Source organism: Trachypithecus francoisi, unplaced genomic scaffold, assembly GCF_009764315.1.
Source record: "Trachypithecus francoisi isolate TF-2019V2 unplaced genomic scaffold, Tfra_2.0 Lachesis_group13, whole genome shotgun sequence".
Lineage (NCBI taxonomy): Eukaryota > Metazoa > Chordata > Mammalia > Primates > Cercopithecidae > Trachypithecus > Trachypithecus francoisi.
This window is the reverse complement of record NW_022681458.1, coordinates 75,830,761-75,974,939: the sequence shown is the minus strand read 5'-3', so window position 1 is coordinate 75,974,939 and position 144,179 is coordinate 75,830,761. Positions and strand designations below refer to the sequence as shown.

The following is a 144,179-nucleotide window of genomic DNA, read 5'->3' as shown; positions in this document are numbered from 1 at the left end:
TACCCAAAGGATTATAAATCATGCTGCTATAAAGACACATGCACACGTATGTTTATTGTGGCACTATTCACAATAGCAAAGACTTGGAATCAACCCAAATGTCCCTCAGTGACAGACTGGATTAAGAAAATGTGGCACATATACACCATGGAATACTATGCAGCCATAAAAAAGGATGAGTTTGCATCCTTTTTAGGGTCATGGATGCAGCTGGAAACCATCATTCTTAGCAAACTATCACAAGAACAGAAAACCAAACACCGCATGTTCTCACTCATAGGTGGGAACTGAACAATGAGATCACTTGGACTCGGGAAGGGGAACATCACACACCGGGGCCTATCATGGGGAGGGGGGAGGGGGGAGGGATTGCATGGGGAGTTATACTTGATATAAATGACGAATTGATGGGTGCTGACGAGTTGATGGGTGCAGCACACCAACATGGCACAAGTATACATATGTAACAAACCTGCACGTTATGCACATGTACCCTAGAACTTAAAGTATAATAAAAAAAAAAAAAAAAAAGAGCACACTCATCCCCTTCCAAAGCTGTACCCCTGCTGTTAATTTTAGCATTGATTTATCATGCAGCCCTTGACACAAGTTAGTAATCCCTACAAAATCAAGAAAAACCCTAATCTTCTGCTTTCAACCTTGCTCTCTGTATTTCAACCACACTGGCTTTCTTGCTTCTCCTTAAATACATCAAATATGCCTTGGGGCTTTTGCAATTGTTGTTTTTTGTGACTAGAATGATCCTTCAGTTATTTAGCTAGCTCCCTTACTTTCTCATTTACTTCACGTCTCTACTCAAATACCCCTGTATAAAATTTTTCTGACCACTTTAAATAATACCTCCTTCTCTCAATTCTCTGTCCTGTTTTATTGTTTTTTCACAGCATATCATATGGTACAATGATGGACAGTGGCGAATATTTATCTACTCATTATCTCTTAAAATTGGCGTCAAATATCCATGTGCTGTTCATTGTATCTGGTGTCCACAATAAAAACTTTATGAAGAAGGAAAAGAGGGAAAAAAGAAAGAGGGAAGGAAAGAAGGAATTGCTTTTAAATTCCAGGAAAAGTATGAATGCTGAGAAGAGTGAGGTTGCGAGTTCTTGGAGCTGGCCTGGAAGGACTCAGCAGCCACTTACCACTGCCCTTGGGATCTCTGCCAGGTCTTCCCTCCCTCCAAACCTCAATGGCACCAATACCAACTTGGATGCCAACTCCTGACCTACACAATTTGGAGGCCAACTAGACCAGACCTAATGATTAGTCACTAGGCTAAAATAAATCAATTAGAAATTTCCGCTTTAACTTTGTTTTTTCTTATCTGCCACTCTACCTCTTAAGCATATCTGTCACTGCCAAAAGTTTTTGTGTCCCTTATTTCACTTAGCATGTCTCTTCTAGGTCCATGCATGCTGTCACAAATAGTAAGATTTCTTTTTTTTTTTTTTTGAGCGGGAGTCTCGCTCTGTAGCCCAGGCTGGAGTGCAGTGGCCGGATCTCAGCTCACTGCAAGCTCCGCCTCCCGGGTTCACGTCATTCTCCTGCCTCAGCCTCCCAAGTGGCTGGGATTACAGGCGCCCGCCACCTCGCCCGGCTAGTTTTTTTTGTATTTTTTAGTAGAGACGGGGTTTCACCGTGTTAGCCAGGATGGTCTCGATCTCCTGACCTCGTGATCCGCCCGTCTCGGCCTCCCAAAGTGCTGGGATTACAGGCTTGAGCGACCGCGCCCGGCCGATTTCTTTCTTTTTTTAAGGCTAGATAATATTCTATTTTATATACAGACCACATTTTCTCTACCCTTTCATCTGTTGATGATCATTTGGGTTGTTTTCGTATTTTTGCTATTGTGAATAATGCTGCAATGAACACAGAAGTGCATATATCTCTTTGAGATCCTGATTTCAATTGCTGGATCGTATGGTAATTCTATTTTTAATTTTTTCGGGAACTTCCATATTATTTTGCATAGCAGCTACACTAGTATACATTCCCACCAACAGTGGACAAGGGTTTCATTTTCTTCACATTCTCAACAACACTTTTCATTTTTTATAATGGCCATCTTAACAGGTGTGAGATGATTATCTCATTGTAGTGTTGATGAAACCTTAACCACTTAGTCTAGAGGATAAGATACCAATCCACAAATAACTAAAATAGATTGAGATATATCATAGAACTCAAGGGCCAAATTTCCCATGGTTTTTATATCCCAGTCAAAGTACGGTGTCTAAGTGGATAATAGATATTTTTAAAAATTGCATGCAAAAATTATTATAAATACAATGTAAAATAAGTTTTCCAAAAATGTTTTAAAACCTTTAAAAGTCAACTTCTTGAATTATTGATGTTAGACAGTTTAACTGACATAGATAATTGAGTCTTTGTGACAAGTACTGTAATTTAGGTTTCATTTGTGTGTATCAATTTGTGATGCTCTAAATATTCGTACTCCTCCAATATAGAATGTCTAAATTTTTATTTTCCAGGATATATAAATACTTCCAGTGAACACCATTGTCTTATCCTGCACAAGATCACTTTGCTTTTCATACTTCTCCATCCCCTAGCTCCAGGATCTCATATGTGTAGCTTCATTCCCTGTTTCTTCTCCATTTCTGAATAAACTTCACCCTAGACATTTTTTTTTCTTGAGACTGAGTCTTGCTCTGTTGCCCAGGCAGGAGTGCAGTGGCTCCATCTCAGCTCACTGCAACCTCCACCTCCCAGGCTCAGGCAATTCTCCTGCCTCAGTCTCCCGAGCAGCTGGGATTACAGGCGCTGGCCACCACGCCCAGCTAATTTTTATATTTTTTTTAGTAGAGATGGGGTTTCACTATGTTGGCCAGGCTGGTCTCGAACTCCTGACCTCAAGTGATTCGACTGCCTCAGCCTTCCAAAGTGTTAGATTACGGGCGTGAGCCACTGCGCCTGGCTCACCCTAGACATTTTATACATATTTCCCTTTTAATTAAACCATTCCTCTTTTTTCAAATCTTTTCTACCTTGGGGAAGGCCTTTTTCCCATTTCAATTTTTTTAAATGTTAAAACAAAATATGTGAATCATAGCAAAGTCAAGTCAGAGCAGTGCAATGATACTTCTAGACCAGGAAAGGGAAGTCATTCAACCTACAAAACAACTTCAAAAACACTTTAAATGCATAGGTACTCTTTTCATAATGTCTACAAACTTCCACCAAAATCTCAATTTTGACTTAACACAATGTACCCCTCAGGAATTGGTATTCAAGGTGAAAATTGAAACAATCTTCCATCTTTCTTTTTCTGTTGTTTTCTATTAACTATAATTACATGATTTGGTATGTTTGAATGTAATTTTATTTTAGCTCCATTAAGGGTTAAACATATGTTATAGAATGCTTGGTAACGTAACCACCAGGTGTATCTGTGTGGGGTATGTGCAAATGTATTCTTGGAATATATAAGATTTCTTTCCTATAAAAGAAATGTATATGTTATTCAAGTTTAGTAACCACCGTTAGTCTTTGGAAAGGTTAGGTAACTTCTGAGCCTTAGTGTTCTCACCTCAAATGATGGTCATGAGGATTTAAATGGAGCATATGAAAATCCCTTAACAAACTGCTCAGTTTAGCATCAAGGAGATGTCCATACATAGGACTATTACATTAATGTTATCAGTAATATTAGCCAGATGTAAACTTTTCCATATGTATTTTTCCTTATAACAGCATAATTGCTGGCCTTGCGCAGGGGCTCACACCTGTAATCCCAACACTTTGAGAGGCCAAGGCAGGTGGATCACCTGAAGTCAAGAATTCGAGACTAGTCTGGCCAACATGGTAAAACCCCATTTCCACTTAAAACTACAAAATTAGTCGGGCATGGTGGTGCACGCCTGTAATCCCAGCTACTCGGGAGGCTGAGGCAGGAAATCACTTGAGTCTGGGAGGCAGAGGTTGCAGTGAGCTAAGATTGCAACACTGCACCACAGCCTGGGCAACAGAGTGAAACCAGCACACCTTTACCTATGTAAAAAAACCTGCACATCCTGTACATGTACTTTGAAACTTAATTAAAAAAAAAAAAAGAAAGAGTCTGGGCATGGTGGCTCACACCTGCAATCTCTCAGCACTTTGGGAGGCCTAGGCTGGCAGATCACCTGAGGTCAGGAGTTCAAGACCAGCCTGGCCAACATGGTGAAATCCTATCTCTACTAAAAATACAAAATTAGCTGGGCATGGTGGCACATGCCTGTAATCCCAGCTACTTGGGAGGCTGAGGCAGAAGAATTGCTAGAACCTGGGAGGGGGAGGTTGCAGTGAGCCAAGATCATACCATTGCACTCCAGCCTGGGCAACAAGAGTGCAACTTAGTCTCAAAAAAAAAAAAAATGCATTTTGATTATAATATTCTAAGTTATTAAATGTCTAGATAACATTATTGAACATCTACTCATATCTACTTATCATGTGTAAGACACTAAAGTGATTGTTTTGGAAAAAAGAAATTAGGATATATATACATATATATCTCCTAATATATAATATACTATATGTATAATATATATAATAGCCCTTAGAAGCAAATACTACTAATTTACAGGAAAGCAATATTTAATAAATTAATATTTGACTAAGACCATATCGAGTAAAGGAAATATTTGGGAGAAAAAAAACTTTCTTTCACTATACTAATTTGAACTCAAATTTATTTCTCTGTGCTTTTAACACTTTATAAAAATATTTTACAATCTGAAATATAGTAGACATGTAATATAAATTTTGAAAGGCACATCTCTGCCTAGCTGTTCTACAAGTGTTCATTCCTAAAAGTCTGTCAGCTGATCTCACGGGATTTTAAGAAACTTATTCTCAATTGATCCATGAGTAGGCTACTTCCCTTTTCCCTACCTGAATTACCATGAGCCAAGTTTGTGCATGGGGTAACAAGAATATATATTTTGTTAAGAGGGAAACAATTTCATCACTTCAACTTTATAATATTTTGTTCCATCAAAAGATCATTTATAAAGATTGGTCCCATAATATTTACTTAGAAGGAATCACTCAGATAAAGGCATCACTTACCAATAAAGCATTCAATTCATCCTATTCAAAATTTACTTAATACATTGTCTTTACTCTGAGCCCTAAAAGATACACTGTCTATTGACTTGAAAGAATAGTAATTTAGTAGAGTTTAAATCAATATATGAAATAAAATTTTAAATTTTTTTGTAGAAACAGGGTTTCCCTTTATTGCCCAGGCTGATCTAGAACTCCTGGCTCAAGCAATCCTCCAGCCTCAGCCTTCCAAAGTGATGGGATTGCAGGAGTGACCAGCTGCGCCTGGCATGATATTTTATTATCATGTAACATTTTTCTCATTTTTCCCTGTTTTACTCATCTGCATGTATTTGAATATCTACATTCACTTTTTTCAAATTCTAAAGTGTAGACTCTCAAGAAGATGACATATTTTTAAAATAATTACATTGGATTTAAAAACATATAGTGTAGGAGCAACTAGTACAAGTTGACAGATACTACATCCAGTGAAATTACCCCCATTAAAAAACAACAACAACAAAAAAAAACAAAAACAAAAAAAACAGATAATGGGCTGAGCACGGTGGCTCACTCATGCCTGTAATCCCAGCACTTTGGGAGGCCGAGATGGGTGGATCACAAGGTCAAGAGATTGAGACCATCCTGTCTAACATGGTGAAACCCCATCTCTACTAAAAATACAGAAGCATTAGCCGGGCATGGTGGCGGGCACCTGTAGTCTCAGCTACTCGGGAGGCTGATGCAGAAGAATGGCATGAACATGGGAGGCAGAGCTTGCAGTGAGCCAAGATAGCGCCACTGCACTCCAGCCTGGGCGACAGAGCAAGAGTCTGTCTCAAAGAAATAAAAAATAAAAAATGAAAAAAATTAAAATCAGATAATACAGGGAGTCTAGGTGTGCATATAGCACATAACATTTTTATTAAAAATCTAATGGGAATGTTTTTAATACTTATATTTTAATGCATGTATCTAATCTTGTTTATCTTTCTTTAGAGGCCTATTTTTCCAATTATTTGTACTGATAGTTTGACCTAAAAGTGGAGTAACATTTGCATTACTGGCATACATATCAAACATATGGAAGATGAGATGTAAGAGAGAAGAAGGACAAAAAGAAGAAAAAGGGCATTCATTGCAGGGCAGGATGCTAACTTAATGACATTGTGAATGTACTCACTCTTTCTAAATTTCCAAGTGACAATCCTAGGTGCAATTAGAGTTTTATTGTATTTTGATAAATGATTCAGAAAGCTTTGTAAAAAAATCCAAGGAGACATTTTAAAGAAATTTATGATCAGTAATAGCAGTCTCTCCAACACTTGACACAGCAAAAGGAAATCATAAAATGAATAGCAAGGAAATTACAATTAAAGTAATGGTAGGTTTTGACCATAATATATGGCATTTTTGGCTCCATGTTATATCACTTTAAAAAATCTAAAGATATTTCATCTCCTGTATTAAAGAAACAATAACAACATATTTTTTGCTTACAGTAAGTTGTTATTTTAAAAAGAGATGTGAAAAGAATGGTTTTCTCTATAGGACTAAAAAGATATAGAATAATTCAATTCTACATATGTCAATTCAAATTTGTCTGTGGCAGATTATGCATACTGGCACTGTTCAAGGCATTCCCCTCTTCCTTCCCCACTTTATCATGGTCTGGCATTTTTCCTCACCACTCAGAAGGGTTTCATTCCTCCAAACTTCATTCCACCTTTAGCTGCCAAGAGCTGATGGCTTTCTCTTTTGCCTAAAGTCATTTCCTTCCAGCAATGCAGAGAGGAAAGAGTAAGTGAAACCTTCAATGAAGAAATTTCATTTTTTAGAATGGCAGGACACCAAAATTGTTATCTCATATTCCACAAAAGTATTCTACCCACATTCTCTGGATGGTCTCATAAATCCTCATATAAAATATTTTTATACAATTTTATAATATCTATTTTAATATGAACTTGCCTCTCAAGTGGTAATCTAACTCTACATAGTTGTAAAGGAAGATCTCATAATACTTCTGCAAAGAATAAATTACCTAATTTGTGATGTGTAATATGAAGGACCATCTTCAATTAGTACACAGATGTCCTCCAATACAACATCCACAATATGTCCTCTTCAGAGAAAATTTTTAAAAATCCCTGCTAGCAATTAGTGAAATAATTTAGTCCTTCAAGATGTAATGTGGTAACCAAATTATTTACCAAAAATCTGTGACTGGCCATTTGTTACATTAAAAAATCATTAATCAGAGTTTGTCACCTAACTGAAAGCTAAATTTTCAACCAAATGTTAGTAGCAAAACTAGCTGTTTGTTTAATATCTTTAGATATAGTCTTGAAAAATAAAGGGGTGAGGCAAATCACCATACAAAGTGTGTGGTGGGGGGGTAAAATTCTAGTATAAATATGACACAATCATTTATGAGCATCAAGTTTGCAGTCCTTACTCCCACTCTAATAACAGTGATGGGTCTTCATGGATAAGCCCACATTGCCTCTCTGAACCTTCCTTGGAGAATGCTTCAAATTTTTGGATAATGTGCCCTTTGTACCTGGGGCAAACATCAATTTAGACCATGTGGAAACCTAACCTATGGCCTCAGCCTCATATGACTATATTTCTATCACCTGAGCTCACATAAGCGTCTATACTTATTTTAAAAGAATATTTTAAATTCATAGTCAGTGACTATTGACTGGCCCTCAAATTTCTGTTAGATGATACAGATTTAAACCTAACAAGGTTATCGTTTTAGATTTGGAGTCATTCATACTAAAATCATATTAGTTTATGCAATCCAATTTTTTCTTAAAATATATTTTAATACATTTGTGGTCACAGCCTTTCTATGAATGAATTACAAATTACTTATCTTTGAGTACATTATCACCTATACTGCTAAAAGAGAGAATACATCTCAGGATATTTTAATTTTACCTCCTCAAAATCATACCATGATATTGTAAACATACTAAATGCTCGACAAATAAAAAATAAATAGAATCACAAAATTCATGTTTCCAGGGTTAATAAGCTTTATTCTGGAAGAATCCATAGTTTCGTACTTTATTATTTATATAAATATCTACGAACCCCCTACTCCTTGATGCCAGGCACTATTCTGGAAGCTAAGTCAACAATGAAGACATAGTCTGAGTTCCCTTGGAGTATTCGGCATGCAAATTCACAAAATACCCGCATGCTGTAACAAGCATTATGAAAGAAACAAATAAGGTACCAACATCAAGACCAACAGGCGACAACCTACTTTTGACAAGATGATCAAAAATGATCTTTCCAAAACAAAAAAACCGCGAGTTGAGATTTAAAGTTTAAGAAGGAGTAAGCATTTGAAAAGGCCTTAAAGAGTGCTATTGTTTCATGTGTTTTAGCCACCACCTGGGCAGGTTCACCTTAACAAGAAGAGAATAGGTTCTGGTGAGGTTGGAGAGAAGGGTCAGAACACAGAGTAAACCAGATGCTGAGGAAAGGCATTTATTGTTGTTGCTAATTGGTCTCTGTGTTGTCGTGTTTATTTCTTCTTCTTCTCCTCTTCTTCTTCTTTTTTAAAATGCAGTTGTGAACCAATGTTTGTTAGGGGAGACAGGATGGTATTGTTTTGTATGGAGAATGAATTTCAGGGAAGAAAATTACAGAAGTAGAGAGATGGATGTGGAGGCTGTGGCAGGGTTCCAAGTAAATTATGATGATGACCTGAACTAATTTGATGGCAGTGTAGATACAGAAAAGAGGGTGAACGAGATGTATCTGAGACGTATGATGAAATAGAAATAAGTTTGGGAGATAAGATTAATAGATCTACTTATAGGCTGGAAAGGGCTGAAATGGAGTACTGAGGAAGAGAGCAATCAAAGGTGATTTCAATACTTGGATGGTGAAGCCATGTATTCAGATAATGAAGATGGGAGGAAAGAATCTGAGACAGAGTGTTAGGGAAAGTCATAAATTATTACCATTATGACATCTAGAATGTTCCATTTACATTAATAAACTTCAAGCTGTTTTACAAGATCATGACTTGTCTTAGAAAAGTACCATATAAATCCTTCTAGCACTTCACACTCTTTTGCATAACTAATAAGAATGGAAATTGTATAAAAAATAGTTATTATTATTCATGTAAAATGAAAAATTCTACTTTTTTCCTTGCCACAGAGAAAGTGAGTTGATTATATTAAATAAAGTAAATAGAACCCTACTGATTGCTCTTCTGAATTTATTTATTTATTTGTTTATTTAACTATTTTGCTGCTGAAACTCAGCACAGCAACAGGTAGCAAAAACATAGAAGCATTACCACAGAAGGGCTCCCATTATTATGTGCAGGCCCTAGGGGACAGGAGGCCCAAGATGCTTTTGGCAGAGAGCCAGACCTGACTCATCTTTTTCTGTAGAAGCATCAGGTACTCTGTGAGCCCAGCCCTGCACCACAGGAATCAAGGCATGTCATATATCCAGTCACTGTAAAAATACATCACTGTGTCCCACAACTGCACAGTGGTTTACTTAAGGAAACCTCCTTTTAAACATCTACAAAATTTTTTAAAAATTGTCTTAAGCCAAACTATCAGTTGCCTCAATAGAGGGCACATCCTTCTTTACATCAAATACCATATTCTGTCTAAAATCTGGTTGTTGATAAACTAGTCTAACAATCATGAAAATTTGTTACATAGGGGTCAGCTAGCTTTCAAATAATCAATAATTTTTTTTAAATCTCACCATAAATTACAAGAAAAAAATTCTAGTTTAAACTTTTTTAAATAGTGGAAAAAATCTGAATAATTTTCAATAAAATGAACAGTTGAGTAATTGGATTTGGTTTGCAGTTTATATAAAATAGGTTTATATTGATGTTAAAGCAAAAATCATAAAAATATATTTAAATTACAAGGAAAGAAAGAGAAAGAGAAAGAAAATCTTTATCTTGTCCACAGGGAAGAAGAAATAGAAAAGAATAACAAATATGTTTCTGAAAAGAATTAAACCTTCCAACACTGACTTGTCAGTACTGACAAGCTATCACTGACACTAGCTTCTTAAAAACTCCCCGAAGTTTCTCATGTAAATTGCTCTTAACATCGGGGTAGATACAATCTACGAACGCTTCAAGTTAAAAAACAAAAAACCTAAAATAATGAGTGAAATGCTTACTATAATCACAAAAACTGGCATTAATGTTTCTAGTTTCTTGTTCTGATTTTTGTCTTGAATATAAGGGACGAAAATATCCATTTTTTTCCCCAAAAGTAAATGAGTTTCTGAAATTGAATTCGATAAAAAGTTAAAAGGATTCTGCACCTTTTCTGAATTTCACTGTAAAGTGCTTATTCGAAGAAAGAAAGAAAGAAAGAAAGAAAGAAATAAATAAATAAACTGCGCTGAGAAATAGGGGCAGAGCTGTCCTGTCAATTATTTGTGTTTGTGTGCTCTTAAGGGGTGCGGGGGTTCTTTTCTGTCCCCACAGGTAGTAACTGCTACGCTGGTTCTGCACGCTCAGCTTTGCAGATGGAAAATATAGCACATGCTTTTTTGCTCGTAAAAAATATGAGCTGCCCCTTGAACTGAAGCCCATCTAACAACTCTGCTAGCGTAAACAGAAAACAGAAATAAAAGGAAGTAAACCACCAGGCATTGCTACCCTTCCTTTCCACAGTTTCAGAACCTGGCAGCAAACCCACAGCTCTTCTTCCTCCCATTGCTGAAACCACCCGGTCAAGCTTCTCTCCTCTCTTCTTTCCAGGTGGCGTATACAGAGTGCCAGAACCGAGATGTGAAAACAGACACAGGTGGGTGTGGCGGTTGAGGCGAGCACGGGCGAAAGACCGGGGGCTTCTCCTCCCCTGCCCACCGAAGCAGCAAAAGAAAAGGCACTTACTTGCGACCTAGCCGGCTGACCATCCCCACCCAGTGCACACGCAGAATCTGGCCCCAGGGGAGGGCGCGGGCCTCTCTCTTCCCGGCGCTCTCTCAGGGCTGCTTCTTTTTCTTTGGGCTCCTGTTGCTCAGGGGACGCCTGCCGCTAGCAGCCACTGGCACCCAGGCTAGCCCAGCCCTAGCCGAGCCGGCAGAATTGGAAAGCCTACAGCTGCAGCTGGAGCGCTGGCGACCGCCTGCCTGCACGCAGACTGCGCCCCTCCAGCCAGGGCGCGCCCGGGGAGGTAGCAGCCCCGCCTCCCCGAGGGCAGCTGCGCCGCTTTGCCTCCTCCACTCCTCCCAGCGCGCCTGGGTCCCCACCCCTTGCTCCCTCCCTCCCTCCACTCCAGCAGGCGGCGCAGGGCGGAGACCCACCTAGGGGCGCGGTGGTGGCGACGCTGCAGCCTCTGCACCATGCGCTTATAGAAGGCGGAGGAGGGGGTTGCACGACCTGCCATCCACGGCCACTCATTGGGTGGGGTGGGTGTGTGTGTGTGTGTGTGTGTGTGTGTGTGTGTGTGTCCAGCAGCCAGAAGAGCCCTTCCGTTATCTCACCCCCGCCCCCCTCATCCCTTTCCTCCCTTCCTGCTCAGCAGAATCGGCTAACGCTTCCGAGAAGCCACTTTGTGTGGCTTGATGGAGAAAAACTCCGGAACCCAGGAGGTGGGGACCAATGGCAAAGCCCTGAGTCTGGGGCAGTGGGTGGGGAGCCAGATAACACCGTCTGGCCAGCGCCTCCCGGGTCCTGGGCTCTGAAGAGTCTAGGCTGGGAATTGGTTTCTTCCCTAGGGCTTTGCTCACAACCGCGAGTGGGGCGGTGACGCTCAAAACCGGTATCTAGGCTATGTTTTTCTGTTTTCTTTATATATATATGCAAATCAATTGAATTGCAGAGTCTTCCAGGCAAGCAAATAATACATTTTCTTTTGAAGATGCAGTGAAGAATCAGAGGATGTCCTAGGCTGGGAAGGAAACATGGGGAAAAGGCTGCTTTTCCAGACCTGGGACCCGATCATCTGAATATGCCATCAGTCATATGGGTTCTGAATTTCAGAGCTGGTAGGAGCGACTGTGAAAATAAATTTTTAAAAAATAATTTTGTTTGGAGTGTGTGCGTGCGCTCGTGTTTCCTACAGCAGCCTGGGAGGAAGAACAATGGAAACAGGGTTGAATAATCTTTCTCAAAGAGAAACAGGAAATTTCCACCAAGGGAAGAAATCAAAGGATGGCCATGGGGCAGGGTGCCTCTCTAAAGGGCAGACCACTTTGCAGGATAAACACTAGTGACGGGTACTTGCACTTTTATTATTTGCTTCCACACCTTCTATCATGGAAATGATGCTTAGAGGTAAACAGGAAGGAAATCGAATCCCAGGGTCTACTTTTCCCTGCTGCTTTCTTTACTTCTGAGAATGGTCCTGGGGTTTTGGACCTTACATTCTTGACTTGTAAGATGTGCTATTGAAGGAAGGAAACTTCAGTGACTGAGGCTGTACACTGAAGGTGAACTAGCTCACTTGTGATAATTCTCAGTGCTATATCCTGGACAAATCACCTTCTCCTCCCTGATTGGTGGTAGATAGAGGAAGAAGAGTTCAACTGCAATAGGAATGATGATCTTTTTAAATAGATGCAAGCAATGCCACATTCTTTCATTTTTAAGGCTTTATTTTTTAGAGCAGTTTTAGGTTCACAGCAAAATTGAGGGGAGGGTACAGAGACTTCCCACATACCCTGTACCCCACACAAGAATAGCCTCCCCCATTATCAACATCCCACACCAGAATGAAACATTTGTTAAAAATAATGAACTTTCTTTGAGATATCATTATCTCCCAAGGTCTATAGTTCACATTTAGGGTTAGCTCAGGCGTTGTCCATTCTATGGGGTTAGGCAAATGTATAATGACATGTATCCACACAGTATCATACAGAGTAATTTCAGTGCCCCCCAAATTCTCTGTGTTCCACTTATTCATCTCCCATTTCAACCCCTGGCAACTACTGATCATTTTACTGTCTTTATAGTTTTGTCTTATCCAGGATGTCCTATATAGTTGCAATAATACAGAGTATAGCCCTTTCAGATTAACTTCTTTCACTTAGCAATATGCTTTTAGTTTTCTTCCATGGCTTTTCATAGCTTGACAGTTCATTTCTTTACAGTGCTGAATAATACTCCATCGACTGGTGGTACCACAGTTTATTCATTCACCTACTGAAGGACATCTTGTTTGCTTCCAAGTTTTAGCAATTATGTGTAAAGCCTCTATAAACAACTTTGTGAAGATTACTGTGTGGACATAAGTTTTCAAGTTCTTTGGGTGAACATCAAGGAGCACAACTGCTGGACTGTATGGTGAGAGTATGTTTAGTTTTTAAAGAAACTGCTACACTGTCCTCAAAGTGGCTGGAGCATTTTGCATTTCCACCAGCAACACATGAGGGTTCCTGTTGCCTCACATCCTTGGCTAGAATTTGATATCATCAGTGTTCTGGACTTTGGCTATTCTAATACATATGTGGTGGTGTCTCATGCCCATTGTTGACACCATAAGTGTTATTTGATTTGCAGTTCCCCTGTGACATATGATGTGGATCATCTTTTTGTAGGCTTATTTGCAAAATGTGTATCTTCTTTGGTCTGTTAAGATATTTGGCCCATTTTTTCATTGGGTTATTTCTTTCCTTATTATTGAGTTTTAAGCTTTATTTGTATATTTTGGTTTACAGTCATTTGTCAGATGTGTCTTTTGCAAATATTTATCTAACACTGGTTTGTCTGTTTTTGCAGAGCAGAAGTTTTTAATTTTAATGCAGTTCACCTTATCAATTATGTCTCTTATAGATTATGCCTTTGGTGTTATATCTAGAATAACACATATGTTAGATACATTCTTCAAGTGGAATGTATAATATTTTATATATTATATACAACATATGTGTTATATGTTATATATAACATATATATTATAACATGTTATATGTTATATTACTATGTTATGTTATAATATATAGGTTATATAATACATATGTTGTATATAATATATAGCATATTATATATTTCACTCTAAGCATCCATTAACAAGAAGTTACTATTCTCAATATATCTAGGTTCTTGTTAGAAATCTTCAAACCTAAAATCCTGGAAAATAATAAAACCAAAAATAAAATTCTCTTGGTCCGACTGAGGGATCCCTTGCAGGATTTTCCCTGTGAGCTCATAGGCAAAGCATTACGTATATTATTCATTATTTTCCCAATTTTCTTTCATGTTGCAACTATTTATTTCCTTTCCATTTGTTTTATGTGCCATTCCTGGTCTACAGAACATTTTGTAATGTGTTACTTTTAGTAAAACATTAGCTGTTTGTGTATTTCTTGCTCTTTTGGCAGCCCTAGAAATTTTGTCTCTGTTTAAACCCAGAAAAGGTCTCTTTCTAAATTTCTTATTGAATACTACACTGCACAGTCTTGAGAGTTCATTAAACACTAAATGACAGCATCCGATGTAGACATAAGTAGATGGTACCTTTAAAATTTAAAGGGTAGGCTTGAATTAAGGGAAGCATAAAGCCTGTCTGGTTGAACAAGTCAATAACCAATAAGTTCCTAACAATATTTACAACTGACCTTCCATAACTTGGATAGAAAAATGTGGATATGTTGGGTCATGGAAATTAACTAATATCATACAATCAATACCAGAATAGGAATAAGAATTTTATTTCCCTTAGTGAGAAATAAATGGATATTCCACACTTCTGTCTTTTCCACAATTGCCACTGCAGTTTTCAAAACTGTAGAAGTTTCTGAAAGAACAAAAAATAGATAGTTATATTAAGGCAATAAAATTAAACAATACAATACTGAAAGAGTTTGTTTTTCTCTAAATAGGATTAGAAAAATACTTTTACGTTCTAATATGGCTGCAGGGCAATATTAATTGTAAGGAAAAACAATTATTCTGTTGTGAAAATAAAAGAATAACGTTACAAGTTTTGCATATACATAGCCAAAAAGTAGGATTCAAAAGTAGAACTTCAAATTATAACTGAAAATGAATAGAATATACAATGAAGATTATCAGACATAGATTGGAGTGATGAGATGGACAAATTTTGCTTAAAATTTGCTTCAGAAACAACTTTTTTTTTTTTTTTTGCTTCAGAAACAATTGAAGAAAAGAGGTTTCCTAAATGTGTTGGCATCTGAGTGTTTGCTCGTCTAATTTGACATGGTCTGGATTTTTTTGGCCAGAAAAACTGAAAAAACAGAAAAATGAATGTTTGATCTTGCATGTAGTAGATGCTTAGTAAGTATATTGATTGATTACTTATTCCTGAAGAATTTTCCCGACGGTGTCATAGTCCACTGATGGGTCCTTTACCCTAACAATGGTTTTGCTGGTAATGTGCTTTCTGTGGAGTTATATTTTATCAAAACTACTGTTATCGACATTCCCTTGTAGAAGTCTTCCACTAGACAAGGGGACAAAATATATGAAACACTAGTTTTCAGTTGTTGGGCAACATTATCTATAAGACTGTGATCCCTAGAGAAGAGAAAGAAAGTGAGCGTATGATTGTCTCTGCGTACTACATTAAGTTTCTGAACCACAGCTCAGGAAGATGGAAACATAAAGAGCCACAAAATAAGCGTTTGATAGGCTGAGGGAGCTAGAATTTGTTTATTTGGTACAGGATACCTAAGACTAGGGAGACGAACAGAGAGGATACCAGAGATCTGTAGAAAGAGACCTCAAGTTTTTGCTTGACAGCATTCTGCAATTGTGTGAGAACAAAAATACCCTAAGCCAGAGAAAGAACTACAGTTATGCATTGCCTAACAGTGGAGATATGTACCGAGAAATGTGTCATCAGGCAATTTTAACATCATAGAGAGAGTACTTACACATACCTAGATGGTATAGTCTACTACATACTTAGGCTTTATGATATAACCTATTGCTTCTAGGCTACAAACCTGTACAGCATGTTACTGTACTGAGGCAATTGTAACACAGTGGTATTTGTGTGTCTAATCATATCTACACATAGAAAAGTTACAGTAAAAATACACTATTATAATCTGTGGGACCACCATCTTATGTGCAGTCTGTCATTGACTGAATTGTAATCTGGCACATGACTGATGTGACTGTAATGTTAAGTAGCAGGTTAAAAATTCTTGGACCTCACACAGGGATAGTAATAATTTATCCTCCTCAGTCAAAGTGAAAACACCTCAGAGCACAGGAGATACTGGGTAGACTCTGTAGAAGGGTCTTGTCTTAGTAGTGGCGCTGAATTAACTTCAACTAACCTTGCTCTGGATTTATCCTAACAAAGCTTAAAAGTAGGCTTAAAAGGACCCAACTGATTTCAATTTACTTATATGTTAGCCAGAGTAAAATCGAACATGTCTCAAAGGATCTAACAACATAAAATTCACATTGACTGGCATCCAATTAAAAAAATGACTAGGCATGCAAAGAAGAAGGAAAATATGAGCTAGAGCCTGCAGAAAAGTCAATCAACAGAAACAGACCCAGAAATGACAAAGATAATGGAATTAACAAGTTAGGACATTAAATTTTGTAATATTAAGTTGGCTATGTATACTTAAGACAGCAAAGAAAAATCTGAATATCATGAGGAGAGAAATATAAGATATAACACACAAAAATGGAACTTCTACATATGAAAAATACAATATCAGAAATGAAAATTCAATGTATTATAAAGGCAGCACTAGGAAAAGTAGTTAAGGAATATATATACACATTCAAAATAGAAACTAATGATCCCTGCAACAACAAAGTTCATTCACAACCTGTTTTAGCAGCTTGACTGCTATTGTTCCAGACTTTTATTTTCCTATATGAATACGTATATCATTAATAGTATTTGAAACAATAAAATATTAATGCAACATTTGTTATACAGTTATAATAATTTATAGGTAACTGTGATCTTTTTAACATTTAATAAGTATTTTAATATATTCATTTAACATATTTGTATTACATTTATTAAGTTAATTCTCAAGGATCAGAAATTTTTCTTCCCTCAGAGATATATGTGGCCAGGTGCAGTGGCTCATGCCTGTAATCCCAGTGCTTTCGGATGGTGAGGCAGGAAGATTGCTTGAGTCCAGGAGTTCAAGACCATCCTGGGGCAACATAGGGAAACTCCATCTCTAAAAGAAATAAATAAAAAATTAGCCAGAGACAGTGGTGTGCATCTGTGGTCCCAGCTACTTAGGAGGCTGAGGAGGGAAGATCAGTTGAGCCTGGGAGATCAAGGCTGCAGTGAGCTCTGATCTTGTGACTGTACTCCAGCTTGGGCGACAGATTGACATGCTGTTTCTAAAAAAGAAAATAATAATCATAATACTTTAAAAAAGACATATAAATAGGTCCTGAAGATAGTTCCAAAAGAAAAACTTAAAAATATTTCAGCAAACCTATCAAGATGATACAAGATATAACTTCCCAAGCTGTTACTCTAAAGGAGATAACAGCTAACAGCTATTGAAATTTAATTATTCCATTATCTTTACTACATTGAAAGTTTAATTATGTACTATGAAATGGAGTTTGAAAATATCGGTATTTTTCTTGTTGTTCTGATTACCTTAAGAAGGAGTATTGGCAAATTAGAATGTGTAGTCTAAGATGTGGTGATAACTGATTCTTGCCAGGTTAGTAGATTTTAAAGCAATGATGGGGATAGAACCAGTTTGTGGACCAAGAGTTCTGAAGATTTTAGAGGGGCTTTAGAGAGAGGTGAGGCCAGAGAGGTCTACAGAGACCTAGTGGTCCAAGAGTCTTCAGTGCAGCTGTAAAAGTCTAGTTCGCTGTTTATAGAAATCTACATTCTAAATACGAAGTTTCTTATTTAAAGATTCTCACACTGCAAGTTTTTATCATAAAAGTAATAATCAGTCAAAGCAGGAGTCCACAGCAGGAACCAGGCCACACAGCAAGAGGTGAGCTGCAGGTCAGTGAGCAAAGCTTCATCTGTATTTACAGCTACTCCCCATAACTTGTGTTACCACCTGAGCTCTGCCTCCTGTCAGATCAGTGGCAGCATTGGATTCTCATAGGAGCGCGAACCCTATTGTGAACTGTGCATCTAAGGGGTCTAGGTTGTGAGCTCCTCGTGAAAATCTGATGCTTGATGATCTCTCACTGTCTCCCAACACCCCTAGATGGGACCTTCTAGTTGCAGGAAAACAAGCTCAGGGCTCCCACTGATTCTACGTTATGCTGAGTTGTATATTTATTTCATTATATATTACAACATAATAATAATAGAAATAAAGTGCACAATAAATGTAATGCACTTGAATCATCCCAAAACCATCTCCCACCCCTGTCTGTGAAAAAAAGGGTCTTCCAGGAAACTTGTCCCTGTGCCAAAAAGATTGGGGACTGCTGAGTTAATCTTTTAAATCAAAATTTTGAAATTATTTATTATCATTGTTGTAGGATTTTTTTTCTAACATTTCTTTTGCTTTCAGCCTAGTTGCATTTGCTATTTTTACGTTGCTGTATTTTCAGCAATTCCGTAGACTTAAATTTTCATGGTAGTGAACAAGAATAAAAAAAAATAAAAAAATTTAAAAAGCAGAATATATTTGTACAGTGTCTAATAAGATATGTTAAATTTTAAACCAGAGGCCTGTTTTAGCAAAGTCTGGATTTATTTACACTCAAAAAAACCTGTTGATAAGCTGAAAATGTATTGTCATGTGAAATGTGGTGAAGACAAGTTGAATGGTAATAGCATATAAAAATAATACTGTATAAAAATGATCGGCATGATTTTATAAAATATTCAGAAAAGTCATAGATTTAACTCTTGAAATTTTGTTTCTTGCCAGTGAGATTAACAATAGTTATTGAAGTTGTAACATATACCAGGCATTATATTAATAAATGTTATTTTTTTGACCCATTTAATCCATATAACAAAATTTTGTTTGTTTTTTTGTTTGTTTGTCTTTTGAGAGAGGGTTTTACTCTGTTGTCCAGGCTGGAGTGCAGTGGCATAATCACATCTCACTGCAGCCTCAACCTCCTGGGTTCAAGTGATTCTCCCACCTCACCTCCTGAGTAACTGGGACCACAGACGTGCACTGCCACACCCGGTGATATGGTTTGGCTCTGTGTTCCTACTCAAATCCCTTTTCAAATTGTAATTCCCACCTGTTGAGAGAGGGAGGTAATTAGATCAGGAGGGCAACTTCCCCCATGCTGTTCTCCCAATAGCAAATGAGTTCTCAGGAGATCCAATGGCTTTATAAGGGACTTTTTCCCCTTCGTCTCTTCTCTCTCCTGCCGCCATGTGAAGAAGGTCCCTGCTTCTCTTTCACCTTCTGCCACGATAGTAAGTTTCCTGAGGCCTCCCCAGCCGTGCAGAACTGTGAGTCCATTAAATCCCCCTTTTTAAATAAATCACCCAGTCTCGGGCAGTTATTTATAGTAGTGTGAAAACAGACTAATACACCTGGTGAAGTTGATTTATTTTTTGTAGATACAGGGTCTCCCTATGTTGCCTAGGCTAGTCTTGAACTCCTGGACTCAAGTGATCCTCACACCTTGGTCTTCCAAGTGCTGAGATTACAGGCATGAGCCACAGTGCCCAGCCAACAACTCTTAGAGGTAGGTATTTTTATTATAATTCCAGTCTTTTTTCAGGCTGAACAACTGGCCCAAGGCCACACAGCTAATATATGGACAAGCCAAGGTGACAACCTAAATAAGTTGGTTCCAGAGCCTGTAAGATTAAGCACCATGCTACACTATCTCCATAAAGAAGTGGCTTTTCTATGTCTCCTAAAGGCAATACATACATTTCGAAAATAGCAGTCACCTACATTATAGCTATGAATTGAAAATAAAATTTGTTACATATATAATAACAAAATAAATATTAAACAAATAAATCTCTCAGTAATCCATTTATTTGCAAATAAACCTGTAGAGTTGAAATCAAACATGTCAGAAAAGTTAAATTGCATCGTAGTATATTGGATAGAGTACGGAAGCTATTTACTGATCTGCCAGTTACTACTGTATCTCTGGGCATGTCTCCTCATTTCTATGTATTTCAGTTTTCTCCTCTGTAAACCAGAAAGTTTGTACTAAATTATTTTTTATTCCTTTGCATACATAAAGTTCAAAATCAGTTTCATCCTTCCACCTTCATTTTCGGCTAAATGCCACATTTACTGCCACCTGGTGTTCAAAATAAGTAGACTGTTTTACTATGCGAGGTGATGTAAAAAACCTTTTGATATTAATAGTTTCTTTACATTCGAAGCAAAGGGGAAAGTCGTGTGTGTGTGTGTGTGTGTGTGTGTGTGTGTGTGTGTGTATTTTTTTTAGACAGGGTCTTGCTCTGTCGTCCAGGCTGGAATGCAATGGCGCATTCTCGGCTCACTGCAACCTCCACCTGTCAGGTTCAGGCGATTCTCCCTCCTCAGCCTCCAGAGTATCTGGGATTAGAAGCGCCCGCCACCACGCCCAGCTAATTTTTGTGTTTTTGTAGGAACAGGGTTTCGCCAAGGTTGCCCAGACTGGCCTCGAACTCCTGACCTCAAGGGATCCACCTGCCTTGGCCTCCCAAAGTGCTGGGATTACAGGGTGAGCCAGTGTGCCTGGCCCAGAAAGTACATTTTGCTGGTGTTCAGACTTACGGTCCATCTTTAGATGAGCTGAAACAACCACTTCTGACTGTTTTATATATAAAAGTAATTTCCAAGGAGATAACTTCAGTTAGTAAACCTCACAGATCTGATTTAGATTTTAAAAAAATTTTTTTTGTTTTTGCTGAGACATAATGTCAACAATTTATAATTGTTTTACGGGAACTTTTTTTTTTTTGCTTACTTGTGATTTTTCTCCACAAATATTTATTTAGCTTATGTAAAGGGCACACCTGATACAGAAAGGTCTTCCTTTAACCATATAACCTTGTGTTATATTCTCTTTTGATTTTAAACAAACTAACAGAAAAAGAAAGAACATATAGTATTTCAGAAATATATATGAAATTAAAACAAGATAAGGCAGAGGGACAATAGAAATGGATGTAAATACTAGAATTTTTTTAAAAAGCTTTATTTGAAAAATTTAAATACAATTCATTTTTTTGAAGTATTAATTTTTAAATATAGTATCTCAAACTTTCTTTAAATTTATGAAAATATTTTTACTCCTTCCATTACAATAAAATAGATTGGAGGAAATTCAAGATGGGATTGGTTAGAGGTAACAGGTAGAAGCCCTGGCTAGACAGGTACCCAATGAATAGAGTACAACAACAGGGTGGAGGCCCAAAGAGTCAAAGCACTGCTTGAGGAGAGTTGAGGGAAGGTAGGCGATAGCACCAGTGGTGGAGTTGCACTCTTCAGAAGAGATATGCTCTGTTTGGTTACAGGCCCTTGGTCATCTTCCAAGACCTGACACACTGTTAAATGGAGATTATTCCTGACTGTGGCACGGCTTTGAATGACACTCGTAGTCTTCCAAACAGGTATGAAATTTGAATGATACCTTTAATATCCCCTCTCACTTTTTTCCTACCTTCACCAGTTTATTCTCTTGAAAGAAAGGAGAAAAAGAAAAGCAGAGCAATCACAAGTAAAGGCAGATGTAGGGAGAGGTATCTGGCAATGGTTTCTGCCTAGTTTGATGAAATATCAATGTTAATGATAAGAGTTCTATGCCAGAACTTTACATCTTTGCTTTTGGGTCAACTTTGTATTTCCTTTCTTCACAAATAGGTAATTAAAGGAATTCTACCACATGTTAACAAAAGTCAAAGAGGTTGGGGGCAAGTGTTGGAGATTCAGTGGTCCCTAGGAAAGAAAAGGTGGTTTTATTTAAGCAAAGAACAAAGAAGCATAGAGAAAACTTAATTTTACCAGAGATTTCTTCTTTCTTTTTTTCTTGAAAAATTTATGCCAAAGTCTCTGTTTATTTCTATCACTACTTGCACTATTTTAGCTTGAGTGCTATGATCTTTAATTAGGACTATAGAAACAGACTTCATACTGCTCTGTCAACTGCCAGCATTCCCAACTCTAACCAACTGTCTACATTCGCTTATTTAATGAGTGGTTCTCAGGATCAAGGTCAAATTCTTTAACATCCATTCTGATCTCTAGCATCAAGGTCTTTGCTTTTGCACTTTCTTTTGGTGGACCACTCTGCTCCAGCACTTATTCCTGAGCCACCTCTTTTGTCCTTCAGATCCTGGGCATCACACCCTCTAAACCCTGTTTGACCTGCCAAGTATGGACTAGATTCCCCTCCTCCATGCTTCCATTATGCCCTCAAAGTATGTGTCAAAGTGTGTGTCACATTTTATTCTAATTCTTTATTTGGGCTCCAGCAAAGACTTCCCAGAACAGGTGATGCTTGAACTGGCCTTGGAAGGTTGTTCAAGAATTAGATGAATGGGGCTTGAGGGGGAATTGCAGGCAGAGGGAATATGGTATGCATGAACAAGGCCCTTTGCAAATCTTTTGTTTCTGTACTGATAAAGTTGAGGTAGGGCTTGGGAGAATGAGGGAAGGTAAGCCCAGAGGAAAGGAGGCATGGGTGATAAAGGTCTTGAATATGCCCTGCTGAATTGCCTGAACTTAAAGAGGAAAGGAGACATTTTAAATGTGGAAATATAAATTGTCACCATCATATTTGATTTTAGAAGCATTATTCCTATTTTAAAAGAAAAAAATACATATTACTCTGATAATGCTGGGAAGGAGGGTTTGAACAATAATATACAAGATAAAAAATAAAGACCTAAAGAAATTAGGGAAGTGAAAATGGAGTAGTATGGTCAGAAGTGGTAGGTTTTTTGGTTTGTTTTTCTAAGTAGAATTGAGAGGAAGTAAGTGCTTATTGAATTTGGGTAGGAGAGTAGATAGAGGCATATAAAATAAACAGAAAAGTTTTTGAAATTAGTGACAATAGATGGCAGTGATGATTTCATTAACACTCCCCCCCATCCCACAATAGAGTTAGTATTATAAAAGAAATAGATTTAATGGTGGAAGATGAGTCAAGTTTTATACATATTGATTTTGAGATGCTCTGAGACAGCTAAGTGGAAGTATTTAGGAAGAAGTTGGATATGTAGAGATTAACATGATGTTGTCACTTAACATAAATGGCCAAATATGTTATTTAATACCTATATTACATATTTTTAAAATATAATTTTAACACCAAAGGAGTACATATAGAACATAATCTCTGAATAAAGTAATGTGTTTCACAGAAAAAAAAACTTTTGTCAATCTCTCTATTTCTTTTTTTTTTTTTTTTTTTTTTGAGACAGAGTCTCGCTCTGTCGCCCAGGCTGGAGTGCAGTGGCCGGATCTCAGCTCACTGCAAGCTCCGCCTCCCGGGTTCACGTCATTCTCCTGCCTCAGTCTCCTGAGTAGCTGGGACTACACGCGCCCGCCACCTCGCCCAGCTAGTTTTTTGTATTATTAGTAGAGACGGGGTTTCACCGTGTTAGCCAGGATGGTCTCGATCTCCTGACCTCGTGATCCACCCGTCTCGGCCTCCCAAAGTGCTGGGATTACAGGCTTGAGCCACCGCGCCCAGCCCAATCTCTCTATTTCTTAATGTGTAGAGAAATATGTTTATTTACAAAATTTAAAAGTTACAATTTCATTTTGCAGTATCATATGGCATGTAATTATTTTCTGGACTCACACTTGTCACATTAGGGATCCATATTTGATAGCAATACACAGAGAAGATAACAAATATTAAGTATATCCCAAGATCCAGTGTATGTCAGGTAGTAAGATATATAGAGAACTGTGTTATGTTTCCCATCCCCCTTCAGGAACAATGAACAACGGATTCATTTCTTCAGTTGGAGAGAGTATGGGATGCGGATGGCTCATAGCTGTGATTCTCTCTGGGAATTGTCCTTAACTAAAGGAAACAGCCCCACGCAAAGATTTGACCCTTTCTCAGAGGCAGCCCACATCTAATGACTGGTTAATATAAGTATGAAGGTCCTGTTCGTTTGCTTGGGTACAAGTTAGAGCTTCCCATGATTTCACTGAGGCTGCTGTTGCAGCTGCACTGCAGTTCTGCTGCTTCTCCGCAATCTTGTTTCCTGCTTCCTCTCAGCTATAATTACAGAGAGTACTTCCTAATGAACTTCCATGCAGATCTTTTGCTGAGTCTTCTGTATCAGAAATAAGTTTATATTGCATAGTAATATTGAGGAAAACAAAGTCAGTTGCTACATATAATATCATTCTAGAAAAACTACAGGAGTTTTGAGGTAAATAGTCTCATCTTGCAGCATCTGGCACTATTTACGACTTTTTCTCCTATGAAAGAATGAGAATGAAAGGGTTGGAGGCCAGGGCATGAATTGGCTAATGGTTAGAACTGTAAGCGCTGTGGGAAACTGGAAATTTCCCCATCCCCAGAACTATGGCTGTTTATATTTATATTGTAGACTGAAGGTACCAATCTCCACTACGGAAAAGTCAGAAGTTGAGGAGAGGTAAAAACTCCTCATTGACCAGTACCAGTCATGGGCTAGTATTGACAACCTCTTGTCTGGAGAACCCATCATTATATTATTTTTTATCACAGATTTTGCAGTGTGATTAAACCATGGAGAGTACCCCAACTTAAACAATGCACAAAAATTCTGGACTTAATAAACACGGATAACTTGCACTCCATGTTCTTTTCAGAGTATTCATCATATTCTGTATTAGTCGCTTTTCATCCTGTTGATAAAGACATAACCAAAACTGGATAATTTATAAAGAAAAAGAGGTTTAATGGACCCACAGTTCCACGTGGCTGGGAAGTCATGGCAGAAGACACTTTTTACATGGTGATAACAAGAGAGAATTTGGGAAGGGAAACTCCCCCTTATAAAACCATCAGATCTCGTGAGACTTACTCACTATCAGGAGAACAGCATGGAAAAGACCCACCCCCATGATTCAATTACCTCTCACTGGTTCCCTCCTATGACATGTGGGAACTGTGGGAGCTACAATTCAAGATGAGATTTGGGTGAGGACACAGCCAAACCATGTCAAATTCCATGCTTCAATAATGTTGTTGGAACAAAAGGGATTTGTCTGAAGGTTCAGCCATCCATATATTCTTGTAACTTTTGGACACCCTCAAAAATATGTATCTGAACCAGAACCCCAGAGACGTGCAAACTGAGACCCAGTTGACACAATTACCTTTGCTAAATTTCTAGGCCATTGGCATTAAGGGATGTCATCACAAGCATCAGCCTCATGGGATCTAGAGAAGGAAGAGGAGGGTGATAGAAAGCCAAAATGATGGGCACTAGCCCGTTGTAGCTTTAAATGATCTACTCTACAGGGTTTTGGAAGTCACCTTTATCATATATATTTGGAAAATGATCTGTGTCATCAAGTTGGGTTGGCAAGGACATTGTAGTTCTCAGGAATTGAAAACATAATTACTCTCTTTGACTAATTTATTTTCTTTAACATTATTCCCGCAATCACTTGACTTTTTATCCTGTTTTTCAGTGATTTTACTTTGAAATATGACAGGTAATGAGCTGTAAAATAATGAGATATCATCTTCTCTGTCCTACATTTAAATTTGGAATTTCTAAAGCTGAACAAGTATGTTTAGAGTCAGTATTAAAGAACATCCATTTTTAGAAAGAATATGAAACAACTCTATGAAGGGATAAAACATACTATAGTGTTTTAAAAGCCTAGGCTTCAGAGGCAGGTGAAGCTTGTTAATTGTGTTATCATGAGAGTTATTTAAGCACTCTGGGCCCTAGCTCTCTCATCATAGGAATAATAACACCTGCCTTGTATGAGTCTGTGATTATTAAATAAGACTGTATTTATATAAAGACCTTAACACTGAGCTTGGCACATAATCCTTACCCTCATACTACACTACCTTGATTATTGCAGCTTTCTAGTTGTTTTTCAGACCAGGTAATAAAAGTTCTCCAACTCTGTTACTCTTTTTCAAACTTAATTAGGCTATTCTAAGACCTTTGTGTTTCCATATAAATTTTATAATTTGTTTGATGATATCTACTGTGATACTGATAGGGATCATGTTGAACCTGCACATTAATTTAGAAAAAATGTTATATCCTAGCAATATTGGATTTTCCAATACATGAGCAATGTATTTTTTTCCATTTATTTAGGTCTTCTTTAAGTCTTCTAAAAAATGTTTTATAGTCTTTACAGTACAGGTTATACACACAGTTTGTCAAATTTCTCTCTAAGTACTTAATTTAAAAAATGTTCTTGTACATTAAATCTGACATTTTAATTAAGTTAATCTTTCAGAAATTAAATCATATTATAGGGAAACACTTTATGTTTACTGATCTTGTACCTTGCTAAATTCTATTAGGTGTAATAGTTTTTCCTTCTAAAAACTTAGTGGGATTTTAGGTGTAGGTTATGTTTTTGTCTGCAAATCAAGACAGATTTACTACATCTCTTGATATCTTGTTTGATCTATGGATCATTTAGACACGATTTTTTCTTTTGTTTTAAAATAGGGGATTTTCCATATAGCTCTTATTTGTTGCTTTATAATTTAATTTTGATGGAGTCGGAGAACATATTTGAATAATTTCAATGCTTTCAAGTTTGTTCACACTTGTTTTGTGTCCCAGCTTATTATGTATCAGTTAATACTTTGCTTGTGCTTGAAAAGAATGTGTCTTCTGCTACTGTTAGGAGAGTATTATAAATGTCAATAAAGTCAAGTTGGTTGTTCACATCTACATTATTCCTGACTGTGTACTTGTTCTACTAATTACTGAAAGAGGAGTGCTGAAAACTCTGATTATATTTGGGAATTGTGTATTTTTCCTTTAATCTCCATCAGTTTTGTTTTATATATTTTGAAGCTATGCTATTATGTTCATACACACTTAAGATTGCTATTTATTCTTGTTAATTTGCCTCCCTTATTACTATAAAATATACATCTTTACCTCTGATGATATCACTTTCTTGTAAATCTACTTTCAATTTTAATAGTACAAATTTCTTTGAATTAGTGTTTGCATATATATTTATCACAATTTTGTATTGTTAATCTGTTTGTATCTTCATATGTAATGTGGGTTTTGTAATTTAAAATTTCTATTTGACATCATTGTATTTTAAGTCATGTTTAGAAGTATTTTAATGATGTAATTATTAACATTTTTATCAATATATAGTGTCGTTAAAACAATGATCTTGCAATTTGTTTTCTATTCTTCCAATCTGTTCCTTTTTGTTTTACAATTTTTTAAAAATAATTTGCTATTTTTAGGATTTTAATATATTCTCTCTATTGGCTTATTAGCCTTTCTCTTTGTTTTATATTTTTAATAATTGTTCTACAATTTACAATATATGTTTCAACTTATCACAGCCTAACTTGAAATACTATTATAGCACCTCAAGTTTAGTATACAAATCTTAATTCAGTATAAATCTATTTCATCAGTCTTGTCCTTTGTACTATTGTTAAACATATTTCTTATACATATGTAATATGTATTACAAATACATTATCAACAACAGAGATTGTTATCTTTGCATTACACAATCTTTTAAAAGATATTCAAAATGATAAAATGATTTTTACATTAATCCACATGTTTATATTTCTAGTGCTCTTCATTCTATTGTTTACATCCACATTTCAATCTGATATCATTTGCTTTCTGCCTGAAGAAATTCCTTTGGCCTTTACTGTAGTATAGCACTACTGGTGGTAAATTCAATTATTTTGTGTTTGTCTTAAAAAACATCTATTTATCTTCATTTTGGAAACATCACCCATATTTTACATTGCTATATATTGGCTCATGGGTCACAGAAGCACTTTGTTTTTTCCTCTCCTTGTTAAATTTAGTTTTTATTCCTACAGCTTCAAGTTCATTGATCTCTCCTGCAGTGTCTAATGTGCATTTAAACCCATTCAGTTTATTTTTCATTTTAGATGATTTTTTTTTTAAATCCCTAACACTTCCATTTGGGTATTTAAAAAACATTTCCAATTTCTCTTATTATTATATTTAAGTGTTCCTTTATGTTTTTGTTCATAGTTATACTGTATATAATAGCTAGTTTAAGATTCTAGTCTGCTGATTTCACAGTTTATATTGTAACCGATTTTGTTTCTTTTTCCTTCTGGTTAAAAGTCATATTATCTGCTTCTTCCCTACCTAAATATTTTCACTGGACACTGGACATTGTGAATTTTATAATGTGCTATATTTTACTATATTTCTAAAATATGCCAGGCACTTAAACTATGTTCAGAGTAGTTTAACCTCTTTGAGGCTTGGATTGAAGTATATTTAAGTCAGGTCCAGAGCAGCATTTCATAGCGAACAGGGATCCTCACATTTTTGTTTTCTCAGGATCCCTTCTGTCATGTTTCACAGTCCTGTGTTACTTACTTTTCAATGTCTAAAAATATTTGTTTCATACCTTTTATCTCATTTTCTAGTTGTTTACAATGACACAGCAGTTCCCACAACAGCTAATCCATCCTAAACGGAAACAGAAGACCCTAATTTTACTTTTAAATAACCTTAAGTAAGTCTAATTTTCTCAGTGATTGCACCCCCACAGTAATGACAACCTGAAATTTCATTTTTTCTCTTCAGCATTAGAATATTTAATTTTTATGCATTAAACCAATGAAGATGAGCTGGGATAGCTAAGATATGGAAAACATAACCATAGCAGAGTAGTGATTAAATAAAACTTTCTATAATCAACAGCATAGAATCTCCAGAGCACTGACATGAATAACTCTATCTTATAATCTCAGAAACAAAAATATCCCATACAATTAATATTATACAAGATTTATTAATAACAATATTCACCAAGGGAAAACAATCGATATAAAACATACAGACAACATTATAATGTCTTAGACTTGCCTATGAGTGTTTACTACATAATAATTCATGGTATAGTTATGATAGTATACCACATTTCCATTTTCTTGTTGATTTGTGTAAAAAGCCAAGAGGCTGATATCTCTAGTGTACGATCAGACCATGGGTGTCATCCACTCTACCCCCATCAATAACAGCAATTACACTTAGGCAATTGTGTTAATAATTTTGGCTAATTAAAGTAAAAGCATATAGACTGTTATATTGTACATCTAATACATAGTCTGTTATTGAGGGAAAAATACCCTCTATTTTCTTCATCTAAAATAATAAAAAGGTAATGTGATCATACTGGAGAACAATGATAGCTATTCCAGGAAGGTACCTGGCATCTTCTGACACTTCTTGTCATCGGTGTTAAGAAAATAGAACAGAGTGGATTCACGTCCTACAATGTATTCCATCAGTGGCACATCAGCACTGAATACTACATCACAAGCACTTGTCCAATTGTAAGATGACCTCCTGATAGCTGCTTGTGCTTCTTAAATACTCTAGAGTGAAAGAATTTCTCTGGATTTTCACACTTGAGGCTTTTAAATATTCTATATTTCTGTTTAGTGATAAAATTCTGGTTATTGTTCTAATTTATGTGAGTTTTCTGTAAAAGTACTGAAGATCAGTGTAAGCTAATGCACATGCAATCAATGCCTTGCCAGGCTTTTCATCACACTTTCTTCCTGTATAGATCAATTGCTAATAAAGGTATCCAATTACTTCCCTCAGAGTGTACTTGGGAATAGCATTAAGTGAAGGAAGCTTGATATGGTCACCTGTTTATAACTGTACATTATTCACGAGATCTTTCCTGTGTGCATAAAACACTGCAGCAGCAGAGATCCCTAGCAGACCTTGACTGCAGTAGAATCTTTGTACACTGGAAGGATCCAGTGTTGTTGTTGTATTTCTGCAGAAAGCAATGTGAGGACACAGAAATAATTTAAATACTTTAAATTATTTAGTAATTTAAAGGTCAAGAGAAAAGTAGACATCTTAGAGATAAATATTCATCACTTCTGTGATGTAAAAATAAAAATAAAAACAACTCATCTCCCTTAATCAAACTGATATTACTATCATGGAATCTTGCGTGTCCTAAATATGTCAGTGCTCCAACTTGGCCTAAAAAGGTTCACTCAGTTGAGAAAACAAATCGTTTTCCTGACCAGAACTATCAACCATGATTGCTAGAACAATTAAAAAGAAATATTTGTTCAGCAAACCAAGGGGGCTCTTTCACATATGAAACAAGGTGAAATACTCAATGATCAAAAAGGCATTCCTGCTTCACATGGCACTGTTTCATGGGATCATGACAAATTCCTTCCTGTTCGTTTTTGTTTAGGAATCTTGGAGAGATTTCTACTAAGCAAAAGAAGTAAAAGTCAGTGTAGGATTAGCAACTACTGCTTATAATACCTATACTGTTAGTTAAGAGTCAATTATAATGGGATATTATGTTAGACAGCTATACTACCTGTTAGCACTGTGAAATTACATTCAGGTTTAGGTTTCAGATAATGTAATCATCTTAATGATGATATCTAGTTAGAAAATAAGGTTTTACTCCATCTAAAGCTCCTATTTATTTATTTATTTATTGAGACAGAGTCTCGCTCTGTCACCCAGGCTGGAGTACAGTGGCACGATCTCGGCTCACTGCAACTTCCACCGCCCATATTCAAGCAATTCTCCTGCCTCAGCCTCCTGAGTAGCTGGGATTACAGGTGTGCACCACCACGCCCAGCTAATTTTTATATTTTTAGTATAGACGGGGTTTTACCATATTGGTTAGTCTGTTCTCGAACTCCTGATCTCGTGATCTGCTCACTTTGGCCTCCCAAAGTTCTGAGATTACAGGCATGAGCCAACATGCCTGGCTAAAGCTCCAATTTATTAAGAAAAATATTGGAGACTTTTAATCACTTTGTGTGTCCTGAATTGTTTGCAATTTTGCTCCTCAGAGTGACAGAGCATGGCACTCATTTTTATGAGTAATTCTACTGTGGTTCCAAGCTTGTGCAACATACTCAACAAAATACAAGAATCATAGTATGCACCCTATAATAGTTTCCTTCTTTCTTTTCCTTCCTTCCTTCCTTCTTTCCTTCCTTCCTTCCTCTTTCCTTCATCTTTCTTTTTTTCTCTCTTCATTTTGATTTTAATGAAGAGAAATAAGACTTAAGCTTACTCTGGGGAACACTACTATAGGAGATAAAATTTGAGTTATTTCAGTTTCTAAACCTACTAAAGGCCAAAAGTTCAGCTGATCCATGAACCAGGGATATGCATCATTATTGTATGCATTGTAGAAAGAAGAAGTCACACTCCAAGGAGACCATCTGAAGAAAGGTAAGCAAAGGGGCCTGTGAATACTGTAGGCAAGGTTTAAGAGGAAACCAAAGGATTCTGCTTCTAAGACTGAAGGGACAAGAAGGGAATAGTTACCAAAAATTGCCCTAGAGATTAGATGTAGATGTAAGAAACATTTACAGAAATTATGGCCATAGGTAAAGAATGGAAGCTACACCGAGTGACTAGGAAGGGAGAAAACACTTGGTCTGGTGCTTCCCATTGGTCAAACTCAACCAGAAGCCAGAGGTCAAGAGAACCCATTGAAACAGCTCTTGTGAGTGAGTCTCTAAGAGCTGAGGGCAAGGAGAAGAAGGGTAAAGAGTAGTTCTGGCAGGGCAAAAGGAAGATATCCAGTACAGATGATAAACTGTTACAAATATACTACTCTGACAAATTTCATTTATTCTTCAATCAATGTTGTTTAGTAGTGCTTCCTAAGATGATGAAAATGTAATAAATTTGTGCTGTAAAATATGGTGGACCCTAGATACAGGCTTTTATTGAATACTTGAAATGTGGCTAGTGTGATTTAGAAACTGAAGTTTTAATTTTATTTGCTAACTAATTTAAATTTGAATAGTCACATGTGACTAGTAGCTACCAGTACAGATCTAGGTAATTGTATCTTAAATTTTACTCTGCAGTACAATCAGTTGAAGGGCTTGCTAACACAAGCCCCACTCCCATAATTTCTGGTTCTGTGGTAGGGTCACTGAATATGCATTTCTGAAAAGTTTCCAGACACATCATATTAAAATGTTGAAAATTAAAGGCAGAAAAATCTGGAATGCAGCCAGAGAGCGATGATGCAGCCAGAGAGAGATGATGGTGATAGAAATAGCTGATTTATATTTTCATTAAACCCCATATTGACTTAAAGTATACATACAGAGTTGCAAATTGACACTGAAATTCAATCATAACACATAGGTAAAACCGAACCACAATACACTGATGTCAAGAAATGGTTCTAAATAAGAAACACAGTAATATGAAATTGTAAAACAAGAATGAGAAACATTAGCCCCCAAATCCTATATACAACATAGATGTACTATTTAAAAAGAATCCTCTTAGTTAACTACAATTTTCAATTGTGAATGTGCACCCACGGAGAGTAGTGTTTTTTTTTTTGTTTTTTTTTTTTTTTTTTTTTTAAGATTCAAGATGTACATGTGCTTCTTTGTTACATGGATATTACATGAGTAGTGGTGAGGTTTAGGCTTATAATGTACCCATCACCTCACTCAAATATTGAACATTGTACCCAATAGGTAATTTGTCAACCCTCAGCTCCCTCCCACCTTCTTCGCTTTGGACTCCCTAGAGTCCATTATCCCACTTATAAGTGAGAACATAAGATATTTTACATTCTCTAGCAGACATAATCCTTAAAGACTGGCTGAATAGAATTCTTCTAACAGAAAAGATGAATAAAAGAAGAGATCATGGAGCATCAGGAAGAAAGAAGTAATAATACAAAAAGCAGAAATATAGGTCATACAATGAGCTTTGTAAGTGATGTTTGATGACTGGAACAAAATTATAGCATAATCTCATTCTCATGATGATATTATAAAAATGGGGAAGAAAAGGGAAGGTTAAAATAGTAATACAAGTAGACTCATAAAGAGATAGATAGTGAGAGAGACAAATAGATACAGGAATACTCAGAACAACCACTATCAAAAATGATACACTCAAAATCACTATAATTAAATCAGATGAAATTCTAAAATATGTTCCAGGAACATGCAGGAAGAAGAGAAAAGAGAAACAGAGGTCTGAGTCCAGAGAAAACAAACAGGAAAGAACTAATAAATGGCAATCTTAAGTACCGGCATATCAATAATTGCCTCAAGTGTAAGAGTTCCAAATACATCAACAAAAAAATAGATAAAAAATATACCTCAGCTAAAGGCTGCTTACAAGAAACTCCCTTCAAATTCAATGACATATATAGGTTGAAAGTAAAATGGTGAAAAAAAATTGCTATGCAAACCTTAATTAAAAAAAAAACAAAATGGGCTACATTGTTACCTGATAAAGTTGACCTCAGAGAAAGAAAATTATTAAATACAAAAACGGACACACATAATGACAAAAAGCAAGCTATTAGGAAGAAATAACAGTCATCTATATATGCATCAAACAACAGAGTTTCAAAATACATGTAAGAAAATCTGAGAGTGCTGAAAGGAGAAACAGAAAAATTCATAATTGTAGCTGGGGATTTCAACAGCTCCTTCTCAGGAACTGATAAAAACACCAGACAGAAAATCAACAAAGATTCTATATCCTGATTATCTGAACAACACAATCAGCGAACAGGATCTAACAAACATATATGCAACACTTCATCCAACAATTGCAGAATACACATTTTCTCCAAGTGTCCATGAAGCAATTACTAAGATAGACCATGAAGCAATTACTAAGATAGACCATATCCAGGGTCATAAAACAAACCTCAATAAATTCAAAATAATTAAAGTCATATATAGTGTATTCTCTGACCACAAAGGATTAAAATTATAAATTAATTACATAAAACAAAGGAATATCTCCAAATCTGTAGAAATTAAACAGCACATTTCTAAATCCATGGGCCTAAGAGAAAGCCTTATTGGAAATTAAGAAATACATAGGGCCTAAGATGAAGCCTTAAAGGAAAATTTTAAGATACACAGAACTGAATAAAAAAATTATAACATATCAAAATATGTAAAATGCCACTAAATAGTGTCAAGGAGAAAACTTTTAATCTTAAAGGGCATATTGGCTATGAATAAATGTCTCAAAAAACCCTTAATTCCCTAACTCAAGAAATTATAAAGAACAAAATAAATATAAAGCAAGCAGAAAGAATGAAATAACAAATAAGATAATCCTATAAAATAGAAAAATGGAAAACAACAGGAAAAATCAATGAAACAAAAGTCTGTTTTTAAAAAAGTCAATATAATTGATCAACCTGTAAATAAAAGTAAAATACATACCATATTAATGAATAAGGAAAAACAAGGCAAAAATACTCAAACGATTCTCAAAACCATTTGATAGGGTTTTGATGGCAACTCTATCAAAATCCCAGCTTGGCTTTTTTGTAGAAGTTAACAAGCTTATCATAAAATTTATGTAGAAACAGCCCTAGAATAACCTAACTATCTTGAAAAAAAAAATTAGAACAAAGTTGAAGGAGTCATATCTTCTTATTTCCAAGCTTACTACGCAGCTACTTCAATCTAAACAGTTTGGTGATGGAAAAAGAATAGATATATAGGTCAAAGGAATAGAGAATCCAGAAATAAACTGTTACATTTTTGGTCAATTGATTTCAACAAGAGTGTCAAGACAATTGAATGGGAAAAGAACAATATTCAACAAATGGTGCTGGGACAGCTGGATAGCAATATGCAAAAGCATAATCTTAGACTCTTTTCTCAAACCGTACATACACAAAAATTAACTCAGAAGCATAAACTTAAATATAAGAGCCAAAAACACAACACTCTTAGAAGAAAACGTGGGAGTAAATCGTTGTAAGCTTGGATTAGGCAATAGTTTTTTTTTTTTTTTTTGGAGACGGAGTTTCGCTCTGTCGCCCAGGATGGAGCACAGTGGCTGGATCTCAGCTCACTGCAAGCTCCACCTCCCGGGCTTACGCCATTCTCCTGCCTCAGCCTCTCAAGTAGCTGGGACTACAGGCGCCCGCCACCTCGCCCGGCTAGTTTTTTGTATATTTTTTTTTTTTTTTAGTAGAGACGGGGTTTTACTGTGTTAGCCAGGATGGTCTCGATCTCCTGACCTCGTGATCCGCCCGTCTCGGCCTCCCAAAGTGCTGGGATTACAGGCTTGAGCCACCGCGCCCGGCCAGGCTTCTCAATATCCTCAAATATCCTAAAAGTACAAGTAAAAGCTTGATAAATTGGACTTCAACAAAATTAAAACTTTTGTGTATCAAAGGACATAATCAAGAAAGTAAAAAGACGACTCACATAACGTGAGCAAAATATTTGCAAATCATATGTCTAATAAAGAACTGCTATCTAAAATATAGGAAGAACCGCAATAAAAGATAAATAATCCAACTAAAAATGGGCAATGGATTTGAATAGGCATCCCTCCAAAGAAGACATACAGATATCCAGTAAACTCATGACAATGTTCTCAATATAATTAGCCATTAGCAAAGTGCAAATCAAGACTACAGTGAGAATCTACTTCATACTCAGGATTGCTGTAAACAAAAATACATATAGCAAATGTTAGCAAGAATGTGAAAAATGACACCTACATGCATATACATGTGGGAATATAAAATGGTTGCAACAATTTTGAAAACCAGTAGAGCAGTTTGTCAGTAAATTAAACATAGTGGTACCAATTTCACCTCTAAGTATATAGTGAAGGGAATTGAAATAATGGATCTACCCAAAATTGTACACTAATGTTCATAGCAGCATTATTCATAATACTCAAAATGTGGAAACAATCCAAATGATGAATGGATAAATAAAATATAATATATCCACATAGTTAAATATTAATCAGCAATAAAGAGGAATGAAGTACTGATATCTGCTACAACATTTGAAATATTGTGCTAAATGAAAGAATCCAGTCAAAAAAAAATCACATATTTACACTCCCACCAACAGTGTATAAGAAGAAAATGTGGTACATATATACCATGTGATACTATGCAGCCATAAAAAAGAATGAGATCATGTCCTTTGCTGGGACATGGATGGAGATGGAGGCCATTACCCTTAGCAAACTAACACAGGAGTAGAAAACTAAATACTGCGTGTTCTCACTTATAAGTAGGAGCTAAATGATGAGAACAGATGAACACATAGAGGGGAACAACACACCCTGGGGTCTATTGGAGGGTGAAAGGTGGTAGGAGGGAGAGAATCAGGAAAAATAACTAATGTGTACTAGGCTTAATATCTGGGTGATGAACTAATTTCTACAGCAAACCCCCATGACACAAGTTTACCTATGTAACAAACCTGCACTTGTACCCCTGAACTTAAAATAAAAGTTAAACAAAAAAGAAAAAAGATCACATATTATATTATTCCATTAATATGAACTGTCTAGAACAGATAAATCTATAGAGACAGAAAGTAAATTCATGGTTTTCTAGGGTTAGGTGGTGGTGGAATATGGAGTGACTCTCAACAGAGATAAAACTGTTACAAACTTGAATTGCTGTGATGCTTGTACAGCTCTGTTAATATACTAAAACCATCTAATTATATACTTTACAAGGATATGTTAATCATGTCTCAATAAATATGTTTTAAAAAGAATGATTGATAGACAATACGAGCAATTTAATGTATAAGATAGGTATTGCTTGGTAATTGAGAAAGCCCACTTTAAGTGTTCTCTTTTTTTTTTTTAATTTAGAGACAGGGTCTCACTATGTTGTCCAGGCTGGTCTTGAACTCCTGGGCTCAAGCAAGCCTCCCACTTTGGCCACCCAAAGTGCTGGGATTCCAGAAATGAGCTACTGCACCCAGTCTAAGTGTTTCTTTGAAGTCATCTCAACCTTAACACTCTTGAGTTGTCATTTTTCTTTCCCTCACATGAACACATCCTAGATTCCAACTCTACCATCTCATGCCATTTTTTGAATGCTTTTTGCATTAACATACAAGTAGAGAGACTTGGGGTTTATGGACTCTATTTTTCACACTTCTATATTTGCTGTTACTTCAGCTTAGGATGTCATTCCTCATTTTCATCATCAACTCCAACAAAATCCCATTTACTGGAACACTTAGCTCAAGATCCAGCTTTTCTGCTCAGTTCAGTAAAACTTTCCACTAGCTCTTGGTGAGAACCTCCTTTATTGGAAGGGAGTTAATAAATAGTTCCAACATGGTGTTTTGTCACACTAAGAAATGACTTTTTAAGGATAAGAGGATTCCTATTTATCTCTAAATTGTTGTGCCTAATACCTAGGAGGTGCTCAACAGATTTTTATAAAAGGACAAAATGGAGGGAGAAAATAAGGAAAAAATGGTGATAAAATTGTGTATAAATGTGGACTGCCAACTTATGGATCATTTGAAGGTGCAGACTTTCAAAGAGCCTAGACTAGAATCCAGGAGTATAGGGTTATGCCACCTGGATAGTGAGTAGAACCTGGGGCTGGAGTTGGGATAGAATTCTTTGAGCCAGTGTGTGATTATAAGTAATTGAAGACAAGTTTCTGTACAGATGAGGAGATGATTAAGTGTCTAACCCTGAAAGTTTTAGTTTACCAAACATAAAGATGAAAATTTCCACTTGTGAAGACTCAGTCATTCACTGGAGTTCTTTATTGACCATTATAGCTAAGAATGCAGACCCACAATTTATGGAAAGGAACAGATAACAGAAGAGAAAATTCAAAAACCAAAGAGAAAAATAAAACATGTCTGAGAAGGGATTTGAGGTGTCCAGAGTAATTCTGCTCAGATTTTCTAGCTAACCTCTGCAATAGGGATTTCATCATCTCCTTAGCTCATATCTCTTTATCCTCCAGGATGAAGAACTATAAGCTGGATGCCCAGGACTCATCTCTATGGTGGACTCTTCTCCTTACAAGTGCCTCTGTGTTTAATAAAATCGCTTCTTTAATTGACAAAGTCCTCCTTTTTCTGCAGCGGCCCACTTTACTCACTTCACCTCTGATATCCAACACAGAACCCATTATTCCTGCCCATATGTGTATTACAATGTACAATCATAGTATAAAAATTATCACATATTATAACCAGCTGCATAGTTATGTTTCCCGCCAGTAGTCGGTAAGCTCTTCAGTCTCAGATATATCTTTATCTGAATAGGATCTGAGTTTACCTTTAGTATTCGGCATTCACAAAATGTTGAATTTTTCAACTTCTATGATTTTATCTCTTGTGACTTCCCTTTTTCCAGGGAATGTCTCTACTTTTAAAATTCCCTCCACCAAATGGGAAAAGTGGGACAGAGGGAGAGGGAGAGAGAGAGAGAGAGAGCAAGAGTGAGTGTGAGAGAAAACACACTAGGTTCTGTAACTGGACCTGGTTTAGAGTCCTGGCCTTTTTACTTATAAGGTCTCTGCCAAATAAAAACTTCATCACCTTTCTAAACCTAACTTTTTTCACTCATGAACTAAGAGTGATCACTTCTTCATGCATGATAAATACATAGGATAAGGCTGGGCATAGGACTGTGCTCAATAAATGGTAGCTATTACCATTATCTTTAAAACAATTTCAAGTGTATTATATTTATTAATGAAGCACAATAAAATTTTTGAAGATGCAGAAATTGATAAATAGTAGTGTATCAATAAATTTAATTTCAGTATTTTCTTCCAGAAAGCAAATTCTAATAATACGAAAATATATCTAGTAAAATTATCATTATAATTTTGATGAGAAGAGTGATCTTTTTACATCTTGTTAATGTGTAGGGGCCTCTGGTAAGCTTACTAAAATTTGTTTTACAAAATTATGTGATCTAAAGAGAGCACAACTGTTTCCAGTTTTAAGCCTGAATTAACAAACTTCAATGTAAAGCTTATTTTTAAAAAGTAAATTACACAAAGTTGCCAACATGATTTATCAAATTAAAAACAAACACAGCTTAATGTGGTTTACAAGTTATATTTATTATTTTCTATAGTATCTAAAAAGTAACATATTGTTAAGACTTTGTTAAAAATAACTCTTTACACAGCTTTTGGAAGCTAACTGGCAAACAAGGTTTACAAGTAAAAGACATACTTTTCAAACTAAAATCAGTTTGTTGTCTTTATGCAATCTACAGAAGCAAGTTATGATTCAGTTCAAGTATCTGAAGCAGTTTCTACAGTAAAGGATTCCCAAGAAATAGAAAACAGAGAAGCTTAAAGCACCAGCTGTCACACTTTCACCAAGTCAACACTGGTTCCTCACTGGTCCCCATAACATAACGGAGAGCAGGGGGAGAAAGGGAAGCAACACTTAGAGAGGAAAAAAACATCCTGAAATTACATTCATTTAGGGCATCCCCTAAAGGCATCTTGGTTAGGTTATTCAATTTCTGACGGGCAAAAAAAGATTACAATAGTTAAGGCTTGAGATCATGCATTCAGAATAAAATACAATTACTGATACATAAATTATATTGAATGTCACACAACATATTTAAAGGATGACATTTAAATCAATAATATATAAATTTTCTTTCTGAATCTTTTAGGACTTAGTAGCCTCATTGAAATCAGTCTTCATACAGTCGGAATAACTTGCAGAATCTCAAACTACATGTAAGTAAACGACTATATTTATATGAATAAGTCAAAGGACAACTACTTATGTCTATATTTAAAAAATAATTTCAGGCCGGGCGTGGTGGCTCACGCGTGTAATTCCAGCACTTTGGGAGGCCGAGGCGGGTGGATCACAAGGTCAGGAGATCGAGACCATCCTGGCTAACACGGTGAAACCTCGTCTCTACTAAAAATACAAAAAATTAGCTGGGCGTGGTGGCAGGCGCCTGTAGTCCCAGCTACTCGGGAGGCTGAGGCAGGAGAATGGCGTGAACCTGGGAGCTGGAACTTGCAGTGAGTCGAGATCGCGCTACTGCACTCCAGTCTGGGAGACACAGTGAGACTCTGTCTCAAAAAAAAAAAAATAATAATAATAATAATAATGATTTCAATAGTGAAAACTAATGTTTAGGATTTTACAGTTCTTTGAACATAAAACATTTTATAGAGTATTGATGTATATAAGATTAAAAACCTTGAAAATGTAAATATATAAGGGAAAATTCACTTGTACATACTAATGTTATAAAACAACAACAAATTTAAACTTTTATCTCCTAATTCATAGTTCTCATAGTTTGACCATTATCTTTCTCTAAGTTATAAAGAATTATAACGTACAGTAAAAAGTACCTTAAAGTTGCCACAACTTCCCAGTTAAGGGTCAAGACATTCTGAGAATCCCTGTACATAATGGTAGCTCTCAACTCTTCTAATTCATATTTAAACATACATTTGTCAGATCTTATATATTCAATGTTACATTAGAAATAACTGGTAAAAATACATCAATTTCATAATAAGGTAAAACTTGAGTCTATTAACATATTATCTATTACATCATTTTAGTAAATGTATGCTTTTTTAAAAAATAAGTGTAAATGAGAAGAAAATGCAAAAAAAATGTAGGCCATTGCAGGGGCCATTGAAAACGATATGCTAAGAATAGATAGAGCTCAAGGACAGGATCTCCAGTTGAACTTTTAATGAACTCCAGTAGGCGCCAAGAAGGCAGACAAATAAGGAAGAGCCTAGAGACAAGGAACTAAGCAGAAGGTTACATCTGGGTAGAGAAAGTTTGTTTTGCATTGTGTTATTTCCGCTGACGTGAGGTTTATGTGAGGCGGAGGCTCTGTGCGCGGCCGCCATGTTCTCTGTTTGTCTTTGTCTCTTGTGTCTGTTCATTCTTCACCACCCGCAGCGCGGTCCTCAATAGGCCATAACTCTCCTTTATGCTTCTTGTTTTATGAATCTGTCCTGTTCGAGAGCCAGAGCTTAGGTGGAACTAGCCAGAGATGAGAAACCAGGAGCTCGAGCACAGTGAAATCCTATTCATTCCCAGTTCCATAATGAAAAGGAAACAAGAATATACAAAAATAAACATAGAGCTTCAACCAATCTTTTTCAAATGCAACTTTAATCAGCCCAAGAATCTCTGAGGCTGATCTCAAAGGCACTTTCTAAAAACTGCTCTCTCCTTTCTTCCAATTGGCATTTGTCTAGGCAAGTTTATGATTTAATAGCCAGTAGCATTTCACCATCCCACATCAGGAAAGTATTTGCTTACTTGTAAGTCTTAATAGTGGTGACTTGAAGCCCATTAAATTATACATAAAATATAAAAGAAAGCCCCTGCTGCTGCTGCTGATCTCTATCGCCACTTCCCTTCATTCCCTAGAAGGCACACATCATATAAGCCATATAGAGAAAACAAACATGAGATTGTCAAATGGCCACTTTAACCCACTTTAAACTCACTGCAGCAATATTAAGGGTTCTCTGGATTTGTTAGATATAATGCTAAAAAGTGAATTGGCATGAAGTCTTGTGAATATAAGCTTAATTACCATGGGTTGTAAAGAATTGATTCTTATCTCTACTTTTTCTGATCTTTTATTCCTGGCTTAGGCTTTCAACATTTTTCAGATATGTGAAGAAATATGCAAAGAGGTGGTAAGTGGGATTAGATCTAGCTTTGAATAGGTGACTTTTCCTTAGCTTTGTCAAAATAGGCACCTTCTTTAGTAGCGTGAACATCTCTGTCATCATCTATCATATGAATGTGTGATGTATTTTTGTCATTTCGCCTCAAGCGGTAATTTTTATAAGCACGTTGAATGATGGTTGCTGAAACTGCCTCTTGTTTTCGTTTCAAAGTAGTCGTAATTGGCTCACATGTGATCTTAAAAGGGTTGGCTAACAAAAACCCTGATTCTATTTCTGAAAGAAGTTTCTCCATCCTCACATCTTGACCCATAACTCTCTTTGTAAAAGCAAGTAGGATATCGAGGCAATGAATTCTATCCCCAACAGCCATGGGGAGGTCCAAAACAATGAGCTGGCCCTTGTTTGGTTTTGCCATGAAAAGAGGAGGATCAAGAGCAGCTGCAAAATCTGAAAGCTTGGTAGAGTCTATGTACTGGGTCCTATCAGGATCAAACCTTTTCCATACCTGAAAGAATTTCCTAAAATCATCTTCACTCAAGGTCTTGTTTTTCTTCTTAGAAGCAATATTTAAAAACTCCATGACAACAACAATATACATATTTACAATGATCAGCCATGATATGAGGATATAACTGACAAAATAAAAAATCCCAACAGAGGGGTTCCCACAATCTCCTCTGACTTGAGTCCCAGGGTTAATTTTATCAGGATCACAGTCAGACCATTTACTGCTGAAAATTGCATCAAGCATCCCATCCCAACCAGCAAATATTGCAACTTGAAAAAGGCAGAGCATACTGCTGCCAAAGGTTTCAAAATTAGACACATCATTAATTCCAGCTTCTTTTTTAACATAGGCAAAATTGTACATTCCAAATATGGCATAGATGAACATGACCAGGAAGATGAGAAGAATGATGTTCAATAATGCTGGGAGGGACAACATCAAAGGAAGCATCAGATTATGAAACACCTTTGGTCCTTTTCCAAGACGCAGCATGTGAATGATCCGTGAGAGAAGTATCAGTTGCACAAATGAAGGAGACACAAGGTAGGATCCTACTGTCATAGGCAGACATAGTCCTGGGGGTGGGAAAAGATAAAGCAGGCTATACAATTATTCAAACACAATTGTATTTTGAGGACTATAAATTATTTTACACTTAATCGCTTTTCCCTATATTTTATTAATCCTTTATTGATCCCTTCTATTTTACTAATCATTCTCATTTAACAGTTAGTATGTTGAAAGTTTGGGTCAGCCAAACACCAACTGTATCAATGCTTAGGGTATCTAGCTAAATTTGGAAGATTATTTTTCTGTAACATAATCTAAGAGTAGTATAGATCAAGTAGTTGTGGAATTACAGATTACCTGATTCTGTAATGTAGGACAATAGTCATAATTTTTTATTGCTATTGGATCAAGAAATTTAGTTCTATGTAACCTTTATTGAATGCCCAATAAATATATCACATCAATATGCAAAGATGAATGACATGATTTCTGTCTTCGGGATCCTTATAATTTAGAAACTAGTGATAGACATTTAAAATAATTATAAAACAGAAAGACCTAACTGGTAAATACAATTACAGAAATGTCTGGCATTCCATGATTCATAGATTGTAATTTAATTTCTTTATTTCATAAATAGTACTGGGGCTCCAGGAACTTTAAATATGAGTTGAATAAATAAGTCTTTTTTTTTTTAGAACTTTTTTGTAGCTGTGGTAGTTAGATGAGGGGAGTATGGCAGTGATTAACATAAGAACTATCAAACAAGTTAAAATTATAATTACATTAAAGACATGTTCTCTGGAAGTATTAGAGAGAATGTTGTTTATTTCGAGTTGAGAAGGTAGTGGAAGGAAGAATCCCAAGAGACTTCTAAATGATATGGTAGGTTTGTTGAATCTGGAGGAATCACGTCTCACATTTCTGTTAAACTTGGTCTCTGCCTAAGATAACATTTCTCGCTGATGTTCTATCCTATCAATACCCTATCTCTATATTGCTTTAGTGAATCTTCTACTCTGACCCAAATTCTCATTTCCCTTCAACCTTCCAAATTCTTTCATTATGATGGAAGTATCACTAAATTGCGAATAAATTCCTCTGCATTCTCATCACTAATTTTTTAACCCAATCTCTTTTTTTGGGGGCGGGGAAGGTTCTTTTTTTAATTTTTGTTTTTCTTTATTTCTTCTAAAAAGAAACACCAGGATACATGTGCAGAACATGTAGGTTTGTTACATAGGGATACATGTGCCATGGTGGTTTGCTGCCCCTATGGACCAGTCCTCTAAGTTCCTTCCCTTCACGCCCCACCCTCCAACAGGCCCTGGTGTGTGTTGTTCCCCTCAGTGTCCATGTGTTCTCATTGTTCAACTCCCACTTATAAGTAAGAATATGTAGTGTTTGGATTTCTGTTCCTGTTTTAGTTTACAGAGGATGATGGCTAAATCTGGCTCTATCTTGAAGCCTCTATTTCCCTTGCAACCCTCTCAAATACAGGGAGCTCATTCTTCCCCACTCCACTTTCCTCAGATTAGAAAGAAAAAATATGTATCTTTCTTTCTTTTCAATGTGATTTCTGGTCACTTTTCCTTCCTATTATCTTTATAAAGAAAGAGATTTTTGACACTGTGGATCATGCCTTTCAGCTATATCATTTCCTACCATTCCTTGGCTCTATAGTCTACTCATTCTTCATTCATATTCATTGAATACTTCAATAATTGACTCAATCTCTCTCATTTCACCTTAGCATCTACCATCAACAGTCCATTTAAAAGCTACTTTCTGTCTTTGGTCTTCTCAAGTTATTATATTCTTCTCCATCATTTTACAAATCCACATTTATAATCACATTCTGGACCCAGGATACCTTGCCTTCTGAAACTTCAAATTCAAACTGCTTTCTCTCTGACTGCAATTGCTTTTCCTTCCAGTTCTCTGATGAAGTCCCCTTCAGTCTTACAGGACTCTAATTCCATCCTTCCTCAGCCTTCTTCCTATCAGCTCCCTCTTGTCTTTATGTACTTTTCTATCAGTTTTTCTGATAGTTTCTTCTTTTCTGAAACTTACGGTTTTTTTCAGTAGTTAGGTGCATTGTTTCCACTATCAACTGAATGAGTGAATATTTGGAAGCACATCTGAGCAAACAGTTTATCTACATTTTCTACTACTCAATACATAGAATAGTGCTTGATGCAGTAAACTTAAATATTGTTCCTACTCTCATGGAACTTACATCATAATATGTGTGTTATGGGGAAGCAGACAAACATCTCTCTGCCCGAAACTCTTTGACACTAAATTCTTTGCTTGGCTATCTCATTATCTGAAAAGTCTCTAATTAGATTTCACGTCTTCCATAAAGTTTTCTCTGACCTCTACTCACTGATTAGGTGACCTCCTTCTGCTATGCTGCTGCAGCACCCTGTGCCTTCCCTACCATAACCTTAATAGCACATATTAAAATGTACTGTTTAATTATCTATATCCTTTAATAGACTGTAAGCTATGTGTACACAGAAATTACACCTATCTTATTTACTACTGAATTTTTTGTATATAATACAGCTTTTATTCACAAAGAGAATTATCAAGTATCTTTATTAAATAAGAGACAGATCTCCAAAGTAAGAGAAAACAAGCAACAAATTTATTAAAGCCTGAAACTCTAGTATTGTATAAGTTATAAATAGTTTTAGAGATTAGAGGGAAGGAAATAATAACAGACTTGAAAGGTTACATCATTCTAAGGCATAAAGATCTTTCAAGTGTCATCTAGAAAATTAATGTATATTACAGAATGAAGGGGTGACTAAACATTCACCTGGTGGCTTGTGATGCAAAGTCTATGTTATTAGTCCAAGAAATATTTTTGAACATCTTATCTCTATCAGGCATGGGTGGTACATGTATGAATACAAATGTGAAGCATTCCTGTTGAAAATAAAAAAAGATCCCTATCTGTTTCGCTTATTAGGAGACTATATTTCATGAGATATTTAGTGTAAGAGCTTGCTTGAATTAATATTATTATGAATAAAAATTTGACAAAAGAAAATCTCACCTGTGATGGAGAAAATAACCACCATAAAATCAAAAATATTCCACACAATGGTGAAATAAAAACAACGGAGAGCGATGAGCTTCAGTATACATTCCATAGTATACAGCATAACAAAAATTGAGTTAATCCAGTAGAGAGCAATGTACATTTCTAGACTCTGATCTTCAGTGTCTATCATCATGGCTATTGCTTGGAAACATATAAGAACCATAACAATGACATTAAAAACTTGGCTTGTTACCAAGTCAAAAATGAATCCTTGGAGTTTGTTCTGTAGGTAAAAAAACAGGTGTAATAGTCCCATTAATAGGATACATATACATATATATGATGTTTATACTCTACAACTTTCTTCCCAAAATAAATGAGAGTGTGAATCCAAATTTTTGCCAAACTATAACATATAGTAAAAACAAACAAACAAACAAACAAAATGACCATGAAAAGCTTTGCTAAGGGACACAACAATTTTGTCAAAAGCATTTGTTAAGGCTTTTAAAATAATATATAAAAAACACCTCCATTGAAGTTTCAAAAAATCTAGACATTTTCTTACTCGTGGGCGAGGTACTGGTCTTTGAGAGTCCTCATACATTAACTGCTTCAGCCTGCGGTACTGTTTTCTCTGTTTAACCGTGATAAAGATATTTGAGCCTCCCAGGTAAAGAAAGGAAAGAAAAATATATTAAAATCACACTTAATCCAAATTTTTCCTTATATTAGTATGTATTTTAAAGACTTGGCAATTATTGATTTACTCTTCTAAAAAAAGGCTTAACTGCAGTGAATGAAATCATGTTTGAACATGTCTGACTTTCTGCCCAAAAATCCATAAAAAGCACATACAGAATTCATGCCGATAGTGACAGAAATTCAGTAATCTCTAAGTGCACTCTGTTAGGGAAGCGTCAACTCTATTTTCACATAGCGTTGTAGAAGAGGGCAAAGGAGAAACAGCAGGGGATATCTGGAAATATTTACTAAGAAAGGTTGAGTTCAACAGCTAAAGGAAAAGTTGATTTGTATCTTTTAATAAGCAGAAATAAACAGAAATGATCATATGTGATCATTTTTATATGACTGTATATTGCTTTATTTTCAAATACTATCAGAAGATTTTTTTTACTATTATTCCAAAAGTACCTTGTGCTTGCTTCTTCATAGCACGTTTGAGGACTTATTAATTTTTGTGTTTATAGTGCTAATTTCAGTATCTTATGTAATATATGTGAAGTGAATAATGTCATGTAGGAATTAGAAATTGTCACTGCTCTAAATCAGGACCTGCTCGATTAAATTGATGGCAAACTCCAATTGGAAGCCTAGAAGCAAATCTTAGTATGTTATCCTACAGGGTTGATATTCGTAGAAAGCTGAAGCATCCAATCAAAATCACATTTGATCACTCAGCTGTCTACTCCTATTTCATTGGTGGAGACTCAAGAGTGATATACAGTAGTCCCCCCTTATCTGAAGTCTCACTTTCCACAGCGTCAGTTAGCCATGGTCAACCACAGTTGGAAATTATTGCTTGAAAAATCCTAAAAATAAATAGTTAATACATTTTAAATTTCATGTGGGTCTGAGTTGTGTGATGAAATCTTGTGCCATCCTGCTCTGTGGAAATTGGAATGTGAATCATCCCTTTGTCCAGCATATCCACTCAGTCTTTGCCACCCACACATTAGTCACTTTGCAGCTATCTCTGTTATCGCAGCGATTATGTTCAAATAATCCTTATTTTAATTAATAATAACCCCCAAAATGGAAGAGAAGTGATGCTGGCATTCGAATATGCCAAAAGGAAGCTGCAAAGTGCTTCCTTTAAGAGAAAAGGTGAAAGTGCTTGACTTAAGGAAAGAAAAAAATATATATATATATATGCTGAGGCTGCCAAATCTATGGTATGAATGAATCTTCTGTCCATGAAATTGTGAAGAATGAAAAATAAATGTATGCTTGATTTGCTGTTATACTTCAAATTGCAAATGGCCACAGTGCATGATAAGCCTTAGTCATGGAAAAGCCATCTTAACGTGGACAGAAACATGTTTTGATTTACAGCAATCAGGTTAGGTACTACCCTGCAGTTTCAGACATCCACTGGAGGTCTTGGAATAAAGTCCCCTTGGATAAGGAGGGTCTACTGTATCAGATTTTACACATGGCTAAAGTTTGATTACATGGCTGAAGATAAAATTTCAAAATTAAACTGTTCTTTCCTGTGACTTTTTTGGAAGGCTTCCCAAAAGAGATTAGGTGCCTGTGTAAAACAACTCGACTTACATGTCTTTTTAGTCGTTTGCATTTGTGGAGGCCCTGAAGGAAGTCGCTTTTTAGAAATGGCATGAAACAGTAGTTACTCAATTCCATCTCTGAACTCTGTCTTTTCGGGTTCAAGCACTCCTACTTAGGCCACCCAATTAGGATTTATGACTCTCTCTACTTCTAGCAGAAAGAACTACTCTAACTTAGAAAGATGTCCATGCTGGCTGACTGTGAAGGCTTTAAATATAACAGTGGGTAAAAGAGTGCTTTTTTTCTGGAACTCTTCACATATTTGTTAAGATAGAAAATTTTACTTACAGTATTTATTTTTCAGTACATCATTATTTTCAAAACACTTGTAATTTTTGCACAGACACTTATACTTTTTAACTTTCAAACTTGACCGTGTAGTACATATTTTGGATTTAAAAGTCAATGTAAAGATGAACATTTTGGCAATGTTCATCAAAGTGCAGGAACATTAATCATGATTTTTTAAGATGCATGTCAAATAAAAATGACATTAAGCTGAATGCAAAGCCAATTATTTGAAGCAGGGCATTTATATATTTATGCATATGCCTGATTTCCTCAGACATTGGATAAACAAATAATATTTATACTTATCTTTATTTTATGCTTGTTGAAATTATCAATAATAACACTAATCAGCATACTCAGAGGGAGAAATACTCCAAATATAATAAAGTTGATAAAGTAACAATACATGTAGATGTTGACTTCAAAATGAGGCTGTATATTTACCTAGAAGTTTAAAATAAGCAAATTATTGATACCGGCTTTTTAAAACAAGTTTTATAAAACAATTTATGACAAGAAAACCCAACAATGCTACCTAAGAAACTGTTTTCTTTTTGCTCTTTGGCAAAAGGATATCATTGCTTTGTATGAATGTTAAAGTTCATTTCATTCATTTAACCATTGTTGCAAAAATCTGGTAACCTTTCAAATGAGCCTATGGGACCTCAATCATTGTATATAATAACTCTGGAAGAATTTCACTGCCAATGAAATATCCAATCTGAAAAGCGTTTAATTTCTATTCATTATTACTGGTGTCCTGTGCTCAAATTGCAAAAATGACTTTGCTTGTATCCTAACAATGACTTTAAAATGATATTATACTTACAGCAACAGAATCAATTGCTGAATTCATAATAGTGATCCATCCATTAAATGTTGCCTGTAAAAATGACATGCATTTAAAATTTATGCTTCCTGGCAAATAAAAAGTAAAATCTCAATCTGTTATTAGTGCACTGAAACATTTGACATAGGTTTGCCACACTTCCATATACTGTGTAATTGGGATTCTCAACATTTTCATTATTATATTGTCTGTTAACAACTATTTCAAGTACTTAGTTTATTTGTAGTTAGTAACAAAATATTTTAAGATAGTATGACTAGAAAAAGATAAATAGGGAAACAAATATATAAATGGTAAATAAATACATGCGGCCATGTGTCATGGTGGCTTGTAGCTGCTATACATTTTCTTTTCTGTGAGAGACATAAGAGGAATTGTTCAACTCTTCACATCTGCTAGATACTGAGTCACTGAGTAGCAGTTCCTCAAAATGCTAAAGAGATAAAAAGTAGCGACTTGGATTGGACCAAATAATTATTACCTGTGATGGTTAATACTGACTGTCAACATGATTGGATTGAAGGATACAAAGTAGTGATCCTGGGCATGTCTGTGAGGGTGTTGCCAAAGGAGATTAACATTTGAGTCAGTGGGCTGGGGAAGGCAGACCCACCCTTAATCTAGTGGACACAATCTAATCAGCTGCCAGCAAATATAAAGCAGGCAGGAAAATGTGAAAAGACGAGACTGGCCTAGACTCCCAGCCTATATTTTTCTCCCACGCTGGATGCTTCCTGCCCTCAAACATTGGACTCCAAATTCTTCAGTTTTGAGACTCGGACTGGCTCTCCTTGCTTCTCAAGCTTGCAAACAGCCTATTGTGGGACCCTGTGATCACTGATCATGTAAGTTAATACTTAATAAACTCCCCTTTATATATATATGTGTGTGTGTATATATATTCACTATATATCCTATATATACATATATATTATATATGTGTGTGTATATATATTCACATATATATCCTATATATACATGTATATTATATATATATATATATATGAAGGAAGTGGAGAAGCAAGTAAATTTAACAGAGGAAATACAGATACTGGCCCAAACTATTTTTACCACCACTGATCGAGTTATGGGGTAATGTATTAGTCAGGGTTCCCTAGAGGGACAGAACTAATGGGATATATATATATATATATATATATATTCATACACACACAAAATATATATAGAATATATATTATTATATGGGATAATATATAATATATAATGGGATAAATAACATATGGGATATATAATATATATTATATAGGATAATATATAATAGGATATGTATTATATATATATAATAAGATATATATATCCTATTAGTTCTGTCCCTCTAGGGAAACCCTGACTAATACATTACCCTATAACCTGATCAGTGGTGGTAAAAATAGTGTGGGCCAGTATCTGTATTTCCTCTGTTAAATTTACTTGCATCTCCACTTCCTTCATCCAATGGGGCAGGGACAGTATTTAACTTTTGTCTCTTTTTTTTTTTTTTGAGAGAGTGTCTTACTTTGTCACCAGATTGGAGTTCAGTGGCATGATCTCGGCTCACTGCAACCTCCACCTGCCAGGTTCAAGCGATTCTCCTGCCTCAGCCTCCCAAGTAGCTGGGACCACAGGCGTGCACAACCACACCCAGCTAATTTTTGTATTTTTAGCAGAGATGGGGTTTCACCATGTTGGCTAGGATGGTCTTGATCTCTTGACCTCATGATCTGCCCACCTCGGCCTCCCAAAGTGCTGGGATTACAGGCATGAGCCACCGCGTCTGGCCTGTCTCTTTAAATTAGCCTAGTGTTGTATGTTGCAGGAAGTCAGGGACCTCGAATGTAGGGACCGGCTGGAGTCATGGTAGAGGAACATAAATTGTGAAGATTTCGTTTTAATATGGACATTTATCAGTTCCCAAATTAATACTTTTATAATTTCTTACACCTGTCTTACTTTAATCTCTTAATCCTGTTATCTTCATAAACTGAGGATGTACATCTCACTGGTACCTCAGGACCACTGTGATAATTGTGTTAACTGTACAAACTGATTGTAAAACATATGTGTTTGAACAATATGAAATCAGTGCACCTTGAAAAAGAACAGAATAACAGCAAGTTTTAGGGAACAAGGGAAGACAACCATAAGGTCTCACTGCCTGCTGGGTTGGGCAAAAAGGAGCCATATTTTTCTTCTTGCAGACAGTCTATAAACGGATGTGTAAGTAGGGAAGATACACTAAATTCTTTTCCTAGTAAGGAATATTGATATTAATACTCTGGGAAAGGAATTCATTCCTGCGGGGAGGTCTATAAACAGCCACTCTGGGAATGTCTGTCCTATGCAGTTGAGATAAGGACTGAGATAAGCCCTGGTCTCCTGCAGTACCCTCAGGCTTACTAGGATTGGGAAACTCCATCCTGGTAAATTTTTGGTCAGACAGATTCTCTGCTCTTGAACTCTGTTTTCTGTTAAGATGTTTATCAAGACAATATGTGCATCGCTGAACATATAGACCCTCATCAGGAGTTCTGATTTTGTCCTTGTCCTGTTGCCTCAGAAGCATGTGATCTTTGTTCCGCTTTTTGCCCCTTGAAGCATGTGACCTACTCCCTGTTTGTACACCCCCTCCCCTTTTGAAATCCTTAATAAAAACATGCTGGTTTTAAGGCTCAGGTGGGCACCATGGTCCTACCAATATGTGATGTCACTCCCGGTGGCCCAGCTGTAAAATTCCTCTCTTTGTACTCTTTTTCTTTATTTCTCAGCCAGCTGACATGGAAAATAGAAGGAACCTACATTGAAATACTGGGGGCGGGTTCCCCTGATAGTTGTATGTCCCATTACATTTATCTACTAATCGCTAAAATATTTTATAACCAAATGTATTAATCACCCATATTTTGCCCTTTGCATTCAACCTACAATATGGATGATATATAATTAATAAGAAAAAGTCAAAAGTGTACTTACTACTTGAAGCAGAGAAAGGAAACCATTTCCAACATTATCAAAGTTCATTTTTGCATTTTCCCATGGCATGGATTCATTAAACAGAAGGCTTTCACACTGACTCTTATTCATGACTTCAGATGAAGGAAACCTTTCTCCACTTGTTGGGTCAATGCATTCATAGAATCTGCCAGCAAATAAGTCTACTCCCATGATACTAAAAATCAGCCAGATCATCAGGCAGACAAGAAACACATTCAAAGTAGGTAAGGTTGTTTTGATCAAAGCTCTCACAACCACCTGGCATATATAAAGAATGTAAACTTTAGATAGGAAATCTGAAACTGTTTTAGTTTTTGATCAGTTTGAAAAATACTAATTGATATAATTACATATTTTTTAAAAACCTTAAAAGGCTGTATCTAAAGATTTAACAGCCCACTTACTGGTACTGGAATAACCTAAATAGCAATTCAATTTTTATTTAGAAAATACAATCAAATCGGGCCAGGCATGGTGGCTCATGCCTGTAATCCCAGCATTTTGAGAGGCCGAAGCGGGTGGATCACCAGGTCAGGAGATCGAGACCATCCTGGCTAACATGGTGAAACCCCTTCTCTACTTAAAATACAAAAAATTAGCCGGGCGTGGTGGTGGGTGTCTATAGTCCCAGTTACTTGGAAGGCTGAGGCAGGAGAATCTCTTGAACCCAGGAGGCGGAGCTTGCAGTGAGCAGCGATAGCACCACTGAACTCCAGCCTGGGCGACAGAGCCAGACTCCATCCAAAAAAAAAAAAGAAAATACATTCAAATCTAGATATTCTTAAAATGTTTGTACTAAAAAATCATTAAATGACAATAGAGCTGATTAGTACAAATACTAGTAAAAATAATTATTTTGCTGACTCAATGTGTGTGTGTGTGTGTGTGTGTGTATATATGCTTATTGATTTCCCGTATTGTGCCAGAAATGATCATTCAAGATAATTGAACCCATGTGTATGTATGAGGTTATCTTAAAATATATATATTATATATTTTAAGTGAAATAGAGTATGTGAAAGAGTAGTCAGAGGAATCAGAAGACCAATAGATTGTACTGTCAATGAAGCCATGGGAAGATATTGCTTCAGGAAACTAAATGGGTTGCTGTACTTCACAAAGATTCAATCATCACTGAACCATTTGGTGTCACTGGGGAATCACTCCAGAGTAGGAAGCCTGGGAGATGAATCCACCACCTAAACTTGAACACCAGTAATAATCTATAATCACTGTCATTATTTCCTCAACTGACCTCACTCTTTAAAATTCAAATCAGAATTGTATTCTTATTACTCCACTGAAGCTGCTAAGGCAAATGCAAATCAGTTGCTATATCTAATATAATAATATGTTTTACTATTTCCACTACTTATTTTTCTCTTAGCTTCTTTTTGTTTGTGTGTGTGTGTGTGTGTGTGTGTGTGTGTTTGTTTGTTTGTTTTTAGTAGAGATAGGGTTTCACCATGTTGGTCAGGCTGGTCTTGAACTCCTGACCTCAGGTGATCCACCCACCTTGGCCTCCCAAAGTGATGGGATTACAGGCGTGAACCACTGTGCCCGGCCTCTCTTTATTTTATACTTTTGCTTTCCCTTTCCTGACCTTCTTTCACTTTCTTCCCGAGGCACCATTGATTCGTTTTCTGCCATTCTAACCTTTCCTTCCTTCAGTCATTACTAGATACTAATCCTTTTGCCTGCATATTCTTGCTGATATTCCATAGTTGTCCGTCTTTGAATTAATATTTTGGCTTTTAACTATGATTTCAGTAACACTTTTATTTCTAAAACTAGATCTTTTGTTAATACTTTTAAATATTTTGAAAGGTCCATTAATGGTTCTGCTAAAGAAAAATGCTATGTCTTTTAGAAAATCCACATATAGCGAATAAAAAGAGTGGATATAGTTGATACATATATTTGAAAAGTAGATAGCACCTAAGATCTTAAACTTATTAAATACATAAATCATTAATTTTATAAGCATGTGGCTTCCTAATATACTCTACGATATATCTTCAGCGATAATTTACAGAACTTCCAGAGGTTGAGATGAGGCTTCAGGTCTGAACCCGACTTTGCTCTAAGCCTGGCTACTGTTTTCCTGACCTTGAATTGTCCACAGCCATTGTCTCATTGCCATTCTAATGAATGTACAGCATTAAATAGTACAGGGCCTAATTTCTGAAAGAGTCAGTTTCCCTGGCAAATCTCTTCCTGCTTTTCTCTAAATTGGGGCAGACAACTTGCTGATTGTGTTACTTTTTTTCCTCCCTATATGTCTAAACTTATTAGGAAAAAGAACTGGTATTATCTCATTTTTCGAAAATAAAAAAGAGTTTATTTTAGTTACATACTTACTTAGGGGTGTGTGTGTGTGTGTGTGTGTGTGTGTGTGTGTGTATTTTGAGTAAATAGGCCCTCTGTAGTTTACATGTTACAATATTCTATAATGTTTTCCTATCACTGAACAGTATTTATACTGGAAAGGTGGCTGTCTTTTTTTTTTTTTTTTTCTGAGATAGTCTCTGTCACTCAGTCTGGAGTGCAGTGGAGCAATGTCAGCTCACTGCAGCCTTGACCTCCCAGGCTCAGGTGATCCTCTCACTTCATCTCACCTCAGCATCTCAAGTAGCTGGGACTACAGGTGCACACACCACACCTGGCTATTTTGTATTTTTTGTAGAGACAGGGTCTCACTGTGTTACCCGGGCTCGTCTCAAATTCCTGAGCTCAAGCGATCTGTTCGTCTTGGTCTCCCAAACTGCTAGGATTACAGGTGTAAGCCACCGTGCCCAGGCTGTTTTGTCATTTTAACTTCAATCTTATCGAACCATTCAACCACCTTATTTTCAGCTTATTTTCCACCTTATTTTGGTTTAAAAGCACTGGGGAATATCACCACCTTGTGGATCTTCATGATATGGTTAATGAAGTCTGTTTCTTAAGATATTATATGTTACAATTACTATTTTAGATTTTTTGTTTCTGAGGTGTATAATTGGGATTTTGTTCACATTTGGAATTTTTATGTATTTACCACATAATCAAAATATTAATTTCACAACACAAATAAATCAAATGTATTTAACAAACAGATCAGGCCTAAGCACTATTATTATGAGTCAACGACACATTTGTATGAATTACAAGAATATTATCATGAATCATGGACTAAGTATATATATACAAATATAATTAATGTACTTAAGTACTTTATACAATCATATAAAAGTGAAATTATTAAAATTTCTGAAATTATTTTTTAAATAAAATACATATTTTTAATTACTTATATTTCTGTTTGTATGTATAATAATCACTCAAATTTTGAGAGAAAAATAAACATTCACTTTTTACCAAGTGGAAAGAGTTTAAGTGTTATGGTTTCTTAATCAATAACAGTTTAAATGTAATATATAATGTATAAACTACAGAGATAAAGGTTAAACGTTAATAATTTTCTCACTAGGTTCTACCATAGCAATGAATATGTGATATGAGGTAGTAAAGAGGCAGACTGGTATAAAAAAATCTATGTAAATAAAAATGCAAACACACATAAATGTATTATAAAATAAAATAAAAGGTACATTTCAATGTGTTCTGTCATTTCTGTATACAATGGGTCACTGTGTAGCTACATACTTATACTACTTGTGGTGGTCAGAGACTCCATTATTTTTCTATTAAGTCCAGCATTATGCGATTTCCATTTCAGGTACAAAAGACTGAACACTGGCCATTTTATAATATTCAATCTATTTTCTTTACATTGTTCAGACACTGGCCATTTTATAATATTCAATCTATTTTCTTTACATTGTTCAGAAGAGGTTTTAACATGTGAGTGATGAAGACAGGACATCGCTTGTGATTGTGACATTAAAAAAATTAAATTTATCTTAAAATTCAAACTTTTCTTTCATTCAGTGAGTAACCACTTAGGGTATACAATGTTTGTATAATGTTAAAGTTTGTTAACTAATCCAAGTTCCATTTTCTAACAATTGTATTTTTAAAATGGAGACAATTTCATTAATATGCATATGTATATGGGGTAGAAATATACTTTTAAAATTATATTTTCTCTCTCAAATACTAGTTTCTTTTACTTGTCCGTATTGGTTTTTATACTTTATGAGGAATAAGAACGTAGAATCTTAATAAATGTACCTATTCCTCTCTGTTTCTAAGCAATGAAATGTAAGATTTTTGTTGTATTAATACTGTTAAAGGTACAAATGAGAAGAAAACAAAGCTTCCCAATTTGTGCAAATTTAGTAATTACAAATAAAAATCTGTAGATATAGCTTAGAAACTTATCTCTTACCTTCATTCTTTCAAATTGAGATAGAACTCTGAGGGGCCGAAGGAATTTCATGGAAATAAGTGGTTTTAGTTCTTCCCGAGTTTTGCCTATTAAGCTAAGACAAAACACCTATATATTTTTTTTAAAAAAGTGAATAGGATTCCATATTAATCAATATAACATGTAAAATAAAATAAACTTTTCATTTATTACAACAGATATATACAGCAAAAACTTACCAGTAAATTTGTGAATTATTTTTACATATATTTCAAAATACATTAATAATCACTTACAGAAAGTTATAAGAAAATCATTTAGTGTTAAAATCACTTTAAAAAGATAAAACTACATTATTTTTTGGTAATAAGGAATGTATTTTAGTGAGATAAATAAAAGTTATATATTTTATACTCTATGATCAACGATTTATAGTGACATCTGTTTTTAGTTTGAAATTAGATTAAGAATCAGTTTCATAATTACTTGTAAGACAGTAATCGTATGCAGATATTCATTAAAACAAAATAAGAAATATATTTACAAATGCATTCATATACAAATATGGTTAAGAAAATATACAAGATAGGCTTTCAGAGGATAAGCATCAAAGAAGATACGAATATTGTTAAGTCAAAAGTACACGCATTACAAAAAGTATAATCAGATACAAAGGTAAATTTTAAAAGTAAATATAGTCAAGGTTAATAAATGTTCATAAATACTGACTAAGGTGGTAAAGCTAAGATTAACTTTTATTATATTTTCAGATATTTCTACATTTTCAAGTCAACATTATGAAAATTTTCTTGTTTTTACCCTTTACTAAAGAGACAGCCTTGAAGTAGGCTTTGAACTTTGGGTATTATTTTCATAAGCATGAAGGAATCTGGACACAGAACAATGACTAGGAAACAAGAAGGTGAGTCGCAGGCATAGTATGGTTTGGCTAGAGCAAAAGGCTAATTTGAAAGAGCAAACTTAGGAAAGAGAGGTCAGCTATTTTAAATCATTAATTGTAGGTTGAGGAGCTTCTATCATTATTTATAGAATAGAGAGCCATTCATTCATTCAACAAAAACACGGAGAACCTTCTAATGTGACAGAAATTGTTCTAGGCACAGGACTTAAAGGAGGGAAGAAAACTAAGAAAAAATTGTACCCTAATGCAACTTATATGTTAGTGGGAGAAAACAGACAATAAACAAAATAAATGAACAAATGATACAATATTAATAAGGGGTATGGAGATGAAGGAAGCAGACAAAGAGAAAGGGAGCATTGGAGTGGTTGTAGTTTAAATAGTGTTGTAAGGAAAGACCGTCAAAGGTTTCATTTTGGCTAAGGCATCAATGCCAGCCAAGGTTCCAGTTGGAGGAAAAATAAGTACACAGGCACTAAGAAGAAAATAATCTTGGCATATTTGAAGTGCTCCATGAAAGTTGGTGCTGGTGGATCAGTAAATAGACTTGGACAGGGGAAAGGGAGCATAACAGGGAATATATTTGGATTACACAGATACTTGTAGAGCACTGATTGCAAAGATTGTTGATTTTACCCTGAATGAGATGGGTGTTTATCATAAGGTTTCAAGAGAAGTGACATGAGCTGACTTCCATTTCACAACAGTTACTCTGCTTGCTATGTGGAAAACAGAATGAAGGTGTGCAGGGCAGAAGCAAGGACACCACTTTGGAATCTATTGTAGAGATCTAAGTGAGAAATTTGGGGAGCTTGGATCAGCCCCACACTTGTGAACATCATAAGTAGTCTAATTGTGATATATGATTTAAGAGTTAAGCCAACAAAAGAAAGACTTTAGGGTGCTGATATCATCAAGATATTATGTAACAAACTTACATGGTTAGCAGTAAATTCAAGGTGATTATTATAATAATCCAGGAATAAAGTGCTGAGCTTTTAAAATTTTGGAATGAGAAGAAAATGATAGATGTTAAATATTATAAACTAAGAAAGGTGTCGTATACCAATAATGTAGATGGAGAGGGAAAGGAAAGATATAATAAACTGACAGGAAGTGAAAGAGTAAGACTGAGGAAGAAAAAGTAAATCAAATAGTCTTTTAAATTTTCTTTGAAATACGTACAATAACAACCACGAAGTCCAGCCTGTACCAGCCATTAGAGAAATAGTCTTTAAAACCATATGCCATCCATTTTAGAAGCATTTCCAGAATGAAGATGTAAGTGAAGATCATGTCAGCATATTCTAATAAAATTTTAATTGTCTTTCTCTGATCAATATATATATCTTCAAAAGCCTGTGGTTAAAAATAAACATATAAGGATTAGGTGTAGAGGTAATTTCTAAAAACTCTTTTGACATAGAAGGGAACAAAATTTCATATCTAATAGGCATATGGTGAGCACAGTCAGAGGCTGTAGGCCCCAGAGCTGGTTCACTATGCTTGTATTTATTGACACAATCCATAAGTATTATTATTTGACCCCATGCCTATGACAGACATCATTAATTGATTCCAGAACTAGTTCTTATATTGGCTGAACCTAGCTTCATAACTGTTTTAAATAGCAATCCAAAAAACCCCTCCAAAATCAGTTAATCAAACTTAAGAGATAAAACTTTAGTCACATCTGACATGAATCTTATCTGTAATTCCAGGTAGCAATTCACAGATATATGCCACTTACTCATAGAGAAACAGATATGTTTTTAAAATGTCTTTAGAAATACATAAGGCTATCAGGTAAACCAGTTGAAATACTGAAGATTAATTAAAACTATAATTGTTTCTCCAAAGCTTCTCAGTTTTAATGTCAACCTTAATTTGACTATGGAATATGTAAAGTCTGATCATGTCATTGAAAGCATTAGCACTGAAAACAGGCAGGCAGACTTTCAATATCAATACACATAAAAGGATAAAAAGTAAGCAAGGATTAAAATAGTCCCGTATAAAGAATGATGTGATTCCTTTTTTTTTTTAATTATACTTTAAGTTCTAGGGTACATATGCACAACGTGCAGGTTTGTTACATATGTATACATGTGCCATGTTGGTGTGCTGCACCCATTAACTCGTCATTTACATTAGGTATATCTCCTAATCAAGTGGGCTTCATCCCTGGGAGCAAGGATGGTTCAACATACGTAAACCAATAAACGTAATCCTGCATATAAACAGAAACAAAGACAAAAATCACATGATTATCTCAATAGATGCAGAAAAGGCCTTTGACAAAATTCAACAGCTCTTCATGCTAAAAACTCTCAATAAATTCGGTATTGATGGAACATATCTCAAAATAATAAGAGCTATTTATGACAAACCCACAGCCAACATCATACTGAATGGGCAAAAACTGGAAGCATTCCCTTTGAAAACTGGCACAAGACAGGGATGCCCTCTCTCACCACTCCTATTCAACATAGTGTTGGAAGTTCTGGCTAGGGCCAAAAAGAGGCAAGAGAAAGAGAAATCAAGGGTATTCAGTTAGGAAAAGAAGAAGTCAAATTGTCCCTGTTTGCAGATGACATGATTGTATATTTAGAAAACCCCATCATCGTAGCCCAAAATCTCTTTAAGCTAATAAACAACTTCAGTAAAGTCTCAGGATACAAAATCAATGGGCAAAAATCACAAGCATTCTTATATGCCAGTAACAGACAGAGAGCCAAATCACGAATGAACTCCCATTCACAATAGCTTCAAAGAGACTAAAATACCTAGGAATCCAACTTACAAGGGATGTAAAGGACCTCTTCAAGGAGAACTACAAACCACTGCTCAGTGAAATAAAAGAGGACACAAACAAATGGAAGAACATACCATGCTCACGGATAGGAAGAATCAATATTGTGAAAATGGACATACTGCCCAAGGTAATTTATAGATTCAATGCCATTCCCATTAAGCTACCAAAGACTTTCTTCACAGAATTGGAAAAAACTGCTTTAAAGTTCATATGGAACCAAAAAAGTGCCTGCATTGCCAAGACAATCCTAAGTCAAAAGGACAAAGCTGGAGGCATCACGCTACCTGACTTCAAACTATACTACAAGGCTACAGTAACCAAAACAGCATGGTACTGGTACCAAAACAGAGATATAGACCAATGGAACAGAACAGAGTCCTCAAAAATAATACCACACAACTACAGCCATCTGATCTTTGACAAACCTGACAAAAACAAGAAAGGGGGAAAGGATTCCCTATTTAATAAATGGTGCTGGGAAAATTGGCTGGCCATAAGTAGAAAGCTGAAACTGGATCCTTTCCTTACTCCTTATACGAAAATTAATTCAAGATGGATTAGAGACTTAAATGTTAGACCTAATACCATAAAAACCCTAGAAGAAAACCTAGGTAGTACCATTCAGGACATAGGCATGGGCAAGGACTTCATGTCTAAAACACCAAAAGCAACGGCAACAAAAGCCAAAATTGACAAATGGGATCTCATTAAACTAAAGAGCTTCTGCACAGCAAAAGAAACTACCATCAGAGTGAACAGGCAACCTACAGAATGGGAGAAAATCTTTGCAATCTACTCATCTGACAAAGGGCTAATATCCACAACCTATAAAGAACCCAATCAAATTTACAAGAAAAAAACAAACAACCCCATCGAAAAGTGGGCAAAGGATATGAACAGACACTTCTCAAAAGAAGACATTCATACAGCCAACAGACACATGAAAAAATGCTCATCACCACTGGCCATCAGAGAAATGCAAATCAAAACCACAATGAGATACCATCTCACACCAGTTAGAATGGCAATCATGAAAAAATCAGGAAACAACAGGTGCTGGAGAGGATGTGGAGAAATAGGAACACTTTTACGCTGTTGGTGGGACTGTAAACTAGTTCAACCATTGTGGAAAACAGTGTCGCGATTCCTCAAGGATCTGGAACTAGAAATACCATTTGACCCAGCCATCCCATTACTGGGGATATACCCAAAGGATTATAAGTCATGCTGCTATAAAGACACATGCACACGTATGTTTATTGTGGCACTATTCACAATAGCAAAGACTTGGAATCAACCCAAATGTCCACCGGTGACAGCCTGGATTAAGAAAATGTGGCACATATACACCATGGAATACTATGCAGCCATAAAAAAGGATGAGTTCGTGTCCTTTGTAGGGACATGGATGTAGCTGGAAACCATCATTCTCAGCAAACTATCGCAAGAACAGAAAACCAAATACCGCATGTTCTCATTCATAGGTGGGAACTGAACAATGAGATCACTTGGACACAGGAAGGGGAGCATCACACACAGGGATAGCATTAGGAATGATGTGATTCTTGAAACGTACTGTTAAATGGAAGTAAATACAAAATAACAATAGATTTTATGACTTTTAATTGAACCAATTGTGGTGTAAATGAGTCCATAAAGATTATAAAGATAAAGTTCTTAAAAATTTTTATTTTGTTACATGTATTTATTTATTATTCAATTATTCAGGTACATAATGTGAAATATAATAAAAAGATGTACAAAAGCCTCCACTTCAATTAGCATGGGTATAGTAGATTTCACCAGACCAATGATCATACTGCAAAGAACCAGAAAAACAGTACAAAGTTTTAAAATCATTTGTTTTTAAAGGCATCACAGAGCTGCTGTATCAATAAAGAGCAGATGAGCCCTAATTGTAGAAAGGAGAAGGTCAAGAATATGTTCAGAACAAAAAGATTTAACATGTGAATTCTAATAAAAAGAAAGCTAGTATCAAATTAGGCAAGATACATAACTTAGGATAGTTCATAATAATAGAGGGATCAATACTACAAGTGTACATCTGTATGTCCAAAACAATGGGTCATCAAAACATATAAAGCAAAACTGATGACACTAAAAGAAGGTTTAGAAAAAAAAGCAATCATAGTGGGATAATTTAACACATTATATCTATAGCTAACCAAAGAAAAACATCTTTGCTATATCACTAAGGCTCCCACTGTAGATGGGAACAATGGTAATAACAAACTATAATTGCACCCAGCTACACCATATGACACACGCTTTTCAAGTACATGTTGAACACTGTCGTAGATGGTGGAGTTGCCTACAAAGAACTCCTTTACTGGCATATCTAACTATTTCACAGCAACCGAGTGTTGCTTGATAACACACAACTAAAGCCCTCTCTGGAGAATTGCCTCTGCTATACGAGAGCCACCCCGCCTGAGAGGCAATCTTTCCACTCCTAGAGGGACCCAGCACAACCAACGGCTGAGTGGAATAGAGATATAAATGCCAGCTCCCTTGAGTCACTCAAGGTGAAATTGTGTGGTGCAGTTTGGGCTCCAGAGCCTCCCTACAAGATCAAGCTGAAATGAATCTTTCTTGAGGATTATGAAGAGGCCTACAATAGGGTAGGTGTCTTTTAAAAACTCTCCTTAAGATCTACCTCTACCTCCTCTCCTGGCCACCTGATGTATAAATAGAGTCAACTCTCTTCATTCAGTGGCCTGGGAAGTACCAAGATTGCTAAGGAAGGAGAAGGATTATGTACCAGAAAACCGGGTACCTATGCAGGACCTAGAAACATGTACTAGTAGGAAATGGAGGAGCTTTCCTGGGAGTGGATCCACAGAGGGCTGCATATTAGTTTCCTGCTGTGACTCTAACAGATTACCACAAATTTAGTGGCTTAAAAACAACACAACTCTGTATACTTTCATTCTTGACATCAGAAATCACTGAGCTAAAATCGAGGTGATGAGAAGGCTAGTTCCTTTTGGTGGCTGAGGGGTCTCAGTTCCTTCCTTTTTCAGCTTCTAGTGACTGCTTATACATTTTGGCCTGTAGTGCATTCTTCTGTCTTCAAAGGATGACACCCCAATCTCCGCTTCTATCCTCACATCACCTTCTTTTCTGACTCAACTCCTACAGAAACTCTTTTGCAGGAACCATTGTGATTATATTAGGCTCATCTAGAAAATTCAGGATAATCTCCCTGTCTCAAGATCTTTAACTTGATCAGATCTGCGAAGACCCTTTTGCCATATAAGTTAACATTCAAAGGTTCTGGGGATTATGTCATGGACATATTTGAGGACCATTAATCAGCCTACCACAGGCTGGATCAAAGGGGATAGAATATGAAGCTGGATAAAGGGAAGAATGTGTTGGTATGGGGGTCACAGTTAACTCCAGCACCACAGGAATTAATATCATATTGATTCATTATATTGATGATATCATGTTAATTAGACTGATGAACAAGAAATGGTAAGTTCTCTAGATGCTTTAGAGAGACATATGTGCCTCCTACTCCAAGAAAGAGATACAATGCCTGATAGGTCTCTTTAGGATTTGAAAGCAAAATTTCACACTTGCGAATATTGATCCAAAGATGCATTATCAGGTGATGCAGAAGATTGCTATTTTTCAGTAGAATCTGATGCAACAAAAGATACTAAAATAGGTTGACTATATTCTAAGCAGCCTTTCCATTTGAGCCATATGAAGATCCATGATGCTAGCAGAATCTGTGATGGAGAAAGGCATAGTATGGAGTATCTGACAATTCCACTAGAGGGTATTTGTGTTTCCCATTCTCTCAACCTTAGGATAGGTGGATTCTGGGGTCTTTGCTCCCAGAAAGTGCATTAGGGGACATACTATGTCTCCTTCTAACACTCAAGCTTAGATGTCATTTGCTCAATTTTTGATTTATTGTACCAGTCAACTAGTAAGAAATAAGTTACCATACCAGCAAGGATAATTGACCCTGATCATTATGAGGAAGTGAGATGCTGTAACAAAATAAGAGGAAGAAGAAATACAAAAGTAACACACAATTTGAATCTATTTTTAATAAGTCTGAAATGGATAAAACTAATCTATGGCAGTTGAACTCCACATGCTGGCTACCCTTGTGGAATAGGGAAGTAACTGAGGGGTAAGAGTGTTGTTCTGGCATCCTGGTAATGTTCTGTTTCTCAATCTAAGTCTGGAGAGAATGTGGAGAAATAGGAACACTTTTACACTATTGGCGGGACTGTAAACTAGTTCAACCATTGTGGAAGACAGTGTGGCGATTCCTCAAGGATCTAGAACTAGAAATACCATTTGACCCAGCTATCCCATTACTGGGTATGTACCCAAAGGATTATAAATCATGCTGCTATAAAGACACATGCACACGTATGTTTATTGCAGCACTATTCTAGACCATTCTTTTCACTTATTACTCTCTCTTGATGAATTGTAGTGTAAATATGTAGATAGCTTCTGAATTTTTAAAATAACTGCACAGAGTTCCATCGGATGGAAGCACAGAAGTCAGCTATTACAGACCTTCTTTTCTAACCCGTTGCTATTATTACAAAACATTCTTCAGTGAATTACCTTGTAGAACCATTTAATGTGCAGATATTTGTAGAATGTGTTTTAGAATTTATATTCTGGCTACAAAATTAAGATTGTAGGGTCAAATACATTTGTAGTTCACAGATCCTTTAAAGCATATGCAATAGTTCCCTTTCCTTTGATAGGTACCAAAGTACAAGCATATTATAGCAGTTTTGTATGTGCAAATCACTAAAATGTTTCACACATGAAACTTCATTGAAATCAGAAGAATTGGTATCTATTCACATTCCATTTTCCCACTGTCATTCATATATTTTGAAATTCAATATTGCAAAATAATATATTAAAAATCAATATTAAATTTAATATTGAGTAATATATAAACTTTCTAAGAAAATATTTAGATTTTAAAACTAAAATCACAGAATATGAAATTTGGTGCTATTTGGTGCTATACTAAATATCCTTGGAAATGTAATCCTGGTTTTGACTTTCTAAATTAACAGAATCATGATACATTTGTCCCCAGCAAAGTATCAAACACCTGGCTGATCACTTACCAGAGTACCGGTGCTGAGCAGAGTAACAAGGCCAATAAAACACTTAAACCAATTGTTCTCTACAATCTTGCAGCAGGTTTTCCTGATGTTCTGCCAGATTTTTCCTTTCTTGGATGCTCCACTGTTTTGACCAAGTGATGATCCGCGTCCACAACCTGTTAAGATTGGAACTGGTAAGAACAACAATCTAGAAAACTCATGAAAAAGTAAACACCTGAAACTTTCTACTACGTGCCACAGCAATTATTTATTTACAAATTCTAGTCCAGGTTGTCTCTGATTTACAAACATTTAATTTTTACCCATGGTGTAGTGACCACTGTAATCACTGACCAGAAAAAGGAAAACTGAACTTAGGAGTTTGGTATTAATGAGAGGAAAGGCATTGTGAAAGGCAGAAATGACCTAGAATATCTTGTCACTCTGCAAAACAGTCTGAGGGTAGGTATTCACTAATACTGCAAAATAAAATACACACAGATATTTCACTTCTGAAAGTTACATTTTGATATAATGCCTGAAAATTTACTCTTTGAAGATTCACATGGCATAACATGCATTCCTGTTTAAAAATGTAAACACTTATGAGATATGAAGAGGTATAAAATTAGTTAAATCAAATTAATTGCTTTGATTCCAGTTCTTATGTGTCATGGAAATGGGAATTTTTATTGAGACTATTATGGAAGTAACATGGACTGTGGAGTACTTTGTGGGCATAGTACATGTGTACGGGACTGCACTCTATGCTTTGGCCAAAAGGGTTGGCAAAATGGAAACCTGAGGCTGGAGAAGAGGTTGATATACAGGTGACAAAACGAAGAAATGGAGGTAGGTGGAGTTTAAAGCCAAAACATTTTATTTTAGAATTTTGTCTTGTGTTAAATAATACTATGAGTAGTATTGTGGCAGTGGAATATTATTGATAATGGTGATTCCAAAACACATTTTTCATGCTGTAAGTAATATTCCGTAAAAATAAATAATGTTCATATTTGATTTTTTACTGGTAGCTATACCACTGTGTGCTTTAGAACAGAGCACAATTTAGGAGTAAAACAGAAAATCGGTATAGTTAAAGCAGCACTGAAATGTGTGTGTATACACATACACATGCACACATATACCTATATATGTTGAAGTCAAATGAAGTGTGCTTAGATCTCATGAAATAGAGCCAATATTTAAGTTACTCATATAAAAACAGCCTATAACTGTCAGAGGAAAACAAATGGTAATGGTGACATTTATATATTTAACATGAATACTAAGAAATGTATAAAGATTCAGTCAATTGACTGACACACTGGATATGGAACATATACATATATTTTTGATATTTGAAAATTTTATTAAACTTGTACCTACATGTTGGTCTGTTTTAACAATGCATAATGATATTCTAGTTTAATATTCAAAGAACAATTAAACTTCAACTTTAAAGATATTTTTCAATAAAATATTCAATGAAAATATTCATATTCATTTTACATATACACTAAAATGTGTACTTACCAAATACAAAAAATTACACCTCACAAATTGTTTTACTAATTTAGCTTTAAACACACATAAAAACTCCAGTGGCAACAGAGATGGAATTGAAGTAAGTCAATTCTGTTTTTCTATCATTAGTCACTATACTGTCATTGTTTATTCATAATCTATTGTTTCAAAGTAGGACATAAGTAGTACTGTAGAAGTTAGAGAAATGAACTAAGTCCTGAAATGAGCTGGAGATTCCAAATTCTTACTGTTCAATCAACAATTGTTAATTGTTAAAATAAGTGACTTAGCTGGTAGTTGAGTCTGAAATGTGCAATGCCACCTATTTAAGAGTTATTTGAATTAGCTTCCAGGTAGAATATGTTTACTAAAGGAACATATACATTTTGACAACTTGTAATTAAAATTAGTTTCCTAGCAAGATTAACAAAATTTTCTTACCATTTTTAGGATGCTTTGATCTTTCACTTCCATAGAACATTTCTTCTTCTTCAGAGATAGCAATATCAACGGTACTGCATTCAGATGAACTAGACTGCTTTATTTTCTAAAAGGTGAAGTCCCACCAAAAAAGTTGTGATTAAAGTTTCATTTACCCACAGTGGTCAAAGTTTATTTCATTTTCAGAAGTGAGAAAAATTTTGTACAGAAATAATATTGTTAGGTTTAAAAGACTTTAGGCCGATTTCATGGCTGATATTAAAATGCATACATATTGGTAAGAATTGAAGTTTAAAACACTATTGTATGATACTTACTTTAACCTAAAATAACACTTAGATTAAAATTAATGTTTAGTTAATAACACTTTGCTTCTTTAAGATGTATAGGTTGTCTCCAATTCACAAAAGGATTTGGGTTCCAAAGTTTTCTTGAAGTAAGTCACAAGTTTCCCATATATGCTATTTCAATTAGATGAGTAGAATCAAAACAAATCATCCTTTGATGCTAAAGATGGGTAGATAATAGTGCACTTATGTTTCATTGTAAAAATCAGTCCAGATGGTCTTATGTATGTCATCAGAGGATGGGATTTATCATGAAGTAAAATGAGGGAAAGGCACAAGAAATAGGGATAAGGACAGGCCTGGGAAAGGGGCACAGCCTTATGAAAAGCACCCAGATGCAGAGATTGACCTTCTTTCTCACTCTGCTTTTGACTGAAGTTCAAGGCTAGGTAGAATAAGGTGGTCGTTGCTTTATACAGGTAATAGTGCAAATGATACTCTTTGCCTTTATTTAAAATTATTTTCTCACAATCTTTATTTTACCTTATTTTGAAATAAGTATACCATAAATCATTCTTTAAAATCACCGAGATTCTAAGGTTAATAGCATATAAGTAATATTTTCTAATTAAAACAAAAATTAAGGCAAGTGTATTTTAACATTTAGAATGAAACCAATCTTATTTCGTAAAAATTAAGAAAAAAATCTAGGTAAAGTAGAGTGCCAAAAAAAGGAAATTATCAATATTTTGTCCTGCCTCTTGGACTTATACACAGCAAGTGTCAAGGAAATGCAATTAGAAAGCTATTTTTGCTTTAGTCCTTACGTGGTCAGTTGTCAGTAAATCATTATAGTGCTCAATTTAAAAAAGTAAAGTATCCAGCAGAATATTATTCTTAAACAGATATTTTTATTATTTCCATTACTTTTATATATTCTTATTTATTTCTAATGAAATAAAATCTGTAGCAATACATTTATGTGAGACTAGGCATTAAGTAATTTAAATATAATATTTGGCACTCAGTGATTAAAATTATACATCATACATTTATATTTCTAAAGAGTTGTAAAAAGCCTTGCACATATCCTATTTGATGTGATTTTTCCAAAATACCTGTGAGTAGATATTATTCTAATTTTACAAATAAATCAATTAAGACTCAAATTATAAATCATTTATTTTGATAGATTATTTAATGGCATAAGAAAGTGACCATAATATACTTCTGCATTATAAAAAATACAAGTTACAAAATACGATGTCAGTTTTGATGTTATTTTTATAATAAACACACACTATATATATGCATATATGTGTCAATAGATACACATATTTTAATAAAAATAGGCTGGAAGTACAAATACCAAAGAAACAAGGGAGTGTATCTCTGAATTATCAGATCATTTATATATTTTTGTGTTTTATTTTTGGCTGTGGGTATACCAACATCCTAAGGAGTCATGGGCTACATAATCTAGAAAGCACCTAACTAAATATATAAATAAATGAATACATCTTTTGTGAGTAGTTAATCAACCAGCAAGACCTAACAACTATGCAGCACAAATAACTGCAATTTCGATATTTACAGTTATTTTAAGTTACAGCTTTCCTGTGTATTTTCATACTCCAGAATTTCTAAGGAGATTAGCATGAAGTTTTCAGGGAGACTCCAACATGATGTGCTGTGGCAAATAGCAATTTCACCCAAAAATGGATGGTAATCAAAATCTTTAATGATGATTGAGAAGTGTGCTGAGTAAGAATTTATGCCTGTTTTATAGTAATGGTATTAATTTAAAAGGTAAATAAATCTTAGACTATTGGGCATGTGGATTAAAAATGTTTCTCTAACTAAAATAATGATGGCTTTAGTAAATGATGGAAGGACCTTGGATAATTGAAACTAAACTCCTGTTAGAAGACAATTTGTGAAGTTATTGTAGAGAGTATCTCCCAAAACAAAAGAGGTCTGGGAAACAAGACAGTGCCAGAGATGATGGGGACCTGTTAAGAGACATTCCCTGACCCTCCAGTGCCCCTGAGTGATCTGAAATGATTCCCCAGTGGGATCCAAAGTTACAAGCCCTTGTACAGATGTGATCTCTGTAGGTGTAGCTTTCTATGAAATTGTACCTCCTTCTAAAACACAATGCTGTTTGCAAATGGAGACAATAAGACTGTTTCCAGTAGGGTGTATATTTTAGAAGCTAAGTGAACAACAGTATCTACCCTTCTTTGAATGCGACCCTGATTTTTTTTTAAGCCAGTGCGTTATAAAGCTACCAACTGTGCACAATTCAAACTGGGAAGTTTTAAAAATTCCTTTAGTCCAACTTAATTATAATGTCCAAATATGGGCAGAAATATCTGACTTAAATTTTAGAATTTTAGCAAGCAAGAAGGAATTGTAACACTGTTCTAATTCAATCTCCCATTTTAAGATGATAAAGTCCATGGAAATTTAGTGATTTCTTAAATCATACACCTTGATTTTGAAAACTTTGGTTTCCTCAGTATACTTTTCAGCACCCTCAAACAGACTGGTTATTAATTTATAAAATGTCACAATTATATTATCTAATGTTTCCTAAGTGCTTACTCTTTACTAGGCATTGTTCTATGTAATATTATCCCCCCATGGAGTAAATACTATTTTAGCCTCATTTAAATATGAGAAAACTGAAGCTTGGAAAGTTTAAGTAATTTGATCAAAAGCAAAAATTCAGAGGCTAAGAGTGATGGAGCTCAAAGTGATGGAGTTAGAATTGAGTGGATAATCTGGCTGTGGAACTTCAGTGCTTATTTACTTCCTTATCAACAATACTATAAATCACCACTAAGCAATCAGGATATTTAAACATCTTACCTCCTTGCCGTCTCCATCACCAGACTTACTCTGAATCTCCTTATTATCCGGATTTTCTATATCAGATTCTCCTGAAGCAATTGGTACAGTTTCTGAGACACTAGGACTGGGGATAAGCGATTGGCTCTCATTTTCAGTAGTGTTTTTCTCTGTGCCACTGCTTTTTTCCTTATCCTTGAGAAAATCTTGGGCGTTGCTCAATTCAGAAAGGGTATGGTCAGAAATATCTTCTTTAACATATACCTCATTTACATGGTCCATTGTGTCCTTTGGGACATTTTGGTTTTTGCATAGTATTTTAAGAAGCACATAGTTTATTCCTTTTTTAATCCTTGCCACTGCAAGCTGGAGATTTTTTGCTTCATTATTCTCTTCAGCTGTTACATCCTTGCATGAACTAAATGAGCTCACCAATGCCAGAAACAGGTAAAGTACCTAAATAAGGAAGTAAAATGAGGCTAAACGTATCTCATTTTGTTTCATTTTAAGTAATGCAAAGTTTGTTTACAAAACTGACTTGAGAACATTTAATACTCTGTTAGCATATTTCAATAATACAATATATTGTAATTAATAACTGTAGTCACCATGCTGTACAATGCATCTTTTGAACTTATTCTTCCTATGTAACTGTAATTATATATACTTTGGCCAATAGCTCCTCAATCTCCACTTTCCCCTAACCACCCAACTTCTGGTAACCACCATTCTGCTCTCTGCTTCTAGAGTGTGAATATTAACCCATTTGTGCCTAGTGTTCCATTATTGGAAGGCTAAGCTTGTGGGAGTTATTTATGTCCTACTGCTCAAGGTCATTGCCAAGGTCTGAATTTTCACACAAAAATTGCAACTTCTGACATAAATGGGTTAAGTGTTCTCACTATTAAAACGATAACTATGTGAAGTAATGAATCTGTTAATTAGCTCTATTTAGCCATTCCACAATGTATGTCTACTTCAAAACATTACCTTGTACACCATAAATACATACAATTTTATATGTTAACTTAAAAAATGAATTTGACCAAAAAAGGCTGATCTGAGATTTGAAAATGAAGCAGATGAACTACAATCCTATTCAGTTCTTATCTATCTACCACAGTGTGTTAGGTGCTGCGCTATGGATTTGTATAGCAATAATTTATTTCAAGCTCATGACGTCCTATGCAATATGATTTGTTTCTCTTTTACAGATGAAAAAGACAAGGTTTACAGATGTCAAATATCAAAGGATCAAAGGTTACATAGATTAGACCCAAGTCTGCTTTATTCCAAAGCTTATTTTCTCAGAGTCAGGCTGTCTCACTCAAGGTGAGCAAATAAGTTGTTTTTCCAGGCAGCTCACTTCACTTCAGCCCTGTTCTAGGAAAACATGTAATAATTCTGCAAACCCAGGAAGAATTAGACAGGTGTAGAGCTATCCATGGTCCTGAATATCATATCTAATGGCTTTTGTGGGATGAAAACACAGATGCTAGGAAAGTTAGTGGATTCTCTGTTGTAGTAAATTTGGTCAAACAAGAAACAGATAAGTGATGGAAGAATCATTCCTAATACTTGTAACTTATTTTGAACTCAAAGATAGTGTATATTTTGACTTTTACTGTCACTTAGAAATATGATTAAGTACTGATCACTTTCCAGAGAATCAGATTTTAAACTTGTTTATAATTGTAAGGCATACATTATAATTTTGGATAATTATGCTATTTATGTGTACATAAAATAAGTATGTGAGCATCTCCAAAGACTCGTATTTTGAAACTTCTTTCAAAATTTTAGATCTATGTGAACAGTTGAGTTTCTCAAACACTCCAATAATTACTCTTTTTCTCATGGACATGCACATCTGGAAAAATTAGAACTTCCCACCTAATAGTGTTTAATCCTAATGGGTTACATTTACTTCTCTCTATCTAGATCTTCCTATTTCTTAGGAATAGAGAAGTTTCAAATAAGACTTGTATAGAAAAATCAAAGTATTTTGCAGTGAATAAAGTCATCAAATACATAAACTTAATCTTATCCATAGTTTTAGCATAGCAATAAAATTTTGGTTATAAGATATATCAATATGGGAAATGTTTTGTGGGTGAGAGCATTTGAAAAACTGGCAGATATCTTCTATAATCCACAATGAAAGATTCTCAGAAGAGAAAAATAAAACAGAAAGGACAATGATCAAATGCTAATAGCCTCTGAAATAAAGAAATAAAGCAGACTTAGGTCTAATCTATGTAATCTTTGATCCTTTCTGTTCTCCCATTAGCGTCTCCTTTGGCAATGAGGCTTACTTATAGATAATCTAGGCAGGAGCTGCATGGCCCCCGTAGGAGCCACACTATTAGCAACTCTATTATTCTCAAAGGACAACAGCTTCGTGATATAAAGGGTGAGACCAGATATAATTTAAGATATTCAATTGTTTCCTTTTCTTCCACTGTTTGGCTAAGTATTAGGCACAGTGTGAAATAAGGGAAGGGTGTTAGTGTGTTTCATGACTGTAAGCTTCATATGAACAAAAACCATGTTTTTTCTTAATTAGACAACCAGCACACTGCTAGACACAAAACAGGTAATAAATAAATATTTATTTAAAAAAATAATTGATTATAGAATAAATAAAAATAGATTTTGTGCTAGGATTTGAACAAGAAAAAGTTCATGCTATATTAATCATATTTTTAGGAAATTACATCAAAGATTTCTTATATCTTAGACACACATGTACACAAATATACACACATACATTCATATATATATGTATATATAGTGAAAATGTTCAAAGCCTAAAAATGAACGTAATCTTAAAAGTGCTAAGTGCTCTGAAACTGTAGTGTAAGATAAGAATTTTATAACCCTCAGAAATGCTACTGCTTTGTTCAGATGTAGTCTGAATTAAAAATAACCTACTCTCTTTTAAGGATTTAAAGGAAAAGACAGGCTGTGTAAGTGGTGCAAGTTACAGAGAACTGATTACTACTTCTAATTTAAGAATTAACAAAAAAGAGAGCAGAAAATGCAGAGATTTGTATTGTATAAACTCAGAGTAACTTTACTCTAGTCACAGAATGTGTAACTAGATTAAAAACATATATTTATTATTTTTGTGTTAGGAGAGAAAAGGTGAAATAATGTATATAAAACAAAACATTTTTTAAAAATTCCCCTGAATTTTGTTTTCTTGCACCTCAAAGATATCCACATATTGGGTGAGAATTGAGCAACTCATAGCAAAATCAAACAGCATAAAAGAGAAAGAAAGTTCAAGATTTAAGTCATTACTTTCTGATTTGTAATCAACAAATAAACATGTATAAAGGAATTTAACATGTATTGAGGCTACTTAATTTTAAATTTCTTGAATTATATCTTAACATATATTTAATTTGGAATTATACAAATATATATGGAATAACATGTATCTACAACCAAATTTTTTATTTTTAAAAAGCAACTGAATTTTGTATTAAGTTTTCTCTTTCTTTTATTTTCATGTTTCTATCCCTCAGTGTTTGGTTTATGTAACCAGAGTTGGGTACTATATTTCACTTGGTGGCAATCACCTAAATCACAAGTAAAACACCCAGAATGAAATTAAAATCTGCCTAACTAAAACTTGTTAATAATATTAAATAACTAACAAAAATCTGGTGAAGATATAGGGGTTAAATTTTTCTAGAGTGTAAAGAAATGATTTGTGTAATTTATGAATTACTCATAGGGTGCCAAATGATTACATTTAAGTTATAATAACCCTACAAGGCAAGTATTGTTATGTTCATTCCTCCGTTAAGTATGGTCAGGTTTAAAGAGGCTGTGTAATATGCACAACATCATTTATTAAGAGATTGAAATGGTTTGTCTTTCTTCCCATCCAAATCTCATCTTGAATTGTAGTTCTCATAATCCCCACATGTTGTGGGAGGGAATCGGTGGGAGGTAACTGAATCATGGGGGCAGTTACCTCCACGCTGTTCTCATGGTGGGTGAATTCTCACAAGATCTGATGATTTTATAAGGGGTTTACCCCACATTCACTCTGTACTTCTCCTTGCTGCTGCAATGTGAACAAGGACATGCCTGCTTCCTCTTCCACCATGATTGTAAGTTTCCTGAGGCCTCCCAAGCCCTGTGGAACTGTGAGTCAGTTAAACCTCTTTCTTTTGTAAATTATCCAGCCTTGGTTACGCCCTTATTAGCATCATGAGAATGGACTAATACAGTAAATTGATACTGAAGAGAATGGGGCACTGCTGTAAAGACACCCGAAAATGTGGAAGTGACTTTGGAACTGGGTAACAGGCAGATGTTGGAACAGTTTGGAGGGCTCAGAAGAAGACAGCAAGATGTGGGAATGTTTGGAACTTCCTAGAGATTTGTTGAATGGTCTTACCAAAATGCTGATAGTGATATGGACAATAAAGTCCAGGCTGAGGTGGTCTCAGATTGAGATGAGGAACTTGCTGAGAACTGGAGCAAAGATGACTCCTTTAGGGGTGCTTTAGCAAAGACACTGATGGCTTTTTGCCCCTTCCCTAGAGATCTGTGGAACTGTGAACTTGAGAGAGATGATTTCGGGTATCTAGCAGAAGAAATTTCTAAGTGGCAAAGCATTCAAGAAGCAGAGCATAAAAGTTTGTAAAATTTGCACCCTGATGATGCAGTAGAAAAGTAAAACCAATTTTCTGGAGAGAAATTCAAGCTGGCTGCATAAATTTGCATAAGCAATGAGGAGCCGAATGTTAATCACCAAAGCAATGGGAAAATGTCTCCAGGGCACATCAGAGACCTTCACAGCAGCCCCTCCCATAGCAGGGCATAGGCCTAGGAGGAAAAAATGGTTGTGTAGTCTGGGCCCAGGGTCCCCTGATGTATGCAGCCTAGGGACCTGGTGCCCAGTGTCCCAGCTGTTCCAGCTGTGGCCAAAAGGGGCTGAAGTATAGCTTAGACCATCACTTTGGTGTGTGCAAGCCCCAAGCCTGGGCAACTTCCATGTGGTGTTGAGCCTGCAGGTGCAAAGAAGTCAAGAATTGAGGTTTTGGAATCTCCACCAAGATTACAGAGGATGTATGGAAATGCCTGGATGTCCAGGCAGAAGTTTGCTACAGGTACAGAGCTCTCATGGAGAACTTCTGCTATGGCAGTGTGGAAAAGAAATGTAGGGTTGGAGCCCCAACACAGAGTCCCCACTGGGGCACTGCCTAGTGGAGCTGTGAGAAGAGGGCCACTGTTCTCCAGACCCCAGAATGGTAGATCCACTGACAACTTGCACTGCACCTGGAAAAGCCACAGGCACTTAACACTGGCCTGTGAAGGCAGCTGGGATTAGGGCTGTACCCTACAAAGACACAGGGATGGAGCTATCCAAGGCCATGGGAACCCACCTCTTGCATCAGTATGCCCTGGATGTGAGACACAGAGTCAAAGGAGATCATTTTGGAACTTTGAGGTTTAATGACTGCCCTATTGGATTTCAGACTTGCATGGCAGCTGTACCCCCTTTGTTTTAGCCAGTGTCTGCCATTTGGAATGGGTGTGTTTATCCAATGTCTTACCCACATTGTATTTAGTAAGTAACTAACTTGCTTTTGATTGTACAGGCTCATAGGTGGAAGGGACTTGTCTTATCTCAGATGAGACTTTGGACTTGGACTTCTGAGTTAATGCTGGGATGAATTAAGACTTTGGGGGACTTTTGGAAAGACATGATAGTGTTTTGAAATGTGAGGATATGATATTTGGGAAGGGCCAGGGGTGGAATGATATTGCTTGGCTGTGTCTCCAATCAAATCTCATCTTGAACTATAGTTTCCATAATCCTCATGTGTTATGGGAGGGACTTGGTGGGAAGTGACTGAATCATGATGGTGGTTACCTCCATGCTATTCTCATGATAGTGAGTTCCCAGAAGATCTGATGGTTTTATAAGGGGCTTTCCCCTGCTTCACTATGCACTTCTCCTTGCTGCCACCATGTCAAGAAGGGCATGCCTGCTTCCCCTTCTGCCATGATTGTAAGTTTCCTGAGGTCTCTTCCACCCTATGTAAATGTGAGTCCATTAAACCTCTTGACTTCATAAATTACCCAGTGTCAGGTATGTCTTTATTAGCAGCATGAGAATGGACTAGTACAGTGATAGAACTGAAATTTGAACCCATGTTTCTTTGATTCTGAACTCTGCTTTTTCTACAACTCAACAATACATAGAACTATTTAAAAACCAATTCATTTCCTTTGGCATATAATAATTTTTTGTAAGGTTTCTGCATAAGCCTTAAAATTTGCTGAATTTCTTAGAAAAGACAAAACTAATTTTTAAAAATGTGAAATATCTTCCTTTTACACTAACCCACATTAGAAGCATGGAGGTTAAAAAGATCAACAGCTTCAAAGATTATCTCCTTATATTTTTCCCCCTTTTACTTATTCTACTGCCATTATCATGATGTTTCAGAGTTGGATGACTACTAAGAAAAATTAAGCTGGAAGGATTTAGTGAGCCAAGAAATATGATGGCCAATCAATTGGAAATGGAGGTTCATGTAACTCCATTTATCCTGGAATCCCTCTGCACATTGATGAAGTTTCTGGTTAGTAGAAACAACAAAAAACAGAAATAGATTGGAGTTCAAAATCAAAGAAGCAGGAATGTTTAGGCAAATATATATATTATACATTTATATATTATATCATACATATATGTATATATACATATATGCACATATATGTGTGTGTACATATATATATAATGCCTTAATATTTCTGCTTCTTTCCCTTTGAATTATGTGTATGTGTGTGTTGTTGTTGCTTTCCTCAACAGCCGTAACTTCCTTTTGGAAACAGAAACATATAATTTATTTGGGAAATTACACTTATCCCCTTATTAGTCATAGGATTTGGATTTGATCTTATCCCATCTCCAGCTGTAAGAGAGAGTTATGAACAGTTTAACATAATAAACGCATTCAACACCCTGGGCAATGGAGACTAGTTAAGAATGGGCATATGATTCAGCTAATGAGATAATAGGAAAAATCAGCTGTGGCTTCTAGAAAAGAAATTCTTTCCTGTATTAGACGTGATATAACACAAAGATATGAAGCTTTAGACTGCAGCAGCCATCTTGATAAAACAGAGGATACTAGCTAGCAATGAGCACAGAGAAAAACAGAACTGAGATCTATAAAGACCTCTCTATAATGATCCCATTTAATCATTTGTGTCACACCCAAACTGAAGCAAGATCTATATCTGATATTTTGAGTTATGAGTTATGTATGCTGATATATATGATCATTTCTTGTTTCAGCCAGTTAGAGTGGTGTTTTATATCACCGGGAATGAGAAGTATACTACTATAACTACAAAGGGCAGAAGATAGTGAAGTATCTTTTACATGTTGAGCACTGTTCTAGGTTTTATAATAAAGAAGAGAGTTATGGTCCTTTCCCTCATGGTGCTTACAGTTTAATAAAGTAGATAGAGAAGTATATTAACAATTAAATATAATGCTAATATGATAATTGTATGACAAGGGTCTTCTCGAGGTGAAACACAAGCAATATGGATAGGCAAGGTAAAATTGAGTTTAACCTGAGATTTTTTTCAGTCTTTTGGGAAATGTACTTGATCTTTATGACATGAGTAAAAAGAAAATACCAAGTCTTGTATTCCTGTAAGAATCATTTTTTTTAGTAAGCCATATCTTTTCCATAGATGCAGTGAAAGTTACTTATTTAATTCACTAAAACCACTTCAGTTATTAGGAAACTTATAAGTGAAAGCTTTCTTAGTTAATATGTAACATTTTTATAGACCAGTGGTTTTCAATCTTGACTACACAATTTAATCAACTGAAGATTTTAAAAAAATCCTGATGACCAGGTCATATCCACATACCATTAAAATCAGAATCTCTAAGAATGGATTCTAGGCATCAGCAAAGTTTTATTAATTCCCCAGGTAATTCCAATGCCGGGAAAAGACTGACAGCAGTGTTACATTTAAGTGCTTCTTAAAATTTAATGGGCACACAAATCACGTGGGAACAGTGTTGCAACGTAGATTATGATTGCATAGGTCTGGGGTCTGGGAGTCTGCAGGTCTAACCACCTTCCAGGTGATGCCAATATTACATTGAGTAACAAGGTTAGAAGCTAGTGCTATCCAATGGAAATATGATGCAATCACATATGCAATTTTAAATTTCCAGTGGCCACATAGAAAACATAGAAAAACAAGCAAATTAATTTTACTAATACATTTTATTTAACAAATATATTTAGTTAAATACAATATACAATTTGTATACAATAAATACAAACATATTTGTATTTAAATATATATTTAACTAAATACCAATAAATAAAGGGAGACTATTGCATTTGTATTTAACTAAATACCAATAAATAAAGGGAGACTATTGCATTTGTATTTAACTAACAGTATTTGTATTTAGTTAAATACAAATACAGTAGTCCCCCTTTATCCAGGGCAGATAAATTCCAAGACCCCCAGTGGATGCCAGAAGCAGAAGATGGTACCAAACCTCATGCATACTACATTATCTGACAGCCCAGACAGCTACTAAAGGACCAATAGGTAGTGTATACAGCATGAATATGCTAGACAAAGGAATGTTTCATGCCCAGAGCAGGACAGAGTGGTATGGCAGGAGATTCCATTTCACTACCCAGAATGGCATGCAATTTAAAACTTATGAGTTTTATATTTCTGGAATTTTCCACTGGATGTTTTCAGACAATGGTTGACCACAGGCAACTAAAACCACATACAGTGCAACTGAGCATAAGAAGGACCTACTGTATTATTTAAAAATGCATTCAACATAAAAATTATTAATGAAATAGTTCACATCACTTTTTGTGTAAGACTTCAAATCTGGTGCATATTTCACATTTACAGCACATTTCAAATGAGACTAATTATATATCCATTGATAATGGCCACATCTGGCTAGTGGGTTACTCTATTGGACTACCACAGTTACAAACCATTAGATCCCATCAATGCACATCATGAAAATACCAAACTACATTATGCCAGTTTTCAAGGAAACTGTGAAAGAACTGACTACTCACCAGTAAATTTCCAATTAAAATGACCATCAGGTAAAAAGGAATACACCAGGATTGGCCTGCAACCTCCATACAGTCCCACAAGGTCTCTACCCACTCTCCACAGAGAATTCGGAACACGTTCATGTAGGAGTGGAAAAAGTCATGCATGTGCCAGCGTGGGAGTTGACAGTTTTTGTCTATGTGGCAAACAAATTCTTCATAATTCTGACCAAACAGCCTCATGCCGAATGCAGCAGAAAAGAAGATGAATGTGAACAACAACAGAACCAAGTCTCTCAGGGCCACCCATGCGTTACTAAGAGACTGCATCAAAATCTGGAATGTTGGCCAATACTTCCCCAACTTGAAAATTCTCAACTAATAGAGCAATGTAAAATCAAGAACAAGAAACAAAGGATGAAAAACCTGGTCAGTGTATCAGCGTTATATGTATATACATATATAGCGTTTAGAGTTTTAAGCATTATTAATATTAACTACTGAACATTCATTTTATGTAAAATTCTTAATACATCTTAAATATTTGATAATTTTGTATACTCAGTCGATATATATCCTCTTCTATTGATGTATTTGTCAATTCCCATTAAGCATTATACTGCTACAATTCCTCTAGCTTTGTATTTTCATAACTGTTAGGGGAAGTATTCATTCTTTGTTTTTGCTTTTCACAACATAGTGAATATTTTTCCACATTTTTCCCATATGTTGACATGAAAAGGATACTGAAAGTCTTCCAGGATCCACTGGATTCTGATGAAGGTACTATCATGTATTTCCCTTTTAAAATAACATGTCAAAGACCAAACACAACATTCTAGGTTTAGTTTGGATAGTCCCCTTCCTTTCACTAGATTTTTTTAAATTTCTATTTATATAGAACAAGATTACCTTAATATTTTTGGTCACTATATCGCAGTAAACTTATAGTCAACTAGATCTCATACATCATTTTTATATAGGCTATACCTTCCTGACACTTTCTTTTCAATTTTTGTTTGTTTGTTTGACAGAGTCTCTCTCTGTCACCCAGACTGGAGTGCAGAAGCACAATCATGGCTCACTGTAGCCTCCAACTCCTGGGCCCAAGTGATCCTCCCACCTTAGCCTCCTGAGTAGTTGAGACTACAGACATGAACCACCACTGTGACTACTTTTTTTTTTTTTTTTTTTTAGAAGTGGAGTCTCACTATGTTGCCCAGGCTGGTTCCAAATTCCTGGCCTCATTTCTTGACTTTTTCTAGTGTTCAGTTGTCTTTCTGGACTCGAGTGAGATCTTACATTTACCTATGAAAAAAATTAATCATCTTAAATTCAGTCCATTACCAGCCTTTAAAATATTTTGATACTATCTTTTAGCACATTTTCTGCAATTGCCAGTGCTGTTTCCATAAATTTGGTGACAACATCCTGTATATATTTCTCTTATTCATTAGAAAATATTATGGATGAGGATTTAAGACAGGATTCTGAATGAGCTGCTCTCTAGGAAGTAACCATTAGAATAAGATCAAATGGACTTAATTGTTCTTAATTCCTGCTACATTCCTTCAACCTGTCACCAGAATGTGACCATGTATAACTTATCTAAAGCATATTATTTCAATAAACATTATTCTAATAACATTACTCCTTTGTTTAATTTTCTGAGTCTCACCATTACCCTACCTCATAGACATACACTAATTTTTACCTAATAATTATTATAGTAACATTCTGCTGGCCTGACTGGTCTTCCTTTGTACCTGACCTTTAGAAATACTCACCTTATTTTGGCTTCTTGGTGTTATATTAGAACTCTACTTTGGAGACTCCTAATTTTCTTACTTTCCAAAATGTACTCAGTTACCCTGACCCTGCTTCCTAAAACTGTATCTCAAATTTCCTGCATATATGGCATTATTTCCTTTAACGTTGTGGTCAAATAACAGCATTGGAGACTTCTTACTCTTTCCTTGGCAATAAACTCTTTATATATTAATCAATTCATTTAATACTTCCAGTGTCCCAATGGGATAGGTATTACTGTAGCCCCATTTTATGTCTGCAGAAACTGAGATAAACTTCGATCAAATAAAAGTTAGGTATTGGATTCTACTTACCATCCTGAATAATCGAAGAAGAACCATTCCTTCAACATTTGCTAGACAAAGTTCTGTTAAACCATGGAACACTATTACACTATCAAAAATGTTCCAACCTACTTGGAAATACCCATATGGATGCATTGCAATTATTTTAAAAATCATTTCTGCTGTGAAAATTCCAATGAAAACCTAAATGAAAACCAAACACACAGGTGAGAATATGATTCCAAGAGCTGTATCAGAATCTTCACACAAAAACTCTGTAGCACACACTGTTTACTTGTCACTGTCACATTCTTCACAGCTTCTCTGTCAAGATCTGGTTAGTTGTGGAGTCTGCATTATAAGGACAGACTCATACATTTTATTCAACAATCTAATGTCAAACACTATATACAGAATCTTTTATTATTTTAATAAAATTCATCCTAGAAGAAAACAAATGAATATTTCAGGGTGAAGACCTTTCAAGTTTGAATGATTATTTTTGAGGTACGGAGCACATGATATGAAATTTAATTTTTCAACCTCTGAAAAAACAGCAAGAATCTGTGGAAGCTCTCCTTTAAAAACGTACTGGCAGAAATCACTAAATTGCTGTTTTGGTACCAAATAAATGTATAATTTGAAACCTGTTGCAGTTTGGCTGCTTTTATTAGTACCAAGCAACTAAACAACAACAACAGGGAAAGAAAATACATTTAAATGATATACATTTGCTTGAATGTGACCTATTTTTAAACTCACAGGAATTTGTTTTGTCTTTTGAATTGTATGTGAAAAAGGACAGGTGAATCTCAAAAATACCAGGCTAAAATGATAAGTTCCAATCCTGGGCAAAGATACGTGGTTAGAACAGACAGGGCCAATTGCTGTTTTAATCAGAATTAAGAATTCAGGAGTCAGGTGCTTGTTATTTCACCTCTGCCCTACTCTGATATATGAGCTAACGGTACCAAGAGACTGTATATTTGGGAAGGGAGGGGCAATAAATAATTTCCATGTAATGTAACTGCCAAGCAGCTGGCTATGAATCCCAAATTTAAACTGGGGAATTTTAAATTCCAGCTGTAAAACTATTCAATGATAAGAACATTTACAAAGCAGGGGTTGGAGGGATAAAGCACAAACACGAGGCTTCATTCAATAATTATGAATATTGTCACACACTGAAGTTACAGAATAAAATAATGGGAATAATGATGAAGAAAGAAAAGTTCAATGATAAGAAACTACAAGTGAAAATAATGTACAATGAGAGTCTTACCAGGTTTCCAATGTTGAGAAGATTGTTAGTTGATTTACTCATTGGATAATGCGCCAAGGCCAGAAAACATATGTTTAAAATTATGCATATGATAAGGAAAAGATCAGTAAATGGTGCCATTACAATCCTATGGACAAATTCTTTCAATTTTGACCAACAGGGAGAACAATTCCATATCAAGAAAGTTGTCGCAAACTTATACCAATATAATGGGCATACCTTCTTGGATTTTTCAAGTTCTGAAATGAAAGAATACAAAAGTTAAACATTCTGGCCAGGTGCAGCGGCTCATGCCTGTTATCCCAGCACTTTGGGAAGCCGAGGTGGGCGAATCACCTAAGGTCAGGAGTTCGAGATCAGCCTGGCCAATATAGTGAAACCTTGTCAATACAAAAAATAGCCGGGTGTGGTGGTGCCTGTAATCCCAGCTACTCAGGAGGCCACGGTAGGAGAATAGCTTGAACCTGGGAGGCAGAGGTTGCAGTGAGCTGAGATTGTGCCACTGCACTCCAGTCTGGGCAACAGAGTGAGACTCTGCCAAAAGAAGGAAAGAAAGAAAGAAAGAGAGAGAGAGAGAGAGAGGGAGAGAGAGAGAAAGAGGAAGGAAGGAAGGAGGGAGGGAGGGAGGGAAGGAAGGAAGGAAGGAAGGGAGGGAGGAGGGAGGGAGGGAGGGAGGGAGGGAGGAAGGACGGAGGGAGGGAGGAAAGTTAAACATTCACAAATTGTTTTAAGTTCTAACTAATAGGCAATTTTGACTTTTGCATGCAAAGGGAAATGTGAAGATAGAATTCTGATATGGAATTCAAAAACAGAAATATTCTATCCTAATAAAAAACTGAATGAAGGGAAACCCTCTCTTGGGCAACCCACTTTCTCAGCATAAGGAAGCGCTCTCTCTCTCTCCTTTCTTTTTTGTCTGTTAAACTTTCTGCTCCGTAACCCACTTCACGTGTGTCCATGTCATTAATCATCTCGGCGTGAGACAACTAACCACAGCCTTGCATCCCCAGGATGAAACCGACTTGATCATGGTGGATAAGCATTTTGATGTGCTGCTGGATTCGATAAAAACAAGCAATGGGAAAAGGATTCCGTATTTAATAAATAGTGCTGGGAAAACTGGCTAGCCATATTCAGAAAACAGAAACTGGACCCCATCCTTCCACCATACACAAAAATTAAATCAAGATGGATTAAAGACTTAAATGTGAAACCTAAAACCAGAAAAACCCTAGAAGAAAACCTAGGCAATATAATTCAGGACATAGGCATGGGAAAAGCCTTCATGACTGAACACCAAAAGCGATGGCAACAAAAGCCAAAATTAACAAATGGGATCACATTAAATTACAGAGCTTCTGCACAGCAAAAGAAACTATCATCAGAGTGAACAGACAACTTACAGAATGGGAGAAAATGTTTGCAATCTATCCATCTGGCAAAAGTCTAATATTCAGAATCTTCAAGGAACTTAAACAAATTTACAAGAAAAAAACAACCCCATCAAAAAGTGGGCGAAGGACATGAACAGATACTTCTCAAAAGAAGACATTTATGTGGCCAACAAAACATATGAAAAAAAGCTCATCATCACTAGTCATTATAGAAATGCAAATCAAAACCACAATGAGACACCATTTCACGCCAGTTAGAATTGCCCTCATTAAAAAGTCAAGAAACAACAGATGCTGGCGAGGATGTGGAGAAATAAGAACGCTTTTACACTGTTGGTGGGAAGGCAAATTAGCTCAACCACTGTGGAAGACAGTGTGGCGATTCCTCAAGGATCTAGAACCAGAAATACCGTTTGACCCAGCAATCTCATTATTGGGTATATACTCAAGGGATTATGAATCGTTCTACCATAAAGACACATGCACACGTATGTTCATTGCAGCGCTATTCACAATAGCAAAGACTTGGAACCAACCCAAATGCCCATCAATGACAGACTGGATAAAGAAAATGTGGCACATATACACTATGGAGCACTATGCAGCCATAAAAAAGAATAAGTTTATGTCCTTTGCAGGGACATGGATGAAGCTGGAAACCATTATTCTCAGCAAACTAACACAGAAACAGGAACCAAACACTGCATGTCCTCACTCATGGGTGGGAGTTGAACAATGAGAACACATGGACACAGGGAGGGGGCCATCACACACAGGGGCCTGTCAGGGGGTAGGTGGCAAAGGGAGGGAGAACATTGGGAAAAGTGCCTAATGCATGCAGAGCTTAAGACCTGGATGCTGGGTTGATGGGTACAGCAGATCACCATGGCACATGTATACCTATGTAGCAAACCTGCACGTCCTGCACATGTATCCCAGAACTTAAAGTTTAATTTTTAAAAAAAATCTGTGTGTGAAAAAAAAAAAAAACTGAATGAATTAAATTTCCTCTATTGTGTTCATGCTTGGCTGAGTTAGACAAAAGAAAATGAAGCAAACTGTGTATTAGAAGAAAAATGTAGGGACATCCCTCAAGAAAACAAATATGGAACATAGTTGAGAACATTGTGACTTATAATGTCTAGATTTACATGCTTTACAAATTAATGCCTTTTGATACTGTCCATGATAAATAATTATTGGTTACACATAAAAATATAGAGATAAGTCTAGAAAGGACCTTGAGATATTAATGTTACATACCACAACCTCTATTTTTAGTCACAATTTAATATGTCAGTATGTTTTTAATGTTAAACAAAGAAAATTATTTGGTACTCTTTGGTCACTCTTTCCAATGTTTAAAACACCATGATTCTGAAATTTCTATGCATGGCTTATCCTAATATTCTCAAATATTTCTTAAATTTTTGTTGTATTATCGTCTAAGATTCTAAAGAAATTGCTGAATTTCTTTAAAAGTGAATTTTATGAGTAGTACCTTCAATAGTGAATGTCTAATTATTTAGTACTTTACCTTCCTTATGTCTGAGAGTAGCATCTTCCAACACATCCAGTGATGTGTCTGTGGAAGGTGGTGACCTTTTCTTCATTTCTATTTGTATGGTCTTGGCCTGAAAAGGAATTTGATGGTTTAATACTGGCATCCTCTCTTTGCAGGTCCAAGACTATAAGAAGGTGCACAGCCTTGCTAAAAACTCCAGTTATTCTCCTGGAGCCTTTTCTTTTTATTAAATTGATACATAATCATTGTACATGTTTGAGAGGTATATGTGGTATTTTCATACATGCATACAATGTGTAATGATCAAGTTGGGTTAATTGGAATGCACATCATCTGAAACATTTATCTTTTTTTGTATTGATAGCATTTCAATTCCTCTCCTATAGCTATTTTGAACTACATAATAAATTATTAACTAAAGTCACTGTACTGTTGAACACTAGATCTTATTCCTTCTATTTAACCATATTTTTGGTACCCATTAGCTAACCTCTCTTCATACCCCCTCATACATACCCTTTGCAGCCTCTGGTAACCACCAATAAACTATCTACTTTCATGAGATCCACATTTTTAGCTCCCACATATGACTGAAAACATGTGAAATTGGTTTTTCTGTGCCTGGCTTATTTCACTTAACATAACCTCAAGTTCCAACCATGTTGCTGCAAATGACAAGACTTTATTCTTTTTAATGGCTGAATAATATTCCACTGTGTTTATACTACATTTTCTTTATTCAGGTATCCATTGACAGACACTTAAGTTTATTCATATCTTGGCTATTGTGAATAATACTGTGACAAACATGGAAGTACAGATATTTCTTCAATATGCTGACTTTCTTTCTTTTGAGTACATACCCTGCAGTGGGATCCCTGAATGATGGTAGCTCTATTTTTAGTTTTTTGAGGAACCTCCATACTGTTCCCATAGTGGCTGTACTAACTTACATTCCCACTAAGAGTATTCCAGAATTTTTGGGTTCTATCACTTGCCAATCTTTAGGCAGTTATTAAACTGATTTAGGAGTTCTTAAAATTAAATAAAATTTTATACTGTGAGGTCTGAGATCAAATATTAAAGGAGCAAAGACCATGAAATGGTTGTGGTATGATCCATATTTGACAAATAATCCAATATATAGTTTAGGATTATTGCAAAATATTCAATCAGGAAACATACTACTAAATAATAACAGAGTATTTTTCTAACATCTTAAATTTTGTTAGGATAATGTTAGCTTTATAAATTTGTAAATGATCTTGATAAAATAAGAAATTGTTTGGCATTGTGATAATAAGTCTTGAAGAATAACAAGCAATGGAATGGATTTATAAGGGTTGTCTTAGACCATGTATGATATTAAATGAGTAGGACAGGCATAATTCTGTAAGAGAATTACTTATTTCTGTTTATCATGTCTCTTGAATAATGGTTTTAAGAGATCTTCTGCTTTACTGATCTTGCATTGGTAAGATAGTTAAAGGCTTTGTTGTAGATATTACAAGTTCTATGCATTCATAAATCTGAGGAGTGTGACCATAGGTGTTTCCAGTGATCAGATGTAAAATGGTATTTGAATTTAAATGTTAAGAACTAGACAATGGATGGATGATATTATACTATAGTGATCCCCAACTGTTTTTACATTTGACACATGCAAAGGATGACACTATCTGTGTATTTGTTAACTTGGGGTAAATAGGTAAAGGCTGCTCTTGAATAGAGTTAACTGACACAGGGGCTGCCACTGCCCCACCACTGAGGGAGTTAATGGTTGAGGCTTGCCAATACCCAACCCAACATTCTGGCTGGCAAGTTCTGCTGTGGTATATCTTCAATGGTATAATAGATACCCTGAAAATCATTACATTATTTCACTATCAGTCAAGCCTCCCGCAATTTCACAAATACTACAGCTAGAGGAGGATAAAGCCAGTCATACTGCATACTGGGTTTCCTCAGACCGATGACAGACTCTGCAGGTCTAAGTTCCAGTTCCTCTTTTTTTTTTTTCCCCCAGTAGATAAAGTACATGAACAGACACTTCCCAAAAGAAGGTATACTGTGGTCAACAAATATATGATAAAATGCTCAACCTCAGTAATCATTAGAGAAACAAAAGTCAAAACCACAATGAGAAATTGTTTCCCACCAGTCAGAAGGGCTATTGCTAAAAAGATCAAAACAAACAAACGAACAAACAAAACAGATGTTGGTGAGGTTGTGGAGAAATTGGAATGCTTGTACACTGCTGGTGGGAATGTAAGTTCAGTCACTGTGGAAAGCAGTTTGGAGATTTCTTAAATAACTTAAAACAGAGTTAACATTAAAGCCAGCAGTCCCAATACTGAGTATATACCCAAAGGAATACAAATCATTCTATCAAAAAGACACATTCATGTTTATGTTCATCACAGCACTATTCACAACAGCAAGGACATGGGATCAATCTAGATGCCCATCAACAGTAGACTAAATAAAGAAAATGTAGTACCCTGGAATACTATACCACTCAAAAAGAAGAACAAAATCATGTCCTTTGCAGCTTGATGAACATGGATGCAGCTGGAGGCCATTATCCTAAGCCAGTTAAGGCAGAAACAGAAAACCAAATACCATATGTTCTCACTTGTAAGTGACAGCTAAACTTCGTGTGCACATGGACATTAAGATGGGAACAATAGACATTAGGTACTGGGGACTACTAGAGGGGCAAGGCTAGCGGGTGGGCAAGAGTTGAAGGACTACCTACCAGCCACTATGCTCACTACCTGGGTGATGGGATCATTCCTACAGGATCATTCCTACACCAAACCTTGGTGACATGAAATTTGCCCATGTAACATGTGCACATGTACCCCCGAATCTAAAATAAAAGTTGAGAAAAAAAAAGAAATTTTTAAAAAAGTAATCTAAAAGTTCAAGGTGTGGATGGGTGTGGTGACTTACGCCTGTAATCCCAGCACTTTGGGAGGCCGAGGCGGGCGGATCACGAGGTCAGGAGATCCAGGCCATTCTGGCCAACATGGTGAAACCCTATCTCTACCAAAAATACAAAAATTAGCTGGGCGTGGTAGGGCGTGCCTATAGTCCCAGCTACTTGGGAGGTTGAGGCAGAAGAGTCGCTTGAACCCGGGAGGCGGAGGTTGCAGTGAGACCAGATTGCACCACTGTACTCCAGCCTGGCGACAGAGTGAGACTCCTTCTCAAAAAAGTCAGAATGTAAGGGTTAGATTTTTGTTGTTGTTGTTTAAACTATGCTTATTCTAGAAACTATTTTTAGCTGAACTATAAGCTTACATAAAATGTAAGTTATAATTTATGAAATTTCAAATTTTCATGACATTAAAAACCAATAGAAGTAATTTTTTGTTATTAAGATCTGGCAGGGATTTCTTATATGTGTATCTCCTAAAGACGATACTGTGAGACATAGTGAATAATATCCTTGATTATATCCTTAATGGAGAGGAATTAATTACTCTTCATAGAGCTGTTTCAGATAGGGACAATGTTTGTTGGAATTGCATTAAGAAGTAATTCAGTAAAGATAATTGTCCAGGGTGGGGAATGGGGAATAAAGTACGTGGTAATAATACTGTTGCTGATATCGTCAGTGCTCAATTATCTACTAATTTGGCTTCAACTATGAATAGATTTTAGAATATGAAATGAATAAACCACATGTCTGCCTAGTAAAATATTTACCTTGATTGAGCTTCTTATAAATATTGAATAAATGCACACACATTGGCCAAATACTAAGGACATAGCTATTTTACAATGAAAATTGAGAGGACTGTTACTCAACACCCTTCCTCTATGGGATATTTAAGAGCTAATAAGGGCATATGCCTGAACTTTTGACAATCCAATATTAAAATTAAACTGGAAAAGGTGGCTAGGATTCTTTTTCTCAAAACTAGTTTAAGTATTTTTTGGAGCAGAAGTAGTAATAAGGAAGAACTTAGTCACATGTCTCGCATTTATCTGAATATCTGACAAGTTTGTCATGAACTCAGGGTTACTCTTTCCTGTAGCCATGCTGGCCTTTTTAATTCTCTGACTCACCCTGCCCACTCCATCTATTTAGCCTGGACACGTTCTTCACATCTCAGCTCAAGTGTCAGTTTCTCATAGAAACCTTCTCTGACTCAGAGAATCCTTTATAAAAGGCCTTCAAAGGACCATGTCTCTCTGTTTTATTCCACTTACCCCAATTTCCTTTAATTTATTAAAGAAGAGAATAATAGAGCGAACCACCGAGTAACCAATATCCAGCCTCAACAATTACTAATGATCTATTCTTCCTTTTTCATTTATTCTTCACTCTACTTATTTTCTGAAATATTTATTTTAAATGAAATTTCAGAGAGAATACACTTTTCAGATAAAATATTAAAAATATAAATAACACCATTATCATGATTAGTAAAATTAGTAATTCCTTAATATTAACCAATACTCATATTATACCCAATTCATTACTCAAAAACATCATTACAGTTGATTTGTTCTAATCAAAATACAAACAAGGTCCAAACATTTTATATACTTGGCAGTTTTATCAATTATCTTGTAATTTAATGTATTTTTTCCAACATGATTTATTTTGTAAAGATTCTGGGTTGCTTATACTTTAGACTTTTTCACACTCTGTATTAGGTAGATTGTATCGTTTCAGTGTAATTTAATGTACTCCTCTCTCTCTTATAGTCTCTGGGGGAAAAAAAAGCAATTGGATCAAGTCGCTTATTAGACTTAACTCAAATTTTGGGAAGAATATATTGTATCTGGTATTTTGTGTTTTCTATTCCATAACAGCAAGAAACACATAATTTATTGTCCTTGAGATACAATTTAGTGTTTATGATAATTTGATAGTCTATCTATCCATTAGACCATTAGCTTCATGAAGATAGACACTCTATTTGTGTTTATTAAAACTTTTTATATCCAGTGCTTTGTACAATTGTCAATCATGTTTTAGTTAGATGAATTATGACTATCATTTTAAATGTGGCAAATATTTTTTTAAAATATTTGTATTTCTACAATTTTATATACATGATTATCTTTCTGAGATTTTGCCAGTAGTTGACAATTCATAAGAAAGTTTCACCTGCAAGGAATGCTACTGTTTCAGCACTGAGCCTCCGGAATGAGGAAGTGAAGTGGTAAATGATGGATTCTATTCCTCAATGTTGTGAAATCAAATATCAGTGAGTATAGATCAATCTCTGCAGCTGGAACTCCTCAATGAGGATTAAACTCAAGAATTCATGATGGTACTTATCATATGTCTGATGCATATTTGACCCTCAATAAACATTTTATGTGACTGCTATCGTCACTTTTATTATTCTTTTAATTATACCTAAATAGAGTCAAAGACAAGAATTTTATGTTGCTGGGTGTTTCTCTGTTGGAACAGCCATGCCTTCTTGCGTTTGCCTTCTTGTGTTCTCTATAATTAGTGACTGATTATTTATTAACTTTATTACCATGAATTAAATTTTATAGTGTAATAATATAAACATTTTAATATCTTGTATAATATTATGGCTAGTTCTACATTTCCCACTTTGGAGACTGAACGTCAATTTTCTAATGTGAAATACTGAGATAATTCTAATATGTCAAAGGGTTGCCACAGTAGAAAGGCAACAATGTATGTAAAAATTTAGCATTGAGTCTGAAACATAGTAAATAAGCAATAAATGTTGCATGATATTAATGTTATTATATTGTTATGAGATAATTCACTTCTAAAATGTGAGTTTATTCAATCTGATTTTTTCCATAAAAATCAAGTGTTCTTAATATAGACTGCTGAGTGCAATAGTTTGTGTAAAAGCTCTCTTCAACATGATCCATAATATTGACATTTCATAATAATTTTATTAATACTCTTCATAATGTTTTTCAGTTGCTTAGTATAGTGTAAGCAATGCTTAGTGCCTTACATGCATTTATTTCATTTGGACCTCACTACAACTCATAAGACAGGTACTTTATATACATTTTACAGATAAAAAAAGCTGAAGTTTGGAAAAGCTAACAAACTGGGCAAACATCATTCATCTATTAAGTAGCTAAATTGGGCTGAAATCCACATTTATCTGACTGCAGAGCCGTGCTTTCGGCCCATATGACCAACAGCTTTCCTATAATGTGAGAATATGAAGCACCTGAGCAATATTCCAGCAATTCCAGCATTGGAATTGACATCTCACTGGTTTGCAATCAGATCAGTGATCTGTAGAGCCCTCAATTTGTTCCATTTTACATTATTTTTTCCTGTTTTTGTATTTATAAATAAAAGGGGAAAATTCTTGCACAAATAGTGTATACTTTTACTTCCCAGAAAATTCTGCTTGATAAATGTTCTAGGAATCTTCCAGGAAAAGAAACTGGTTATGGCCGGGCGCGGTGGCTCAAGCCTGTAATCCCAGCACTTTGGGAGGCCGAGACGGGTGGATCACGAGGTCAGGAGATCGAGACCATCCTGGCTAAGACAGTGAAAACCCCGTCTCTACTAAAAAATACAAAAAACTAGCCGGGTGAGGTGGCGGGCGCCTGTAATCCCAGCTACTCGGGAGGCTGAGGCAGGAGAATGGCGTAAACCCGGGAGGCGGAGCTTGCAGTGAGCTGAGATCCGGCCACTGCACTCCAGCCTGGGCGGCAGAGCAAGACTCCCTCTCAAAAAAAAAAAACAAAAAAAGAAAGAAAGAAATGAGTTATGATTAAAATTTTTTTAAAAAATCAGAAAATGTGATCCAGAGCAGAAAAATGAGTAGAAATATTGTAAAACTGGGAAATATCCAAGTTCTTCATAAGCAGAGTTAATAAAACATTTCATCTAGGATCAGAGAAGTATTGTTACATTCTTGGATACAATTGAGTGCAGCCATAAGCCCTTAAGATTGTGAAATACCTCTTGAGAACAAATTACACATTCAACATATCATTCAAACTCTAATCACTCAATCTGAAGGACCCCAGACTCATTTCTTAGAAACAGAAAGCTTTTGAAATTTGTTTTTCTGTGGCTTACTCATATATAATGGGAATACTCAATAGCCGTTTTTACACATGTTTTCTTCACACAGTCCACAATTGCTTCTTGTTCAATGGTATGCATGCTATGGACAAAAGTAGCTATCGAGTCATTCAGTATGATCTTACATCATGTTATTCAGATCCCACTTTTTGGTACAATAGCTTTCTAAAGTTTCTTGACTGGTGATGACTTAATAAAAGGGTTATATACAGGGGAGTTAACATTTCCCTCTTTGACTTAGTAGGGATGTTTGGTATTAATGTACTTTACTACATATTCCACTTCGTGGGAAAGTGTATCTCGGCCCTTTACTTTTCCCCCTTGTCTTTTTATGCTCTTTATGAGAGAGTCCTGGGTACGGCTCCTCTCCACTTTTTGTTCTCTGGCTCAATGTAGACCTTTTTCCCATTTACCAGAAAGGTAGTTCAAGGAAGAGACGTGACATTGCCAGGTCCTGCAGAATATTAGAAAGCTACTTCTGGTTGCTTTCTTCCATCTGGTCCCTTCTTTAAGCACACTCATGCACAATTTAGATTTTTAAAGACAATTTTCCAAAACTTCCTTAATGCTACTTCTGTCAATACTTTCAAATTAATAGACCAAAGTTTTTGCTATGAGGCTAAATAATCTGAAAAAAATATTAAAGCACAACACTAAGGTAGTTGAAAATTACAGTAAAACATTGTTAGGTTTTATTAATCTGGATTTAATTATTTCAGGAATAAAATAATTCCCTGTACTATGATACATAGTGCATTTCCTCTGGGAAGAACTAGAAAGCCAAAAAATTAATTTTATTTCTGTCTACAACTTCAGTACTGTAATTTTATCCATCCTTTTAGTACTTTCTAATTTCTAAATTATGGAAGATTCTGTCACTTTTGCATTAACACCAGATATTTTTCAAAGTTGTAGCAAAAGCAAGCTCTCTTATTGAAATTTTTTTGATCTTCTGATTACACACAGATATAAACATCTATTAGAAGTCAATGTACTCCAAGACCTTAAAAAGACACCTCTAGCACTGTGATTTTAAGAAGCATAAAAAAAAAGAAAAGAAAGAAAGAAACCATGTCATTTGCAGCAACATGGATGCAGCTGGAGGTCATTATCCTAAGTGAATTAACCCACGAACAGAAATCTAAATACTGCATGTTCTCACTTACTAAATGGGGAGGCTCAGCACTGGGCACACATGGACCTAATAATGGGAACAACAGACCCTGGGGACTATTAGAGGGGGAAGAGAAGGGGGAAGGCAAGGAAGGGCTGAAAAACTGCTTGTTGTTGGGTACCAAACACTACCTGGGTAATGGGATCATTTGTACCCTAAGCCTCACTGTCACGCAATATACCCATATAACAAACCTCCCCATGTAGCCGCTGAATCTAAAAGTTGAAATTTTGAGATATGTTTCATAAATACCTAGTTTATCGAGTGTTTTTAGCATGAAGGGGTGTTGAATTTTATCGAAGGCCTTTTCTGCATCTATTAAGACAATCATGTGGTTTTTGTCATTGGTTCTATTTATGTGATGGATTACATTTATTGATTTACTTAGTTTGAACCAGCCTTGCATCCCAGAAATGAAGCCAACTTGATTGTGGTGGATAAGCTTTTTAATGTGCTGCTGGATGTCATTTGCCAGTATCGTTAGACTGGATAAAGAAAATGTGGCACATGTACACCATGAAATACTATGCAGCCATAAAAAAGAATGAGTTCATGTCTTTGCAGGGACATGGATGAAGCTGGAAACCATCATTCTCAACAAACTAACACAGGAACAGAAGACCAAACACCGCATGTTCTCACTCATAAGTGGAAGTTGAACAATGAGAGCACATGGGCACAGGGAGGGGAAAAATCACACATCAGCACCTGTCGGGGAGTAGGGGCAAGGGGAGCGACAGCATTAGGAGAAATATCTAACACAGATGACAGGTTGATGGGTGTGGCAAACCACCATGGCACATGTATACCTGTGTAACAAACCTGCACGTTCTAGACATATATCCCAGAACTTAAAGTATAATAATAATAAAAAGATGCTCTAATAAAGCAACTATTTAAAATTCCAAAAAACGTTGAAATTATAAAAAATTTAAAAATTTAAAACTACATAGAAAAATAAAGACCACCACCATCACTAAGAAAAAGAACTAAAACCCAAACAAAAAAATATCATAGTATGAACCCAGGAGGCAGAGCTTGCAGTGAGCTGAGATCGCACCACTGCACTCCAGCCTGGGCAACAGAGTGAGACTCTGTCTCTAAATAAATAAATAAATAAATAAATATTTTTTAAAAATCATAAGTGTGGTAGATTATTTGCAAAAATAGCCGCAGATTTCCTTCTTTTTATTTATACCCTTAGGAAATCCCTTTCCACCTTAACTCTAACCTTGGCCATGTTACTTGCTTTACCCACTGGACAATAACAAAGGTGACACAAGCAGAGCCTTAAAGCACTTGGCATTGGTGCTTGCTCCCCTGCTGTTTTTTGCAATCTGTGACCACCATGAGACCAGCGATGAACTGTCTCAACTAAGCCTAAGCCATAGAATCATGAACAAATAAATGGTTGTTGTTTCAAGATAAAAAAACATATATATATATATACACACACACACACACACACACACATATATATACCTCATCTGTTTCATTTCCTTCTTGAAGTTCTTTTCCAGTCTGTTGAAATTTTGGTTCAATCTTCTTAGATGTTTTACCAACTCTCTGCTTTTCTTCTTCATAGGCCGTGGCAAGTATGCCTAAGAACAAACTTGCCATATAAAAGGAAAACCAAAAACTTACCACAACAAAAAATATCATGTAGACTTTCCCAGATGCATAAAGTATCTAAGGAAGGTAGAAAGTAAGGCAAAAGAGTAAAATGTTATTTATCTTCCGTGATTCTCCTATTTTAAAATAAAAGGCAAAATTTTGTTAGGAAAATAATGTAGCCATAAATGGAATGCAATCATAAGACTGCTTAAGCACTGGCTCCACCTGAAGAAATAAATGAAAATCTTTTGAACTTGAGGCATGCATGTGAGATATAAAATATATGCTGTAAAACCAAGGGAAAATTAGTAATTTAACTAACTCAGGGTATTTGATTTTTATGTGTTCATTGATAGAGAAAATACATTTGAAATAATTGTCATCTCTCGATATAGAAACTGGACAGCCTCAACATGGAAAGTTGTTTTCTTTGCAGAAGCATCTTTAAATATATGAAGCTTAACGAAGTCAGAGAATGTTTGGAGATTGTTTTTTTCCCATTATTACTTTATGGAAAAATCACAGCAAAGTAAAAAATTAGTCTTTATAAGGAATGGAGAGCAGAATTATTTCTTTGCCTGTCAGAGTATCTACTTTGGTGAAGAATCTTTAGACAAGCTACATGGGGAAGTCAAATTACCCATTTACATGAAGGCAGTGCAGTGGGTGACATTTATGGATAGCAAATTACAACATTTTAGATTGCCAAACACAGCACTGACTAGCTTTTTATTTCATAATAACTGCCTAAGACAGATCAGAACATTAAAAGATTTAAAAAATTATAAGTAGAGCATTACAAATATAAAATATTAACCATTGATTTAACCTCATTGATCAAAAGTACATGAGCAAAATTTAAGAAAACAAATGAGAAATTAAATTAACAGAAAAGTATTATCTACAGAAAATATTGTGTGGATGTAACAGTCAAGAATGTTTACAGATTAATAGAAAGTTCAAACATTCAATGAGAAATAATTTCTTGACCTAGTGTATATTTGTCTTTAAAAGTATTTTTAATAAGCCCTATTATCACAGTGAGTAAACTATTTAGGACTGGTTAAATATTTTGTCACTGAAGTACCTGTTATTTACTGTAGTGCATTCAGCAGTCAGGAACAGCTATTATAAAGTACACTGCAAACCCCACCTCTACTAAAAATACAAAAAAATTAGTTGGATGTGATGGTATTTGCCTGTAGTCCCAGTTACTCAGGAGGCTGAGGTGGGAGGACTGCCTGAGCCCACGGTGGTTGAGGCTGCTGTGAACCATGTTCACACCACTGAACTCCAGCCTGGGTGACAGAGTGACACCATCTCTCAAAAAAAGGAAGTACCCTTCAGGCCATGCACATCAGTAAATAGAGTTGGTTCCAAGTATTCATGGGTTCCATTTCTGTGGATTCAACCAACCATGGGTCCAAACTATACATATTAAAATTTTATCTATATTGAACATATAGACTTTTTATCTTGTTATTATAAATGATACAGTGTAACAACTATACAGTCTCATACCATATAAAAACATTTAGGTCAATGACCAGCAGCATACACAACAGTGATCTCAAAAGATTCTAATGGAGCTGTTCTATATAGGTATATCAATTTTTTGGTTTTTTTATACTATGTTTTTACTGTATCTTTTATATGCCTACCTATACAAATACTTAGCATAGTGTTCCAATTGCCTACAGTATTCAGTATAGTTACATGGTGTGCAAGTTTGCCGCCTAGGATCAATAGGCTACATACGCTATATAGCCTAGGTGTATAGTAGGCTACATCATCCAAGTTTGTGGAAGTTCACTCTATGATGTTCATACAATGATGAAATCACCTAATGACACATTTTTCAGAATGAATCCCTGTCATTAAGTAACACATGACTGTATTTACATAGCGTTTACATTGTACTAGGTATTATGAGTAATCTCATTTAACTTACACAGGAGATAATTTATACAGGAAGTATGTAGGTTATATGCAAATTCTATGCCATTTTACATTAAGGAACTTGAGAATTCATGGATTTTGGTATCCACCAGAGGTCCTGTAACTGATCCCCCATGGATACTGAAGGACAACTATACTTTATGTTTATTATCTTATTCAATATTGCTTTCAATATACAGAAGACAAATGGAAACTAGATAGGGAAAAAGCTACCAAGATCTCACAGTCTATGAGGGAATGCCTGAATTCAGAACTTTTGCTCTCTCCACTATATAATTCTAGCGGAGCATAAAAGCATATGCTGTTATTAGCATAAAATGGTATATAATTTCTAGTTTTATTACATTTTAGTTTGAAATAGAGGCTAACTGTGACCTCTATTTCAATGCTTTTTATGAATATAAAATGAAACATTATAAACGAAGATCTTAGCACATCCCGAGTTCCCAATAAATATTAGCTATACTATAAACATAATTTTGTTCCCTGAGGGTTGATACTGTTTTGTTCATTTCTGTACCCACAGCATACCAGAATACTTGGATAAAATAAATATATTTTGAATTAATGGAAAACAATAATCTCCAAAACATACACTATACTCTTTGGGAAGAATTGCTAAATTTCCCTATTCATAATTAGTTCAACTTAAGGCAATGTTCAGGGTACAAATCTAGACAAAATCAAAACAAACTCCATCTACATTAGTCAGTAAAATCTTGGAGTATACTATTCACAATAGCAAAGACTTGGAACCAACCCAATGTCCATCAATGTTAAACTGGATAAACAAAATGTGGCACATATACATCATGGAATACTATGCAGCCATAAAAAGAATGAGTTCATGTCCTTTGCAGGCACGTGGATGAAGCTGGAAACCATCATTCTCAGCAAACTAACACAGGAACAGAAAACCAAACACCACATATTCTCACTGGTAAGTGGGAGTTGAACAATGAGAACATATGGACACAGGGAAGGGAACATCACACACCGGGGGACCTGTTGGGCGGTGGGGGGAAGGGGAGGTATAGCATATAGCATTAGGAGAAATACCTAATATAGATGACAGGTTGATGGGGTGCAGCAAACCACTATGGCACATGTTTATCTATGTAACAAATCTGCACATTCTGCACATGTATCCCAGAACTTAAAGTATAAAAAACAAACAAAAAGTTGCAGTACAATAATGAAGATCCCGAGAGCCCTAACAGCAGGACACTTCCAGACTGGTTCCCTATTTCTTCGGTAGAGGGAAAGAACTATCTTCAAACAATTGCTAGTGAGAAAATTAATTCATACATTTTGGGGGTAATAAGTGAAGAGCAAAACGTGTATTATCATAGCACATACAGTGATAAAGCCCATACAAATTCACTTATATTTTTATTAAAGTTCCATTAAGCATTCTATGTGTAGATGCTGAGAAAGCAACAAAAATTAAAATAAGACAAAAATTCTTATTTTTTTTCTCAGATAGATAAAAAGTTAGCAGGTAGTTTCTCAGGCAGTTCGTCTCTAAGTGGGAAAATAGCTGGACAAGCAACTAAAACACCACAATCTGAGGAGAGTACAGTGGCCCGTGGCATTCCATGTAGGATGTGCCTTACTCCTACACTGGGCTTGGGGAAAAGCTCAAAGGAGAAATCATGGTTTCACAGCATAAATTTGAAGCATGAAACTGAAGGCAGATAGGAGGAAACTTAAATTTAGGGAGAGGGTATAACATACATGGAAATATGACATTACGAGAAAAGCTCATTTAGGAAGCAGCAAACCTTTTAAATAATTAAACAGAGAGCATATATTAGAGTACGTTAAGAAATAAATCAGGAGATGTAGGCAGATGAGACCTTGAAGGGCACTATATATCATGCATATAGAGTTGGAACTTTGGCCTATGGGAATTTGAAAAACACTGACGGATTTTTTAGAAGAAGAATAACATGATAACATTATTTTAGAAATAAGAACCTCCTAGTGTTTTGGAGAAAACACTGAATCTTATCAAAGAGACTGGAAATACCAATGGAGGTACCAGTCTAACAAAATTACAAAAATATAGTTTGCGTAAAAATGTCACTTGCAATATTTTCTTTACTTTTACCAAAAATACAATTATGCTGCATGTATGTTTGGTCTACTTGATTTCCATTTAACAATATATTATGAAACTCTGTGCCCCAAATATATTACTTTAGCCTATCATCATTGATGACTCATATATACACATATATTGTCCAAAATTTATCAAGCCAACCAAAGTAAGCATGGACTGGATGTGTATGAATGTTTGTTTAAAAATAAAGAATGTTCTCCTTCAACTATAAATAACTTCAGAAGTTAGAGTAATGCTGCTTTGAAAATAACACTATTTTCTACTATGATAGAACTTCTCTTCAAAGAAAAACTGCATCCCCATTTTAATGAGTATCATACCTGAGAAACTATGACACATACATAATTAGTTATGAACACAGACTCTCAGAATGTTAATTTCAATTCTCATTACAGTAAGCCTTCTGTTATTGTAACTGGAACATGATTGAATATTGAACTGGATAAGAGGAAATAGAAGAACAAAAAGAAATAGGACACTGTATGTATTCAATAAATAATTGCTTAAAACATGGTAATGTCATAAATTCAAAATGTTTTAACTAAAGAATTAATACCTAGAAATGTACTTTATTTAGTGATAATCAAATGCACAATATCATAGGCTTTGAAACAAGACCATGATCTGAGATCTGGGAGGTTCAACTGCTGTAAATTTTGGGAGGCTACTCGACCTCTCCAAATCTTAGTGTCTTCATATAAAAAGCATACACACAAACAAACACATACAGTCTCTCTCTTCTCTCTCTCTCTCTCTCTCTCTGACCTTGTAGAATTGTTTCAAAGATTAAATAAGATATAATACACGTGGCATTGTGGCCAGCTTATAATTTGACATTCAGTAATTCTAGTTCTCTTTTCTTTTGTCTTCCAATTCTTCTGCATGTAAAAATTTAAAAAACTATATTACATTTGACCATTATCTTAGAAGTGAGGGCATGGTGCATTCCTAAGTACAGTACAGATTCTTTCTGTTCTTACCTGGTGATAAAGTACTTCAGGGTAATCCCGAGCCATTAACCGAAATAGGGCAAATAAGGCCCAGCCAAAACTGTCAAAATTTGTGAAGCCTCGATCAGGATTTATGCCAGCTTTTACACACACATATCCTTCAGGACACTGACTAAAGAAGACAAAGAAAAAAACCTGCTTACTGTTAGGTGACATTATGGCCAAATCATAACTACAGAACATCTGTCCTGAGTAATAGAGAACTCACTTTTCCACAGGGAGAGTAATGTCTTCTCCCAAACAATTGCCTGCTAAAAAGTCACACATGAGTTAGATTTTAAGTTGATACAGTGAACGGTGTTAATTAAGCAAAAATAAAAAGGGGCCTCAAAGTGGTTTTTGCCAAACCATTTTTTTCTATTTCTTTATTTTTTTCATTGACAAAGAGAAACTGTACATATTTGTGAAGTACAACATGCTGTTTTGAAATAGGTATATATTGTGCAATGGCAAAATGGAGCTAATTAACACATGCATACCTCACATACTTTTTTTGTGGTGAGAATACTTAAATCTATCATCTTACCATTTTTCAAGAATAAAATGCCGGCCGGGCGCGGTGGCTCAAGCCTGTAATCCCAGCACTTTGGGAGGCCGAGACGGGCGGATCACGAGGTCAGGAGTTCGAGACCATCCTGGCTAACACGGTGAAACCCCGTCTCTACTAAAAAATACAAAAAAAGCTAGCCGGGCGAGGTGGCGGGCGCCTGTAGTCCCAGCTACTCGGGAGGCTGAGGCAGGAGAATGGCGTAAACCCGGGAGGCGGAGCTTGCAGTGAGCTAAGATCTGGCCACTGCACTCCAGTCCGGGTGACAGAGCGAGACTCCGTCTCAAAAAAAAAAAAAAAAAAAAAAAAGAATAAAATGCCTTATATTAACTACATCATTACTACTCCAATATCAAAAGGGAAATATCTGAACATCAGAGTGAACTGATGGAAAATAGTACTGATAAAAATACAACTGCAATGGTTGAGGGTATAATTTTCAAATGACTTCATGTAAAGCCTGTAGAACCCATTATTTAAGGGTGAGAAAACACTTATTGCATCGATAATTTATAAGCAGTATTTGCACATGGGGAGGCAGATCCAATTAAATATTTATTTTATTTCCTTTCAGGGAGTCCTCATTATTTCTATCCACTTAGGAGCTTCAGTGCTGTGTTCCATGATTCCAGTGGTAGCCCAGTAAATCATGCTTCCCCTCTCCACACCCTTGTGTAGTTTTCTCTCATATTATTTTGGGTTTAGTCATGTTACTTGTTTTAGTTTTAATGGAACAAAGAGAAGTTTAAAAATCATTCGTGCAGTGGGACTTGCTAAATTGCTGACCCATAGTATCTGAGCAAATGAAGTTCTGTTGTCTTGTTGTTTTGGGATAATTTACCATGCAGCCAAGTATGACTGCTGCAGGTGAAAAACTGCATGACTTTCTTTTCTTGCCTTGAAATATACCATTGTATCCTGAATATCCATGACCACGTATGTATATCCAAAATGTATTTCAGGTCATATTTGAGCTTGCAATGTACATAAAAGGAATTAGCTGAAATGGGATGGGACAGATACAAAGAGATGGGCTCACCATTTGGATATGAGAATAGAATGGGAGCCCAGCAGGAGCGGGGCAAAAAAATATGTGCTGAGGCCGAGCACAGGGTGCATTGGCTCACACCTGTAATCTCAGCACTTTGGGAGGCCAAGGTGGGTGGATCGCTTGAGTCCAGGAGGTCAAGATTAGCCTGGGCAACAGGGCAAAAAGCCATCTCTACTACAAACACAAAAATTAGCCAGTCGTGGTGGCACATGCCTGTAATCCCAGCCACTTGCGAGGCAGAGGCACGAGAATCACTTGAACCCAGGAGGCAGAGGTTACAATGAGCAGAGATTGAGCCACAGCACTGCAGCCTGGGCAACAGAACAAGACTCAGTCTCAAACAAACAAACTATATATATGTATGTGTGTGATTGTGTGTGTGTGTGTGTGTGTGTTGTGTGTGTGTTGAGCAAGTGAGAAAATGTCAAAATCCCCTGAATGTAACTAAACCATATAACTCATGCTCTCCTCCCCCATGAGCCTTTTGTTAATCTGGGCACCAGAGTATAAGAAAGAGCTGAGTTTACAGATGGCTGCCAAGTCATCCCAGCTGAGCAAAGCAACAGGAGGGAATTACGTGAGTCACACACTGCTGAGAAGTGCCCTATTTCCCCTTTATGAATTATAGGACAATGAGACATGACAGTTTTGTCATCTCACTTAAGAATTATTTTGAAATGCTGATTTTAAGGATGAGGTTTTTATTAATGTAAATTATAGCCATAAAAACATATAAGAGATCAAATAAGTGAAATATCAGCATATCTTTTTAATTTTTTTTTTAATGGATGTGAGGCTTTCAGGGTTGCCCAGGTTGGCCTCGAACATGCAGCCTCGCCTCTTTGTGCACCAGGACAACCGGCCCGAGATATCGCGGCTTCCATCAGCATATCTTTCATATTTCTTTTCTCCCAAAACTTCTTTCCAAATGATAGATTTATATTGTCTCTCTTGGTCATTCTCACTAGCTCTGGAGCACTCTTGAAAACAGAAGATAAGAGCAGCACACCAACATGGCACATGTATACATATGTAAAAAGCCTGCACGTTGTGCATATGTACCCTAGAACTTAAAACATAATAAAAAATAAAAAATAAAAGATTCTTGTGTAATTCCCAGCTCTGCCATTTACTAGCTTCTTGACCTTGAAGAAATCATTGAATTAGTCTGACTATTGCTTTTTTTAATAAAATGGGATGAATAGTATTCCACATTGCATACTTCTGCTATGGTCTGAATGTTTGTGTCCCCTCAACATTCATATTGAAATTCTAACTCCCAAAGTGATTAGGAGATGGCGCCTTTGATAGGTGATTAGGTTATGAGGGTGAAGTCCTCTTGAATGTGATTGATATACCAAGAGAAAAGGCCTGAGAGAAACCTCTGGCCTCTTCTGCCACACAGCAAAAAGGCACCATGCATGGGCCAGAGGACATGCCTTCACCAGACACCAAATTGGCCCAGCACCTTGATGTGGACTTCATAGTTTCCCCAACTGTGAGTAATAAATTTCTCTTGTTTTTAAACCAACCAGTCTATGATATTTCATCAATGCAGCCTGAGTAGACTAAGACAACTTCTCAGTATTTTTTCGATGATGAAATGAGATAACACAATCAAATAGGAAGCAATAGTAAAAACAACAGTCCTTCATTAAGTACTATCAACAGGTGATAATGATTTAATAGAATAAATCTAATACCACTTACCCAGCATCTGTCCTGTTGCCACAAAGGAGAGCATATCTTTCTCCTTCCAAATAATAAAAGTTTTCTGTTTCTGAAAAATGGGCAAGAAATGATATTCTATATGTAATTATGAGTTAGCACCACATTGGAAATCTGTTTGGATCTCTGCAGAAGCTAAAATCCCTTTCCACAATTGTGAAGAAAAGAGCAAATATCCTTTCCTTTTTAACCTAACATCCAATACAAAAGCCAGGGCCTTTGGGAATCTAGCAAAATGTTGAGTGTTCAACATTTCTGGGAAGACTGCTTTGCCTTTAACAAAAGTTTCAATTTTTTATATACATGGCAAGGTGATTCTTACCTCGAATGTAATATGGGTTTCCAGTTTTGTTGTGCAGGGTTTCATTTTCATTCTCTTGGGGCCATCGAAAACATTTATGTTTCAGTTTGCCCATGAAGAGCCCCATCCCAATTAGAGAAAATACGCTCAGAAAAAACAGAGTGAGGATAATGACACCAATAAGCTTCTTCAAGCAGTGGGTCAGGACCCCTGCAAGGGACTTCAGACCTGGAAAGAGAAACATTTGCTTTTGAAATAATGTAATATCTTGGAAAAGCACTATTGGCAAACTTCTCCCATAGCAACTGCATACTCTGTTGAAATCAATAGTTTTATCTTATAATGTAGTTCTAATTATTTGGGTCTCATACATAAAGTGAATAATAAATCAAAAGTTGAAGTTTATGTATTACTGCTAATTTTTAACACCTAACAAAATAATTCAGACACACTATTTAAAATTAATTATTTGCTTTTTCTCTTTACAAAGAAAAACAATCTCCCTCTCTTGGTTATTGCTTGTCATACCAACCTCCAGTGTTTGTAAGCATAAATAAAGGTGTAAGGTTATAAATCAAAATTAAAATGTTCTTGAAAAAATAAACAGCTTGAAACAGTAGTATTCTATATTATTCTTTAATTGACTTTATAATAATTCAATTTTGTGAGCTAATTAAATAAAATTATGAAGAATTTCAATAAGCAAGAATGAGAATAACACAACTGTGATCTATGTAAACTGTATTTATAACAGAATACTAACAGAGAATTCAAACTTAAAACTGGCTTTATTTAAGGATATTCATTTTTCTAATTATAAATAATACATGCTGACTTCTGAAAGTAGAAAAGTAGAAAAAATAAAAATAACATAATCATATCTCATAGAATAAATTACTATTAACTTTTTTGTGTATAAACTTGCTTTCTTTCTTCCTCCCTTTTCTTTTTCACTTGCTCTCTTATTTGCTAGTCTGTGTGCATTAGTTTCCTAATAACTGCTCAGCACAATGATGAATAAGAATATACTAACTCTGTGATGTTAACTATGCAAGTAGTCAACATTTGTATGCTTTAGTTTCATAATTTTTTAAAATGGAAATAATACCTGCTTTCTATCTTATTGTGAGAATTGAAAACTGTTCTTTTGAATGACCTCAGATGATTAGATTTCTTGAGTAAAATATGACAGTGTTGAAATAAAGTCATTCTTGTGACTACAGAAATGTGATAATCTAGATTAAACATACAATTTTAATTTGACATAATTAAATATATGTTTATAGCCTTCTTTTGCCACTTAGAATTGTATCATTCTTTTTACTATTAGCAAATCTTTTCAAAGTATTGTACTAGATATATAATAGAACTTCGGTGTCAAACATACAACAGTGGTTTAGCGTTGATACACATGTTCACATTGTTTTTGAGAGATGTTGAACCAAAGTATAAACCAGATTATAAGCCTTCACTAAAACTGGAACATTTCAAAATATTTTTGGCAGCTTATTAGAAAAAAATTAAATCACTTCAATGTAATTTCCGTAGTTACTATTCCAAACTTATAAAATAGGTGTATTTGCACGGTGTGCTTATTTGGCAACGGTCATGACTCCTTAGTATATCTTTATACTGAATTTTTTTCCATATTGTTTTGTCAGAAATGTTTTTAAGAAGAGCAACTCTTAAAGAAAAATATATGTCTGTGTGTATATATATATAGATTATATATATATAATATATACAGATAGATAATTTCCATTGTATACCCAGTTTTTGGTGGAGCTTTAATTTTAGCACTGACATTTTGTTTGATGGAAAAGAAATGACACCATCACATTTTTATAAAATTAACTTTGCTAATCATTTTCATTAGTATTTACTAATTAGATTTTGTTAGAAAGTTCTGGGCCATATGCCAATTTTGATCTTAATTTTCTGATGTAACTTCCTCCTTCTTTTAAATTTTAACCTTCGTTTTGCTTAGTGTAAGTCTATTATAGAGTTTAATTGTATTTCTGACTTCATATTAAAGTCTCTGCCTTGATAAAAAAAATTTAAACCAATTGCATTTATTTTCATAAATTAGGTTTACACTGGAATATACCTTACTTTTTTTATTTCTATATCCTCCTTATTATTCACTGTGTTTATTTTCCTTTGTTAATAAATTTACTATGTCTATTTTTTCCTTTAGTATTTTAGATAAAATACATGTTTTGAGAACTTATATCCAATTTAAGGTCCTATTTTGAAATAACATGCATATCTCTACATCAGTAAGACTGTGTCTACGCAGTCCCACCATATAAGGCGAGAAAATAACTGTGTTTATTTTCTCACATTTCTCTATTCTTACTTCTCAGTTTTTGCTAATATAAGTAATGACCTTTGATCTAGTTATAATTGTTGAATTGTGTATTTTGTATCACATATTATCTATCATGATTTATAGAAAGGATAAATTTCAAATCCTTACAAGGGCTTCCCAGGAAGCATAGATTCACACAAACAGGGAGTTAAGAGGACTTGGATGAATCTGCCCGACTTGAAGTGGCAGCTGTTTTTCATCCAAGCAGGTTGTTGCCATTCATAAATGTAGGTGGACCTATCCTGACAATTCATCCAAGTTAAATTGGATTTCAACATAAAATCATCAAATTTTTATAATATTAACATCTATTTCAAAGTTTTCTAAAACATAAATATGTCTCTAGTTCAAGAATGAACCACAGAAGTCCATGTGCTAACTTCTGATTTATAATATTTGCATTCTGTTAATATTGTCAGTTTCAGAGCTCATTGCAATTACTTTTAGAACTAAATACTCTCATTTCTAAATATTTTATTTTCATACTTATTTTTTCAGCAGATATTCTGAAAAGATACACAAGAATTGTTTGAGAACTCTTGCATAGCTGAGAACATAACATTTGTTGACTATACCTACAAATGACAGCCAAGTATAGAATTCTAGTGTCTCAACTTCCCTGCCTACACTTTCCCCCAAGCTCTGAAACTCCACTGCCTACTTAAGTTTACTATTAACATGAGGTCTAAGGGTAACCTGTCCATGATGTATGTTTCTCGCTTTTTTGCTTGAAGAATTTTATAATACTTTTATTCTTTAATACTTTACATTTATAACATTTTACAATATGTCTAAGTGTATATTGTAGTTATTATTTATCTAGTATAAGCTGATTTCTTTCATTTGTAGGGTCTTTTTCCAGTTAAAAAATTTTTAATTTTTTTCTATTGTATATATTTCAATAATTTGTCTTTTATATTCATTCTTGTCTGTTTTCAGGATCACTGTTTATGCATAAGATGGACTTTAGTCTTTTCTCCTTCATTAATCCGTTCCATTTTTCAGTTCTATTGTATTAATACAGAATTCCTCTAGACTTTCTTTATACAAGCGTGCTTGTTTGATGCACTGATATTATTTTATGGCTTCTATTACCACTGAATATTCATCTAGGGTAGTATAATTTTTTATCACTTTTCTGTTTTAAAGTTAGTTATATTTGCCCATATTACTCTCCCATTTCATCATTTGTTGAGAGACTGCAAAAAGACAATTTATTATGTATGCTTCTATTTTTAAGCACATTTATTTTAAAAGAGGATACTTGCTTTCTATTAAATATATATTTCTCTTTCTATATTGCAAAATATTTTCATTCACTCCTTATTGCTGGTATGTGCCTAGTATATTCTCCCTTGAAAAAAAGAGTGAGAGGTCTCTACTAGCCTGTAGGCTTCCAACTCTAGTGAATGAATTCTTCTTGTATTATTACAACTTGAATTCATCTGATGTATTTAATAATTCTTACCTCTAGTCTTAAGATGAAGATGCATGTGAAATATGTGGGGAGTAGTAAGGGAGCTAGAGCTGTGAAATTCCCATCAGGTTAACTCTCACTAATTGATTCCTTCACTAGATTTGATAAAGCTGCCATGCCACAGATAGTTTTTATTAAACAGCTTTACTGAGATATAATTCACGAGCTCCACAATTCAACAGCTTAATGTGTACAAACCAATGTTTGAGTATATTACAGGTTATGAATTATCACCATACTTTCCAATCTGTTTTTCTCATTTGTTCTGCCTAAATTACAAATACATAACCTATATATATTTAGCCTTCTTTCTGGTCTATGAAAGTTGCCTGTAGGCTTTGTTTTTGCTTTTATTACATTCTTTATTTGCTTTCTTGATACAGCTATTTCATAACACTTCAGAACTGCAGCTAAAACATTCTGGATAGCGTTGTTCTTATCTAACTGTTCTTATTCATTCACAATAACAAACTAGAAGGTGTTGGTGTGTTTCTGTTAGAACGTCTCCAGAAATGGGAGCTGTAACTTAGTCTTAGCATCTTCCATCAGTGTGGTAAAGTTGCAACCACACTGATAGAAGACGAATTTTGTGGTATGTGAATTGCACCCTATCCAAGCACTCAAAGCAAAGGGGAATTCATCTTATTTTATGTTACTTTGTTCATATCAACTGGTTTCCTGATAAAATGAGGAAAAGAAAGAGGCAGATTAGACATCTGTCTAGACCACTATTTCTCTCAGAAGTCTAAGAAGAATTTTTTATAAGTTCAAATTTAATTTGTAAGAATTACAAATTAAAATATGTTTTATTGATGTCTATATTTTGGTTTTGTAAAAATTGAGCCTATACCAAATAAATAACAGTCAATGTATTTTTCTCCTCTTTCCTAGAGTGACATAAATGTAAATTTCAGATAACTCACTGGTTTCAGAGTGGAAACATTGTTCAATATTTCCTCTGAACAACAACAGGGAAGTTCAAGTGAATACATGGCAGTATATAAAACAAAATGAAGAAAAGATATTCAATGCAATTTCTTACCTTGATTTAAAGGAATAATTTTTAAAATTCTCAAAGTTCTTGCAGTTTGAAGCATTGGAATGAAGTTTAGAGGTGAGTATCTTATAACAACCCTGTGGAATTAAATTAGAGTTACGTAAAAGTCACATTACATCTATGCTACTTATTCTTGGCTTTTTATGGTTTTTGAAACTTATTTTTAAAACCATATATGCAAACATTTCCCTTGATCACATGAATCCATATTGCAAACAGTTTTATTATTGATTAGAAGACAAAGATTGCTACAGTGGAAAGTGGCCAGGTAAATATTAATCTATAAACTTATGAGAGTTTACAAAAGTTTGACATTGTGAATACTCTTAATTTCTCATAAAACATTCTGCACTATGTTCATAAATCTTTTGTTATCTAATTACTGAAAAGATAGTTACAATGAAAAATGAATATCTAGTTTTTTAAGGAATAAGATTCATTTTAAGTATTTAAACTTATGATAATGGTAATTATGGTGGTGACATGAGAATAAAGATTAAGAGAGGATGAGAATGAGGATGATGCTGATGATATTGATGGTGATGGTGATAATGATGACAATGGTGATGGTGATGATGATGAAGGTGTAAGGCAGACTGTGTGTTGATTAAGGGCACAGATTCTGAAGCCAGACAGCTTGTGTAGAAATCCAGGCTTTACCATGAACTAACTGTGCAACATGAGCAAATTATTTAAATCTTTCTTGCCTCAGTTTCCTCAACTGTAAAGTGGGGTTAATAATACTTCCTGATTCAGAGGGTTTTTTGAGAGATTTAATGAGTTAACTTATGCGAAGTACATAGAAGAGCATCTGGCACATAGTAAGGGCTCTGCAAGTGTTAGCTAACAGAAAGAGCAAAGCACCAAAGATAATGGTAATAATAGTAAGAGTAGTGATGGTAATAATTACAGTCATATGACACACTATTTTAGATTGCTTACAATATAGCAGACACTCTTTATGACCTTTATAAATGTTATTTCAAAAATTGACCCAAAATCTACAAATAGAAAATCACTTTATTTTTAACAAGAGTTTGATGCCAGTAATGATTTCCGTAGCTAGAATACACTAAATAGAAGTATTTTAAAAAGAGACATGAAATTGTTAGAATTGTCTGAAGCATTCCAGAAAATGTGTGTGAGGGGGTGGGTGTTTAAGATACATTATTCTGATCTCTAGCATATTTACTGGTCTTAAGCAATGTAGCTACATGCAATGTAGATTGGGAATTGAGAATCAAATCTGCTAGGACCTTCTCCTAAGTATTCAGGGGATTCGCTCACTGATCACTAAAAGGCACACTTAAAATGCACAGATTCAATATTTATCATTCTTGTTCCAAATAGCAGAAAATAACCCACTCCTTTCTTTTTTATTGCATCTTCTGAGGACTAGGTCAGAGGCAGCTGAGAGAGCTCACAATGACTATAACTTTGAAGTATCCACCACTTACAGACTATCTTCAGGCAGAAATCTTTGTAGACATCAATTATTTTTTATGAAAAACATTTGCTGAGCAAAACATTAAAATAGACTCAATTTAGAAATACTCACTCAAACATAGTTACACTGAAATCAAGCCAGTTCCATGGATCACCAAGGAAGGAAAAAGATCCTGCCCAGACACCTCTTGCAAAGAGTTTTACAAGTATTTCAAATGTGTAAATTCCAAGCAAAGTATTCCTGCAGAAATTTTTTAATATAAATATTATTGGTGAGAATAATACATTGTCAACTCTGAAATACTATGTTTATGATAACTAGCTGGCATTTAAGAATAAGTCATCAGGAAGGTGAGACCAGGTCTACTTGGTAGGCCAAAACAAACCAATCACCAATAAATTAGACAACATTCAAGAACGAAAGTGCTCCTTGAGCCCTAACTCAATGCTTTAAATAGGGTAGGCTGTGTCTTATGGCATTTGTCATGACATTTGACTTTTTAATTTGTTTATTACTGTAGCCATGTAGTATAATTTGAAGTCAGGTAGCATGATGCCTCCAGCTTTGTTCTTTTTGCTTAGGATTGCCTTAGCTATTTGGGCTCCTTTTTGGTTCCATATGAATTTTCTTTCACAAGAACATGGATGGAGCTGGAGGTCATTATCCTTAGCAAACACAGAAATGGAAAACTAAATACTGCATGTTCTCACTTAAAAGTTGGAGCCAAATGGTGAGAACACATGGACACATAGAGGGGAACAACACACTGGGGCCTTTTGGAGGGCAGAGGATGGGAGGAGGGAGACGATTATGAAAAAAATAACTAATGAGTATTAGGCTTAATACCTGGGTGATGAATAATCTGCATAACAAAATCCCATGACAAAAGGTTACCTATGTAACAAACCTGCACTTGTGCCTCTGAACTTAAAAGTTAAAAAAAATTTAAAAATTCAATAAATCCTAGCTGACAGGTAATAGTCTTTACATATTATGTAGGTAAATGATAAAAACATCAAATATCAAATATGATCCCTATAGGGATTACACAATAATTAATAATCATCATTAAGGGCATGTGTAAGATCTAATTTTATTATATATATATATATATTTTCAAGTTTTTTATGGTGATATTGTTATAGTCACCTTCCAAAATCAACTAGTTTTAAGAATAATATTAAAGCTCAAAAGGTAACTTCAAGAAAGCCTTTTCCCCCAGATAATTTAATGGGTCTTTCCATCCTTACAGTCTAATGCAAGTCAGACTACTGGTATGTCTTCGGAAAGAGAGGAATAGAACAGAAAGGGAGAAAGAGATTTTCTTAATGAATGAAAAGGAATGAAAGTTACCTGAGTTAGAAGTAAATCAGCAATGAGATTGCAGCAGCAAAGAAAACAGATGTGAAGCACTGAAATATTATCTTAATCATTAACAAATATTAAATTTATTATAATATAAAATATAGTGTATTATACAATTCAATATTATTAAAATAAAATGTAAAATATTAAAAATATATAATTATATATGATATGTATAAAATAATTATATAACATACTCTAATACTGGTCTCCATTTTGGCAAATTAGTCAGGGACATGAATATGCAATCAAGCAGGACACTAATTAGAATAAGCAGTCGGAAAAAGGTAGCTTATAGTCAAGGAATAATAGTTAATAAATAATATTGGAAAATATACATTTCTATTATATATATTTATATACATTGAGCTAAAATATTTTCTTAAATGTTGAAAAATATTAATCTTATTGAACAATGGGCATTAATATTTGTTAATATTTACTATTGTTGTGTATATTAGAAAATATACTTTATATGTATTTTCAAATGTGGAACACTTAATGAAATATAATCTAGATTTCAACATGACCTAACATGAGACATAAATTGAAAAGAGAAAAATACTGCAGAAATAGTTGACTAGCAGTATAGTTGCAGTTAATGTCAGCACAGTTTAAAGTCAACAAGTCAACAGAAAAGGATATGGATGTGCCAAAACCTTGATAGTTGTTCCTCTGATACAATTGAAAGGAGACAATGTACACAAGATGGAAGCCGCATTGAATCTGAAGATTGTTCTATTTTTATTTAATACTATGAAAGTCTATAAGAAGAAAAGCGATCAAGTGAAATTAGAACTGAGAACCATAATCTCATCAATTATGCAACAAATTGTCAATCAATCATCATTATAGTCTTCGACTCTAACAGCTATACTTTCCTTTTTTTATATATTTTTATAGACTAAGTCAAATGGAAGGATTTTAAATGTTTTTATTCGTATTGAGGCTTGTCTGTTTATCTACCATTTTTGCTTTTTTGGGTTTTTTGCTACTGTTACACTCAAGAAAGTTGTTTGTCTCAAGCCAACCTCTGGTCTCCTTAGAGAACTAACAGAATAGGAAGAACACAATATCCCAATGGCTCACGAAGATCCATTTAAAAATGCCGGAGCCGGTGTATCTGAGGACGTAATGAATGTTAAAAGTTAGATTTTATTTCAGAGCAAATCAAATGTGGGATTATGATAGCAAAGAAGATTCAATGAATTGAAATAGTACATTAATTCTTAACAATTGTCTATGAAATAAAACCAAACTTGCATGATATCATTAACATACATATATCTAAACCAGAAATTTATAACATGTAAACTTAATACATTGAGATATTAAAGCATTAAAATTCTAACAAAAAATAATGAAATATCAGAAATATTCTGAAATTAAAATTGAGTCATATATCTAAATATGTGTACATGCTTGTGTATGTACATGAATATGTACATACATATTCAAGTGTACATATATAATGTGTGTGCATATATATAATACATATTCATGTGTATATATATTGTGTGTATATATATATAATACCTGCATATGAGCACGTTTGTATATTTTTATATTTGTGTGTAGATATATATATATATATATATATGTGCACTCATTGAAAGTGTGTATATATATCCACTATATATCCATTTGGAAAAATTTTATTGTGGGGTATAAATAAATACAAATAGGAAATATTTTATAGCTTACAATCTAAAAGAGAATATTTTATAATTTGTAATATATAACATACTGAAGCATAATAAATTATAGTATACTAAAATTATATATTAAATATAATCTATTAGAGGCTACAGTATTATATGTTTTGCAGGTGATTATTTCTATTGATATTTGTATATATACAGAAAAATAGACTACTTAGTACAAATATATATTCAACAATATTTCATGAATAAATGTTCTAAATGGAAACCAAATTGTGATATAATTCTTCTTAATAAAATATTTTTCTAACACACAATCTGTCAACACTTTGACCTATACTATAGCTATCTTCTCTCTATTTTAAATGCAAACAGAAAATAAAAACTTAAAAGAGCCAAAGTAAATCTGATTTTCTAAAATATGCTTTTCATGCTATTTTCCAGAACAATCTCAAACTTCACACAAGATGTAATATATGTGATTGTGATGAGTAATTTAAGATATAATAATCTCCCAATTTAAGAGCCGAAATTGTTTTATTAATTATAAAAGTATTTATTTTATGCCACTTTTAACAGAATAAACCTAATATAACTCAAATAAATTGTCATTTATAACAGCACTTTTATACCAAGCTATCTGTGCAGTTCTTGCTCCAGATGTTTCATAGGAACTAGACCAAGAGTAACTCTGGGCCTTGGTTTATTTTTCAAAATATTTGGTTTTGTCTTCAATAACACAACTAGCGCTTTGCCAACCACGTCGGTACACACTGCAGGGTACTCAGAACTCTGCAATATTACACCTATCCCTACGGTTACAGTGCCATATCAATTATTATGACATAAATATAGCAAAAACTGAATGTAGAGGTCATTGAGATGAGGGCTTAACTTATACTTTCATTAAAATGCTCTCAAGATTAAGCATGTATATTATAACAATGCTGCATAATGCCCATGGAGGCTACCAGAGATACTGGAGTCTTTTAAGTTAATACATACATTTCTACCATAAAATGTCAATATTCTTCCACCATGACAAGTATTCCAAAGAATTGTAATTTATTTAAAAAAAAAAATCACTTTGTCTTCCATCCAGAGAATGTGGTGCAATCCCTTGTCACCCATTTGATAATATCATTGAATGCTCAACGAATTAATTTTTTAACTATGAAGCTAATTGTCACCTTCCCCAAATTTGATATTCTTTCTAGTTATTTCATTTCATCAGTGGCATCCCCATTCCTCTACACTGAAAATCTTGGCATTTTTAGCCAGTCAAATCGTGCTGTTTCCTTTCAGCTTTGTTCTCTCTGTCTCCTCTTGACTTCAGTTCCTGGATTACTCTCTCTTTGTTATTTCATCTTTCTAATCCTGTCTCTTCCATGCAATAGTCATTTAGAAATCTGTTGGGTTAACGCTACTTAAACATTATATTCATTGCATCAGGCCTTTGATCACCATATTAAATCCACGTTGACATCTCCATTATCTCACCTCATATCTCACAACTTGCAACAGCTAAGTTTCCAGTTAGAGCATCACTTTTTCTTTGCCTCCTTCCAGAATCCTTCTCTGCTCTTACCTACACATAGGTCTTCCCTTTCCCTTATTAAAACTTTGAAGTGTTCTTTAAGCTATAATTCAAATTCTGCAGGATCCTTAATGATTCTTTCAGCTTCATTGGTTCACACCTATCTCTGATTTCTAAACGTGATTACTTTCATACCTAACATTTTGTGCTTGTTCTGGGGTTGGACATATAGTAGCAGATGCCTAAAGTCATTCTGGAGATAAGGGGTAAGTGTATGCATGTATGAATGAATAAAAATGATAAATAACATACGGGTTGCATTTACTTTTCTAACTTCTGAGTAAACTCATCATATGGAACATTTTAAATTGAGCAAATTCTAGGCATTTTACAGGCATTTTAAAATTGAAAACCACAAATGGACAATCATCATGTTCCCTTAAAATATTTCACTTACATTAAGGCATACTAATACATATATTATGAAGTAAAGTAATCCAAAATATACTACCTAACCAGGTAAGATATCAGTTTTGATAAAAATCTCCAATATGTGTGCTCCCAGAATGAGATATCTTATGTAGTTCTGCATAATTTAAAATCAGATCTTGCCCTGTTTTTCATTATCTTTTTGTATCCTATCTCAATTACATTTTCTGTATGTCTGGAAATAAAATAATAAAAATGTCATCAAAATAATCTCAATTAATTCTCACATTTTTTTTCTTGTAGTAGTATGGGTCCACGTCTTCCAAGGGCTCTGACACCATTCCTTGAGAAAGGTTTCCATAAATAAATGGTAGCTCTTTGCCAACTTCCAAGTCAGGATTTGGCTTTAAATCTTCTTCATGTTCCTCATTATGTGTTTTAGCAATATGCTGTTTTATAAGTTCAAAAGACTCTTTAGTGAAGGGAACAAGGCCCTTAGGTTCTGGTGAAGCCAACATTTCCAATTTTGTACCTGCAAAAAATTCTATATTAAAGTTGGGTATACTAATAAAACCATAAAAGTACAAAAGGTTGGGACATGAAAAATAGAGACCAGTAAACTGAATGCATGCATTTAAAGAACATATTCCTTAGTTTTGTAGAAATCTAAGTTGTCCTGAGTTTTATTGTACTTAATATCGAACTTAATTTGTAATTTCATGAGTAACTCAATATACTTCACTTATTCATTGTTTTAAACTCTTTCTTTAACTGAAATCTACCTTTCAACTTCTCCATTATAATAAAAGCGATCTTTTTTAGAAAGATCTTTTTTGCTAGAGATACTTTTTCTGGCCAAATCCAATTATTTCCCTGGGAGACACGTTTAGCAATTGACTACACTTTTCTTCTTTAAACTTACTCTGCATTGGCTCTGCACCTTGCTCTTCCATGTCTCTTTTTGTATCTCTGATTACTTTTTTAAAATCAATTACAGTATTGGTCAAATATTAACCCAAATTTTAACTCTGATATCTCTTAAGGTTTTGCCTTCTTCCTCTGCTATATTAAATCCACGTTGACATCTCCATTATCTCACCTCATATCTCACAACTTGCAACAGCTAAGTTTCCAGTTAGAGCATCACTTTTTCTTTGCCTCCTTCCAGAATCCTTCTCTGCTCTTACCTACACATAGGTCTTCATGTTGTTCAAAAATTATGAACTAGAATCAATGAGGTGAAGCCAGAAGAGATTTGGCTCGAGAAAATAAAGATCTTTCTAATAGCTGTCACAAATGATCTGGACATCAAACCTTCCCCTACTACCAACATGGAAACACATACTTCTTGACAGGCAGTGGGATGATTGAAATAGATCTGAATATTGGTTGTTAATTTCCACATCTTATAATTTTGGAACATTCTAAGGTTAAGATCATTGGATTGAATTTGTTGCACAATTTCACATGATATAAAAGTCTGACTGAAATATTAGCTAACTAAAACTATGCAACACTGAATTAACAAAATCAATACAGTTTTTATATTTTTAGGGATCCATCCTGATTGCTAACAAATATTACTAATGTAAGTTAAGAACATTGACTTTAAAAGAAGACACAAAAAGAGGTTACAAACTTCTTGCATGGATGCTGCCATTAATGAAAATGGTTTAAACACCTTCCATGGAAACCGCAAGACCCAGTTTGCCAGCCTGTCTTCCTTTTGCATAATCCTAGTATAATATCCCTTTTTTTCTTTTACTACTCCATAAAAAATAATCTTGGACTCTTCATTTTGCCACCCCCTAGCTATGAGACCTCAGTAACATAGCTGACCTTTCCTCATATGTAAAATTTGGAATTCCTCATATATCTCACAAGGTTTTAAAGATTCAATCAAACCATAAAGAAATCCTGGACCACAGTAGTGGTTTCATCAGTACGGATTCTGTCATTTAACTCAGTCACTTATCCTAGAAGATTGTTTTAGTGATAATTTTGATGTTGAATGAAACTACCCTGGGTTGTTGACTAGATGAATGAATGAATGAATAGACAGCAGACATTGCCTTCTGTGATACTGCAAAAAAAGAAAAAAAATGCAAGCACTTATCAAATCGAAGTGGCATGCATCTGACTTCTAGATGGTTGAGTGCAGACTGTTAAATTATTAATCAATAAATCATAATTCAGTAACTTCATTTCTGTGGGGAAATTATGTAATATTGTCCAGGCACTATGCTTTCTGGTGAGCCATCTTAATACAGCACTAAAGTCTGAAAAAATATAGAAAGATTAATAGTTAATCCATCCATTAGACTTCTTTCTGAAAAATTGAATAGCTAAAGTAAGCTTTTGGCAATAATTGTATAAAAGTCAATTGTATCAAGTCCAGATTTGGACACTAACAAATTCATTGTACTAATATTTTATATTGTTGACTGAAGTGGAATCCATTTCTGTTGAATATCAGTTGACATTTGCAGGAGGTGCAGAAGTACATGGAAATGGGGTGAATTCTTATAGAAAAAAAAATTCTCTTTGAAACGAATTTCAAATTTAAGTATGAGCCAAAATTTATTTTAATCTTTATGGAAATTATGATTATGGCCATGCTTACCAAGTACTATTTTTGAAGCACTGGAGTAGATGTTTCTAATTAAATTATCTTATTTTCTCTCATATCTTCCTTATGATTACCATTTTAAGGATGGGGAAACAGTGTTTGATCAGTATAATGACTTTTCCATCATTGTATAGCTATTTATAAAGGTGGTAGAAATAAATGCTAATCTAAGAATTTAAATCTAAATGTTGGTACACTGAAACTACCCTGCAAAAATACTTATGATATATACTTTTTGGGGGCAAGTGTAAACAATTGATACTTCTGTATGGCTACTTTAGAAACGTCCAAAAACCAGTGAGCTCGCTGGGATTATTTAGCCACCAACTTGCACAACTGAGTAGCTGACAGGTTGATGTAAGGTGGGAGTGTCTAGAAATTTTCTTTAGGTAAATGTTGTCAAAGTAAAACATTTTCTGTTTTGTAAAACCGAAGGTGAGCAAGCATAGAGGACATTAATTTAAAGGGGACATAGTACTGCCTAGCATGGTAATCCACTGTCTGGATTTAGGGAACTCATTATTGTAGGAATTGCAGTTGGAGACCTACTGCAATAGAAGTGAAAGAAAGCATCAGATAATAACTTTACCAGCTTCTTATGGATATAAGAGGTGAACACATGACTGGCCAATCCAATCAATGAACCAACTCAAAATTTTGAATTTAGATCTAAAAACACAAAATAAGAGGGGAGTGGATAATCCATTTTTGCAAGAGAAACAGAAGCTTCAGTTGCAATTTGGGAAGCAGTAATATCAATGGAGCCAATAGCCATCTCCAGTGTGACATTTTTGGTGGTTTGAGGATGAAGTATTATTTATGTCCACTGGACTGGTTTAGTCATTTGACATTGGCTGTGGTCTTGGCTGCATCTTAGTGCCTGTCTGAGCACAGGTAGTAGTTCTAATCTATCACATAATTTCATTTCCCCATGCCAGTTTTGTTACTGTGATTAAGCATAATTTGAAGTATTAGTATAATATGGAATCTACATAACAATTGAGTAGTTTGTTTCAGAAGAAAGTGGAGAAATAGAAGATATTCAATAACTGATAGAGGGAAGCTTGTAAAAAATGCTTTTTCATTGGTATATTCACACTTAGGTGGACATTCTATCAGTCACTGAATCAGTGTTAGTTCCCACCAATCACTTTTTCTCTCTTCTATGTCCCAATTTCTATAAAGGCTTTGGAGCATAAGATACAGTTCAAATGATTTTGGGTTTACTTTTCTTTTACAGGCATTTTAAAGATTGAGTATTCGCTGCCTTCTAGTTATGCAGATAGTGTGGGTTTTGTGTAGGTTTGTTATATTTAGTTGCATAGTTTTGTGTACATATTCTGTTGTATTTGTTTTTCTTGTTGTACTGCATTGTTTGTGGAACACCTACAGGAAGGTTCAGAAGTGGGCAGTTCTCATTATCCCTGGCTCCATGCACTACTTGCATTAAAATAAATTCCAGATGGCTGGACTATTTAAATGCAAAATAAAATTTAAATTTAAAATAACAAAACTTATAAAATCAATCATATATAAATTTATTTTTAATAATTTAAAATGGAAATCTTAGTTTAATGAAGTAAAGTGCTGGTTAGGATATGAAAAAAACACTCAAACTTTTTTGATCATATAAAATAGTATAATTATTCTAAGAGGAAATCTGGTACTGTTTATAAATAAAAGTGTTTACACTTTATCCTAGCAATTCAAGCAACAGAGACTTGACCCTTGGGTACAAATGTCAAACTAGTTTATGCACTCAAATATGTTCACAGTAGTGTAATTTTTATACATCAGAGAAACAGTCAACATGTATCTCAGGTGCAGTCACTAAAAAAGATTATAGTACATCCATAAAAGAAACTACTATTATTTTTTGTTATTCTGTAACTATATTGAATTTTAAAGTTAAATACATATAGAATGACTTAAAAATAGAAACAAGTGTTAACTGGGAAATAATGTGTCTCTTGATATCTTAATAAATTTTTTAAAAAGACTAATAGCTTGTTTCTAACTTTGTACATAGATAATGGGTTCTCATAGTGAAGGCTATAAAATTCAGCTTGTATGACTGACAGTCATTCATATAAAGAATATGGACTATGGGGAAAGCATCAGCTTAGAAATTAGGGAAAGGTAATGTCTTTTATTTTTTGGTAGGTTTGAGGCATATGTGAAACAACTAAAAGAACAATTCAGAGATTGGAAATATAAATCTGGAGGTTGTTAATATATGTAATTAAACTGTATGTATGTATACATGTTTTACATGCAAATATAAATAGATATATTTATGTACATATGAGTGTGTATATAAATGTATATAGAGTATATGGCTATATGGTTATATAAATATATAAATAGCTGAAACCCAGAGAAATAAAAAGATTATGTGCATTTGCAAAATGTGTGAAATTCTTTATGGAGAGATTACAAGGGTAGCAAATTGAAAAGCACCTACCTATTATAACTTATGATTTAAAAATCTAATTTAGAAGGCTAAAGATTTTATATATCATCACTAATACATGTTTTAAGTCACATTGCTCATATAGTAGTAAGGTATATCACAGTCAAATCTTGAAATATTTGGAAAAAATGACACATTATAAATTAGGAAATATTGATTAAGCATGATCACTGCCTTCTTAGCAGAAAATAAATAGGAAACCAGAAGACAGTATAATAATATCTTTAAGGTGTTGCCGGGCGCGGTGGCTCAAGCCTGTAATCCCAGCACATTGGGAGGCCGAGACGGGCGGATCACGAGGTCAGGAGATCGAGACCATCCTGGCTAACACAGTGAAACCCCGTCTCTACTAAAAATACAAAAAACTAGCCGGGCGAGGTGGCGGGCGCCTGTAGTCCCAGCTACTCCGGAGGCTGAGGCAGGAGAATGGCGTAAAACCCGGGAGGCGGAGCTTGCAGTAAGCTGAGATCCGGCCACTGCACTCCAGCCCGGACGAAAGAGCAAGACTCCGTCTCAAAAAAAAAAAAAAAAAAGGTGTCAAAGGAAAAAGAAATTTAAAACTAGAATTCTACATACAGCAAAAATACTCCAAGAATGAAGACAAAATAAATATATTTTCACATATTTCAGATGGAAATTTCTATGTTTAAGAATGAAGAGAATGAAAAATAATAAATATATGGGAATATATTTTTTTAAAGCATAAGTACCCAAAACTGGAAATAGTCCATCAAGACGAGAATATATTTATAAAAATAAAAATGGAAGTCTATTTATCCAATAGAATAAAATTGGCAAAATAATCAATGAACTACTAATACACATAACAATGACTGAGTGACAAAAACATTGTGCTGAGTGAAAGAAGTCTTACATCAAAGACTACAAACTATATGATCCAATTTCTATGAAGTGCTAGAGGAGAACAAGCTAATCTTGGGAGTAGGGTAGGAATTGACTGCGAAGGTGTGATGATCTCTGTGGTAATGGTAATGTTCAATATCCTGTTGGCAACTTGCAGCACACCGGTGCACACATTAGTCAAAACTGATAAAGTAGTACACTTCAAATTTGTGCTTTTACTTTACCTTCAAAAAAAAAAATAAACAAATACTGAATTCTAGTTACTTATATGAATCACACAGTGTTTACATATAAGATTTACTGTGGTTTGCAATGTATTTTGAAAAGTATCAAAAAATAAGAATTGATGCATGGTTTGAGGGATGGACACAGGGAAAGATATAAGATCAAGTAAATACAAAATAATAATTGAAGACACTAGTTATTGAGAATATAGTTATTCTTTGCTGTTCTGCCAACTTTTCTAGGTGTTTGAAATATTTTATCATAAATATTTGGGGAAAATATTTAATTATGGAGCGAAATTGTCTGAATTCAAATCTGGGCTTTATCATTTTCTAACTGTAACCTTAGGCAAGGTGTTAAACCTCTCCATGCCTCAGCTTCCTCCACTATAAAATGGAAATAATAAGGGTACCTACCTCATAGATTAATATGAATATTGAATGAGTTAAGACATATAAAGCACTTAGCACAATGCCTGCCAGGTACTATGCACTCAAGAAACATTAGCTATTACTAGTTCTACTCCTTTAAAGCACTGTATTTTTATTTTTATCCATCTTTTTAATGGAAATATTATCTTACTTCCCAGAATTTATATAGAGGATATGCAGAACTTAATTTTCTTTTACTGATAACTCAAAATGATAATAATAATAGTAATAAATTATAATGATAATCTATCACATTTTAACATTCTTAAATTATTTTTAAACTTAAAGGGCTCTGCTTTTTACATTCTTTCTTGCTTCATATATTTGTATGTCCTTTCTCATCATTTTAAGATTTTAATCTTGCTAATTTTGAGTTGCTTGTTCATATTTGCTTCATCTTCTAACAAATGTAACTTGCAACGCATAAAGACCATAATAGTAGACTGCAAGTGACATCCATGATGCCCAAAAACAACAAAAAATCAACCACGCTGTCAAACGTTTTGCTGTTAAGAAACTCTCTTCCTTCTGCATGCCCCACCCCCACCAACCTGATGCCCCAGTATTTTCTTGTCCTGAGCTGTAGCTTGAAGGGTAGAGATTGATGGATGATGACTGCTCGATAAATAAGGCATAGCATGCTTCTCTCTAGATTCCCAGACTCCACTCAGGTTTAGAAGAAATTGATGATATCTCTTTTCATTCTAAGTGTAATCCAAAACATGTCATAATTATTACTTAATGACTTAAAGTCCCAAGAGCAGAACTGTTTATCTGTGGGAAGATTGAGAAGCAGTCAGATGGACAGATTTAACATCCAATAAAAAACAGTCAGGTACTGCTGTGAGTATTCAAGCTCTAGTCTTCAATACTGGCTCAGGCTTGACCCTATTTGTTGCATAACTCATTTATAGTCTTGGATTCTTTTTTTTTTTTGAGACAGAGTCTCGCTCTTTTTGCCCAGGCTGGAGTGCAATAGTGCGATCTCTGCTCACTGCAACCTCCGCCCCCTGGGCTCAATCAATTCTCCTGCCTCAGTCTCCCGAGTCGCTGGGATTACAGGCATCCACCACCATGCCTGGCTAATTTTTGCATTTTTAGTAGAGACGGGGTTTCACCATATTGGCCAGGCTGATCTCGAACCCCTGACCTCAGGTGATCCACCCATCTCGGCCTCCTAAAGTGCTAGGATTACCGGCGTGAGCCACCATGCCCAGGCAGATACTTTTTGTTTTTGCATTTCTTTACTCTAGTGTGGCTATCACTTTCTTTACTCCAACTCCTTTTCTTGCCACAGAGATTGTCCAACTCTTTTCCAACTTAATAACTTCGATTTATGGCTCTTATCTTTAGATTCCTTACAATTGTGTTCTGTCCACAGTTCAGCCAGTTTTGCCTAAGGCTCTTCAATATATCTGCCTGACCTAGGATTCATCTATTCTGGATCCCACTTCTAGGATTTTGGTTGGCTTTTGATTTCTAGACTGTATAAGTAACTCTATCCATTCTTATATATCTTGTCTTAACCTGTCTCAGGCCTCTTGAAACATATTATTAGAATATGCTATCTTGCAGAAAGAAGTTGTGAAGAAGTAAGTCTCTCCATAATAAAATCACATTCACTAATTTTTATAATTATATATTTTAACATTTTTATTTCAGATATATTAAAACGCTATAATTTTTCTTTAAGAGATTATTCTTGTGGGTTATATTTGGCAATAAGCTTATCTACAGTTGTTACATTTGACATTCATTTGTTGAGCAATCATTTGTGGAACAGGTACTTATTAAGTGCCAAGTATGTTATCAGGTAGCAACACACTAGAAACAATAAAGTATAGTCACTAAATTTATGGACAATGGATACAGACTTGTAAACAAATAAGAACCAAGTCTTACCTTGTTAATCTCTCAAAATGATTAGTTTCAAGAGGAACAGAGACTGGAATTAAAATCATCTCAAACACTGGTGGGTCTGGTTCTACAGATTATGTGTTAAATCTCCCAATAATATGGGACAATTAATAACTCTCTTCTTGAGGGAAGGAACAGTTTAGGACATTAAGCTTCAGAATGAGAGTCAACAGACACAATAGGATTAGAAGTCCACAAACAGTGCCGGATAACCAAAGCAAATCACCCTGTCACATTTGATTGCAAATATGCTAAGATCAATGAGCATAAGGAAGGCTTAGTGGCAGTTGAAACACTAGAAAGGGACACGAATCACTGGGAATAAGATCTTTTTGAGGGTCTCCTGCCTCACTGAGAAATGTGAGTATGACAGTGATAAAGGCAATAGAAAGGGAGGTTTCTAGGAATAAAAAGTAAAGCTGGTTCTGCCTAAAATGTTCCTGCTTGAAGCTTCAAAACAGTAAAGATCTTTGATTCCCTACCAGTAACCCTGGGAAAGTGGTTGAGCCCCACATTCTAAAGAACTCAGTGTTCCCAGTTTCTCCAGATGTTCTCAAAACTTCCACTGCTTTGCAAAATAAGCCTCTATAATTCTAAATTACTCTTTGTTATCTCATCAAAAAGAGCAAGTTGTAAAGGAGCCAGGACTGTTCTGGAATTCTATTTCTAGTGGATCTAGTCTGTTAAATCCTTGACCAAAAATTCCTGGCTAGTGGCCACGTTAGGATTCAACAAGTGAAGAAAAGTAGGCTGTGCTGCTTCTCAGAGGAACACAAAGGAGGCTGTATGATGCAACCAGACTATAACTTGCCCTTCATCCTGAGGTCTTTGATACAAAATGGTCCCCTGAGATGCAAGACCTGATGTCTCAACTTCTGTTTAAAAAATTCCAGAACTAGGACATCCCTGGGACTCTTGAGGACCTCTCAGAACTAGCTGACCTCCTTGAGTATCCTCTTAATCTGTGGTTAGACTTAATCTGTAGATTTCCTTGACCCTTCATTGTTGCCAGCTTCTCAGCAGTGGAACTAAGCTCATAGATCCACAAATGATACCCTAAATCAGTGAATAGACAGAAGAGTTCTAAACAGTGTCATATAAGGTCACTCATAAACCTCTAGCACCAAGTCTGGCTCAGTGTCAGATTCAGATAGACACAAAACCTTCAACAATGTACCAGACTCTGGAAGGTTGACTAGATGTGACCGTGTCAAATCTGCAGTTCACAAGTCCTGGAGCTTCTAAGAGGACAGAGAAGATGAGAGGATGGGGACCTCTGGTTAACATGCTGGTACTGAGAGATATAGATAAAGAAAATCTCAGTACAGGTGATTGCAATCATGTAAGCTCTGAACTGCATATCAGAAATCTCCTGGGGATAATATTGAAAATCTAGGAGCCAGTGGCCCAATCCAGACAGACTATTTCAGAATAGCTTGTGCTGCAGCCCATTGAGATGAATCTGTTGCAGACTGCTAGGCAGAAAGATGCCTTGGCTGATAGCTAAGCTTCACCCAACTACCTTTATAAAGCAAGCAGACACATCATTACATTTTCTTGTTTGTTTTTTCTCATCTAATAACCTGAGTATGAGAGATAAAGCATATACAGGAGTTGCTGAGACAAATACCTGTTCAGCAACAGCCCTTCTCCAGAAGATCCACACTCTTTTCGTATCTTTGGGCACTGGTTTTCCCTCAGCTCTAATGACCTTGCAATGTTGGCATTCACATGGTGGAGGACCTGTTGCAAAACAGCTCTAAAGTTTGAAATCAAAAAACACAACTGGGACATTCACCTTTGCCCGTGGCTCCCACCCACCTCCAGGATAACAACTCTCTTTTCCCTTTCCACTCTGTCCTCTCCTTTTCAACCCATCCAATCTCATGTTTAAGTAATGTGGCCTAAAGTTCTAGGTTACTTGAGGGCAGTTTGGGTTTATGCCTGTTGTTGAGGATTAACTATTAATTACATCCTTTTCTTTTCAAAAACATCCTGAGTTGGATGATAAATTACATGGCCACTCAATCAGTGAGCGAATGCTCTCTCTAGAGAGCCCCGTACCCATGCAAGAGGCTGCATCAACAGCATTTCATAACAGCAACTGCAGCTGCATCTTCTTAGACAATGAAAGACGGGGAAGAAAAGGAATGCCAGAAGTCAGTGTTTTTCTTCTTCCTTACTCACAATTCCCAATTGTTTCCCCTGTCCATCAGTTTTATTTCTAGAGCACAGCCTGAAAGAAACGCACTCAAGCTGTGGAGACAGATTCTCCATCTGTAGGAGATGACTGCCAAGGTCAGGCACAGCCTCCTCACTTCCACTTATTCCCATCTTAGGGAATTGAAAACGCAGCACCTAAAGAATCAATCTCTCTGCTTTCTGAGAAAACAGAGTTGATCCTAGGGGAGATAAAACAAATGTTAGATTAGCTTTGCCAGATAGAATTGTGGAATGTTCTATTCTATATCAAATATATATTCCTAATGCATCCCAAATGGATTGAGTTTCACATTCAAGAATGTAGACCATAGAGCAAGATAATATCAATTAAGAAAAATGAAACAAAAAAGTAAGGACAGTGGATCAATAGACTGAGGATAATATTGCAAATGCCAATTTCATTCTGTGTGCAGCAGGAAATAAGGATAAAATGACTTCTCACTTAGTTGTTTTCAAGCTACTTTGAAACAATTATGCTATACATCAGACATGGACAATGTATCATGCCTATTGCACCAATGACATTTAGATAGGTGTAAAAACAAAGCAGTGATGACAATAAAGCTAAGTTAACTTGGGATTAGAAGGTACCATTTGCATAAGTAAAGATACAGAGTTAATGCAACCATTGTACATAATCTGTATTGTTGAGAATGTAAGACTCATACCTGCTGACCAATTTAGCAATTTAGTGACCAACTTATATTGACATTTTTGTTGGTTTGGGCAACTTGACTGCCCTTAATAGATACATTATGGCTTATATTTCATCTTTCTCACATTCCATAATGACTTACAGCTAAATTCTCTAATGCAGGGCCTTTTCCCTTAGAGCTTTCTGACTAGAATGCTTTCCCCCTAGGGTTTACAACTCAAATGATATTAAATGCATTTCTTTTTAAAATTTTTATGGAAGGCTATGAAAATTTTATCATTGACTTCTACGAAGCAGAAACCTATGAGGAAAGATGACTGAAGCTAACAAAATTCTAAAGGATATACATAAAATTACCTCAATCAGTAATTTTAGTAGTCTAACTCTGTAGAGACATAATTGAGATTCATCTCAATGAATATGACCATTTACAGGCTGGGATACGGAGGCAAAGGCTACCCTCACACAGTGCAGGTGAGAATATAACTTGGTACAGTTTTTTACAAGGCTACTTGTCAACAGTTTCTTTCTTTCTTTCTTTCTTTCTTTTTTTTTTTTTTTTGAGATGGAGTCTCACTCTGTCACCCAGGCTGGAGAGCAGTGGCGCAACCTCGGCTCACTGAAACCTATGCCTCCCTGATTCAAGGGATTCTCCTGCCTCAGCCTCCCGAGTAGCTGGGATTACAGGCTCGTGCTACTACACCTAGCTAATTTTTGTATTTTTAGTAGAGATGGGGTTTCACCATGTTGGCCAGGCTGGTTTCAAACTCCTCACCTCAGGTAATCTGCCCACCTAGGCCTCCCGAAGTGCTGAGATTACAGGTGTGAGCCATTGCACCCGACCAACAGTTTCTTAAATAAAGTTTCATGTACTCTTTGGCTCAGCAATTAAGCTACCATGTAGAAATCCTTGCTGAAGTTTGAGAAGTCATATTTGCAAGGCTGTTTATAATAACACAATACTTTTAACTCCAAAGAGTAGAAATAAAATGTCTACCCTAAGGGGCTAACAACAAAAATTCTAGTACATTGCTATCATGGAATACTAGTTAGTTACAAAAAGGAATGAGATGGATATGTCTGTGCTCATATGGAAAGTTTCACCAAATCAATTACTAAGTGAAAATGTAAAGTTGAGAACAACTTACACCATTCACCTTTGAATAAAATGTTGTATAATGATTGATTATATACACAAAGTTGTATACGTTAGCATGTGCATAATGTTTTCCCCTCTGGACATGAGTAAAGTGTTACATCTGCGGAAAGAGTCCAAAAAGGTGCCAGAGGATTCTGTTGCTTTCCAGTTAATATTTCTATACTACTTGAACATAACTCACCATGTATATGTATTACCAAAGCCCAGAAATGGAAAATTTGCACACTGAAGATTGAGGAATAAAGGACAGCTTGACTAAAATGACATCAATCCACTTGAAATTTTGCAGCCATCTGTGTGAATAAACGTTCTTTAAATACCTCTTGACTTCAACCCACTTGGATTTTGCTTTTGGATTATTTTTTCACTTGGGTTGGTTACCTCCCATTTGGCATTGATTATCTGATGCCTACTTTTTTACTTGTCTGTGGCAAACAGTTTATTAAGGCTGACTTAATTGACTTTTGCTACTTTCTCCTTAGATTCTGACTGCAGCTATGTTCTGCTTCCAAGTCAGTCCATTTTGGCTTCAGCTTCTATTCTTCAATATGTCCACTTAATTCTGGACTCAACTTTCTCACTCTGACAATTTCAGCCAACAAATTCCTAGAATATGTTATCTTGCAAAAGAAAGTGGTAAGTAAGCAACTTTCTCAAAAGCATAAATATGCACTGCCATTTAAAAATTATTTCATCTCTGATAAATAGTAATTATATATACTTAGGGGATACAAGGTGATGCTATTTTATATATATATATATATAATATATATATGTACGTATACACACACATTGTGGAATGATTATATCAAGCTAATTAATATACCCACTATCTCACAAACTTATTTCTTTGTAGTGGAAACATTTAAAATCTATTCTTTTAGGATTTTGAAATATACAACACATTATTATTTAACTATCACCACCATGCTGTTCAATAGAGCACTTATACTTATGCCTCCTCTCTAACTGAAACTTTGCACACTTTGACCAACATCTTTCCTTTCCCCATTCACCCCCTCACCCCCAGTCTCTGGAAAGCACCATTCTACTCTCTACCTTTAAGAATTTGTCTTTCTTAGATTTCACATATCTATGAGATCATGCAGTACTTGTCTTTCAATGCCTGGAACATTTCACTTGGCATAATGTCTTCCAGGTTCATTCATGTTGTCACAAATGATGTGTATTCAAAAGAACTGAAATTAGTTTGTCGAAGAGATATCTGCTCTCCCATGTTTGCTGCAGTATTATTTACAATAGCCAAGATATGGAAGAAACCTGAGTATCCATCAACATATGAATAGATAAAGAAAATGTAGTTTATATACATAATAGAACATTATTCAGACTTTTAAAAAAGGAGACTCTGTCATTTGCACTGCCATTTGTTTGGATTATAATTCTTAAAAGTTTTTGATCCAGGCATTTTCTGAATTAAAAAAAAATCTAGAACTGGCACATTTACTGAAACCCTGGAGGCTTCTTAGAACTGGCTATTTACCTCTGCTTCTGACAACTCCAAAAATCTCTGTGTGTTTTTCCAGGATTCCAACCCACCCTCCCCACAACACTCCCAAAATCTCCTTCAGCTTTTCAAATGTGAAACCAAAAATACAGATGTCCATCCCCTTCTCAAATTGGAGAGAAACTAGAGAGGTGCCTTGAAACATATTAGGGTGAGCATGACTTAGTTTTTATCTCACTCTGAGTTGGGCAAAAATGTCCAACATAGAGCCCCAGGGCCAGAGAAAGAGAGTAGATATGGGCAAGAACCTGTAATCAAGTGCTTAGACCATGTCGCCTCTGGGAGAACTCAGACGGTGAGCAGCTGGTGGACTGGAAGCCTCACCTTAGCATTTAAAATAGAAAAGACAGACTATTCTACTCAACACAATATATTCACCCAGGGTCTATGGCCCCCAAATCAGTATCACCTCCTGTTCTAGTTTAAAACCAAATGCCCTATCATACTATCAGACCTTTCTAGGCAGAATTTCCTTGAGTGGGGCCCCAGATTCTGCATTTCTATCAAGCTCTTTGATGTCCAGGCAGTCAGTGTGGCACCTGACTCACACCATCATCAGAGCCGTCCATTGAGCTGGTTATCCTTATCCAGCACGAGGCTGAGTCAAGTCAATTACAAATACTGCAGAGACAACAGGGATACCTGTTTGCTAGGGATTCCAGGATGGAATATAAGAAGATGGAGCCTCATTTGTAATAAACAATAATTGAACAAATGTATGTAAATAATAATCTCAGCTGGGTCAGGAGATACTCACCAACTGAAAAATAACCTCTGAAGCCCTCAGATGAAATCTTATCTTTAACCTCAAAGGCTCCCCTTTCAATGTTGCTGCAATGAGACCTCACTTGTCTGGTTGGTTAGTCCTCACTAATAGAAGAGAAGGAACCAACGCGGGAAAAGAAAAGTGAGATCTGTTTGTACAAGATTTTCTCATGTGACAATGGGTGACTGTGCATTGCTGATATCTGGGGTGGGGGTGGGGGTGGGCAGAGGTTATAGATGCTCTTCTCACACTGAAAAATACTGAAAATGGTTAGTGGAAATAATGGGATCAGACTCCCAGAAATCAAGAATGTCCCTTTTACTCCAATGTCTCCACCATAAGCTTTCAGGAGGGAGTCTAAGGTGGTAGATAGATGGTGAGTCAATCTCTGAATACCCCAATTGTGATGCATATCTCAACCCAATGAGATCTAGGGCTGGAGTGTCGATTTCCCAATCCCTGAGTAAGGGATTGGGGAAAATACTGTTATTTTTATTTCTAGTATGCTTTAGACAGGTATTTATCGTACTTTGGGAAAATCAGTGAGAGTGTATATCCCCTACCAAACTATCTACCATACAAGGCTATGGAGACAGAATGTCCAGTTTTGAAGTGCTTGGCTCTGCCTCCAGTTCTCCAATGGAGACTGATATGCAGCAGCAGGTCCAAGGGTTGTGTGCCATCTGGGATCTGTTGACCCCTTTTCCTGAGCCCATGTTCAAATTGAGGTCTTTCTTCTATTACTTTAAACATATCCATGGGAAAGAAGGGACTCACAGTACCTATCCCCCAGGTGCAAGACTTTAATTAATCTCTGCAGTCAAGAGTAGAGTATTTATGTCTAAACTTTGATTTCTCCAATGTTAAGTAATGGACCAAATACATTCAGCAATATCCAATATACGTGATGGCTTCATCCCCAGAAAACAGAACTACACATCTAAAATCAAATTTAAAACAAAAACCAGAAAGAGGGTAAAGCATATTTGGAGAATATTACAAGGTATTTAAATATGCAAAGCTATCCAAAGCACACACTTTTCACTCTTTTGAGGATAAAGGCTTTCAGATTAGAATATGCTTTAAACTGTACAGGTGGCAAGAAATGGATTAGAATTTCACTTCCTCTAGTGCATTCTAGAGCTGCATGTCAAAGTCCTCTGTATGCTTATATTGAATCAGACTTAGAAGGAAAACCAGAATAGTGAAGCAGATAAATACACAGAATAATCCCTTATGCAATCAACAGTTACACATAATACTTTCATAAATCCTTTATATCATCTCTGTCAATTAGTTTTTATCAGGACTTTTTGGAGTGTCACTTATAAATAAAGAAAACAAAGCTTATTCAAGTTAAATAATTGGGTTAATGTGTACACAAATTGAAATCAAGTTTTATAGTTCTAAATCCCAAAGACCTCTTCATTGGACTTCCCGCTCAATTACTGATTGCCAGGCAGCCTCAGCAAATTACTCCTTACAGGTCTCACTTGTAAAAACAGCAGTTGGATTATAGAATCTTTAATTAAGGCTAGTCATAGCAGGTATGGCTCCCAGGATTCTGTTTATTACAGGGCCCAGTTTCCTTCTACTTTGCCGTAAACTGCTTTCCTGAATGAACAGCAGTGGGGAAAGTATCCACAAGAAGCATCACCCAAACTCTTTCCCATTTCAAGATATTTTTCAGTCCAATTTCCAAACTGGAACCCATCATTTTCATTAATGAAAGGGGCCCATCGGTGTGTCATTCCACATGCGCTCATCATTTGTCTGGTTTTGACCAAAGTCATAAGTTTTGAGACTAATACAACCGGTAACACTATCACTTGTAAAAGAAAACCTCCAGAAGATAGGCATTTTATAGAGCAAAACAATGCAAAACAACAACAACCATCATCTCTGTTGATCCAGTCAATACCAAAATGCCCAACTGACTAAATCGACCACACTGCTTCCAATCACATCAATGCCTCTACTTTTATACTGACTACTCTTTTGGGAAAATCAGTCTTGAAATCTCTGTTATTTAGAATAAGAGATAGGATTCCTAGAAGTGTACACCAATCTGCGTAACCTTTCCTCCATTTTATACTATCATTGTATCATGTAATGTAAGTCATTGTCACATAGGGTGTCTAGAATTTTACACTAACAGAGAATGTTGGTTTCAAAAGCTTACCTGATGGAATTAGAAAACTGACTGCACATGCCATGCAAACGCCAACAGACCACGGCTGCTCTCGAAGTGTACTCTTGAAGTAACTCTCTCAATGCACGTTCAAAATTTAAAACCTCTATCCTCCTGCTGGGAACCCTAAGGGTGTGTATGGGATGGGGCAGGTGGGAGTGGGTGGGAAACGCTGGCAACAGATAGCGGCTATCACCATTAAGGACACAGCAGCAAAAAAAGGCACTTACTTGCTACGAAGCGACAGGTCTCCACCAGTGCCTGAGGGAACCTTCAGGAGCAGGGCTCCTTGGAGCCCTTTCCTCCTCCTGGGCTTCTCTTTCTCCACGGATCTCTCGGGTTTTCTGGGCTCTAGTTGAGAAGCTGCTGTTAGGCTGGCGTCTGCCCTCACCAGTTGTGGCTCTGCAGTAAATGGGCCCACTAAATTTCCAGTTAGACACCGACTCACTGGGGCGGCTCTCCAGCCGCTGACCCAGAGACCTCTCCTGCCCAGATGTCCAGCTGAGCCGCGCCCGCTGCTTGGAAGCTGTTTTTGTCTCCTTGCCACTCCTCCCTCCCCTCTCCCAGCCACTCCACTCTCTCCCCCGCCCTCATCTCCAGGCCAGTGCGCGACTTCAGCATCCAGATCGCGCGTGGGCGGGTGATATTGACAGAGACCTGCTGCAGCTGCAGTAACAGCAGCAGCTGTGGCGTCTCCTCCAGCCGCTGCCGGGAAGGGAGGGAGGAAGAGGAGTGGGAGTTGATGAGGAGGGGAAGAGGGGAGAGGGCCTTCAGAGCCTGAAGGAATGAAGGGGTTAGGGAACAGCCAAGGAGGAGAGGAAAAGGAGGAGCGCGGTGCAGCTAAGTTGGGGGGGAAGGGAGAGTGAAAATGAGGGAGAGGAGAGGAAGACAGCAAACTCTGGTACTCTGGTTCTTTAACCTCCAGTTGTATTCTCTCTCCTCTTGCCTAGGTGGTCCAGCAGAACTTAGAGGGGCAATTGTCAGCCTGCAGCATTCAAATCTGGGCATTGCTGTAGTTAAGAGTTTGTAATCTTGTTGTCGTGTGAGTCTGTGTGTAGCTGTTTTTAGGAAAGAGTCAAGAGTCCGCTGGAGCTGCTTTGTACTCTGGATCACTTTCCCACTCTAGTGATTTGAAACACGAAGGACAGAGGAAAAATTATGTTTATTTTAGAGAACTGCGGCAATACAGTTAGTTTGGGAGTGAAGGCAAGAGGGTTTGGACCTTCTTCCCAAAGGCCACACCACAGAACCTTCATTTTGTCACCCTATTTTGTGCACACATCACATCACTTACTTCAAAAATATATCAGCATATGTCTCTGAATGGTAAGAACTTCTTAAGATTTTAACTCAATACCCTGGTCACATCTAAAAATTAACAATAATTATTTTGTAGCATCAAACATTCACTTGATTTCTTTTTAGTGGACAACCGACTGATTGCAGGCTTCTCTTCTCCGCACTCTGGTGATGATGCAAATGAATTTTCTAGAGCATGAAACTTTCCCTTAGAGTAGTCTGACACATATGTCCCTTTTCACCCAGTAAAATTCTACACACCTCTCCGTACATTCAAACACAATATAAATTTAATGAACTTAATAATATCAAATATTTCAAAGTTGAAATATGACATTTAAAATAAAAAGAAGTACTGCTTTTTATAATGTGTAATGAACAGGCAGTTGATCCCAAGATATTGTACAAACCAATCATATAAACAAGAGGCAAATAGATGGGAAACCAGTGGTGTTGGTTTTATATTCTGAGTTGGCCAGCCATTTTCTTATTTGTTTTCATACTTGTTTTGGAACAAATATTTGGCACTACAGTTATATAATGGTTATGTAATATTACCAGGTGGGATCTGAAAAATTTTGGCAATTACTGTGCCCCTAATGATGAGCTGAGGATCCTTCCTCCCCTATTGAGTTTCTCAGCAGAAGGAACTACGCAGTGGAGAGTCTGTTTTCAACATTTCTGCCTGAAGAACTTTATAAGCATATTTCTAAACTGTGCTTTCTATGAATGTATTCAGCAGGTGGAAGCTCTAGACAGTGCATACTCTCCCACGTCAGGAAAGAAGCTGGCTCTATCACACTACACTTGAACCAGATATGCCCCTGTGGGCATTGGTTTCCTTTCAGTCTGTTTAAATGGGAGCTGTTTATTGTAACCTCAGAGATGTCAGTGTCAGAAGTGTGGATGGACCCGATGTTTTAATTCTCAAAAAACTTCTCTACATCCAGAGTTGATGAAACCCAGTATAAAAAAAGACAAGCAAACAACTCTCCCAAAACACACTCAAACAAACCCAAAACTCTTTCTTTGGAGCTTTGTTCTCCAGTTGCATCATCTTTTTCTACCTGGCTACATGGTAGCCATCATATTCTGCCTTTATGGACACTCTTATTTGTTAAGAATTTATTTTGCGGTTGATAGTCTTTCTCTCCATTCACACTCTTGCTTTCCTTCTTAAAAACTTTCTCATCCATTTGAATACCAACAACTATTTGGATGAAGCATCCAACAGCCTAACTTCTGATTTCATACCTAATGGATTATCTTTTTCTCCACATCATCTCTGCTATCAATTCCCACTTTCACAGTTTGCATCCTATCATAGTTAGCAACTGCTTTGTATTTCTTCTTAGCGCTTATCTGGCATGCTAAATATCTATTGCTTATTTGTTTATTTTCTATCTTGTTCCACTAGAATGCATTCTGCATGACAGCTGATACTTGTTTATTCCCTGTTCTACAATAGGGCTTAGAAGAGAGGATGTAGTAGAATAGGTACCAGTATATTTGCTAAAGTATTGAGCATCATGCATGACCTAATCTACTCTATGCTTTGTGTGAAAATGTGGAGATTCACTATAGGAATAGACCATAGATCACATGTAATACAAAGAACATGAGAATTGTTTGTTGGTCTGTTTCATTCTTAAACCCTGGTGCTTGGATGCTTTAAATCTTCTATAATATATAGGTGTGAGAATTTCCTCTGGCTTCAGAATCTTGACATAAAGCATGGATCTGCCTGAAAAGAAATGGGAAAAATAAGAAAGTCCAGTCCTGTCTATGGGGAATACCAAGGGATGCAGAGAAATAAAGCACTCAGCCTCAAACCTAAGCTATTTTTGATAATAGCCATTCTAACATGTGTGAGGTGATATCTCATTCTGACAATATCAAAAACATGAATGATAACAAGTGTGGGTGAGGATGTGGAGAAAAGAGAACCCTGTCCAGTGTTGGTGGGAATGTAAATTAGTACAGCCATTTTGGAAAAGGGCAAACTTAAAAAACTAAAAATAGAATTACCACATGATCTAGCAATCTCACTCCTGGGTATATATCCAAAGGAACTTAAATTGCTATGTCAAAAGGATAGTTGCAGTCCCATTTTAATTCAGCGTTATTCACAGTAGCCAAGATATGGAAGCAACCTATATGTTTATTGATGGATAACTAGGTAAAGAAATGTGGTATATATACAAAATTAAGTACCATACAGCCTTTACAAAGAAGGAAATTATGTCATTCAAGACAAGGTGCTACTAGTGTACATTATGTTAAATTAAATAATCCAGGCAGAGGATGATAAGTGCCACATGATCTCACTTATATGTGGAACTAAAAAAGTCAATCTCATATAACAGAGAGCAGAAAGGTGGTCTCCAGAGGCTTGGTTGGGAAGGTAAGGGAGAAGGAAATATAAAATGTTGATCAAAGGGTACAAAGTCTCAGTTAGAATGGATGAATACATTTTAGTGATTTATTGCATTGCATGGTGACTACAGCTAAAAATAACGTATTGCATATTTGAAAATTGCTTAAAGAATAGATTTTTTAACATTCTCACTACAGAAAAAAGGATAAGCTGGTGAGACAATGGATATGTTAATTAGCTTGATTCAATATTTTACAATGTATATACAAATCAAAGCATCACAGTGTACCCCATAAATATACACAAATATTTATTAATTTAACATAAAGTAGAATAAAATAAAATAAAATGCAAAAAAGGGAGCTGTGCTTCTTAGAATGCATTCAGAAGGTAGAAGATCTAGACCCAAATGTGCTGTCTTGTCAAGAGAGAAACCTCTTTCACACTGCACTTGAACCAGATAGGCCCTGGGAGACATTGCTTTCCCTTTAGCCCATTTAAATAAGAGTTGGTTATTCTTACCTCAAACACATCAGTGTCAAGAGTATGAATGGATACTTCCCATAGCTTTATTATAGGATAATATAAAATAGAGACTGATTTTGGATTGCTGTCACAATGCAAGCCTAGAAAAATGAATATAATGTGAATCATTTTGTAGAATCATGTCTTTCTGAATCATTTGAATTTTATGATTTTTTATTTTATTTTATTTTATTTTATTTTTTGAGACAGAGTCTGGCTCTGTTGCCCAGGCTGGACTGCAGTAGTATGATCTCAGCTCACTGCAACCTCCGCCTCCCAGGTTCAAGCAATTCTCCTGCCTCAGCCTCTGAAGTAGCTGGGATTACAGGTGTGTCCCACCATGCCTGGCTAATTTTTGTATTTTTAGTAGAGACGGGGTTTCACCATGTTGACCAGGCTGGTCTTGAACTCCTCACCTCAAGTGATCTGCCCTCTTCAGCCTCCCAAACTGCTGGGATTACAGGCGTGAGCCACCATGCCTGGCCTTTTATATTCTTAATACTTCATATATTCTTTTGCAAATGCAGGTTATCTTTTCAAGTGCTACGGGCAGTATCGCTGGCAAATACCTATTGTCTTTTTTTTTTTTTTTTTTAAATAATACATTTAGGGGCTGCAAGTGCAGATGTCTTACATGGATTGTGTTGAAGTCTGGGCTTTCAGTGTACCCCTCACCTGAGGCAATTTTCAACCCTTGCTCCTTTCCACGTTCCCACCTTTTGTAAGCTCCAATGTGTTTTATTCCACTCTGTGTCTATATGTACCCATTGTTTAGCTCCCACTCATGAGAACGTGTAGAAATACATCTTATTTGTTCCTTTCAGTTTTTTATCATCCTTACATGTCTGTACAAACACAGTACTGTCCAGAATCAGTTTCTTGTCATTGTTCTTATGTGTACAACATTCAACTTATGATTCTATTAATACTCATGTGTTTAAGTTCCTTGGAATTGCTCTAGAAAACCTTGCTGCAATCTTCAACCCTGTCCTAAGTTCCAGAACTATAAGAATCTGTACCCGATCAGTGAAAAAAACTGTGAAGAGCTGTTTGCGAATCACAGAGGAGAAAAATAAACAGCTTGTTTCTCAGGGATTCTCAGAAATGAAAGAACAGGTTATAGATGGTAAGAGTCACTTGGACCTCTCTCCAAAAACGTAGACAAAATCCCCTCTAGACTATTGATAATTCACTGATACATTTCTAAACTGGTTTCAATTTTCCTAAGATATATACATAAACACATTGTCCCAGTTCTACTTTTCAAATATGTTCCAAAGTCAGGCATAGTCAATACAAATCTTAGAAAAGAAAGTCGACTTAACATTAGAAATCAGCAGAGAAAATATGTCAAACATCTCATTGAGAAAACAGACTCATAATATAAGTTGGACATTTTATACCTATATTATTTAATACTTTGTATTCCCTAAAACAGATTCCAAAAATCATAGGAACATCTGGAGTTTGTGTTCAAAATGTTCCTGACCATAATACATTCCATTACCAATTTCATGTCCAAAAATTCTCTCTCAAGTAATTCCCAGTCAGGCTTGGCAAAAGCCCAGGATAGTATATTTTCAAGTGAAAAAATAAAATACAATTACACAGATAATTACAAAGTTGTAATCTGTCATTTATCTGGAAGTCCCATTGTTACTTGTGTGCATATACACGAAATAGTCGAATATGTGCATGCCATGTGCAAAAGTCAGAATTGACTGCTGTAATAAAGAAAAAAAAAAAAACTAAAATCACAGTGGCTTGAATAAAACAGAAACTTATTTCTCTCAAACCTGTGATTCCAGGTATAAGCAGTCCAGGGCTACAAAATACAAAGGAATCAGGATATTTTCAATCTTGTTGGTTTTTCTACCTCCAGTGGACAACCCCCACTTGCATGAATGAGGATGGATTAACAACACTTTTACATTCTAGGCAATGGAAAAATAGAATAGAGGAAACCAGAAGCATTAATTAATACGTTCTTGAGTTCATATCTTTTTGGCCAGAACTTAACCCCATAGACACAACTGGTTGCAAGGAAAGGTGAGTAATGTCATATTCATTTTGGTGCCTATTTCAAGAGTTAAAAATTGAGATTTCTAATAAGGTAGATAAAGGTAACAGTAAGTTTGGGGGGATGACCAACACTTCTGTCATGCCATGTCTGTGTCTACAGTTGACATTCTGTTTGGACTGGATGCCCCTGCTGAATTAGGAAAAATGTGTGACTTTCAAAGATTTTAAAACTTGCAAAAGCATAATCAAATTTACCAATAAACCTTTCCTCCAACCTAAATTAGAATTATCAAGCAAGGAATTCATATTGAAGAACAAGCAATTGAATACTATAATAATAGATTCTAGTTTATTTCCTCAAATTCACTAGGTTTCACAGTTATATTATTTCATTTATTTCTTCCACTTTGTGTTTGGTTTGATAAGACACCAGCTCAAAATTTTTCTCACATATTTTTTCCTTCCCCAATGATTTAAGACAAGGAAAACAACACCCAGAAATTCCTAACTACATTTTCAGTGAAACTATGAAGCATCTGTAACATCAAAATATACAATATTAAATAGAATGTAGATGGAAAAGTTAAAAATGATTTAGTAAAGTAAAACAAAGAAAGTCTAACTTAATTGTCTGTAAAAAGTGAAACTGGTAAGAATCAAGCTAATTCTATCTACAGACAACTATGACATCTCAGTCCTTGAAGAGACCTTGTTATTTTGCAACTGGACAACGATGGATGCTGAAAACAGAAAGTTGTTTGAACATCTTTAGACCACCAGAAGGCCAGCTCCAACTTACCCTGACTACTGCTCTCATCCTCTGCTTAAGGTGAGAAGTATGTTCTGTAGAAAATCTGCATTATAGAGTCTTGAGATCTGAGGTATTAAACACAGAAGATGAAGTGCTGCCCTGGAAGCAAGAACATTAAAAAGTTTGTATTCTAAATCATGGGATTCTTCCCCTCACTCCAGGTTCTTTCCCTTACTCAGAACCCAGAAATCCGGTCCCCATATTTTATATTTCAGAAGGACTGTTCTAAAGTCTTCCTCTGAAAAACCTGACCTGACCCATAGGGTAGACCCACTGATATTGGCATTTTAGTGTCCTCAACAAAAAAGTTAACTGATTACAGGCTCATCCTAGAATAAAGCCTTCTAATCCTCAAGATTGACTTCCTCAACTCCCAAATATATGCATAAATGCATAGAGTATCCTGTTGGTTTCTTAGTGATTACTAACCAAGAATCATTGGATATGTGAGGCATGCCTTCAGCATGGCAGAGAAAAATTGAAACAAACTTATTGAAAGAAGTGATTTAGTGGAGGTAGAGATCGTAAGGCACAGAAGAAAATTCAAACATACTACAATCAATATGAGAAATAAGAGAGGTATATTTATGAAGCAAGAAGAGGATGTCGTATTTTAAAGGAATAGAATAGACAAATACTGTATGATCTCATTTACATGTGGAATCTAAAAAACTCCACCTCATTGAAGCAGAGTGTGAAAATGTGGTTTCCAATGGCTGGGACATAGGAGAAATAAGGAGAGGAGATGTTGGGAAAAGGGCATAAACTTTCAGTTATAAGATGAATAAATTTTAGGGATCTTGTGTACAGCATGATGACTACAGTCAGTAATACTTTATTTTTTTGTCAGAATTTGCTAAGAGAGTATATCTTAAGTGTCCTCACCACAAACACACACCCACACAAATAGTAATTATGTGTAATGATGAATGTGTTGATTAATTTGACCATGGTAATTATTATAGAATATATACATATGTTAAATGATCTCATTGTACACCTTGAATATATGTAACTTTTATTTCTCAAACCTCAATAAAGCTAAAACGTAAAGGAGCAGTATATGAAAGAGCTCTTGGAAATTTAATCTATGAGAGTTTATTATTATTATTATTAAATGCTTTGGTAATAAAATTATGGAAATTATCAAGAATGTATGGGAAAAAAGGACAAAGAGATGGACATTTAACTTTAAAGTGAAGAAATGTGACAAACCCTATTTCTGCCAGGTGATCAAGGTCAGCATCAACAGTCATAAATCATATTGATTGTATGTGCCTTCGATATGTGATATCATGAAAATCGCATTTTACCTCTGTGATATTCCTCCAAAATCCCGTATCATCCGACTAATAATGAGGGAAACATCAGACGAATTCCAATAGAAGAACAACCTACCATATACCCAGCACTCTTCAAAACTGTTAAAGAAATCAGAACAAGGAAAGTTTAGGAAACATCCATGTCCAAAAGGAGCCTAAGGATATGACAACTAAATGTAATATGGCAAGTTGAATGGGATCCAAGAACAAAGAAAGGACATCAGGCAAAAACCAAAGAGATCTGAATTAAGCATGTACTTTAGTTAATAATTACGTCTCAACATTGTTTTATTGATTGTAACAAATGTACTCTATTAATGTAAAATGTTAATAATAGAGTAAATTGTGTGTATATCTTGGGGGTATATGTGTACTCTTTGTAATATTTTCTCAATTTTTTGCTAAATTTAAAACTTCTCTAAAAAGTAAAGTCTATTATTTAATTTTTAAAAAAAAAGTCCTGTTTGTGTAGGCAAGACTCATTGATGGATGCCAAGATTAGTGAAAGAAAGTATTTGCACAGTCTCAAAGAATCTAGTTATAGGATAGGTATTCATTACAAAGGGGAAAATAGTAACTTTATAGTGGATTATCCTGACAAAGGCCAACATAATCAAATGACCAAAGTTAATATCACCAATAATAAGACTTCAGGTACCATGTTTCTCCAATATAATTTACTGTAAAGGCAACAATATCATTTCTGTGGTATTTTCCCAAATACGCATAAATTCAATATAAACCAGAGAATACATCAGAGCAGCTCAAATTAAGGAATATTCCACAAAATAGTCGGTCTGTCCTCTTCAAAGTGTCAAGGTTTTGAAAGGCAAAGAAAGACCAAGGAACAGTCATGGATTATAGGAGACTAAGGCAATGTAACAATTAAATATAGCATGGAACTCTGAAATGATCTTTTTTTTATTGCTCTTTTGTATCAAACATTTATTTTATTTTACATTTTATTTTAAGTTCTGGGATACATGTGCAGTATGTGCAGGTTTGTTACATAGATATCCACGTGTCATGGTGGTTGGGTGCAGCTATCAACCTGTCATCTAGGTTTAAAGCCCCGCATGCATAGGTATTTGTCCTAATGCTCTCCCTCCCCTTGCTCCCCGCCCTCTGACAGGCCCAGAGTGTGATATTCCCCTCCCTGTGTCCATGTGTTCTCATTGTTCAGCTTCCACTTATGAGTGAGAAAATGTGGTGCCTGGTTTTCTGTTCCTGTGTTAGTTTGATGAGAATGATGGCTTCCAGCTTCTTCCACTACCCTGCAAAGGACATGAGTTCATTCTTTTTTTATGGCTGCATAGTATTCCATAGTGTATATGTGCCCCATTTTCTTTATCCAGTCTATCATTGATGGGCATTGGGGTTGGTCCCAATCTTTGCTATTGTAAATAGTGCTGCAATAAACATATGCGTGCATGTGTCTTTATAGTAGAATGATTTACAATGCTTTTGGATATATACCCAGTAATTAGATTGCTGAGTTAAATGATACTTCTGGTTCTAGATCCTTGAGGAACCACCACATTGTCTTGCATGATGTTTGAACTAATTTGCATTTCCACTAACAGTGTAAGAGTTCCTAATTCTCCACAGTGCTGCCAGCATCTGTTGTTTCCTGACTTTTTAAGGAGCACCTTTCTAACTGACATGAGATGGTATCTCATTGTGATTTTGATTTGCATTTCTCTAATAACCAGTGATGATGATCTTTTTTTATATGTTTTTGGCCGCATAAATGTCTTCTTTTGAGAAGTGTCTGTTCATATCCATTGCTCAACTTTTTTTTTTTTTTGAGACGGAGTCTCACTCTGTCGCCCAGGCTAGAGTGCAGTGGCCGGATCTCAGCTCACTGCAAGCTCTGCCTCCCGGGTTTACGCCATTCTCCTGCCTCAGCCTCCTGAGTAGCTAGGACTACAGGCACCCGCCACCTCACCCGGCTAGTTTTTTGTATTTTTTTAGTAGAGACGGGGTTTCACCGTGTTAGCCAGGATGGTCTCGATCTCCTGACCTCGTGATCTGCCCGTCTTGGCCTCCCAAAGTGCCGGGATTACAGGCTTGAGCCACCGCGCCCAGCCCATTGCTCACTTTTTGATGGGGTTGTTTGTTTCTTGTAAATTTGTTTAAGTTCCTTGTAGATTCTGGACATTAGACCTTTGTCAGATGGATAGGTTGTAAAACTTTTCTCCCATTCTGTAGGCTGCCTGTTCACTCTGATGATAGTTTCTTTTGCTACGCAGAAGCTCTTTAGTTTAACTAGATCTCATTTGCCAATGTTGTCTTTTGTTGCAGTTGCTTTTGGTGTTTCAGTCATGAAGTCTTTGCCCACGTCTATGTCCTGAATGGTATTGCCTAGGTTTTCTTTTAGGGTTTTTATGGTTTTAGGTTTCACATTTAAGTCTTTAATCCATCTTGAGTTAATTTTTGTATATGGTGTAAGGAAAGGGGTCCAGTTTCTCTTTTCTGCATATGGCTAGCCAGTTTTCCCAACATCATTTATTAAATAGGGAATCCTTTTCCCACTGCTTGTTTTTGTCAGGTTTGTTGAAGATCAGATGGTTGTAGATGTGTGGTGTTATTTCTGAGGTCTCTGTTCTGTCCCATTGGTTTATATATCTGTTTTGGTACTAGTAACATGCTGTTTTGTTTTCTGTAGCCTTGTAGCATAGTTTGAAGTCAGGTAGCGTGATGCCTCCACCTTTATTGTTTTTGCTTAGGATTGTGTTGGTTATACGGGCTCTTTTATGGTTTCATATGAAATTTAAAGTAGTTGTTTCTAATTCTGCAAAAAAAGTCAATGGTAGCTTGATGGGAATAGCATTGAATCTACAAATTACTTTGGGCAGTATGGCAATTTTCATGATATTGATTCTTCCTATCCATGAGCATGGATTTTTTTTTTTTTTTTCATTTGTTTGTGTCCTCTTTTATTTCCTTGTGCAGTAGTTTGTAGTTCTGCTTGAAGAGGTCCTTCACTCAGGGAAGGTGCTTGTAAGTTGTA

At 35.6% G+C, this 144,179-nt stretch overlaps 2 protein-coding genes across 4 annotated transcripts in view; both read right to left on the bottom strand.

The window, feature by feature from the left end:
* Nucleotides 1-11,279, bottom strand: part of SCN9A (sodium voltage-gated channel alpha subunit 9) — a 204,272-nt gene extending 192,993 nt beyond the window's left edge. For both annotated transcript variants that reach the window (XM_033231248.1, XM_033231249.1), the window contains exon 1: nucleotides 10,985-11,279. The gene's annotated coding sequence lies outside the window, so the exon portion shown is untranslated. The remainder of the gene's footprint in view (nucleotides 1-10,984) is intronic.
* Nucleotides 11,280-40,785: 29,506 nt separating this feature from the next.
* On the bottom strand, nucleotides 40,786-133,337 carry SCN7A (sodium voltage-gated channel alpha subunit 7). 2 transcript variants are annotated; one of them, XM_033231247.1, is made up of 25 exons: nucleotides 133,041-133,337; nucleotides 116,037-116,281; nucleotides 112,768-112,886; nucleotides 112,320-112,409; nucleotides 110,869-110,997; nucleotides 109,296-109,387; nucleotides 104,427-104,633; nucleotides 104,087-104,156; nucleotides 100,749-100,890; nucleotides 95,553-95,759; nucleotides 85,840-85,936; nucleotides 82,909-83,147; nucleotides 81,657-81,830; nucleotides 79,555-79,911; nucleotides 70,451-70,885; nucleotides 67,290-67,395; nucleotides 65,343-65,497; nucleotides 58,566-58,739; nucleotides 56,480-56,587; nucleotides 52,126-52,404; nucleotides 49,135-49,188; nucleotides 48,612-48,749; nucleotides 46,273-46,377; nucleotides 45,717-45,987; nucleotides 40,786-42,714 (listed from the first exon to the last, which is right to left on the bottom strand). In XM_033231247.1, the coding sequence occupies exons 2-25, from the start codon at nucleotides 116,265-116,267 to the stop codon at nucleotides 41,654-41,656; spliced, it is 5,040 nt and encodes a 1,679-aa protein (XP_033087138.1). In that variant the 5' UTR covers nucleotides 116,268-116,281; nucleotides 133,041-133,337; the 3' UTR covers nucleotides 40,786-41,653. The 2 variants fall into 2 exon arrangements, with proteins under 2 accessions (XP_033087138.1, XP_033087136.1); XM_033231245.1 differs by lacking the exons at nucleotides 112,320-112,409; nucleotides 112,768-112,886 and having other exon boundaries at nucleotides 133,041-133,336.
* Nucleotides 133,338-144,179: the final 10,842 nt, after the last annotated feature.

What these genes read in the sequence shown, in the direction of transcription:
- SCN7A (XM_033231247.1), bottom strand. Translation starts at nt 116,267, where the DNA reads ATGTTGGCTTCACCAGAACCTAAGGGCCTTGTTCCCTTCACTAAAGAG. An exon ending in TCCTTTCTCTGCTTCAAGTA is followed by an intron (nt 49,189 to 52,125) that starts GTAAGTACACTT and finishes TCATTTTTACAG; the next exon opens with GCAACATTTAATGGATGGAT. An exon ending in CAGCAATTGATTCTGTTGCT is followed by an intron (nt 48,750 to 49,134) that starts GTAAGTATAATA and finishes TTAAACTTCTAG; the next exon opens with GTAAATATACAGCCTCATTT.